General features: G+C 39.3%; 1 protein-coding gene and 1 pseudogene across 2 annotated transcripts; one reads left to right on the forward strand and one right to left on the reverse strand.

Annotated features, from left to right (window-relative positions):
• Nucleotides 1–26,509: 26,509 nt before the first annotated feature.
• On the reverse strand, nt 26,510–103,343 carry LOC118570704 (zinc finger protein 431-like). 2 transcript variants are annotated; one of them, XM_036169362.1, is made up of 4 exons: nt 103,232–103,343; nt 42,819–42,945; nt 42,557–42,617; nt 26,510–29,191 (listed from the first exon to the last, which is right to left on the reverse strand). In XM_036169362.1, exons 1-4 carry the CDS (start codon nt 103,256–103,258, stop codon nt 28,978–28,980), a joined length of 429 nt encoding a protein of 142 aa, XP_036025255.1. In that variant the 5' UTR covers nt 103,259–103,343; the 3' UTR covers nt 26,510–28,977. The 2 variants fall into 2 exon arrangements, with proteins under 2 accessions (XP_036025255.1, XP_036025254.1); XM_036169361.1 differs by lacking the exon at nt 26,510–29,191 and adding an exon at nt 39,649–41,072.
• Nucleotides 59,209–59,939, forward strand: LOC118570646 (annotated as a pseudogene).
• Nucleotides 103,344–120,544: the final 17,201 nt, after the last annotated feature.

Raw genomic sequence — 120,544 nt, forward strand, 5'->3', positions numbered from 1 at the left:
AATATTTTGCATCACTTTCTCCCTCTCTTGTCCTCCTCATGCATTCCCGAATTCTTCCCTTCCAATTCCTTCCTTGTTAAGTATGTGTGAGTAAGTATGTGCAAATATATGAATAAAACTTGCTGGGTCTATTTCTGTGGGTTGTGTGTTATGCTTTCAGGACTGAATGTGCTGTTTTGGATACACAAATAGAGAGCTCATCCCTGACTGAGGCAATTTCACCCCCTACAGAAGAATTTTACTCTTTATTGAGCAACATGAGTCTGACACTTAGGTAACCTAGGCTGCCATGGACAGAAAACATTATCAAGAATAAAAACCCTGGAATGGCAAATACCTCACTCAGCTAGAACTTGCTGGTACCATGGCCCTGAAGTTCTAGAGCTACAGGGAAGGTAATACAAAAACTGTCCTGAGCCAATCACAATCTCTCTAGGTTCCATGGGCCTCCCCATTGACCATTCTCATCTTGGATGACTTTGAAATCCTGATATTCCTGGCTCCACTAAGTATCATGGTTATAGGCCTATGCCTACCATGCCTGGCTTTGTTGGCTTAACCTAAATTTAGTGAGTATTAGAATGATGTGTAAGATGAGCAGTAACACTTACGTATCTTCAAATACCATTTATCTTCATGAGCATGGGTTTTACCATCTGTCAGAAAAAGTCAATACTCTGTCCTAGTCCCTTGATGAATTATAATGAATTCAAGGATAAATAATATTGTTCATAGTTGTTAGACAGTGGACTTTAAGGCAGGAGGGCTGCATTTGTTACTGGAGTTAGGACCAGAGCCTGTGTTATGGCTACTCTAATGAGCCAGGCTCAGCCTCTCACTTTTATTAAGCCAATGAGAAGAACCAAGTTACACTATATGGTGGTGGTTCATGCCTTTAATTCTAAAATTTGGGAGGCAGAGGAAGGTGGATCTCCATAAATTCAAGGCCAGCCTGGTCTACCGAGCTATTTCCAGGACAGCCATGGCTACACACACACACGCGCACACACACACACACAAAACCTGTCTTGAAAGACCAAAAAAAAAAAAAAAAAGAAAGAAAAAAAGAAAAAAAAAGAAGGAAAGAAGTTAGTTGTTTGTGATTTGCCCACCTGTAATTCAAGTATACTGGACACAAGGTGGACAAATCTCTCCAATGTTCTAGAAGAGTCAATTCTATATACTGAGTTCTAGGCCAGCCAGAGATTCAAAGTGAGACTAGTCTTTAAAAGACAGAAAACAATATAAAAGGGGCAAATTATTAATAAAAAATTGTAAACATGACATTTTTCAGCACGACTAATTTGGAACAGTGATGAAGATATAAGGTAATTAATCCATCCTTGGAGTCCTAATAAGTTTAGATAAACAGCAAGAGATATGCACAACCAAGTAATATACCTAAGCCACATAATTAAAGTTTTCACATCTCTAAAACCCTCCCCCACAACCTCACCTCCAGTTTTTGCTGCAAGGTGATCAGATAAGGAGTAAATATTTCTTCAGTACAGACATTCTCATCTGGAGGCATCAGTCTTTTCCCACAATGAAATTCTCAGGGAAATTAGAATTTCATGGTGTTTACTCTTTCACTAGTTGTTATCTCAAAAGAGAGATATTAATATCTCTTAGAATATCCTTATTTCTGCCAGGCAGGCAGGCAGGTACCAGGGATTGATGGGGTGGAAACTGAGGAGCTTTAATGTCCCAGTGGGGACTACAACGTAGGGCCTGAATGGTACTGTCACTTACATCTATATGAGTTGACAAAAAAGTAAAGAGTAGAAGCCCTAGAGCAGAATGACCCCCCACAGTTGAGTGGAAACAGTGTACAGTTCATGCCAACTTGTCCTTGGGTATACCTCAAGCACTGCTCTTTGGCATTTAAACCTCAGGCTTTCACACCCAAAGCTCCAACCTTTTTGCTTGATTCTAAAGGCTCCCTTGAGAGAGGTAGAGAGAAAGTGTGGCATCAATGGCACAGACACCAGGAGTCAGTGGAATACAAACAACAAACTCATTTATTTAATGATGGGGATGGCCTTATATACCCTCCTCCCAGCACCCAGTCTGTGTTGCAATTTGGTGGCATTGCATGTCATCTCTCATTGGCTGGGCATGATCAGAAACTATGACAGCACCAGTTTCTAGGCCCTCTGGCAGATTCTGAATGATCAGGAACTCTGACAGCAACTAGGGACTCTGACAGCACCTGTTGCTAGGCCATCAGGCAGACTCACATGATCAGGAATTCTGACAGCAATTAGGAACTCTGACCGAAGCTGTTGCTAGGCCCTCAGGCAGACTCCAGGTTGGCTCATAAGGAAATACATTATGTGCATGCCTTGGCAACTGGTCTGAGCCAATTTCCTTGATCCTAAAGGTGTGTCCTACTACATATCCCTAACAATTCTTCTAAACTCTATAGCTCTTTGTAAATGCCTGATTGCCTATACTTTAGAGAGACTTCAGTTCAAGTTTCAGTAGCTACTCATAACTTGGAGGTTATCTAGAGTCACCACCATAAAGGGTTCCTAATTGAAGGTTTTGCAGGCATCAGGGAAGCAGAATATGATCCCATTCAGACCACTTCATGCCTGCAAGTTCCTTTTTTCACCTTATACTAGTACACTTGATGTGTAAGCTTCTGGGCTCCTATTGCTGCCTATTTACCATATTGGAGATAAAGCCCCTCTTGTGGCTTTGGTTAAATGGTCAATCATCTTTTAAAGAATTTTATTGTCAGTTTCTCTCATGATAATTCTTCATACTTTTCCCTCATGTTGTGGACATTTTGAATCAGAAAATTCTTTAAGCACCATGTTTAAGATGGTTTATGATGGTGTCAATCTTATATCTCTTCTGGGTCATCAGGGCTGAGGTAAAGATGAACTTAGATCAGCTATTCACATCTTAATGCTATTAGTGACATGTTCATGCAGTTGAATATAAGGCTCAGTACTTAGAACACTTGCTTCTCATCCACAGGTGCTGGACTTTGATTCTCAGCATCCACAAGACAGCTCATCACTGTCTGTACCTTCAATCTCAGGGGATTAGACACCACAATCTAGTCACCACTGTTACCTACCATGCACTTGGTATACTCCTTGGAAACACTTATACAATTAAATTAAATTAATTTTTTTTTTTGTAGAAAACAGGAACGTGAACAAAACCTTATTCACAATGTGGAATCACATACATATCTGTCTTTTTATCATTTACATATCTGGTGCCCTCAGAGGCCAGAAAAATGCACCAGAACTTCAGGACTGGAAATAGAAGTAATTCTGACAAATCTGATAAGGGTGTTAGGAATCAAACTTGGGTACCCAGGAGCAATACAACAGAACCAACTCTCCAGATTCAAAATATTTCATTTTAATGCTGAAAACAAAGATGCCCCACTGCTCCTTCTGTCTCCTATCACTTGAAATTGAAGAAAGTCCCTCTAGATGGTTGTCAAAAGATTCAATGGATGTCTCTCCCTCTGTGAATGGACTCTCTATATTGTTTCTCATTTTCTTTGTTAACACAGTTCTCTTAATATGAATAAAGATAACACAACTTTTGTTGAAACCAGAGTCCAGCCAGATTATATCAGGAAAATTTCCATAATTTGATATACTTTTAATTTTTGGATTTGTTTTTGAGACAGATATGTTTGCATAGCCAGGAATGCCCTGGAATTCATTATGGGTTCAAGCTGTCTTCAAACTCACAGAGATTGGCCCAACACAGTCTCCCAAGTGCTGGGATTACCGCCATGAATCTCTAAGTCCAGCTGAGAGGTATGTTTTTAAATGACCTATTATTGAATCAGAGAATGAATGAATAAAATGAGATTTGAAAAGGGACCATTATTGTTTTGATGAACCTAAATGTTTCTTGAAATTCTATAATTTAAATGGGCAAATCATTTAATATATTCTTGATAACTGGTGTACTTTTCTTTGCTCTGTTAATTTAATCAGTTTTAAAATGTTTGAACTATGTTTGTATGCACACAGCTATGCCATGATGAGTATGTGGCAGTGAGAGGACAACTTAGAGGTGTCTACTATCTGCTTCCCTATGTGAGTTCTAGTGATGAAACCCAGGCAGTCGTTTGGCTACAAGAGACCTCCATGGCACTTATTCAGTGGTAACAAACATTGATGTGCTGATGTAAGAGTGTGCATTTGCCACTGCCCATGTGTAGAAATAAGAGAAAAAATGAGAGGAGCATATTGTGTCACTCAAGAGATAGAACTCCGGTCATCAGGCTTTATCAGCAACCAACTTTAATGAATGAGGCAGTTCTCTGACATTAAATTGTGATTCTGAGAAATTGTTTTAAACAAATGTTTAGTTCTCATAATAAACAAATTTTAAAAATGTATAGTCATATAAATATTTTCATATGCAAAGAGGATTTATTATTTAAATTATCCAATGTTCCTTTATCCTTGTATGAAATTAAATTTACAATCTGAAAAGAGAAAAGTAGTTCTTCCACTGTACTATTTCTACTAATCTTATTTGAGCACCACTGAGATGGCTCAGTGGGAAAGATCTGTGGTATGCAAGGCTGGAAACCTGACAGTGATCACCATATCAAAGATTTATTTATTATGTATACAGCATGTATGACTGCAGGCTAGAAGACGGCACCAGATCTCATTACAGATCATTGTGAGCCACCATGTGGTTGCTGGGAATTGAACTCAGGACCTCTGGAAGAGCAGTCAGTGCACTTAACCTCTGAGCCATCTCTCCAGTTTGTGATCACCATATTAAGAGGAACACACAGATTGCAAGCTCAGCGCCACTTAGAGATCTTTGGCAACAGTTAACTCTGCAGCTCTCACACAATTGATCCTGTATGACAGAGATGGGTAATGCCTGGAAGGGCACTCACCAACCTAAGAGAGAGCGCCTGTGTGTCCTGGACAGGTGTCTTCATGACCGGTAAGGTGACCTGATGATGTCCTATGAAACCTAAGTCAGAAGCTCATTTTTAGTAAAAGGGGGACCTGTAGGGCTCTGGCCCCTGTTTTGGGTAACTGTTGCCTTGCTTGCTGACCTTGTCCTTGATATCCTCCCTATGCTAATTCCCTGTGAGATTCCACCCTCCTGAATGCTTAAGGGAAGTTCCCTGTCTGTGTATCCTGCATATTGAGCGTTAACAGCTTAGATGCAAGATTGTAAAACATCGGAAGTGAACTTCTGCCCTCTGGGATTCTCCCATCAGTGCTGTAAGCCTGTATTTAAGACCTCCTCCCTCCTTCAATAAATGGCATTAGGCAATCAAAAACAATAAATAAAAAATTAATTAATTAATTAATTAAAAAAGAGGAACAAAAGTAGAAACCACAAAGCTGTCTTATGGTATACACATATCTGCCATGGGCCTACAAACCCATATCCACATTACGCACACAACATAAATGTTTGTTACAAAATAAATCTTAGTGCCGTTACATTATCTGTCATCTCTGGATAATTACCTTAGAAGGCAGTACTTCAAGATGAAATGCCAAATGGTTAACTAGTGGGGACAGTTAACATCAAGATATGCTATGAGGTACACAGTTGACTGCTTGTAGCAAGCACATACCCCGGTCATGGGGGAGGAATAATCACTCTTGATTCAGACTTGGTATAACACTCATTTATTTACACAGTAAGATTACAAGCAATATTTATCCTGTCTTCCAAGTGGAAGCAGGAGTACCTCTCCAGGTATACAGGTCCGGACTTGCCACGTCTGTTCCTGTGGATCATGGGTCAGCCTTCCTCTGGTCAGCCACCTATGCACTGGGGACAGGATCTCATGTCTCTGGTGGAGGAGAGTCGTCTCACGCGAGGGCCTGACAAGCTCTGTTGGTTGGGTCTGGGGCTTCATCTTTTATATTCTTTCCTGGCTAGGTTTCTAGTCTTATCCCTACTTCCACACATAGCTTATAGCTCATCACTACTCCATTTGTGGTTTTCTTACGTCATTCTATTGCTTATCACTCCTGACCAGGGTTGTTCACCCTAGGCCTTACATGTTTCTTACACTGCTGATTATCGTACTTTATCACATTTCTGCCAGATAAATGAAAATACCACTTTGAATATACACATGAGGTAGTTAATGTTTCTTTCTTTCTTTCTTTCTTTCTTTCTTTCTTTCTTTCTTTCTTTCTTTTTTTTTGGTTTTTCGAGACAGGGTTTCTCTGTGTAGCTTTGCACCTTTCCTGGAACTCACTTGGTAGCCCAGGCTGGCCTCGAACTCATAGAGGTCCACCTGGCTCTGCCTCCCGAGTGCTGGGATTAAAGGCATGCGCCACCACCGCCCGGCGTTAATGTTTCTTATATTCTCTTCTATTAAGCATTTTAACATTAACATCATTAATTTGTATTGACAAAACAGCACATGTTGGCAGTATATCATCTACCTTTGGACTGGTACTCAGGAGGTGGATACATGAGGATCATGAGTTCAAATTGAATAACAAACGACAAAATCTCAAGAGACTTTATGAAAATTTAAAAAACAAAACCAGAAACAAAAACCTACCACCATTTCACAGACACCCTTACTTGATCACACATTGCCTGATATTTAAATAAACAATGGACCACTTAGATGATGGGAATACCATTCTATATATTACAGCAGAAAAACAAAACTATTGCTAAATAAAAGCACAATAGAAGATGAACAAAAATCACAGAAGAAATATAAAGACCACAAAATAAACTTCACTGAATGGTTTTGCCATATATTGAGCACACTTGAGTATCTCCCTCAAATATTTTAAAATAGAAAACACAATGCAGTGATCTTCACCATCTGTCTTGAGTAAACATGGTAATTTAATTTCTTCAGGGCTACAATGAAAAATAAATAAAACCTGATTTTTTTTCAAGACAGGGTTTCCCTGTGTAGCTTTGCGCCTTTCCTGGATCTCGCTCTATAGACCAGGCTGGTCTCAAACTCACAGAGATCCGCCTGGCTCTGCCTCCCAAATTCAGGGATTAAAGGTGTACGCCACCACCTCCCGGCCAAAACCTGATATTTTTTCTTGAAGCTGAAGACAACTGTGATGTTTAAAGTCTTTACCAAATCATTTACATGAATAGGGCTTTTCTCTTATGAGTTTGTCCCTATTTTCTGACTTCAAAATGATATAAATAGGCTTTAAAATATTTACAGCACTAAAGACATGGCTGGGCTTTTTAAGAAATGTCAATTCACAGGGAAAAAAGTCTGATTTTTGACAAATTCCTATAATTCCTGCTCCAAGAAGATTCAAAAGTGGAATGTTTTCAGGAATCTGCATGCATATTCATGTACCCACACTGACACCACAAATAAAACAACTCTTTAAACAAACAAGTTTTGACTCATGAAACTTTTTTCTATTTTAAGCATACACATCTGTAACACAGGTGTTGAGGCATCTAATGGCTTACTTAGAGTTTTTCTTCACCAAGAATTTGTTCATGAAACAGAAAGCAAGCATATATGCTTGAAGTCAGAGAAATCAATCTTTTTAAGTTGGTGGTATCATTTGGGAAGTTCTAGGAAATGCTGCCCTGCTGGAGGAAGTATGTCACTGGGGGTAGGCTTTGAAAATTTACATCCACACATCATTTCCAGTTCCTACTCTTTGCTTCATGGTATGGATTAAGGATGTGAGTTGTTAGCTTTCTGCTTTAGCTGCCATGTCTGATACTTGTTGCCATGCCACTTTCATGGTGATGCTGTATCCCTCTGGAACCAGAGAGCAAAGGAAACTCTTTTATAAGTTGCTTAAGGGAAGTTTCCTGTCTATGTATCCTGCATATTGGGTGTTCACAGCTTAGATGCAAGATTGTAAAACATCAGAAGCGAACTTCTGCCCTCCAGGGTTCTCCTCCGGAGACGTTATACCGCAACAACAGAAAATGAACTCATCATCATTTAAATTCATAGTGCAAGTGTGGCAGCTCTGAAAGGGAAGGTACACTGACTTTTGGAAGTCAGGCTATACCTACATCCATGAAGGGAATGTATCCTGGATATCTACAGCTGTGAGGAGAAAAGAATCTTCACTGTCAGGAAGTCAAGCTACACCTGAAGTTATGTTCCAGTGGGGAAAGGTAGAATGTAGCAATGACGTTCCTCTACAAAAGAGAGCCATTACAGCTGGGCTCTGCTCCACTCTGTTAAGATAGTTTCCCAGCAGAGATGTCCATTGCTGCTCTGCTCCACTCCCCTAAGGGAGTTTCCAAGTAGAGCTGTCCATGGCTTCTCTGCCCTACTCCACTAGGAACTTTCCCAGCAGAGATGTCCCTTTCTTCTCAGCTCCAGCCCCAATTGTTACTTCTATGCTTCACTCAAGTAAAGAGGAAACTGCTGCAGAAATGTAGAAGTCTCCCATAAAACGTTGTTACTTCTGCTCTGGACCTTCAAAGGAGTTTGCCAGTGGAGGTGTCCAGTGCTTCTCTGCTCCGATCCAAAAATGAGTTTCTGATTTTCTTTGGTGAAAGGTCTTCACCCAAAACTCATTCAAGAGATTTATTTGGGAAAAAGGAATCCAGAAGAGTGGCTGCCTCTGCCAGGATGAAAAAGGGCAGCAGCCAATTAAACAGGCAAAGGGCTTACAAAGGGCTTTTTAGGGGTAGAATTTTTTCAGAGAGAAGATTTTCAGGGTGGGAATTGGTCAAATTTCAATCACTGAGGTTGAACAAGCTCAGAGATTGGCTGGATTCCATGCTCAGGGATTGGTTGATTTGTCACACAGGGAGTGGTTGGTTTTGTGCTCAGCTGGTCAAGGGTTAGAGTGTTTTTCTTTGGCTCTGGTTTTAGGGTTAGGGTGTGCTTCTTTGGCTGCAGATTCAGGGCCAAAGTGTGTGTCTTTCACTGGCTCTGGCTGTAGGGTCAGGGTTTGTTTCTTTTGCTGGCCCTTTTATCCTATAGATAGGGATTCATAAATTTGGTTTTCCCATGAGTTTGCTAGTGCAAACAATATACAAATAAACATAATAATGCTTGAACACATTGTTGACATTGTCAATTTTTTTCCACAGAATAAATACTCTTGTATAACAGATCAAAAGTGTGTTGAGTAAAGATCTTGCCAAATATTTTATAATAAGAAGACCTCAATATCTTTCACAAGTAGTCAGTCTATTGTAATGTACAAAAGCTTTAACAGATTGATTGAAAACAAAAAACTTTATTCCTGTTTAAAGTGTAAAACTTTACCTCAATGACTACATTTATAGGGTTTCTTTGCAGTATGATTTTTTTCTCATGATTTTGAAGATTACCAATATATGCAAAGGTTTTACCATACTGATTACATTCATAGAATTTGTCACTAGTATGTGTTCTTCTATGTATGTGGAAAGTAATCTGCGTAGAGGCTTTTAAACATTGATTTCATTCATAGGGATTCTCTCCAATATGTGTTCTTTTATGCATTTGAAAACTACTTTGACATGCAAAGACTTTACCACATTTATTACATTTATAGGATTTCCCTTCAGTATGTGTTCTTTTACACTTTTGAAGACTTTTGTGATATATAAAGGTTTTACTACATTAATTACAATGATATAGTTTTTCTCCAGTATGTGTTCTTCTATAGAACTGAAGATGACTAAGAAATGCAAATGCTTTACCACATTGATGACATTCATGGGTATCTCTCCAGTATGTGTTCTTTTATGCAGTTGAAGAGTATTGTGGTGAACAAAGGCTTTACCACATTGATCATATTCATATAGTTTCTCTCCAGTATGTGTTTTTTATGCCTTTGGATGTCATTATAATATAAAAAGGCTTTACCACACTGATTACATGCATAGAGTTTCTCTCCAGTGTATGTTCTTATATGACTTTGAAGATGGTTGTGAAATGCAAAGGCTTTATAATACTGAGAATATACAGGTTTTCCTCCAGTTCAGCTTCTTTCATGCCTGCAAGGGTAACTTGCAAATGTAAAAGCTTTATATTTAATGCACTGTTGAATCTTTAAATGTGTATTAATTAATTTTAAAATTTGGTCCAATTGTAAACAGGAATCAGAGCTTAAGCTTTTATCACTATGTTTATACTCATGTTGTTCCCCTTCATTAAGGGTTATTTTGCATCTTTCAAGATATCTGCATGGTTAGATCCTTTATTATATGGTTCACATTTACAAAATCTTTTTTTCTATATGAGATTCTTCACATATTTAACAAGAACTGGAAAAACTCAGAGCTTGACTACCCTTATCATAAATTCTTTTGTACCGTGAGTCACACTACATTTGCTAAGCGAATTGGGACAAACAGTAGTATTTACACAGTCCTAGAACTCATAGAACTTTTCTGCAGTGTGGGTTAGTTGATATATTAATAAACAAGCTTGAAAATCAATTACTTGTATACTTGAATAAAATTCAACATGTTTACTGAACATAGGGTCTGCTACATATCTTCTAATTGTTCAGAGGGAGAGGTATGTTACATCATTCCATGCCCCTATGCTCATATGGCTTGTATCCAGAGTAACATATGACATAACTAGTAAAGGAAGAATAACAAATTAAGTTTTCCACATTTAATTTACACAGTTTGACTTTCTGTTCCTCATAGACTTGTGGTATAGGGATTAAAGTGTCTCCACAACAACAGCCCCTTGACTCTTCACTCAGACTGCCTTTCTCACTACACTTAGTACAGTCAAAACAAGTAAGCATATGGGCAAAATTAGCTTTTCTATGGACTATTTGCTTATTAGAAAGTTTTGGAGATATACTTATCATCTCTTCAGTGTGTAAAACTTTTGTAATATGAGTAGCATAAAATCAATAGATTGACAGTTCTACAGCATAGCCCTCTTGGAGCTATTATTCAAATGGTCATATCTGTTAAGGCAGTGTGTCCTTGTCTTTTTTTCTTGAAAGAATGCCTTGAAATGCAATTCACCTACCTGAAATTGAGGTATAAAGTATTGTGAAAATTTAATAATTATTGATGTACTTTAAGCTATGCCTATTTACACTGTTGCTTTTGTTTAAAACTTGCAGGACACATTACAATTTCTTCAGAGTCTAATTTGTATCACCTTGCACAGGAAAATTATCTTTCATGTCTTCTAGAATTTTCACAACATTCCCCAATATTATGGTCTTTCCAACTGTGTCCTAAAATACAGTACCAGGAAATGTATATTATATTGTTGAAAATTGTGCAAAATTTTAGTCACTATCTTCAGTGAACCTTAGAACCATGCTTGATTTATGCACCTCATTCTTCTTCTTTCTCAATCATATTACAGAAGAGTATCAATAACCAAGGAACAGTTGTCTCCTTATTTTAATGTATGAAGGAAAATACAGTCTTAGCAATAGTAGTAAGATTTTTTTTAGGTCTCCAGCATCACATCTGTGTAGAGATTCTTTTGGGAAGGATGCAGCAAAGTCCACTCTTCTCAAGTGAAGTTGACATGCACATCATCATAGGTCAATGTATTGTAAATTATTCCATACATGTGTACAACAGAAAGCATGACAGTGACAACATTGTAAATGTATACTTCTTTGACAGTATAGTCATATAATTCTGGCACTTCCCCCACTTATTTCATGACATACAGATTATAATGTAATCACCAAATAACTTTGCAAGCAAACTGAATAGGATGTTCAACTCTGCCATTTCTGTACCCTTTCAATGGAATATCACCTTGCAAGAGAAATGGCTATTAACGGACATAGAGATAAGTAACAGATCAATAGTACAAAGAAATCATATGAACAATTACTAACTAAAAAAAAAAATAACATAGACAAACTGGGTGTATTGGCTTATGCCTTTAACACCAGCACTTAGAAGGCAGAGGCAGGTATGTCTTCCTCTGAGTTGAATGCCAGCCTAGTCTATACAATCAGGTTCAGGACATCCATATTAAGGATATATTAAGCCCCTGTTCCCCTCTCTTCCATCCAAAAGTCAGTCAAACAAACAAAAAAGAAAGAATTTCGAGGTTTTGACTGAATTTCCTACAAAGAATTATGTATTCATTCCAGTTCTGTAGTCATCTTCCAGAAACCTGAAGTGTCTCAATTCAAACTGTAACATTAATATGATTTTACTAAAAGGTACTGTGTGTTTAACAGTTACAAATAGACAGATGAAAACATTAGAAATATAAAGGATGACCATAAATAATCAACACAGGGCAGGAGAGATGGCTCAGTATTAAAGAGCTCTTGCTGCTTTTTCATAAAGATGGATTCAGTTGCCAGTACTCATATCGGGGATCACAACTATCCATTATTTCAACAACGGGGTTTCTGAGACCATCCTTTTGATCACTGTGATGACCAGGTACCTACATGTTGCATATCCATGTATACAGGAAAAATACTCATATTCATTTAAAAACTCAAAACAAACACAAAAGGCATGAAGAATTTCATGCACCTGCAATGAACTCAGAAGGCTCAGGCAGTATTAACATCATTAATACATGCCATCCTGGGAAATAGAATGGACCCTCTGCCAAATTTTAAAGTTCAAGATATTGGTGAAGCTTAGTTCAACATCATATGTCTGATACGTTCAAAAACCTACATTCCAAGCCCATCACCCAATAATAAAAAAACATGCTGGTCCACTGTTAATCCTAGGACTTGGGATCCACAGTCAAAGGGATTTCTGAGTTTGAGGCCAGTCTGGTGTACAGAAGTGTATTTTCTGGACACCCAGGGCTATACAGACAAACCTTGTCTTCAAAAACAAACAAAATAATTAAAGTATCAGGCTAATATTCTTTCCAAAGACAACATTCTCAGTTTCTACCTAAAAACAAAATAACTTTTATTGTTCCATTTTTTGTTATAACTTGCTTGTATCCTGCTGTGATTAAATCCTCTAACCAAAAATATCTCAGGCAATGAATAGGTTTATTTGACTGATTGTATCAGATCACACTCCATCACTTTGGGAGATTAGGAAAGAAACTCAAGCTCACAATTGAAGGCAAAACCCATGGGCCAAGATTGCTCCTGGCTTTCTCTCTTGGCTAGTCAGTGTCTCATGCTCAGTTATCTCCTTTTTCTAGCCCACCCACTTTCTTAGGGATATTGCCATACTAGGTGGAGTCTTCCCATGCCATCCTAAGTAGAGGAGCCTTCCAACATCAATCATCAATCAACATGATCTCTCACAGACAAAACAGTTTCAAGCTATTATGGATAAAGTGACTTTGAACATAGTTGAGCAAGTATCTCTGTGGTAGGATGGAGAAGCATCTTTTGGATATATGCTAAAGAGTGATATAGCTGGGTCTTGAGGTAGATTGACTCACAATTTTCTGAGGATTACATAATGATTTCCACAGTGGCTGTACAGATTTTCACTTGCAACAGCAATGAATCCCCTAGTTCCATGTCCTTGCCAGAATGAGCTGTCACTTGTGTTATTGATCTTAACCATTTTGACAGTTGTAAGATGAAATCTCAAAGTAGTTTTGATACGCATTTCCCCAATGGCTAAGGATGTTGAACAATTATTCAAGTGTTTCCCAGCCACTTTGGATTATTCTACTGAGAATTCTGTTTAGAGGTGTATCCCATTAGAAATGGATTATTTGGTTTGTTGTCAAGTTTCTTGAATTCTTTATGATCTTGAGTGAGACAACCCAGAACACATAGGCAAACATGGTATGCACTCACTTATAAGTGGATATTAATAGTTAAGTAAAGTACAATCACAGTAATCACAATTAATCATACTACAATCCAGAGATGCAGAGGCTAAGTAAAAAGAAGAGCTCTAGGGGAGATGTGTGATTCTCCCTTGGAAGAGGAAATAGATTTTGTGTGTGCACTGGAGGCTGGTTGAGATGAGAGTAGGATCAGGTGAGTAAGGAAGGGACAGAGGGGGAGAAGACAGAGAGAGATATCTGGAATAGGGGAGCTTTTAGCATGTGGCACAGAAAAAGTGCAGTGTAAACTTCCTGGAACCTATAACAGTGACCCTAGTGAGGACTCCAAGTAATTAAGAAAATGAAGGCTGAACCAGCCACTTTCTGTAACCACATAAGACTACCAGTGGTGGGACTGGAACACCAAGCCAGCCACAAAGCATGCAACTGACACTTGTCCTGCCTGCAAGATATGCTGGGGCAATGGTGGCAAGCAACCAGCAAATGAAATTTCCACACTCCCTACATTCCCACAGACACAATCTCCTACCAACCCTTCAGCTGCCACCACCAAATCCATGTCCTCACCCCCAAATCAGATGGGTATCCTCTGCTCAAGTGCAAGCTAATCAACCAGAAGAACAGGTAGGCAAACTGAGGCAAAGATTCCCTGTTGGACCAGAGGACATGCCAGCCATCAGAAATCCATAGGCTGCTTGCCTGTAGACCTCCTTCATTATTGTAATAACCCCCAACTCTCTCCCCAGTCCCATGTCCCTCCAAATCTACACTTTGGATCCTCCAGTTTTGGCAGAGAAATATTGCTCATACAAAGGACACAGCACTTCCTGATGTCCATGTAGGCCACCTGTCCATAGACCTCTCCCACTCTCTCAGTACACCCTCCACACTATCACCATACTCCCTCCCCTCTTCCTTTTTGTCACCCTCAAACATGGTCAGATACTCCCTGAAGGAACATAGGCCATACCTATTGCAAAATTTACAGCCCCCAACTTGGGGTTAGAACCCCTGATCAATCACAGCCCACACAGACCCGAAGACCAGAGAGCAAATGGAAACCAAGGCACAAAACAACCATCTAACAAAGACAAACAGAGAAATCAGTACCTAGGCCCACAGTAACCTCAAACCTAGATACCTGGACACCAGCATAAGAAAACAATCAGCAACAGCCAGAGCAATATGTCACTACCAGCTTCTAGCTATCCTGCTACAGCAAGCCCTGAATATTCCAACACAGTTGAAGCACAATTAAGTTAAGACCACTTTTATAAAGATGATAGAAATTCACAAAGAGGAAGTGAATGAGTCCCTTAAAACAGGGGAGGAATAAATGACATATTGGAGAAAATGAACAGATTCCTTAAATAAAGTCAAGAAAAAACAAACATAGATGGCACACGGAACAAACAAGAAAACGTCATACCTACAAATATATATCATGGTCCCTTAAACAAGAATAAGATTCTGTCCTCTGCCAAAATGTAAATAGATTGGACAAGGAAAGTGGTTCCACAAAAATTGGAGTTATTCACTTGAAAATTTCTGATGTTTTAACTTCATTGAAAATAGTTTTGATTACTAAAAGGAACTCATTCACTTATAATAAAGCAAATTTGTTAGGATCACTTAGGTACCATTTGGTTTTGTATGGCTGATGATTGCCTGAAGTCTACAACAGAGTGAGTGTTGTTGATTGTTTTTGCTCTTTTGGGGGTCCTGCCACCTAGCTGCCAAATAAATCACACATGGAGGATTATTCTTAATTATAAATGTCTGGCATTAGCTTGTCTTGTTTCTTGCTAGAATTTCTTTCTTTCTTTCTTCTTCTTTTTCTTTTTTGGTTTTTCAAGAAAGGGTTTCTTTGTAGCTTTGGAGCCTGTCCTGGACTATCTCTGTAGACCAGGCTGGCCTTGAACTCACACAGATCCACCTGCCTCTGCTTCCTGAGTGCTGGGATTACAGGTGTGCGCCACCACTGCCCAGCTAGGCTATTGCCAGCATTTCTTAACTTATTCCATCTACCTTTTCCTCTGGGCTTTTATGTTTCTCTTCTGTAAATTTCACTTTAACTCTTACTTTTTGGCTGGCAGTGTGGCTGTGTGGCTGGCCCCTAGCATCCTCCTCTCCTTGTTCTCTATTTCTTCTTTTAATGCCACACTTCTTATTCTATTTATAGTCACTATGTGCTAGCCCCACATATTGTTTTCTATTGAGTAATTGGCCATTCAGCTCTTTATTGAACAAATTAAGTATTTTAGACAGGCTTTAGAAGTATCACAGCTTCACAGAGTTAAACATATGGAACATAAAAGACATTTTTGCATCATTAAACACATGTTCCTCAGCATAAACAAAAGTAACACACTTTAAAATAATATTCTACAACAAGAGAGGAAATGGAAACTTTCAAACCAACTGCAAGATAACAGATTTTTAAAGGAACAGTGTATGATTTGTTTTATACACTTGAAGCAAACTGTTTTGTTCTATTTGCTTTATGAGTCGCAAGAACTTGTGAAAACGAGTTTATCCTGACATTTTGTATGTGTTTGTGTATGAGAGAGAATGTCTTCCATGTGTAAACAGATGACATACAAGAAAAGGTGTCAGATCACCTGGATCTGGAGTAGCAAGTGGTTGTGAGCATCCCAAATCGGATATTGGGGTATGAACTCAGGTCATCCCCAAGAAGAATACATGTGACAACAACTGCCAAGCCCCATAGTACTTCTTATCCAATAAAATAAAAGTCTTTCATGGATTAACAATAAAACTTAAATAAGCCAAGAACTAAATAAATGATCTATAGAAACATGATGCATCAATAATAAGATGTTATGTATGGTAAATTTGCAGCATGAATTAAATACAATCCAAAAAATTCTCAACAATTTATCACAGGATTCCTACATGCAAAGTGTAAACATCCAGAATGCTCAATAGGATTATGAAAACTATAATACACATAGTGATACCATGTGATTTCAATATTTACCACAGAGCTACAATAATCAAAAATATATACATTTGTGAGAGAATAAAGGAGACAGACAGAGGCAAGAAAAATAGCAGAAAAGTATAACCAACTTTTAATAAAAAGACCAAAGGAAACTTAGCCAGAAAAAGTGATTCTGACTAATGTTAACCAACTACCTATAATTCTATATGTATATAAATTAACACAGCCTTCACAAATCTCACAAAATTAACTCTAAGTGACCATTAAACTGTTATGTTTCTCACATTCTATCTACTGATATTTCTTTCAAACAGACAGGCCCCAAATGATAGCACTCTCTTGGCAAATGGAAGTAATTACATGCTATGCCTCTGCAAACTCTCATGTCCCCTTGTGGCTATCAGGCAAACCCAGTGCCACTGATACCAAATCACAAAACAATATAGAAGAACAATTCAATGTCTATTTCCTTTCACATGGGCTATGGCACGTGATGTGGAATCTGCCCTATCCACCAACCCAACAACATGCAAATCTGAAATATCTCTGCAACTTAGAAACTTTTTTTCTCCCCTGGAACTGAACTTCCCTGAATCAGGTAGTGACTGGTATCAGAAATTTTAAAATATTCTAATAACATACTGCTGAAGAAAGACCCCCAACACTTCTTTCTTCCAGTTGCTTAACTATTTGTAACATTTCTGAGACAAACTGGAAAGTAGAGTACAATGCTCAGAACTTCTAGAAACCCTACCTTCAGCTTTCTGATCTGCCTCCCCACTAGACACTAAAAGCAAAGCCTATGTGTGCACACTGAATACATATATTACAAATATCAGAGCCTCCCATATCCAGGGTGGACTAGCCTCCCCTTCCACACAGAATCTACATTCAGGTAGTCTCTCAGAAAAGGGCCACTGCCCAGGTCACCACACAGACCACCAGAACCAGTCTGGCTCATGTTCCGTCCTAGTTACAAAAGCTCTAATTGCTGCATAGAACTGCTCCTCTTCTTCTGAGGTTAGTGTGTTATGAGCCTCCCAATTTAGGTATAGTTATGTGAATTCAGGTCATCCCCAACAAAAATACTTGCTAAGTGACCTGCCCAGCACTCATAATACTTTTTATTCAATAAACTAAAAGTCTTTTACAGATGAACCATGATGCCAACAAAAGCAAACACAACAAATAAATAAATAAATAAATAAATAAATAAATAAATAAGATTAAATAAACAATCCCTAGAAAACTGATGTATTAGTATTAAAGTGTTGGGTATGCAGGCAAGACACTATCCACTGTCCCCAAATCCCTTGAAGCCTGACTAAATATCCCAAACTGCGCGCACGTGCACATACACACACACACACACACACACACACACACACACACACACACAGAGCCATCACCCACCCCTGGCTCCACAGCCTCGTCTACAACTTTGGAAGAAGACTTTTGCTTTATCAGAGGCCAGGCCAGATCTAGGATTTCCAGGTGAACTTCAGAAGAATTCAGAGTTACTGAAGCACATACTGAATTTAGGGTGCCCAACCATGGCAGGTGTACTTGAGGCCAGGCTCGTCCTAGGGACCCTGGAAGCCAGGCCAGATCTAGGGACCACAGTCTGCACCACCTCCCCTGGGCTCCATATTCTGGTGTAAAACTTTGGAAGAGGACTTCAGTCTTAGCAAATGCCAGGGTAGATCTAGGGATCCTTCCTTATCCCTCAAAAAACCCATAGGAGACACCCTAATGAATCTGAAGACAAGCTAGTCACCAGAACTCTCAGTCATTTAGGCCAGAAGACCAGAGAAGATAGAGAAACCAAAGAACAAAACACCCATTTAACAAAGGTAAATGTAGGAATCAACACCTAGACCTAACATCACCCTAAATGCCAGTGTAAGAAGACAATACCAGAAAGTGCAATATGGCATGACTGGAGCCTATTCTCCAACAACAAGATCTGAACAATCCAACACAACTGAAGCACAAGAAAGTGATCTTGAAATTATTTTATGAAAATGATAGAGGTCTTAAAGAAGATATGAACAAATCCCTTAAGGAAATTAAGAAAAACAAACAAAAAATTGGAAATAAATAAATCCCTAAAAAAAATCAAACACATTTCAAGATCTAAAAGGGAAATTAGAAGCAATAAAGAAAACACAAATGGAGAGAATTCTGGAATTGGAAAAATCTGGGTAAGTGAACAGGAACTACAGACTCAAGCATCATCAATAGAATAAAGGAGATGGAAGAGAGAATCTCAGGCACTGAAGTGACAATAGAGGAAATAGATTCATCAGTCAAAGAAAATGTTAAATCTAAAAAATTCCTACCACAAAATATCCAGGAAATCTAAGATACCATGAAAAGATTGAACATAAGGATAATAAGAATAGAGGAAGGAAAAGAAACCATCTCAAAAATCTAAAGAATATACCTAACAAAATCAGAGAAGAAAAATATAAATAAGGATGTGCCTAAAATTTTCCCAACCTAGCTGGGTGGTGGTGGTACATACCTTTAATGCCAGCACTCAGGAGGCAGAGGTAGGCAGATCTCTGTGAGTTTGAGGCCAGCCAGTCTATACAGCAAGTTCCAGGATAGGCTCCAAAGCTACACAGAGAAACGCCCCCCCCAAACAAAACAAAACACAACACAACAAAACAAAAACACACAACCTAAATAAGTACAAGAAGCATATAGAACATCAAATAGATTGAATCAGAAAAGAAAATTTCCTTGCCACATAACAGTCAAACAATAAACATACATTAAAAAAGGAAGAATATTAAAAGCAGCAAGGGGAAAATGCCAAGTAACATATAAAAGGAGACCCAGTAGAATCACACTGGACCTCTTAACAGAGAGCCTAAAATCCAGAAGCATTTGGACAAATGTCTTGCAGACTCCAAGAGACCATGACTGTCAGCCAAGACTACCACACCCAGCAAAACTGGTAACCACCAAAGATGGAAAAAACAAGATTTAACAAATTCAAATTTAAATAATATCTATCTATAAACCAAGCCCTATAGAAGGTACTAGAAGGACAACTCAACCTCTAGGTAGTTAAATATACCCATAGAAACACAGGAAACAGAGAAATAGATAATTTCATACCAGCAAAACCTAAAGAAGTGAAACACACAGATACATATAGACACACACTACCACTACCAATAACAAAATAACAGGAATTAACAATCATTGGTCATTAATGTCCCTGAATATCAATGGACTCAATTCACCAATAAAAAGACACAGGCTAATGATTAGGATACAAGAACAGGATACAATATTCTGCTGCATACAAAAACATACCTTAATGTCAAAGAAAGGCATTAGATTTTCCAATCAAATGGACTAAAGAAGCAAGATGGTTTAGCTATCCTAATAACTAACAAAATAGACTTTCAATGAAAATTAATCAAAAGAGATGGAGAAGGGCATTGTATATTCACCAAAGGAAAAATCCACCAAGATGATGTCTCAATTCTGAGCATCTGTGCCCAAAATGTAAGGGCAACCACAAATGTAAAAGAAACATTACTAAAGCTTAAATCACTGATAGAGCCCCACACAATAATAGTGGGCCAACTTCAACATTTCACTCTCACTAATGGACAGATTATGCAGACAGAAACTTAGCAGACAAATAGTGGAACTAACAAACATCAGGACTCGAATGCACCTCACAGATATTTACAGAACATTTGGATTTGATACCAAACACTGAAGAACTCTCTAATGAGTTACCACTAGGTCAAGGAAGAAATAAAGTAGTTAAAGGCATCCTAGAATTCAATGAAAATGATGCACAATATACCCAAACTTATAGGGGCACAATGAAAGCTGTGCTAAGAGGAAAGTTCATAGCGCCAAGTGCCTTAATGTAAATTTTGTAGAGATCCCATACTACTGACGTAACAGCATACCTAAAAGGTCTAGAACAAAAAGAAGACACACCTAAGAGAAGTAGATGGTAGGACACAAACTGAGGGCTGAAATCAATAGAATAGAAACAAAGAGTACAATACAGAGAAGCAATAAGAGTTGATTCTTCAAGAAAACCAACAAAATAGATGAACCCTCATCCAAACTAACTAAAGACAGAGAGGTAATGTCCAAATCAACAATATCAGAAACTAAATGGGGAATAAAACACAGACTCTGAGAAAATACAGGGAACAATAGTACATTTGCATCCCATCTCTATAACAACTCTTGCTACAAATGCTTGGTGTTTAATCATTCTCCACATACCAACTAAATAAACATTAGAAAAATCCTCTGAATGTGATTGCTTTCACTATATTCTGTGTTCTTTCTTTCCTCATTTTCTCTTGCTACTTGTAGTATAGACAAGATTGCTGGAGCTCTAACATCCATCTTACAAATGAGATTGCATTAAAGATTAAAATTAGAAAATCAGATAATTTTGAAATTCTAGAATTCCTGTCTCCACTAAGTATCATGGTTATAGGCCTATGTCACCATGCCTGGCTTAGGTGGCTTGGCCTTCATTTGGTGAGTAATTAGAATGATGGGATAAGGGCTGGAGAGATAGCTCAGAGGTTAAGAGCACTGACTGTTCTTCCAGAGGTCCTGAGGTTAATTCTAAGCAACCACATTGTGTCTTGCAAACATCTGTAATAAGATCTGGCACCCTCTTCTGACCTGCAGGCACACATGCAGGCAGAATCCTGTATGTAACATGAATCTTAAAAGCTCTTATTAATAAAAACAAATCCGGAGCTAGGTATTGGGGTGAATGCTGAAAGATCAGTGAAAGAGAACCTGCCACAGCTAACCTCACCTCGTCAATTTCTCAGCTGATCTCATTTCTTCAAATTGGAAGCCTCTGTGTCCTCATCCAAATTGATCTCACCTCAACTGCTGCTCAAAAGCCTTAAAACTTAACCAGCTCTAGTTCCTGGTCCTCACACCTTATATACCTTTCTGCTTCCTGTCATCACTTCCTATGATTAAAGTGTGTGTCGCCACACCTGGCTGTTTTCAGTGTGGCTTTAAACTCACAGTGGATCTCTGCCTCTGGAATGCTAGAATTAAAGGTGTGTGTGCCACTATTTTCTGGCCTCTTTATCTAGTGGCTGTTCTGTTCTCTGATCCCAGATGAGTTTATTGGGGTGTGCAATATATTAGGAAACACAATATCACCACACCTATATATATATATATATATATATATATATATATATATATATATATATATATATAACACAAATAAATCTTAGCAATAACAACAAAAAAGAATAATGGGATGAATAAGATGAGCAGTTACACTGAAGTATATTAAAAAACCACTGATCTCCATGAACCTGGGATTTGCTATTAGTAGACTAATGACAGTGCTCTGGCCTAGTCCCTTCATGAATTATAGTACACTCAAAGATAAAAAAAAATACTGCCCATGTTTGGAAGACAGTGGACTTTAATGCAGGAGGGCTGCACTTGAGGGGAACCTTCTTCTGTTACTGGTGTTAGGACCAGAACCTGTGTCCTGACTACCCTAACCAGCCAGACTTAGCCACTCTTATTAAACCAATTAAAGGAATCAAGTTACACCAGGTGGTGGTGCATGCCTTTAGTCCTAACAAATGGGAGTCAGGGGCTGGTTGTTCTCTGTACATAGTACAATGCTCGCCAACTTTTTCTCAGGTACACCCCAAGCACTGCTCTATGATATTTGAATTTTGACCTTTCACACCCAAATCTCCATCCCTAACAATTCTTCCGAACTCCACAGCTCTTTGTACATGTCTGATTACCTTAGCCTTAGAGAAACGTCAGTTCAAGTCTCAGGATCTCCTCATAATGTGCATGTCATCAACAGTCACCACCATTCAGGCCTCCTAACTGAAGGTTATGCAGGCATCAGGGAAGCAGAATATGATCTCATTCAGACAAGTCAGACTTCATACCTGCAAGTTTCTTTTCTCTCTTTACAGGAGCTATAAACTCAAGCAGGGCCACACCTGACATGTGAGTTTCTAGGCTCCAATTTCCCTCTATTTACCACACTGGAGATGTTAGGGACCAAGATTTCAGGAACCAAACATGAACCATGGAAAGTACTAGCTAAGCCAGAGAATAAGTTATAAACCCACTGCCTTCCCCGCTCCCCCAGGGCAGTAACACCTGTTTGCTAACCAGAGGCTCCCAAAGATAAGAACATTCCACAGTCAGGTGCCATGGCAACCGAATGTAAAGAGCATTCCATGGTCAGGTAGCCTAGCAACAGAACAAATGGCCCCTGACCAGTCACCTTAGCAGACTTCCTGCAGTTGCAGGACCTGCACATCTCCCAAGTACTTCACGCCTTCCACATCCCTTCCCCTTCCCGCCTTCCTGCCCCTTCCCCTCTTATGCTATATAAGCCATGTGGAGGAAAATAAAGATTGGTGGCTTGGCTTGATCAGAATACTGTCTTGCCATCTTTCTCTTTGTGTTGTCTCGTCCTGTCCTGTCATTCGCTCCCACAGGTGGGTGGCCCCATTGACACCGCGCTGGCTGGGGCATGGAGATAAACCCACTCTTGTGGCTTTGGTTAAATGGTCAACCATCTTTTAAAGACTTTTATTGTCAGTTTCTCTCATGATTATTCTTTGTAATTACCCTCATTTTGTGGAGATTTGGGTTCAGAAAATTCTTTAAGCACCATGTCTAAGTCAGTTTCTGATGGCATCAATCTTATATCTTATATCTCTTCTGGGTCATCAGGGCTGAGGTAAAGATGAATTTAGATCAGCCATTCATACCTTAATGCTATTAGTGACATGTTCATGGGGCTGAATAGAATGCTCAGCACTTAGAACACTAGCTGCTCATGCATAGGGCCTGACTTTGATTCCCAGCACCCACAAGACAGGTCAGAACTGTCTGTACCCCCAGTGACAGGGAATCAGATGCCATCTTTTGATCACCACTGGTATCTGGCATACTCACTGGCAAAGCTTATGCACTTAAATTTCATTCTTTTTAAATTCCTTTTTAGGATAACTGACACATCAATAAAAGCTTTTTTACATTATGGAACCACATACATATCTGTCTTTTCACCACTTGCATATCTAATGCCCTCAGAGGCCAGAACAATGCACCAGATCTCCTGGATATGGAAATACAGATGGTTCTGACCAATCTGAAATAGGTGCTAGGAATCAAACTTGGGTACCCAAGAGGAGCAGTACTACTGAGCCAACTGTCCAGGTCTCAAATATGTCATTAGAATGCTGAAGATAAAGATGTCCCAATGCTCCTTCTGTCTCCTATCACTTGAAGGTGGGGGAAGTCCCCTCTAGATGGTTGTCAAAGGATTCAATGTATTTCTATGCCTCTGTGAAAGGACTCTTTAAATTACTTCTTATTTTTATTGTTAACAAAGTTCTCTTAATATAAGATAACAAAAGCTTTTGTTGAAACCAGTCAGAGTCTAGCCAGATTAAATTAGGAAAAGTTCCATAATTTGAGATATGCTTTTTCTTACTGGATTTTTTTTTTTTTGAGACAGGTATGTACACAAAGCCATGGTAGTCCTGGAGCTCACTATGGGTACCAAGCTGGCCTCAAACTCACAGAGATTGACCAAACAGAGTCTCCAAAGTACTGGAATTCCAGATATGCACCTCTAAGTCCAGCTGAGGTATGTTTTTAAATGACCTATCACTGAATCAAGAGAATAAAATGATGAAATAAGATTTAAAAGGGTGGGGCTGGAGAGATGGCTCAGAGGTTAAGAACACTGGCTGTTCTTCCAGAGGTCCAGAGTTCAATTCCCAGCAACCACATGGTGGCTCACAACCACCCATAATGAGACCTGGTCCCTTCTTCTGGCCTGCAGGCACACATGCAGGCAGAACACTGTATACATAATAAATAAATAAATCTAAAAAAAAAAGATTTAAAAGGGGACACTTATTGTTTTGATGAACAGTAATATTTCTTTTTTTTCTTTTTCTGGAGCTGAGGAACAAACCCAGGTCCTTGTGCTTGCTATACAAGTGCTCTACCACTGAGCTAAATCCCCAACCCCAGAACAGTAATATTTCTTGAAATTCTATAATTTAAATGGGCACATCTGTAGCAGGAATCTTAAATGGAGGGAGTGTGCATATGCCATTTTCCAAGTGTACAAATAAGACAAAAACTTGTAAGAGTAATATGGGCCACCCAGAAATAGAACTCAGGTCATCAGGCTTAGTAGCAACCAACATTAACGAATGAAGCAATTCTCTGGCATTCTGGTTCTGGGAAAGTGATATAAACTTATGTTTATTCCTCAAAAGAAACAAAATTTTTTAAAATGTATGGTCATATAAATATTTTATATGCAAAGAGGATTTATTATACCAACTGTCCCATGATGCTCTATCTTTGTGTGAAATTAAGTTTACAATCTGAAAATAAGACAATAGCTTACTGTTGTAGAATTTCTCCTAATCCTATTTGAGCACCAGTGAGATGGTTGAATTATAAACAATAAAATGTTGCACAAACCCTAATTGGTATTTATAAAAACCCAGAGCCAGATATTGGGGTGAATGCTTAAGGATCAGAGGAAACAAGCCACAGCCACTTCCCACCTCGCCAACTCCTCAGCCAAAAGGGGAAGATCCTATATCCACAAATCCTTATAGTCAATGCCCGAGTCTTTCCTGAAAAGGACTGAGTTTCTGTCTTCTCTTGTCTTATATGCCTTTCTCTGTCCAGACATATCATTTCTTGTCTCAACCTTCCTAGTGCTGGAATTAAAGGTGTGTGGTTCCCTAGTACTTGGATTAAAGGTGTGAGCCATCAGCACCTGGCTCTGTTTCTCTTTTAAACTGGATTAATCCTGTGCTGTATAGGGTGCCCTTGAACTTGTTGCCTCCCGAGTGCTAGGATTAAAGGTATGTGCCTCCACTGTCCGGCCTCTATGTTTAATCTAATGGCTGCCTCTGTCTTCTAATCTTCAGAAAAAAATGTTATTTGTTACAATATAAAGAAAATATCACCACAGCATAATCTCAAGGGAATTTGTGAAATTTGAAAAACAAAACCAGGAACAACAACTTCCTACCATTTCACAGACACACTTACTTGAAAAGTATGCTCACACACTGTCTGATATATAAATAAACAATGTACTTAGATGATGGGGATACCTTTCTATACATTACAACAGAAAAATACCTATTACGAAATAAAAGCACAATGGAAGATGAACAAAAGCCACTGAAATAATACAAGGAACACAGAATAAATTTCACTAAACGGATTTGCCACACATAGCATACTTTATTATCTACCTCAACTGTTTCAAAATAGAAACCACAATCATTGATCTTCACTATCAGTCTTGAGTTAACATCATTAAGTAATTTACTTCTTTCAAGGTTACAATGAAATGTCTAGAATCTTTGCCAAATTGTATGGTGATATTTTATTTGTCCTGAAATGTGATCTTATTTGTATGTTAATAAATAAAGTTGCCTGGGGGTCAGAGCTAATAGCAAGCCTTAGCAGAACCTGGGCGGTGGGGGTGCACACCCTTAATATCAGCACTTGGGAGGCAGAGCAAGGTGGATCTCTGTATGTTCAAGGATACAGCCAGAATGGGGACACAAGCCTTTAATCTCAATACCAACCATAGAAGACCTGGAGGTCTGTATAGACAGGCAGTGATGAGGAGGTCATGTGGCTGGATTTACAACCAATGAGAAGGCAGAACAGAAAGTCAATGAAAAAGACAGACACACAGGAAGTAGGCTTCTTGCTGAGGGAAAGGACAGCAGCAGCAGTGGAGGGTAAAGTTTTTTAGCTCTTAGCTATTGCTCTGATCTCTTGGGCTATTAACTCTGCATCTGGCTCTGTGTTTCTTATTTAATAAGACTGTGCATCTACAAAATTGTTTACATGAATAGGGTTTTACTCTTGTATGAGTTTGTCCCTAGTTCCTGACTTCAAAGTGATATAAATAGGCTTTAAAATATTTACATCATTAGAGATATGGCTGGGCAGTCATGAAATGTTCATTCGTAGGTCCAAGGTCCAATTTTTGACAACTTTCTGTAATTCCTGCTATAAGAAAATACAAGTGTCTAGTGTTCTCAAGAAGTGGCATATACATTCACACACTCACACAAAAACACACTGACATCTCAAAATGACAAAAAAAACCTTTTTAAGCAAACAGTTTTTCACTCACAAAAATTTCTCCCTTGTAAGCACTCAGTTCCATAACAAAGGTGTTAAGGCATCAAATGGCTTCCATACAGAGCTTTTCTTCCCTGTGAATTGGTTCGTGTAACAGAAAGCAAGCACACAGGCTTGAAGTCTGAGAACTCAATCATTCTAAGTTGGTGGTATCATTTGGGAACATTTTGGAAATGCTGCCCTGCTGGAGAAAATATGATACTGGGGCAAAGCTTTGAGAATTTACACACACATGCAACTTCCAGTTCTCACTCTCTGCTTCATGCTGAAGGTTAAGTTCTTAGCTTCCAGATAAAGCTGCCATGTGTGACACTTGTTGCCAAGCCACTTTTATGATGATCCTGTATCTCTCTGGAACTCAGGGCCAAATTAAACTCTTCTATAAGATGACTCTTATAAAAGGGCTATGAAGGAAAAACTACCCTGACTGTCTGAAGTCAGGCTACACCCAGACATTATATCACAACAACAGAAAAGAAACATATAAATCCATAAAGTTTTACACCTGAATTAGTTATTTCATTTAATGGAACAGAAGTTTAAAATCTAAAAGTGTTAAATTATCATTTAAATTCATATTACAAGTTTTTACAGCTCTGGGAGGAAAGGTATCCTGACTGTCAGAAGTCAGGCTATACCTAGAGCTGTGAAAACAAGGTACCCTGGATGTCTACAGCTGTGAGGAGAAAGTCCAGTACTACCTGAAGCAGTGGAGGGAAGGTATCCTGGATATTTAGGGCTCTGAAGAAAAGAGAACCCTGACTGTAAGAAGTCAGGCTATACCTAAAGCTGTGTTCCAGAGGGTAATGCTCTCCCTGTAGAATGTAGCAGTCTTGCTCCTTGTCTAAAGAGAGCCATTGCCACTGGGCTCTGCTCTACTCTGCTAAGAGTTTCCGAGCAAAGCTGTCCATTGCTTCTCCACTCCACTCCACTTTGGAGTTGCCGAACAGAGTGTCCATTTCTTCTCAGCTCCAACCCCAAATATTACTTCTCTATTTCAGTCAAGTAAGGGGGAAACAGCTGCAGAAATGTAGCAGTCTCCAATAAAAAGTTGTTACTTCTTCAGTTCTTTAAGGGAGCAGCAAAGGTGTCCATTGCCCGTTTACACCAATCCACTAGTGAGTTTCTGATCCACTTTGGTGAAAAATCTTCACCCAAAACTCATTCAAGAGACTTATTTAGGATGGAGGAATCCTGGAGAATGGCTGCCTCTGCCATGATGGAATAGGGCAGCTGCCAACTGAACAAGCAAAGGGCTTCTTAGGGGTACAGGGTGACAATTGGTCAGATTTCTATCCCTGAGATTGAACAAGTTCAGAGATTGGCTGGATTTCAAGCTCAGGGATTGGTTGGCTTGTGCTCACTTCATCAAGGGTAGAGTGTGTTTCTTTGGCTCTGGGTTTCAGGTCCAAAGTGTGTTTCTTCCACAGGTATCTTTTGCCCTTTTGGTTTCTTTTTCAGGTCAGGGTGTTTCCTTCACTAGCTCTGCATTCAGAGATAAAGTGCTTCTTTTGCTCTGGTTTCAAGGTCAAGGTATATTTCTTTGGCTCTGGTTTCAGGGCCAAAGTGTGTGTATTCCACCTGCTCTATTTTCAGTGTATGTTTCTTTGGCTGGCAATTTTACCCTATACATAGGGTGTCACATAGTTATAAATTCATTCTTTCATGAGATTGCTGGTACACCCAATATAAAAATGGAGATCATAATGCTTTAACAGATTGTTGACACCGTCGAATTTTTTCTACAGAATAAATACTCTTGGGAAATTGATTATAATTATGTTGTCTAATGATCTTACCAAATACTTTATATTAAGACGTTCTCTCTTGCCAAGCCAACCATCCACAGTGACACCATGGACCTCCTAAGTCATATGCTCCCCTGTACCGATTGGGAACAGGTAAGGCCCAATCTCTAGAGTGGTCAGCACAGTTCTCCAGCCCCTCCCCCGACCAGGGCAGCCCAAAAGAAAGGACAGCAGTCTCTTCCCCCACCATTCCAACCAACCATCTACAGTGGCAGCAGTGTCCACAGGAGCCATACGAGCTTCTTCCATGCACTGACTGGAGAAGAGGTAAGACCCAAACTGCTGAACTGGACAGCCTAGTTTTCTAGCCTTAGGACCCACCCCCAGTTAGTGCATTCCCAGAGACCAGGTAGCAGCCCTTTTCCCCCAACCCGATCACCAACGATCCACTGGGACACCAGTGACCACCAGAGCCACATGCCCCTCCTGCACTGATTATGAAGATGAGTAACCACAGGAGCCACAGATCCTTCTTGCAGCAATTGAAAGAAGAGCAACCTGGAGTTCCACCTGTATGGGATAAAGGAAGAAATGGATAGACAGCAGTGTAAGAACATGATAAAAAAGGTAAAGAGCAATACGCTACCACCAGAACCTAGTAATCCTTCAACAGCAAAACCTGAACCTCCCAAAGCAGATGATCCAGAAGTAAGAGACATTAAAAACAACTTTATGAAGATGATAGAGGACTTTAAGGAAGAAATAATTTTTAAAAGAATAGAGAAAAAGAGAAACAAAAATTTGAAGGAAATCAAGAAACTCAAGAAACCGAAGGAAAAAACAATCAAACATGTGAAGGAAACAGTTCAAGACTTCAGAATTGAAATAGAGGCAATAAAGTAAACAAAAACTGAGGGAATTGTGGAAAACAAAAATCTGAGTAAACAAACAGAAATTACAGATGCAAGCTTAATCAAGAGAATATAAGAAATGGCAGAGAGAATCTTTTTGTGTGTGTTTTTGTTTTTGTTTTTTTATGTATATAGTGTTCTGCCTGCATGTATGTCTGCAGGCCAGAAGAGGGCATCAGATCTCATTATAGATGGTTGTGAGCCACCATGTATGTGGTTGCTAGGAATTCAACTCAGGACCTCTGGAAGAGCAGTCAGTGCTCTTAACCTCTGAGCTATCTCTCCAGCCCGGCAGAGAGAATCTTAAGCAATGAGAATACGATAGAACAGATTCTTCCAACAACAACAACAAAAATGTTAAATCCACCAAATTCTTAACAAAAAAATCCAGGAAATTTGGGACACCATGGAAAGACCAACCCTACAAATAATAGGGATAGAAGAAGGAGAATTCCAGCTCAAAGTCACAGAAAATATATTCAACAAAATTTTAGAAGAAAAATTTTCCAACCTCAAGAAAGACATGCCTATGAAGGGACAAGAACCATACATGTCACCAAATATACTGAACCATAAAAAAGTCCCCACGCCACATAATACTTAAAACACTAAACATACAAAGAAAGAATATTAAGAACAGCAAAGGAAAAAGGTCAAGTAACATATAAAGGCAGACCTATGAGAATTACACCAAATTCTCAATGGAAACTCTGAAAGCTAGAAGGTCCTGGACAGATGTTCTACAGATACTAAGAGACCATAGATGCCAGCACAGTCTACTATACCCAACAAAGCTTGCAATAACCATAGATGGAAAAAACAAGATATTCCATGACAAAACCAGATTTAAACATTACATATCCACAAATCCAGCCCTACAGAAAGTACTAGAAGGAAACTACAACCCAAGTAATTTAGCTGCAACTCTCAAAACACAGACAGTACATAACCTCATGTCAGCAAATTGCAAAGAGGGGAAACACACACACACACACACACACACACACACACACACACACACACACACACTACCATAAGAAAGCCCAAGGAATGAACAATCACTAGTCATTAATATTCTTTAACATCAATGGACTCAATTTGCCTAAAATACACAGGGTAACAGAATAGATACAAAAACAGGATCCATCCTGCTTGCTGCATACAAGAAACATACCTCAATCTCAAAGACAGACAATACCTCAGAATAAAGGGTTGGGAAAAGTATTTCCAATCAAATGGACCAAAGAAAAAATATAGTATGGGTAATATCTAACAAAATTCACTTCAAACTGAAATCAATTGAAAGAGATAGAGAAGGACATTTCATATTCATCACAGGAAAAATCTATCAAGATGAAGTCTCAATTCTGAACATTTATGCCCCAAATACAGAGGTACGTACATTTGTCAAAGAAACATAACTAAAGCTTAAATCACATATCTAACATCACACACTAATAGTGGGATACTTCAACAACTCTCTCTCACCACTACACTGGTCTGCCATACGGAGTATTAACAGAAATAAGGGAACTAACAGATGATAAGACTCAAACAGACCTAACAGACATCTGTAGCAGGAACCTTAAAAGTTCTTATTAGTAAAATAATACCTGAGGCCAGTTATTGGGGTGAATGCTGGAAGATCAGAGACAGAACAATCCACAGCTTCCTCATCTTGCCAGTTCCTCAGCTGATCCTGTTTCCTCAAACTGGAAGCCTTTGAGTCCTCATATTTGAATGGATGTCAGCTGAACTACTGCTAGAAGCCTAAATGCTTAACCAGCCAAATGCTTCTAGTTTCTGTTCTTCATGCCTTATATATCTTTCTACTTTCTGCCATCACTCCCTGGAATTAAAGGCATGTGTTCCAATGCCTGGCTGTTTCCAATGTGGCCTTGAACTCACAGAGATCCAGAGGTATTTCTGTCTCTGGAATGCTAGGATTAAAGGTGTGAGTGCTACCATTTTCTGGCCTCTACGTCTGTCTAATGGCTGTTCCATTCTCTGACCCCAGATAAAATTTATTAGAGTGCACAATATTTTGGGGAACACAATACCACCACATTTCCCCTTTTTTGTCTAAAATTTAAAAAAACTTATAACTAATACAAGAAAAACTATCCAATAAGTATATACAATATATACAGTCAAAAATTACATTAACAATGTCCAGTCCATTAACAGTTGACAGATTCAGACAAAAAACTCCATTATATATATTTTGACAATGTCCAGTCCAGCAACATTTGATAAGCTCAGACAAAAATTTCATTACTTATCCTATTTAAAACAAGTAGTTCCTTTTTAAGTGTAGATTCAATTATTGACCTTTTTATTTTATTATATCTATATTCTATCTTTGTTCTTTTCATAATAGATTCAGTAGTCGACCTTTTGTCATTTTTATATCTTCCCTTTTTTCTTTTTACAGTAGATTCGGTGATCTACCCATTTATCCTATTATTCTTTATCTTTTTTCTCAGAGTAGATTCATATCTACCTCATATCTATATTCTCTTTTTTCTTTTTCTTTTTTTTCCTAACAAAAACTCTGAAGCTAATCTCCTTGTTCAGCTTTTTCCCTGACCATTAACAATTAACAACTTGTAACCAACCATCATAAACAATAACAATTATCCATAAGTCATTGAATGGTCAAAACACACCCACCCCACCTCTTGGGAATATGGGCGTTGTTTTCTTAAAATTGCTTCCTGCTTTCTGGAGGTGAAGACTTCTTTAGAGGATCCTGAAAAGAAAATTTTGGGGTTAACTGTCAAGTCCTGTATCATTTGTCCAGTCTCTGCATAATGAGAAAGTGCAGGGCTTGTCACAATTCCTTGTTCGGCAAGTAGTCTGTCAGGCTGGATCATCTCAGCTAGCCATCTCAAAACTGTCCTGAGTAGTTTGCAGTCCAAAGTCGATCTTTCTGTGGTGTTAATCAGCTTAATGACTTTACCATAGTCCATGTGGAATCATCATTGTGGGATCCTGTCATCTTTTTGAAGATTCCAAAGTCACTGTTAGGTATGGTCAAGGTTCTCTGAAGACTTTTTTTTGTGTGTGTGTGTGTGTGCCTTCTCTATGGTTTGGAGCAATCACAGTCTGATAAATGTCTGTCTCTCGGAACCATGAAAGTTCTTCCCTAGAAGAGAAAATCCACCATTTGTCTTGCCAAACATTTCCAAACTGACCTTTGCCGATGCTTTCTTGTAACATGATGGTCCTGGCAATTCTTCTCTGAACAAGCAGCAGTAAACCCTTTGTTCCAGATAGCATTATCATTGCAGTCACCAACATGATGAGAAGCAGCCGGCAACTTGGAACAGTAGCTGCTGCCTCCATGGTCCCACTGCCAGAGTTTTTGTCTGGACTCCAGCCAAAGCTTCTCCTTAGCAAGCCTCGGGATCCTCCTGCCTCTGCCTTCTTCAGTAAATCCAACAGTGTGCCACCACAACCAGCAACATGTAGCTTGGGTCTAAACTGGGGCTTGCAAGGCCACAGGCAAGAGGCTTTTTCATGAATTCTTATCACGAACATTGGGTGCCATATGTAGTATGAATCTTAAACAGTCTTATTAATAAAAGCAAACCTGACGCCAGTTATCGGGGTGAATGCTGGAAGATCAGAGAACAGAAAAGCCACAACATTAAACATAGACGTTAGGTGGTGGCACTCACACCTTTAATCCTAGCATTCCAGAGGCAGATATCCCTCTCAATCTCTGTGAGTTCAAGGCCACACTGGAAATAGCCAGGCATGGTGACTCACGCCTTTAATCCCAGGGAGTAATGGCAGAAAGCAGAAAGATATATAAGCCATGAAGAACAGAAACTAGAAGCATTTGGCTGGTTAAGCTTTTAGGCTTTGAGCAGCAATTCAGCTGAGATCCATTTGGATGAGGACTCAGAGGCTTCCAGTCTGAGGAAAGAGGATCAGCTGAGGAACTGGCAAGGTGAGATAGCTGTGGCTTGTTTTGCTTCTCTGATCTTCCAGCATTCACCTCAATAACTAGTCTTAGGTTTGCTTTTATTAATAAGACTGTTTAAGATTCATGCTACAGACATCTATAGAAAATTTCACTGATACACAAAAAAATATATATTCTCTGCATCCCATGGAATCTACTCCAAAACTGACCACATAGTCAGCAACAAAGCACATCTCAACAGATACAAATAATTGGAATAGCCCCCTGTATCTTAGCAGACCACCAGGGCTTAAAGTTAGAATTCAACAACACAAAATGCAGAAAGCCCACAAACTCATGGAAAAGGAAGAATGCTCAACTGAATCACCACTGGGTCAAGGAAGAACTAAAGAAAGAAATTAAAGACTTCCTAAAATTCATCAAAAGTGAATGCACAACATACTCAAACTTAAGGTACACTAGGAAAGCAATGCTAAAATGAAAGTTCATAGCACAAACTGCCTACATAAAAAAGTTGGAGAAATTTCAGACAAGTGACTTAAAAGCACAACTGAAAGCTCTAGAACAAAGAGGAACATTCTCACTCCCAGAGGAGTAGATGATAGGAAATAATCAAATTGAGGGCTGAAGTCAATAAAATAGAAACAATGAAAATACCAAGAATCAATGAAACGAAGAATTGGTTCTTTGAGAAAAATTAACAAGATAGATAAACCCTTATCCAAACTTACCAAAGGACAGAGACAGAATATCCAAAATAATGAAATGAGAAATGAAAAGGGGGGGGTTGGGGATTTAGCTCAGTGGTAGAGCGCTTGCATAGCAAGTGCAAGGCCCTGGGTTCAATCCTCAGCTCAAAAAAAAAAAAAAAGAAAGAAAAGAAGTGAAAAGGGGGAAATAATAACAGATACTGAGGAAATACAGAGAATTATCAGGATATACATTGAAAACCTATACTCCACAAAATGGGAAAATGTAAAAGAAATGGACAAGATAGGTACCACATACCAAAATGAATCAGGATCAGATAAACAATTTAAATGGACATATAACCCCTAAGAAAATAGAAGCAGTCATCAAGAGACTCCCAAACAAACAACAACAACAACAACAAAACCCCAAAAGCCAGATGGTTTTAGCATAGAATTCTACCAGAACTTCAAAGAAGAACTAATACTAATACTCCTGAAATTGTTGTGAACAATAGAAACAGAAAGAACATTGCCAAACTTTTTATGAAGCTACAGTTTGTCTGATACTCAAACCACCTAAAGATACAACTAGGAAAGAGAATTACAGACCAATCTCTATCAGGAGTATTGTTGTAAAAATACTCAATAAAGTACTAGCCAGCACAGTCCAAGAACACAGGAAATCAATCACCTACCATGATCAAGTAGGCTTCATCCCAGAGATGCAGGGATGGGTCAACATATGAAAATCTGTCTATGTAATACACAATATAAACAAACTGAAAGAAAAAAAACCATGAACATCTCATTAGAAGCTGAAAAAGCCTTCATCAAAATCCAACACCCCTTCATGATAAATGTCTTGGAGAGATACTGAAACATACTTAAACATAATAAAGGCAACATACAGCAAGCCAACAGCCAACATCAAACTAAAAGATGAGAAACTCAAAGCTATTCCACTAAAATCATGAACAAAACATAGATGTCTACTCTTTCTATTTCTATTCAATATAGTACTGGACGTTCTAGCTAGAGCAATAAAACAAAAAATAAATAAATAAACTAATAAAAAAAGAGATCAAGGGGCAACAAATTGGAAAAGAAGTCAAACTTTTGCTATTTGCAGATGCTATGATAGTATCTATAAATGACTCCAAAAATTCTGCCAAAGAACTCCTATGGCTCATGAACACCTACAGTAATGTGGCAAGATATAAGATTAACTAAGAAAAAAAAAGTAGCCCTCTTATAGACAAATGGTAAATGGGCTGAGAAAGAAATTAGAGAAACATCTCCCTTTACAATAGCCACAAATAATATAAAATACCTTGGGGGTAACTCTAATCAAACAAGTGAAAGACTTGTATGACAAGAACTTTAAGTCTTTGAAGAAAGAAATTGAAGAAGATATCAGAAAATGGAAGGATCTCTCTTGTTCTTAGGTAGGTACGATCAACACTGTTAAAAAGGCAATCTTACCAAAAGCAATCTACTCTTACAATGTAGTCCCAATCAAAATCCCAACACAATTTTTCACAGATATTGAAAGAACAATACTCAGCCTCATATGGAAAAACAAATATCCTAGGATAGCTAAAACAACCCTAAAGAACAAAGGAATTTCAAGAAGCATCACCATCCCTTTTTTCATGCTCTACTTTAGAGCTATAATAATAAAAACAGCTTGGAATAGGCATAAAAACAGACACATTGATCAATGGAATCAAATCAAATATGCTGTTATTAATCCACAACCTTAGAAACATCTGGTTTCTAACAAAGAATCCAAAATTATACCATGGAAAAAAGAAAGAATCTTTAACAAATGGTGCTAGCACACCTGGATATCTACATATAGAAGAATTCAAATAGATCCATATCTATTGTCATGCACAAAATTCAAGTCCAAATGGATCAAAGATCTCAACATAAATCCATTTACACTGAACCTCTTGTAAGAGAAAGTAGGAAATATCCTTGAATGCACTGACACAAGAGACCACTTCCCAAATACAACACCAGTAGCACAGACACTGAAATTAATAATTAATAAATAGGACCTCCAGAAACTAAGAAGCTTCTGTAAGGTGAAGGACACTATCAATAAGACAAAAAGCCAGCCTACAGAATGGGAAAAGATATTTAACAATCCCACATCTGACATAAGGTTGATCTCTAAAATATATAAAGAACTAAAAAAACTAGACATCAAAATATCAAATAATCCAATTAAAAATGTGGAGAAGAACTAAACAGAAAATTCTCAACAGACGAATATCAAATGGCAGAAACACATTTAAGGAAGTGTTCAGCATCCTTAGCCATCAGGGAAATGCAAATCAAAGTGATTCTTCAATACCATCTTATTCCTGTCAGAATGGCTAAGATCAAAAACACTGGTGACAGCTTATGTTGGAGAGGATGTGGAGAAAGGGGAACACTCCTCCACTGCTGGTGGGAATGCAATCTCATTCAGCCACTCTGGAAATCAGTATGGCAGTTTCTCAGAAAATTGGGAATCAAACTACCTAAAGACCAAGTAAAACCACCATTAGGCATATACACAAAGGATGTTCAATGACACCAAAAGCACGTTTGCTCAACTATGTTCATAGCAGCATTATTCATAATAGCCAGAACCTGGAAATAATCTAGATGTTCTGCAACCAAAGAATGGATAAAGAAAATGTAGTACATTTACACAATGGAATATTACACAGCATTAAAAATCAATGTCATCACAAAATTTGTAGGTAAATGGATGGAACTAGAAAAAAATCATCCTGAGTGAAGTGTGGTGATATTTTATTTGTGATGAGATGTGACATTTTATTTGTATGTTAATAAAGTTGCCTGGACACCAGAAGTCAAACAGCCATTAAGCAGAAGTACGGCTGTGGTAGCACACACCCTTAATCTGATCACATGGCAGGCAGAGTTTCTGTGTGGTCAAGGACACAGCCAAGGTGGTGGCATGAACCTTTAATCCCAGCACCAACCATAGAGACCTGGAGGTCTGTATAGACAGGCAGTGATGAGGAAGTCGTGTGGCTGGGCTTAGAGCCAATAGAAGGCAGAACAGAAAGGCAATGAAAACACATTAGGCAGGGAGAAATCTACGGGGAAGCTACTGCTGGTGGTAAGCTAAAGCTAGTTGTGGCTCTCTGATCTCTTTGGCTATTATTTCTGTATTTGGCTCTGTGTTTCTTATTTATTAAGACTGTTTAGAATCTATAGTGAGGTAACCCAGATCTGGAAAGGTAAACATGATATGTACTCACTCATAAATGAATTTTAGTCATAAGGCAAAGGATAATCAGGCTACAATGTACAACCACAGAGAAGCTAGGTAAAGAGGAGGATGCTAGGAGGGATACTTATAGATTGCCCCAGGAAGGGGAAAGGGTTAAAATTTTCTGGATAAACTGGGAGGGGGGAGTTGCGAGGAGGGGATGGGAAGTGGGAACATGAGTGCTCGAGATGCCGGAGTAGGGGGAGACCTGAGGAGGGGGAGCAATGAAAGAGATGTCTTGACAGAGTGCACCATTAAGGGGATGGGAAGAAATCTAGGGAAAACACTAGGAACTTACAAGATTGTCCCCAGCTAAGACTGAGAGGAATGGTGGAGAGGGTACTTGAACTAGCCTTCCCCTGTATTCAGATTGGTGTCTACCCTAATTGTTATCATAGCACCTACATCCTGTGACTGATGGAAGCAGATGCAGATACCCACAACCAAGCACTTGGTCATGATTCTAGAGTTCAGTTAAAGAGAGAAAGGAAGGATTACAGGAGCAAGTGGGGTAAGGATTATGATGGGAAAAACCACAGTTAGCTGACCCAAGCTAGTGCGAGCTCATAGACTCTGGACTGAAAGCTGCGGAGCCTGCATGGGACCACACACACTCTCTAAATATTAGTGGCAGTTATGTGGCTCAATATGTTTCTGGCATATGGAACCAGGACTTATCCTGGGTAAATGAACTAACCTTTTAGAGCCCATTTCCTATGGTGGGATACCATATTCAGCCTTGATGCAGGGGTGAAGGCTAGGTCTAGCTACAACTTGGTAATCTAGTCTGTGTTTACTACCTAAGGAAGGCCTTTACCCACTATGAGGAGGAGATGGTGAGGGATGGGGAGAGGTGGCAGAGTAGGAAAAGGGGAGGGAGGGAGGGAGGACAGGAGAGGGTATGTAAAAGGAAAGAAAAATATTTTAATTTAAAAAATTATAAAAAAGGAGTTATCAGTAGCTTTTTCAGGCAGTCAAAGACTTGCAATATGCAAGGTCTTTAACAGATAGATTGCACACAAAAATATTTACTCCTATAAAAAGTACAAAACTTTACCACACTGACTATGTTTATAGGGTTTCTCTGCAGTTTGATTTTGTGTCATGATTTTGAAGATTACTGATGCATGCAAAGGCTTTCCACAGATGATGTTCAAAAGGTTCTCTCCAATATGTGTTCTTTTAGGCATTTGAACAGTATTATGACATGCAATGAATTTACCACACTGATTACATACATAGGGTTTCTATGCAGTATAGAATTTTTCATGTTTTCAGTGACTATTGTGACAGAAAAAAAGGTTGACCACAATGATTACATTCATAGGGTTCCTCTCCAGGGAGTTTTCTTTTATGACTCTGAACACTACTGTGACTTACAAAGGTTTTACAATATTGATTACAAACACAGGGTTTCTTTGGAATATGTGTTCAATTATACATTTGAAGAGTACTAAGATATGCAAAGGCTTTACCATAATCATTACATTCACAGGGTTTCTCTCCAGTATAGGTCCTTTTATGCCTTTGAAAAGTACTGTAACCTGCAAGGCATTTACCACATTGATGACGTTCATAGGATTTCTCTCCAATGTGTGTTATTTTATGCCTTTGAAGAGCACATAACATACAAAGGCTTTACCAGACTGATTACATACTGAGAGTTTCGCTGCAGTATAGGTTCTTTCATGTTTTCAGTGACTAATATGACAAAAAAGCTTGAGGGCACTGATTACATTCATAGTTTTCCACTCCAGTAAGTGTTCTTTTATGCCTCTGAAGACTACTATGACATTCAAAGGCTTTGAAACATTGATTACAAACATAGAGCTTCTTTCCAGTATGTGTTCTTTTATGCATCTGAAAAAATACTGAGATATTTAAAGGCTTTACCACAATCATTACACTCATAAGGTCTCTCTAGTATGGGTTCTTTTATGCCTTTGAAGAGTAAAGAGATGTGCAAAGGCTTTACCACACTGATTACATTCGTAGGATTTCTCCCCAGTATGTTTTCTTTTATGTATTTGAAAAGTACTGAGACATACAAAGGCTTTACCACATTGCTTACATTCATAAGGTTTGTACCCAGTATGTGTTCTTTTATGCCTTTGAAGATGACTGTTTATTGAAAAGGCTTTACCACATTGATTACATTCATAGGGTTTCTCTCCAGTGAAGGTTCGTTCATGTATTTGGAGACTATTGTGATCTGCAAAGGCTTTACCACACTGATTACATTCACATGGTTTCTTTCCAATATGATTTCTTTCATGTATTCAGAGATGATAGTGGTCTGTAAAGGCTTTATGACACTGAATACGTTCATAAGATGTCTCTCCAGTGTGTTCTTTTATGCCTTTTTAGACGACTGTAATCTGCAAAGGCTTTACCACATTGCTTGCATTCATAGGGTTTTTCTCCAGTATGTGTTCTTTTATGCACTTGAAGATTATTATGCCTAGCAAAGGCTTTACCACATTGATAACATACATAGGATTTCTCTCCAGTATGTGTTCTTTTATGGCTTTGAAGATTACTGTTTTGTGCAAAGGCTTTACCACAATAATTACATTCATAGGATTTCTCTCCAGTATGGGTTACTTTATGTTTTCGGAGAGTACTGTCGTCTGCAAAGGTTTTATCACACTGATTACATTCATAGGGTTTTTCTCCAGTGTGTGTTCTTTCATGTCTTTGAAGAGTACTGGCATGTGCAAAGGCTTTACCACACTGATTACATTCATAGGGTTTCTCTCCAGTGTGTGTTCTTTTATGCACTTGAAGACTTTGTTGACATACAAAGGTTTTACCACATTGAGTGCATTCATAGGGTTTCTCTCCTGTGTGTGTTGTTTTATGCATTTGAAGACTTCTGTACCATACAAAGGCTTTACCACACTGAGTGCATTCATGGGGCTTCTCTCCAGAGTGTGTTGTTTTATGCATTTGGAGACTTTTCTGCCATGCAAAGGTTTTACCACATTTATTACATTCATAGGATTTCTCTCCAGTATGAGTTATTTTATGTACTCGGAGAGTACTGTCATCTGCAAAGGTTTTACCACACTGATTACATTCATAGGGTTTCTCTCCAGTATGTGCTCTTTTATGTCTTTGAAGATGACTGTCTCGAGCAAAGGCTTTACCACATTGATTACATTCATAGGGTTTCTCCCCAGTATGTATTCTTTTATGAATTTGAAGATTACTGTATTGTGCAAAGGCTTTACCGCAATCAATACATTTAAATGGTTTCTTTCCAGTATGCATTCTTTTATGTCTTTGAAGATTACTGTATCGTGCAAAGGCTTTACCACATTGATTACATTCATAGGGTTTCTCTCCAGTGTGTGTTCTTTCATGCATTTGAAGATTTTTCTGACATGCTAAGGCTTTACCACATTGAATGCATTCATAGCGTTTCTCTCCAGTGTGTGCTGTTCTATGTATTTGAAGATGACTATAATTTGCAAAGGCTTTAACACATTGATTGCATTCATAAAGATTCTCACTAGTATTTGTTCTTTTATGCAGTTGAACAGTACTGGGATATGCAAAGGTGTTAACACACTGAGTATGTACAAAAGGTCTCTCTCCAGTTTGACTTCTTTCTTGCCTATAAGGATAATGAAACATGTAAAAGCTTTACCACATTCAATACACTGTTGAATCTTTATATCTGTATGAAATAATTTTACAATATGGAATAAGATTATCAGGTTTTATCACTGTGTTTACACTCATGTTTTTCCCCTTTATTAATAGCTGTTTTGCATCATTGGTGGTAAGATCATTTACTACTAGTTTCACATTTACATAATCTTTTTTTCTATATGAGATTTTTCACATATTTGAAGAGAACAGGAAAAACTCAGAGCTTTACCACCCTTATTACATTTATCAGTTTTCCTGTACTGTGAGTCACACTACATTTGCTAAATTAACTAGGACAAACAGAAATATTTACACAGTCCTAGTATTCACAGGACATTTGTACAGTGTCTAATAATGCATTAAGAATGAAACTGCAAACCAATTATTTGTATACTTGAATCAAATTCAACAAATGTACCCAAACCAGGAACTGCTACATATCTTCTAATTGTTCTGAGAGAGATGTATGTTATGTCTTTCCATATCCCTATGCTCATATGGGATATCCAGAGTGGCATATGATATACCTAGTAACAGAAGTAAGAAATAAAAGATTTCCACAGTGAATTCAGTTTTTACTTTCTGTCCTCATAGACATGTGGTATAGGGATTCAGATGTCTACACAACAACTGCCCCTTGACTCCTGACTCTAACTGCCCCTCTCACTAAACAGCACAGTCACAACAAGTATGTGAGTAACACCAATTTTACTATGGACTGTTTGCTTATTAGAAGGTTATGGAGATATCCTTATCATATCTTCAATGTGTATCCATTTTGTAAAATGAGTGGTATAAAATAAATGGACTGACAGAAGCTGTGGGATGTTTTTCTGTACGCTGTGAATTTGTGTTGCTCCCATTGGCTAGTAAATAAAATTTTTCTGGCGTATGGCAAAGGAGCTTAGAGGCAGGTGGGAAATCCAAGCAGAGAAACAGGAAGAAGGTGGAGAGAGGCCAGCCGCCACTGAAGGAACAACATGCCAGCAGACAGGTAAGTCACAGAACATGTAGCAAAACATAGATTAATAGAAATGGATTAATTTTAGCTATAAGAACTAGCTAGCCAGAAGCCTACCATAGGTCATGCAATTGGTAATTAATATTAAGCCTCTGAATGATTATTTTATAAGCCACTGAGGGACCATGTGGCTGGGTGGTACTGGAGAAATTCTTCAGCTACAGACAGATCTACACCATAGCTCTAATGTTGCTATGATTCAAACTGTGATAACAGTGAAGGCATTGTTTCCTTGATTTCTTTTTAAAAGAATGCCTTGTAAATGCAATTCACTCCTAAATTGAGATATGTGGTTTTGTGAGTATTTAATAATTATCGATGCACTTTAAGTGGTGCTTATTCACACTTTACTTTTATTTAAAACCCCAGAACATATTATAACTTCTTTAGTGGAACATTTGTGTTAGCTTGCACATGAAAATTACCTTTTATATCTTCTAGAAATTTTACAACATTCTTCAATATCATGGTCCTCCCAACTGTATCCTAAAATATAATAACAGAAAACGTGTGTTATATTATTGAACACTGTGCAAAATTTTAGTTACTATCCTCAGTGAACCTTAGAACCATGCCTGATTTATTCACATCATTCTTCTTCTTTCTCAATCAAATTATAGAAGAACATCAATAACCAGGGTACTGTTGTCCCCTTATTTTAAAATATGAATGAAAATTTAGTCTTACCTATAGTAGTGAGGTGCCTGTAGGTCTCCAGCATCACATCTTTGTAGAGATTCTTCTGGGAAAGATCCAGCAAAGTCCACTCTTCCCATGTGAAATCAATATGCACGTCATCATAGGTAACTGCATTCTAAAATATTCCATACATGTGTACAACAGAAAGCATGATAGTGACAACATTGTAAATGTATACTTCTTTGGCAGTATAGTCATATAATTCTGGTCCTCCCCACACTTATTTCATGACATAGACATTATAATGTAATCACCAAGTCATTTTAGAAGGAAACTGAATAGGAGGTTCCCCTCTGTCATTTCTGTAACCTTTGCAAGAGAAAGGACTATTAACAAGCATATAGAGACAAGTAAACAGACCAACAGTATAGGGTACACATGAGAGAAATTTTATGAACAATTACTAACTACAAAAAAGAAAAATAAGGTGGAAAAATTGGGTGTATTGCCTCATGCCTTTAACCCCAACACTCAAAAGGCAGAGGCAGGTATATTTGCCTCTGGGGTGAATGTCAGCCTAGTTTATGAAATAAGGTCCAGGACAGCCAGAAGTACATATTGAGACCATGTCTCCCATGCAAAAATGAGTCAAACAAACAAAAATGAAAGAACTCAGAAGTTTTCACTGAAGTTCCTATAAAGATTTATGTTTTCCTTCCAGTTCTGTATTCATCTTCAGAAACCTGAAATGTCTCAGGTTTAAAACTGTAATATCAATAATATTATACTAAAAGGTACTATGTGTTTAAATAGTTACAATAGGACAGACAAAAACACTAGCAATATATGTTGATCATAAATAATCAACACAGGGCAAGAGATAGCTCAGTAGTAAAGAGCTCTTGATGTCTTTGCATATAGGTAGGCTCAATTACCACTACTTACATGGGGGATCAAAACTATCCCCTGTTTCAAGTTCAGAATTTCTGAGACCATCTTTTGATCACTGTGAGGACCAGGTACCCATATGGTGCATATCACTATTACATACATGGTGTATATCAATACATACTGGTAAAATACTCATATTCATTTAAAATTTCAAATCAAACAACAGGCAGGAAGAAGGTCATGCACCTGCAATCCAAAGTCCCAGAAGGCTCAGGCAGTATTAATGTCATGAGTACATGCCATTCTGGAAAACAGAATGCACCCTCTGCCAAATTTCAAAATTCAAACTATGGGTGAACCTCATCACAACCTCATATGACCAACAAAAACCTACATTCCTAGCCCATCACCCAAAACCAGAAAAATAAAAAAAGCCAGGAATGTAGGCCAACTGTTTATTCCTAGATCTTTGGAGTCAGAGTCAAAGGGATCTCTGAATGGAAGTACACATCAGCCTGGTAAACAGAGGTGTACTTCCAGGACAGCAAGGGCTATAAAGACAAAACTTGTCTTCAAAAACAAAGAAAAATCATTAAAATAGCAGGCTAACAAACTACCTTAGCACTGAATACCAAATATTTCTACTGTATCTTATGCAATTTAGAGATAGAATCAATATGGGTGTCCATTAGTTTGGCTATTTGTCCCTGTGCTTTTCCAATCTTGGTCTCAACAATTCACACTCTTACAGTCCCTCCTCTTTCTCGACAATTGGACTCCTAGAGCTCCACCTGGGGCCTGGCTGAGGATCTCTGCATTCACTTTAGAATCAATATGGTGATGAAGGCATAAAGGTGGCTGATTAGTTTCAACCACAACACAGTAGACAAAAGGAACAGGAAATGGGTTGAGGCTATAGATACTCTTATCACATCAACAATGAGGAATTTCATTCAGAAGGTCTCCTCCTATTAATGGTTTTACATCAATAGAAAGAAAGACACCAAGGAGAGACACATGTTCCAATACATCATCCTATCTGGGAGGTTTATCATTCAATCAACTACATTCTATCTCAGGTCAATATAGGCTCACAGTCATCCATGAAGAAAATGCATTTACTCACTTCCTTGATTGTCATAGTCTACAACAGTGCTTACACAGTTCAAATGTCCAAAGTATCTTCTGACACTCAAGACAATCTCTTGACAGGGACATCTTGTAAAATCAGAAAACAAATTACATTTTTCCAGTATACAATGACACAGAATACTATTTACATTTCAAAAGAGATAAATGGAGACACTGTAAGGGAAGATTGAACCAAAGCAAGACTGAAGCACAGCAGGACAAACATCAATTATTGTATCTCTGTCTCAGAAGCATGGGGCTTCAGTTTCAAAGGGCTTACATGGCCCTATCCCTGAAACTTCTCATACATCTCTTTCTTTGATTACTCCCTATTTGCAGCTAGGTCTCCATGGAAGACATGTTATAGATTAGGTATCTCAATATCTTGTGATCCCAAAGTGCAACCCAGGCTGTGTGTAATATTTTAAGATGTGTTATACTTCTTTGTGCTGTGGAACTTTGGTTTTAATGATGCAAAGATGTATTGCATTCTTTTATGTTGCATTTGTTTAACTCTGTGAAGCTGTGATACTTCTAAAGCCAGTCTAAAATATTGGATTGGTCTAATAAAGAGCAAAACCACCAAAATCTTGGCAGGAAAGGATAGGTGAGGGTAGCAGGCAGAGAGAATAAATAGGAGGAGAAATATGAGAGGATAAAGGAAGGAGGAGCAAGAACAGGAGAGGACTCCAGGGGCCAACCACCCAGCTACACAGCAAGCCATAGAGTAAGAAGTAAAGAAAAGTATACAGAATAGAGGAAGATAAAAGCCCATAGGCAAATGTCAATGGGATAATTTAAGTTAAGAAAAGCTGGATAGAAACAAGCCAAGCTAAGGTCCTGCAATTATAAGAAAAAAATAAGCCTCTATTTGTGTGATTTTTTTTTACAGCTGTGTGGCAGACTCCCAAAGAATAAAATGTAGAAAAAAACACCAACAATACTAGGCTTTAATCCTCACAGCTGCATGCAATGAAATCTCAGTCTGCTCACTGGGTTTCTGACTCTAACAAATATAGATGCCTGCAACAATGCTGGACAGTAACCATAGACTAAGAATCTATTACCTTAAATTTTGAATTTTTTCCTATTTACAGAATCAGAACATGATGGGTGATCCTGTAAAGTTTGATTTCATAAATGAGATGGACACTCATGCTTGGTGCAGCAGGTTTTGTATGAAGTTGCTTCCTCGGACTAGGAATCATTTTGCTTATTCCTTATATATTGAAGGTTTAGCTAGGGGGAGTCCTACCCTTAGGGCATCTTACTAGGATTCCATTCCATAGCAAGGGCCTTCTCTATAATGGTGATAAACTCCTTGAAAATTCCTGCCTGTTTCAGTGCTTGACTGCCCTTTGAACTTACCATTACATTTTCATCTATTTCTGCCACAAGTGTTTTCTTTTCACTGTAGACATGAATGAGTCATCACTAATAACCACCCAACAGATTCAATATTCCATTTCAGGAATTAGCCCATTAATTTTTATTTCTGCCTTACTAAATTTCCAGAGCATAGGCAAAATAAGAAAGACTTTGGGACCAAAATATCACATAAATAATCTTTAGCCTAATTTTCTATAGTGTCTATCTATTTCCAACTGAAATCCTATGATCTCAAACTACACTTACTGCCATTCCTCTTAACATCCCATTTCCTGGTCCTAAAAGAGCAGCCAATTAAGTTCTGTGTACAACTTTCTATGTTTTTTGCCACCTAATGTCTTGATATCTTCCACATTCTTCCAAAAGACAACACTCACAGGTTCTACCTAACAACAAAATAACTTTTGTTGTTCCATTTCTTTTGTTATAACTTGCTTTTATCCTGCTGTGATTGAATCCTCTAACAAAAAACACCTCAGGCAATGAATGCTTATTTGGCTGATTGTATCAGATCACACTCCATCATTTTGGGAGGCTACGATAGAAATTGAAGCTAACAATGCAAGGCAAAACCCATGGGCCAAGATTGTTCCTGGCTTTTTTTCTTGCCTATTCAGTGTCTCATGCTCAGTTAGCTCCACTTTTTAGCCCAGGCACAATTTCTTAGGAATATTGTCACCCTAGGTGGAGGAGCTGTCCCATGCCAGCCTAAGAGGAAAAGCCTTCTAACATCAATCATCAATCAAAACAATCTCTAACACACATTGACAGTATTGGGCTAGTATGGATAAAGCCACTATCAACAGAGATGAAGAAGTGTCTTTGTTGTAGGATGGAGACATATCTTTTGGGTATATGTCCAAGAGTGATATAGCTGGGTGTTGAGGAATTTTTTTTTGATGATTGCATAATGACTTCCACAGTGGCTGTACAAGTTTGTACTTGCAACAGCAAGAATCTCCTTCCTCCATGTCCTTGCCAGCATTAGCTGTCACTTGTCTTTTCTTATCTTAACCATTTTGAAAGATATAAGATAAAATCTCAAAGTACTTTTGATATGCATTTCCCCAGTGGCTAAGAATATTGAACACTTTTTTCAGCTGCCTATCAGTCACTTTAGATTTCTGTACTGAGATTCTGTTTAGAGCTGTAGCCCAATATAATTGGATTATTTGGGTTGTTGTTGTCTAGTTTCTTGAGTTCTTTATCATCTTGAGTGAGGCAATCCAGAAGCACATAGACAAACATGGTATGTATACTCACTTATAAGTGGATATTAGTAGTTAAATAAAGTACAATCACAGTAATCACAGTTAATCACAGTATAATCCATAGATGCAGAGAGGCTAAGTAACAAAAACATCTCTAGGGGAGATGCATGGCTCTCCCCTAGGAAGGAAATAGAGGGAATAGATTGTGTGTGCACTGGAGGCAGGTTGGGATGGGAACAGGAAGGATCAGGTGAGTAAGGAATGGACAGAGTGAGAGAAGACAATAAGAGATGACAGCAACAGGGGAGCTCTTAGCAGGAGACATGGAAACAGTGCAGCAAAAACTTCCTGGAAGCTAATAGGATGACCCTAGTGAGGATTCCTAGTAATTAAGAATATGGAGGCTGAACCAGCCATCTTCTATAAACACATTAGGTTCCCAGTGGTGGGACTGGGACACCAAGCCAGCCACAAAATATTAGTCCCACAATTTTCCTGCCTGCTACATATGCTGGGGCAATGATGTCTAAGAGATTCTGTAGTGGCCAACCAATGACTGATCTAAATTGAAGCCTATGCTCTGAGAGGAACCACATGTGTGACACTGCATGGATGGCCAGCAACCAAAACTTGGATGGCTCAGAGAACCAGGGTAGGACCAAATACATCTGATCAAGAAAAAAAAAATCAATGAAATGATTCATAACTATATTCTGCTATAATCATAGACTGGTGCCTATCCCAATTGTCATTGAAGAGGTTTCTTCCAGTGGCTGATGGGAACACATGCAGAGATCCCTACTCAAACATTACTCTGAGCTCTGAAAATCCTGTGCAAGGAGTGGGTGAAACTTGTAGGATCCAGAGTAACCAGGAAACCAGGAGAATATGACCCATAGAATCAACTATGCAGGATTCATGGGGGCTCAAAGAAACTGAACTGGCAATCAATGGGACATACAAGACTCAGGTCCTCTACTTACGTGCTATGGTTCTTTAGCTTGGCATGTTTATAGGACTCCTAAGTGTAGGAGACTTGGTGTCTGGCTCTTTTTTCTGCTCTTGGGACTCTTTTTCTTTTATTGGGTTACTTGTCCAGCCTTGATAGGAGGCTTTGTGCATAATCTTATTGCACCTTGTTCTGTTGTCTTTGTTTAATCTCTGTGAAGTTTGCTCTTTTTTTTTTTTTTTTTTCTGAAGGGCAGTAGAGTAGCAGTGGATCTGAGGAAATGGAGATTTGGTGGGGGACAGGAGGGAGTAGAGGAAGGTGACGTGGGAATCAGGATCTACTCATGAGAGAAGAATTAATACAAAAAAAAAAAAGAAAAAAATGAGAATTCATTGAGTCTAACTTCAATGATCCTCACAATCTGAAACAGCCCAAACAGTACAAATGTCCAAAGTCTCTGCACACTTTTGACTGTCACATCTTGTCAAATCAAGAAATAAATTGAGGCTTTCTAAAATACAAAGTCACAGGATACATTCATTCAGAAAAAGAGAAACATGTTATATTCCAGCTCACAACTCAGGCACACATTCTTTGCTCATGTGCATGTCACACCAGCCAGAACAGGTAGGCAGGCCACTGGCCCATGAAATTTCTACACTTCCTACATTCCCACAGACACAGTTCCCTACCAACCCTTCAGCTGTCACCCATAAAGCCATGTACTTACCCCCAAATCAGATGTATATCCTCTGCTCAAGTACAAGACAATCATCCAGGAAAATAGGTAGGCAAACTGAGGCAAAGCCTTCTGGCTGGACAAGAGGCCATGCCAGCCATCAGAATTCCACATAGGCTGCTCACTTGTGGATCTCCTCCATTCTTTCAAAAACTCCCAACACTATGCCCAATCCCACTTCCCTCCAAATCTATGCTTTGGATCCTCCATCCTGGGTGGAGAGTACTTGCTCAAACAAAAGACACACCATCTGACAGATGCCCATGTAGGCTACCTGTCCACACTCTCCCTCTACACTAACAACAAACTCTCCTCCTCTCCCCTTTTGTCAACCTCAAACTTGGGCAGACATTCTCTGCAAGAAAAAAGGTCCACACCTATGCAAGATTTCAGTCCCCTACTTGGGTTGAGAAGCCCTATTCATCCATAGGCCACATAGACCAGAAGAACAAAGAACAAATAGAAACCAAGGCACAAAACACCCATCTAACAAAGACAAACTGAGAAATTGGCACCTAAACGCACATTCACCTCAAACCCAGATACCTCGACAGCATCCTAAGAACACAATCAACATCAGCAAGAGCAATATATTACTACCAGATTCCACCTATCCTACTACAGCAAGCCCTGGATATTCCAACACAGTTGAAGCACAATTAAGTTAAGATCAACTTCATAAAGTTGTTAGAAGTCCTTAAACAGGAAGGGAATGAAACCCTTAAAGGAAACAGGAAAAAAGATAAATGAAAAATTGGAGAAAATTAACAAATCCCTTAAAGAAAACATAAAACAAACAAGCAAGCAAACAGTTGATGAAAATGAATGAATCTGTTCAAGACCTGAAAATGGAAAAAGAATCAATGGAAAACAATGTAAACTGAAGGAATTCTAGAAATGAAAATCTAGGTATTTGAACAGGAACTACAGAAGCAAGACGCACAAAATAAATAAATAAATAAATAAACAAATAAACAAATAAATAAATAAATAAATAAAAAATACAAGACACGGAACAGAGAATTTGAGGTCTTGAAGATATGATAGAAGAGATGGATAAATTAATGAAAGAAAATGTTAAATCTAAAAATTTCCTGAAACATAACATCCAGGAAATTTGGGACACTATTGAAAGAACAATCCTAAGAAAAATAGAAACTTAAATAGAAAAATCTCAGCTCAAATTCCAAAAAATGTCATCAAAAAATTCATAGTAAAATATTTTTCTAACTAAAAGACCACAGGAGAACACAGTCTACAAAAATCACTAAGTGGCCAGGCGTTGGTGGCACATGCCTTTAATCCCAGCACTGGGGGGGGGAGACGGGGGACAGAGGCAGGAGATTCTCTGTGAGTTCAAGGCCAGTCTGGGCTACCAAGTGAGTTCCAGGAAAGGTGCAAAGCTACACAGAGAAACCCTGTCTCAAAAAACAAAAAACAAAACAAAACAAAAAGTCACTAAGCATGGCTCACAGGAGCTCACAGAGATGGAAACAGCCATCACAGAGCCTGAAGGGATCTGCACTAGGTCCTATGCACATGTTATCATTGTGTAGCTTGGTGTTTTTGTGCAACTCCTAAAAGTGGGGGTGAGTGGAGGTGTCTCTGACTCTTTTGCCTGCTCTTGAAACACTTTCTTCCTACTAGGTTGCCTCATCCAGCCTTGATATGGTAACCGAATTTTAAAGAAGGAGTATGTGATTTGTTTTATACAATTAAAGCTCTAATTGCATCAACATTAAGAGGTTATGTATGGGGGTTGGGGATTTAGCTCAGTGGTAGAGTGCTTGCTTAGCAAGCACAAGGCCCTGGGTTTGATTCTCAGCTCCAAAAAAAAAGAGGTTATGTATGGTAAATTTGCAGCATGAATTGAATACAATTCAAAGAAAATACTCAGAATGCACAATAGGATCATGAAAAAAACAATACACATAGTGATACCATATGACCTCTATATTTACCACAAAGCTACAATAATCACAAATGTGTACAACATCTGTAAAAGAATAAAGGAGACAGAAAGAGCCAAGAACAAAATCAGAAATGTATAGTCAACTTTTAATCAAAAGACCAAAGGAAATTCAGCCAGCAAAAGTGTGATCTTAACCAATGTAACCCAACTACCTATAATTCTATGGGTATAGAAATTAACATAGACTAACACATAACACAAAATTAACTCAAAGTGACCCTTAAACTGTTATGTTCTGGACAATCCAGCTACTGACATTTCTTTCAAACAGAGAGGCCCCACATAATAGAGCTCTCTTTGCAAATGGAGGCAATCTCATGCCATAGCTGTGCAAACCCTCATGTCCCCTAGTGGGTATCAGGGAAACCTAGTGCCACTGATGCCAAATCACAAAACAGTATAGAAGAACAAATCAATGTTTATGTCCTGGCACATGAGTTATGGCACATGATGCGGAATCTGCCCTACTCACCTGCCCAGCACCATACAAACTTGAAATATTTCTACAGGTCAAAAACTGCTTCCCCCCTGGAACTGGAATTCCCTGAATCAGGTAACGACAGGTGTCAGGATTTTTTTTTTTTTTCGAGACAGGGTTTCTCTGTGTAGTTTTGCGCCAATCCTGGAACTTGCTATGTAGCCCAGGCTGGTGTTGAACTCACAGAGATCTGCCTGGCTCTGCCTCCCGAGTGCTGGGATTAAAGGCGTGCGCCACCACCGCCTGGCAGGTGTCAGAAAATTTAATACGTTCTAATCACATACTGCTGAAGGATGACCCCCAACACTTCTTTCTGTAACTTTTATAAGACAAACATGAAAGTTGAGTGCAATGCTCAGAACTTCTAGAAAACAAGACCTTCAGTTTTCCAATCTGACTTCCCACTACACACTAAAAGCAAAGCCGATGTGTGCACACCAGACACATATTACAAGTATCACAGTTTCCCAGAAGCAGGGTGGTAGAGCCTCCCCTCCCCACAGAATCTACCTTCAGGGAGTCTCAGAGAAGGGCCACTGCCCAGGTCACCATATGGACCAACAGAATCACAATCTGCCTCATGGCCCATCCCAGTCATAGAAGCTCTGGCTGCTAAGCAGAACTGCTGCTCTTGGTCTGGGGTCAGTGTTCCCCACAATCACCATGACATGGCTTGTGGTCTCTCTCATAGCTCCCTACAGCAGAGCCAGAAGAGAGTTCTAGAAAGAATTTGCAAGCTACCTCTCACTGGTACTCCTAATTGCTAAGCCTTTCCAGGTTCTCACATTAGCTAAGATCACCCAGCTGGGACTCAGGACAGTAGCAATTCCCCTACTGGGTAATCAAAGTTCAAATGACACAGACATCAGAGGCCCTCCCAGCTCTGCCCTTCCACCCTAGGCACAGACAGAACCCTAATCTGGGAAATTTATCTTTTAGTAGAAATTCTTCCAGTCTCCCAGAGCAATTCCTGTACCTCTTCCAAGGCACACAGTCCTTTGTGCACAAATTCCAATATACACTGGCTGTCCAGTGGAGCCAACCCTTTGCTTCATAGCTCAAAGTCCTGCAGCCAAACATAGGTCTCATTCAAGAAGTAACCATTCTTACTATGTAAGTGCTGTTAAAGAAAAACAATCATCAATAGTAGGGCTTGTAGGAAGGAAGAATCATTTTGAAAACTTGAAACAGTTTCGATGGCCATGTGTCCCAGACACTAAGAATTAGTATGAGATCCACACAAAGATTACACACATCTTTTATATTTCCCTGAGGATATTCATCTTAAACAAGGAAAATAGCAGTCTGTTAGGCAGGGCCACTACATTTTACCCAGGTCTTCTATGTTGGTTGAACCTCTGGAACTACAGTAGTCTTATTTCACTATAAAGTTAATCCTTTATCCAGATTATTGAATGCTCTGGTATATGGACCCCAAGAAATGGCCAGTGATGACATTTATGGATCATCTAAAATTGATTGAATGGCTCCACATTGATTATCTCAACTACTGTTGAAGCAGGAAAGCTCTTACCTTCTGCCCTTCCCCTGCATTTCTGTACTTCCACTACATCAGTTTTAAAGTTGGTGAGAGAAGTCAATTCTTGCACAGGTCCTGCTTTACTTGTATGTCCACAAAAAAAAGACAGAGAGACTGGTGACATTCATTAATTATCTGGTTCACTTTTACTCCTCACTGGGCTGACAAGGCCCAGCCTGGAAGCAGTTGCAGGACGGTCCTTCCTGGGCAGCAGAGGCAGGAGTAAGTGTTCAATGAAATTCATAATTACATAGCATGAGTCAAGCATACGCTACAGGAGACATTCTTCTACATAGAAATCACTAATCAACAGCACTTAAAAAAAAACAGGGAAACTATTCATGACCTAGAAACATTAGAGAACAGAAACAAGTAGAGATAAGAGCAGTAATGCACTGAAAGAAAATGTTAAAAATAATACCAATAACTGATATTTTTAAAATGATAAAAGTAACTTATTTTTAAGATAAAAAACTTAGCTATACTGACTTCAAAAATAGTAGGACCTGCTCTAGTAGAGGGAATGTCATTTATAAGAGACAGATTGACTCTTTTCAGATTCACTTGTGAGCTGCTGAGATCTATAACCTGCCACACAGAGTTAGTCAATGGCCTTTTCCTCAAACCTCTGACATAACAAAGCAGGATTGAACAGATCTGCATAGGAGAGTTGCCCAATTGAAAAATTCCATTTTGGAATTTGACCTTTGCAGCACAGTGGTTCTAAGCCCTGACTTCCACAAGAAGCACAGATCTATCCCAAATTGGCTTAAGATATGTGCCAAATTCAACAGCAAGTCTCTTGCTAATATAAACAGATGGATTTAATTTTAAAAGAACATATACAAATTCATAAGGAGGCTAATTGGACAGTGATGCACAGGAGGAAAATAGGATAAATCGAGAACATTATAAACAAAGTTTACAGTGGCCCTGGGACTGAAATCCACAGCTCTATGTGTGCAAAGAGTTGTGTTCTCAGGATCTGAAACAAGCATTCCCCAAGGCCCTTTCCCAGACCTTTACCAGCTCCCAAGCATATTCCTAGATTTAGAGTAGGAGTTTTGTTTCTTCCTTATATATCAGGGCCTTAGAGAAACCTCCCAAGGCCTAGGAACATTGCAAAACCCAGAGAGACCTAGTTTCTCAAGTATCTTCTGGGATTTCTGCACTTCGCAGATGACATTTAGGTGTAAGATCCATTTGGCGTTAATTGGTGGAGGTTTGAAATGGCATCTCCTTTGCTGCATAGCACTCCACTACTATGCTGTGATGCAGAATAGAATAGGTGATATAAAGGATTTACCAATGCTTAGGAGATGGTAAGTCCCAGAATGTTTAACCAAAGACTAGGAGATTTGGTAAAAACCCAAGGTATTGCACTCCACAGATGTTACAATTAAGTCTACATGAGATGTTATTTAGACAACCAATCTCATTGTATTTTCTTCTTCATAAAATGATTTTGTGCAGATTGAGATGTCAGACCTTGGCTCCGAATGATGCTAAATACTCTTTATCTACCTATTCAGAAGCCACATGGGAAGGGCACCATGGTGACTTCTGGCTGATGAAACAATTATGAAGGGGTATGAAAGCTGGCAGTGGGTTCTTCACTCTAGAGACCAACACTAGAGGTCAAAGGGCAACATCTAACAGATGAGGCTACTGTGATCCCATAAAGAATGACTTATGGACTTTGAACAGTTAGTTCTTTCCAGACACTGGTAAAGGAATTCCTTTCCTGTGTACATCTGAGAGTTTGGAATTTACAAGAGGCCCATTGGAAGGACATCCAGGTCTCTCAATACAGCCACCTGGTACCCCAAGTTCAGCTGGAATAAGCCAGATCAGTCATTGCTCCAATTCCATAATGGCAGTTAGGATTACCTCAGCAGTAGGAGGTGGAATAAGAACTGGAGGTAAAAATTGACTAGGCAGTTTAGAGTAAAAAGACCCCAAAGAAAACTAACCAGTTGCTTTCTTGACTAAGAGCCAGAAGTGTCACTGGGACTCTTAGCAGTTTCATCCTTGCCAGAGGCCAAAAATACTAAATGTAGTTTGGGAGTTCTGATCTCTGATGCTAAGGGCTAAGAAGGAATAAAATTAAATGTAGTGAAGAAGGCCTATTAAGACAGAAAAAGATCCTTGATCAAGAGAATAGGATCCCTGTCTTGGCCACAGACCTCACATTTCAATGGAGACAAGTCAATCTTGTGGCCAAGTTATTTGCTCTAAAGAACCCCCAAAATGGCCACTCAGGACATTTATAGATCACCTACAACTGATTTACTGATTGCATATTGGTAATCCAAAATGCAATGAAAACTAGAAAATTTTAAGGCTCCTTCCTATCCCTCACTTTCTGTATTGTGACCAGCTTGTAATGTGTGGACAATGAATTTACATTCTTACACAAGAGCTTCTGCATAGTCACTCCCCAATAAAGGCCTGGGCTGTATCAGGACACTCATTCCTCTGTCACTTTTTCTTTCTTGACGACCAGTCAAGGCTCAGCCTGGAATTACTGACACACTTGGACTTGGAGGCAGGAAAGAGAAGGTGGAAATAATGCAATTATAATCCCCCAAAAATAATGACAAAAGTTGAAACAGGCTTTAGGACCATGTGCTCCAAAGACTAGGGATTTGTATTTGAGCACACCAAAGAATACACAGACCATTTCATTCAGGCTATACAAATCTTAAACCTAGAAAATAGCAGTCCTGTAAGGCAGGGCCACACCATTTTATACAGATCTTCTGTTTTGGCTGAACTAGAGTGACTGCAGCAATTTGGTCTCATAAAAGTTCAGTTCCTTATCCAGATTCTTGATTGTCTGCTCTGTGGCCACTCAGGACACATATTGATCATCTAAGATTGATTAATTCAGTACTCATTGCTAATGTCAACTACTGTCACATCAGGAAAGTGTTCATCCTCTTTCTTGACCATCTCTTCCTGTGCTTTGACTACACCTGCTTTGAATTGGTCAGTGAACTCAATTATTGCACAGGTCTCTCTTCATTTGTACATTTTAAATAAAAGCCAGAGAGATTGGAGGATTCTCACTCACTGGTATATTTTTCCTTCACACTGACCAATCAAGGCCCAGACTAGAAGGAGTGGCAGGACTATATTCCCAGCACTGGGCAGCAGAGGCAGGATTAAATGACCAAAGCAATTTCCAATTACATAGTATGAGGCATGATGAAGCTATAGGAGAACCTGCTCTAAACAGAAATAAATGACCAACAGCTTGTGAGAACCTGGAAAGAAACTCTTAATGTATGGGAAACAGTGCAGAATAAAACAAGTAAGAGATTAGAGCAGTGATGCATTTAAACAAAATCAAATTTTAAAAGTGAAACCAATAATTACATTTCCTGGTAGAGCAAATGGCATTAATAAAATACTGTTTGAGCTTGCCCCTATGTACAATGTTAGCTACTGAAATCTGTATGTAACCTGACACACAGCTAGAGCCACTGGCCTGCACCTTAACACTCTGAGCTGACTTAACTGTAGCAACCAGGATTGCACATATCTGCCACCTACTTGGAAATTAGATGTTAACCTCCCCAAATTGCACACCCATCAATCTGGTCTGCCTTCATTCACATGACATGAATTAATATATGCTGTGAAATGAAAAAAAAATCACTAACCCTGCCACAATCAGGTCCTTTTCCTTAATGTTATGGCCAGCAGCTGATTGCCTACTCTGTTTCCCCCTGCAGTCTACACAATAAACTATTTCCCCAGATTTGATCTGAAGACAGAAGCCATACTCCACATGCAAATCCTTTTCTTGTGACTGCAATAGAGATTTGACTACAGGACTCAAAGGGGTAATTTTAAAACTCAGTGGTGGTACAGGCCGTTAATTTAAGAATTTAGTTGTTTTAGTCAAGAGGAAAGGAAGCTCCTTGCCCTGGGGAGCAATAGGCTTGGATCAGGGACACCTGAGTCACCATAGGAGAACTTGTCTCAGAAACATCTCCTAAAGTCCTGGAGGGACAGATGTTCTAGAATTAACATGCCTTCCCAGAATTCACTCCACACACTGAAATGATTAATAAACAAAAATCTCTTTAATAACTGCATGCATCAACTCTGGCTAATACTCAAGGCGCAGCCAGCCTAGAATAAATTTTGCATCCCATATACGATAACATCCTTAAGTCTCTTTTAGGATCAGGACCCAGATTATACTTTGAACAATTTAAAGAGGGACAGGAGACTGCAAGTCCAGCTACTTAGGCAGATGAAGACTTACAGATAATTCAATATGATCTATAGTTAAAAGATGTGTCAATACATTTCAAAGGTATATCACTGCCTTTAATTTTCACCCATACAAGGGGCAGAGAACACAAATACAAGAAACATCAAAGAAAAGTCAGCTCTCGCCAGATGTCAGTGGCACACGCCTTTAATCCCAGCACTCAGGAGGCAGAGCCAGGTGGAGCTCTGTGAGTTCCAGGCCAGCCTGGTCTATAGAGTGAGATCCAGGACAGGTACCAAAACTACACAAAGAAACCCTGTCAAAACAAAACAAAACAAACAAAACAATAAAACACCCTCCTTTAAAAAGAGGCTGGAGAGATGGCTCAGCAGTTAAGGTAGGGTACTGGCTGCTCTTCCAAAGGGTCCAGGTTCAATTCTCAGCACCACAAGGCAGCTCACAAATGTCTGTAACTACATTTCCAAGGGATCTGACACTCCCACAACAGACATACATGCAGGCAGAACACAAATGCACATAAAATAAAGTAATTTTAAAAAAGTCAGCTCTCAGCACTATGTATGCTGTTCTTAGGTGAACAGTCCTGCTGAGCTATTTTAACCTCAGAATAAGCCTGCTTTTTGCCTCTGAGCATGCTGCCTCAGACCAAGGCTTCCATAAAGGACCAGAAGGACTTCATTTTAACTGGCCCTGCCTGCTGTCTGTTTCAGGGATCTGACAACCCTGTAGAGAATTCCATTTTTTTTTAAAGATTTATTTGTTTATTATGTACACAGTGTTCTGCCTGCATGTATGTCTGCACATCAGAAGAGGACACCAGATCTCATTATATATGGCTGTGAGCAACCATGTGGTTGTGGGAACTGAACTCAGGAACTCTCAAAAAGCAGTCAGTGCTCTTAACCTTTGAGCCATCTCTCCAGGCCCCAAGAATACCATTTTTCAAACTTTACTTTATTTTATATATATGGGTGTTTGCCTCTGGGCATCTGCGTGCAGTACCCGTAGAAGCCAGAAGAGGGTATCAGATCCCTTGCAACTGGAGTTACCATGGTTTCTGTGAATGGAATCTTGTGTTCTCTGTAACAACACCCAGTGCTCTTTAACTGCTAAGCTATCTTGCTAGGAAGCTTCTTTATTTAAAATTTATTTTCATACATTTCAATTAAAATGTATTACTCAATTTCCTACCTTCTTATCCTGTCTCCATCCCTTCTCAAATTCTTCCCGATTTCTCCCTTGTTAAGCATATGTGAATATGTATGCACAAATTATATAAATGAAACCTGCTGAGTAAATTAGTGTTGGTTGTGTGTATATGGTTTCAGAGCTGAGCACATTGTATTGGATCTGCAATTAGGAAGCTCATTCCTGCATTGAGGCTAATTCTCCCCACTACAGGAGAATTCTACTCTTTAAAGAGCATCGAGAGTCTGTTCCCAAAGTGATCTAGGCTGCCTTGGACAGGGAACATTATCAAGAATAGAAAACTTGCCAGGCGGTAGTGGCGCATGCCTGTAATCCCAGCACTCGGGAGGCAGAGGCAGGGGGATCTCTGTGAGTTCAAGGACAGCCTGGTCTACAGAGCTAGTCCAGGATAGTCTCCAAAGCTACAGAGAAACCCTGTCTCGAAAAACCAACCTAACTAATACTATTCTTTAAAACACGGAAGAAAAAATGAGTAGAAAAGGGAGCAAAGCAAAATTACTAACGAAAATTTAAAACATGAGAGCACCATCTTGCTAGATTGCAGCCAGCCTTACACTCCTCGGACTCCAGGGTGGCAGTGGTGAAGGGTGGGGTGTGGCGGCAAGACGGTGATGAGGGTGGCGACACGCTCCTCCGCTCGGTTGCACGCTGTGGGATGGCTAGAACGTGGTTTCAGAGAGATGTCCACCTTCTCTGAGGTGGCGCTGGAGAAGAAGCTGTCTGAGCTGAGCAACTGGCCGCAGAGCCTGTCCCTGTGGCTCATCCAACATCGCAAACGCTGGCGGCCCATTGTCAAGGTGTGGGAGCAGAGGCTACACAAAGCCAAATCCAACAGGAAGCTTACTTTTCCCTACCTGCCCAATGATGTCATTCAGAACAGAGAAGGAAGGAACCAGAGTTCACAAAAGACTTTGTTTGCACCAGTCACAGACAGTCAGGCATGTTTCAAGAGAAACTGGTCAAAGTTGTAAGAAGCACCTTGGTAGAATGTTGTCTACTTGGGAAGAGCAATCTGTGTGTGAAAGTGATGTGTTAGAGCAACTTAAGCATGCTCTATATGGAGATAAGAAGACGAGGAAGCGGACTTATGAACAAATAAAGGTGGATGAGAATGAAAATTGTTCCTCTTTTTTTTTTTTTTGGTTTTTCGAGACAGGGTTTCTCTGTAGCTTTGGAGTCTGTCCTGGACTAGCTCTGTAGACCAGGCTGGCCTCGAACTCAGAGATCCACCTGCCTCTGCCTCCCAAGTGCTGGGATTACAGGTGTGCGCCACCACCACCCGGCATATTGTTCCTCTTTAGGGTCCCCAAGTGAACCACTGCAGACTCTCGACCTTGTTAGAACATTACAAGATTTAGAAAATGCAGCCTCAGGTGACACAGCAGTCCATCAAAGAAGTGTCCCTGCTTGAGAAAATAACAGATAAAGAATAAAAAAGAAGAAAATTTAAAACATATTTGACTAATTACGAACAATCATGAAAATATAAATCCATCCCTGGGGTCCTAAGAGGTTTAGATAGCAGGCCAATATATGCAAAACTAAGTAATCTAATGAAGCCATATGATAAATTTTTCCCATCTCTAAAACCCTCCCACATGCTGAGAGCCTGTCTCTCCTGTAAGGTGGTCAGATAAGGAGAAAATGTCTCTTCAGTAGAGACATTCTCATTTAGAGTACTCAGTCTTTTGGCACACTGAGATTCCCAGGGAAATTTCAAGGGGTCTACTGTTTCACTAGTTGTTACTCAAAGGGAGACATATAAGTGTCTCCTCAGAATATCCTCATTCCTACCAGGAAGGTAGGTTACAGGGATTGACAGGGTGGAGATTGAAGAACTTTAAGGCCCAAGTTGGGACCACAAAGTGGGGGCCTGCAAAAACCTGTCACTGATGGCTACATGTGGTTGTCAGAAACAGGAAAGAGTGGGAGACCTGGGGGGCAGTGATCCACCACAGCTGAGAGGATAGAGTGTACAACAGAGACAGCTTGTCCACAGGTACACCCCAAGCATTGCTGTTGGTCAATTGACCCTGGGCTTTCACAACCAAAGCTCCCTCCCTAACAATTCCTCCATACTCTACAGTTCTTCATAAATGCCTGATTGCCTCAGCTTCAGTGTGACTTCTGTTTAAATCTCAGGATCTTCTAACAAGCTGGCTGTCATCTGTAGTCACCACAATTTAGGGCCAGGACTAAAAGTTTTAAAGGCAGTAAGGAAGCAGAATAGGATCCCATTCATACAAGTCAGTTTTCATGCCTGCAAGTTCCTCTCTTCTCTCCTTACAGGAGGTATAAATTCTAGCATGGGCTAGAATCCCCTTGTGGGCTTGCATTGCTGCTCATTTATGACACTGGAGAGAAACTCAGGCTTGCGGTATTGTCCAGCAGTCAAACAGTTACACTCCTGATCATTTTTTTTTGTACTCTTCCCTCATTTTGTGGAGATTCAGGCCTGGAAAATTCTTTAAGAACCATGTCTCAGGTAGTTTTGGATGCTATCAATCTTTTGTTTCTTTTGGGTGATCAGGGTTGAGGTAAAGATGAAAATCAGGATCATCCATCCATACCTTACCACTATAATGACGTGTTCATGAGGCTGAATAGATGGTTTAATGCCTGAGAGCACTGCATGCTCATTCAAAGGGCCTGACTTTGATTCCCAGCACCCAAAAGACAGCTCACAACTGTCTGTACTACAGGCACTGGAGATCGCACACTCTCTTAGGACCTCCACTGGTACCTGGCATGCACTTGACATATACACTGGCTAAACTTATACATCTAAATTTCATTCCTTTTGAAAATAACATATACATGAAGAAAGATTTTTATTAAAATATGAAATCACACACACACACACACACACACACACACACACACACACACACATACACATCTTTCCACCATTTGTATATCTGGCACTTTAGGAAGCCCAAAGGATGCATCAGATATCCTGGACCTAGAAATACAAGTAGTTCTGAGTAATCTGATGTGGTCGCTAGGAACCAAACTTGGGTACACAAGAGGAGCATGACTATTCAGTAAACTCTCCAGCTACCAAATATGACATTAAAATGTAGATGATGATGCCAGATTACTCTTTATGTCTCCTATCACTTGAAGGTGATGAAAGCCCCCTGTGGATGGTTGGTCAATGGATTCAATGGCTTTTTATCATTCTGTGAATGGACTCTCTCCTTTGCTTCTTATTTTCATTATTAATACAAGTCTCTTGATGTGAGTAAAGATAACAGAAGATAATAAACCTGATTTGTTGAAACTATTCAGAGTCCAGTCAGATTATATAGGAAAAGTTCTTTAATTTGAGATATGGCTTTTCTTCTTGGAATTTTTTTGACACAGGATACCTCTACATAGCCATGGCTGTCCTGGAACTCACTATTTGAACCAACCTGACCTCAAACCTCAAAGTCAGAAAGATTGGACTCCCACTGTCCTGCAAATAATGGCATTATAGGCATGTACCTCAAAGACCAGCTGAGATGTGTTTTTTAAATGATCTATCTGTAAAACACAGAATTAAAGGATAAAATAAAATTTTAAAAGAAATCATAAATATTCTGATGAACAGTAATACCTCTTGAAATTCTGTAATAATAATGTAAACTGGCAAATCATTTTATATATTCTCAATAACTGGATATTTTGTTAATTTCATCCATTTAAAAATGTTTGAGGCCAGGCGGTGGTGGCACACGCCTTTAATCCCAGCACTCAGGAGGCAGAGGCAGGCAGATCTCTGTGAGTTCGAGGCCAGCCTGGTCTCCAAATCGAGTTCCAGAAAAGGCACAAAGTTACACAGTGAAACCCTGTCTCAAACAAACAAACAAACAAACAAACAAAAATGTTTCAACTATGTTTGTGTGAATACACCTGTGTCATCATCTGTACGTGGCAATGAGAGGACAACTTAAAGGTGTCTCTTATCTACATCTCTTATGAGAGTTCTAGGGATGAAACCCAGGGAGTCATCTGGCTGCAAGTGAACTCAGTAACACTTACTTGGGTTTAAAAATTATTTATGTATGTGCTGGTTTGGGAGTGTGCATATGCCACAGCCTGAGTGTAGAAATAAGTGAAAATTTTGTAGGAGTAATTTTGAGTCTTCCAGAGATTGAACTCAGGTCATTAGGCTTAGCAGCAACCAACTTGACCCACTAAAATAATTTTATGGCATTAGATTGTGGTTCTGAGAAAGTATTATGACAAGAGTTTTATCTTCAGAATAAACTAATACAATCCAAAGAAAAGGAAAAAGAAAAAAGGAGAGATAGTAGTATATCATTTCCACTTGCAAATAGGATCTATTATTCAAATTGTCCTGTTTTCCTCTATCATGAGATGACAATATGTTTACAATCTGAAAAGAAGGCAATACTTTACTAGTGTAGTATTTCAACTAATTTTATTTGAGGACAAGTGAGAGAGATAGTGAGAAATGTCTGTGTAAGGCTGTGACCTGACCTTGATAACCACATGAAGAGGACCAAAAGTAGACATCACAAAGTTGCCTTCTGGTCTCCACATATCTATCATGGCCTAAACACCCATAATTACATCACACATACATATAACAGAAATGTTTTTGTTTGTTTTGTTTTCTTTTGTTTTTAATAATCTCAGTGCCCTTGCATTATCTGGCATCTCTGGATAATCCCCTGAAAGGCAGTACTTCAAGATGAAGTGCCAAAAGGGAAACGAATGAGGACATGAAGAAGCATGGAACTTCAAATAATATGTACATACCCATAGCACATCAAGCTATGTTGTGAAATATTGGTGTGGACCACATGGCGGCCACTGCTACTTGACAAATTTCCAGCATTTCACTACTGCAAATCCATCACACTTTTCCAATACCTTTTTATTTTTATTTTTAATGATTCTCACTATTAATGACTTTTCCTTTGGGAAATTTTGTGCAGGTTTTGGTGAAAGATAAAAATGTATACGATGGTATACTCTGTAAACAAAGTAATTCTTTGGAAAAGATCCCTGTCACAATGGATACAGCAATTCCATTGCACCCTCCTAATTACACCAAGAACAGGATAGTTAGAGATTTACTAGTCACACCTGATCCCTTGGAAAAAAATGCTTAATATTCAGACCCACAGCCTGAGGCAATTAAAGGCAAGAGTTCAGTTAATAAATATAGAGAAATTAGAATGATATGGAATAATGTGAAAATAGTAAGACATTAGGACCTTCCCTTTGGGGCATTATGAGGGGAACAGGCCCATATGTTAAGACTAAGAAAGTGTAGTAGTGTCTGCTCCCCTGAAGAAGTCATTTTCCCAAGGACAGGTATTTGGATAAGGGTTGCCATTCCCTCAGGGGCTTGAGAAAAATTCCCAGATACTAACACACTCATTATCCTTATCTGTGGCAGGAAGTACTTGTGGTCCTTTCATTAACATATGGCCGGTGCCAATGGTCAAAGTCAAGGCTAGCTTCCTTAACCCATGATTTCAAGCCACACACAAGCCCACAAGCCCTCTTCTCTCCTGTTGAATCCTCTATACAACTATAGAGTATAAAAGGTGTCTCCTTTCAATTAAATGCAGCCATCTTGTTCACCCTCACATCATGGCAGTCTCCTCCTTCTCTTTCACCCCTGTTGACTCTACACATCATCTTTGGGATCTGAACTCCCTCTCCTCAATCAAGTATCCAGCAAAATTACAATTTATTGTTGGTTATCCTACATTATTACATCCCTATCAGACAGATAAAAATGATGCTTTGGATACACACATGGGTTATTTAATGTTTTCTTCTATTAGGCATTTCAACATTTACATGGTTGAAACATGTTGCCAAAACAGCACACATTGGGGGTACATCATCTTACCCTAGGACTTGTACTCAGGAGGCTGAGACATAAGGACCATGGGTTCAAATGAATCCCTGACAAAATATGGATGTCCAAACCAGGCTTAAAAACAAACCACATCTCAAGGGAATTTGTGAAATTATGAAAACCAAAGCCAGGAACAATCACTCATAGACATAGCAGATTTTGGCTATTATAAATAAGGCGGCTATGAACATAGTTGAATAAGTGTTCTTGGGGCAGGATGGAGGAGCATCTTTTGGGTATATGCTCAAGAGTGTTATAGATGGCTTTGAGATAGATCAATTCCCAAATCTCTCAGGAACCACCACATCGATTTCAAAGCTGTACAAGTTTGCACTCCCAAAAGCAATGGAGGACTGTTCCCCTTACTTTACATCCATGCCAGCATGATACATTTCTTGTGTTACTGATGTTAGCCATTATGACAGGTGTAAGACAAATCTCAAAATAGTTTTTATTTGCACATCCTTGATGGCTAAGAATGTTGAAGATTTCTTTGAGTATTTCTCAGCCATTTCAGATTCCTCTGTTAAGAATTCTGTGTCTAGATCTATACCTCATTTTTATTGGACTATTTTGTGTGTTCATGTCTAGTTTCCTGAGTTCTTTATTATCCTGAGTGAGGCAACTGAGAACCACATAGACAAACAAGATATGTACTCACTTATATGGGATATAAGCTGTTAAGTAAAGAATAATCACAGTATAATCCACAAACCTACAAATAGGTAACAAGGATAGCTGTAGGGAGGGATGTACAGATCTCCTTAGAAAGAGGAAATAGAATTGATTTTGTGGGTGGATGAGGGGCAGTACTAAAAATCATCAGTTGAGGAAGGGAAGAACAGAGGGAGAGAATTCAGGGAGACCTGGTTGGAACAGTGGAGATTATAGGGGAAAATGTGGAAAACTAGTACAGTAGAAACTTCCTGGAAGCTATGAGTGTGACCGAAGTGAGTACTCCAAGAAAGTGAGAATACAGAACCTGAACTGGCCAGCTTCTGTACCCACACAAGGATCCCAGTGGTGGGACAGGGACACCAACATAGCCATAAAATCTTTGACCCACACTGCCCTGATTGCAAGGTGTGCTGGGGTTATAGCATCTCAAAGCTTGTATAACTGCCAATGAATGACTGATGTAAATTGAGGCCTAGGCCACAGGAAGGAGCCCATGCTCAACACTGCCTGAATCAACAGGAACTGGAAGAGAGGAATGTAGCCTTGTTTCAGTCTCCAAAGTGGACAGACATCCCATGCTCATGAGCAGGCCACACCAGCCAGAAGTACAGGTAGGCTGTAGCCCATGGAACTTCCCCATTCCTTCAGTTCCCAGAGACACAATACTTTACCAACCCTCCAGCCACCACCCTTGAAGCCGTGTCCCTTCCCCCAACTCAGTGGACATTCTCTGCTCAGTAGCAGGACACATCAGCCAGAAAAACAGAAGACACCCTGATGGACCAGAGGCCATGACAGCTATCAGAAATCCAGTTAGACTGTCCACCCATGAACCTTCTCCACTCTTTCAGTACCTCCCAACACTATTCCAATCCTACTTACCTCCTTTTCATGGTGTCCTAGACCCCAATTTGGGAAGAGATGCCCTTCTGGAACAAAAAAGACACACCAGCTGCCAGGAGTCCTTGTAGATCACCTATCCACAGACCTTCCCCACTCTTGCAGTGGCTCCATCACACACCCCCAGTTCCCTCTCCCCTCTTTGCCTCATTGTTGCCCCCAACTTGGATGGAGACCCCTTGATGGAGCAGAAGCCAAATATGCCACTAGACTTCCAGCTGCCAATTGGGGCTCAGGGAACCTCTGTTCAACCATGGTACATACAGACCAGAAGACTACAGCAAATTTAAGCCAAGGACAAAGCACTGATCCAACAAAGACAAACTGAGAAATAGGTACCTAGACCCACAATCATCCCAAACCCAGACTGATACCTAGACATCAGCTTCCGAACACACTCAACAATAGCCAAGGCAACATGTTACCACGAAAGCTCAGATATCATACTACATCAAACCCTGAATAGTTCAGCACAGATGAAGGACAAGTTAATAACATAAAGTCCATCTTTATGAAAATAATAGAGATCCTTAAAGAAGAAGTTAATAAATCCCTTAAAGAAAGCAGAAAAAGAATAAACAATGTATTAGAGAAAAGAAAAAAACAAACAGTTGCAGGACATGGGTAAAACTGTTCAAGATCAGAAAATGCAAATAGAAGCAACGAAAAAGCACAAGCTGAAGGAATTCTGGAAATGAAAATCTGGTAAGGCAACAGGAACTACAAAGGCAAGCTTCACCAAAAAAAGAGAAGAGATGCATGAAAGAATCTCAGGCATTGAATATATGTTAGAAGAAATGGATGTATATAGATGTAACTGTCTTATTAAATAAGAAATACAGAGCCAATTACAAAGTTAAAAGCCCAAGAGATCAGAGCAATAGCTAAGAGCTAAAAAACCTTTCTTACCCTCACTGCAGCTACTGTCCTTTCCCTCAGCAAAGAGGCCTACTTCCTGTGTGTCTGTTCTTTTATTGACTTTCTATTCTGCCTTCTCATTGGTTGTAAACCCAACAACATGACTTCCTCATCACTGCCTGTCTATATAGACCTCCAGGTCTTCTATGGTTGGTATTGAGATTAAAGGCATGTGTCTCCATGCTGGCTGTATCCTTGAACACACAGAGATCCACCTAGCTCTGCCTCCCAAGTGCTGGGATTAAAGGTGTGCACCACCACCGCCCAGGTTCTGCTATGGCTTGCTATTAGCTCTGACCCCCAGGCAACTTTATTTATTAACATAAATAAAATCACATTTCAGTACAAATAAAATATCACCATAGATGTATTAGTCAAAGAAAACATTAAACCTACAAAGTTCCGCCCGGCGGTGGTGGCACATGCCTTTAATCCCAGCACTCAGGAGGCAGAGCCAGGAGGATCTCTGTGAGTTAGGGGCCAGCCTGGTCTACCAAGTGAGTTCCAGGAAAGGTGCAATGCTACACAGAGAAACGCTGTCTCAAAAAACAAAAAAACAACAACAATATTTACAAATATTTTCTGGGCCTAAGGCCTGGGATTCCTTTTCCTCCTAGTCATATTATTCTTAGGTTTGGTTTTTTCATAGTGTTCCAGATTTTCTGTTTTAGGAACTTTTTAGGTTTTTTTTTGTTTTTTGTTTTTTGTTTTTTGTTTTTTTATGCTCAATGGAAGAGCCTTCCTACATTAAATATCAATCAAGAAAAATTCTCACAGACATAGTAACTAACAATTCTCATCTGGGCACACCCTCAACTGATGTCTCCTCAGATGACTCCAGGCGATATCATGTTGACAGCTAAACATAATTAAGACACAGAGACAATAATATCTCAGAAGGTTTTAGAAACCCAAAACCAACCAACGTATTAAGCATATCAATCACTTAATCAGAAAAAAATCAAATATGAAGATGGCAACAACCCATATGCCTAGAAATAAGGATAGGCAAGTCTCTAAGATAAAGAAAAGAAAGCTAAAACTGTCTCTCCAAGGAAAGTTCACATATGGGAAAAAAAAAACCTTAAGGAACTCATAATATAGAAAATTTTCATAATTCAAAAACTGGTAAAGATCCATCATTTTCCAGAGAAATAACAATATCTTAGATGGCAATAATCTGGTTTGTGTTCATTCACATGATATTGATTAAAAGATGCTGGGAAATGATAAAATCACTCCTCCTCCCACAATTAGGTCTTTATTCATAACCAGTAGTTGATCACCTGCTCTGATTCCCCCTGCAGTGAACAAAACACTATTCCTCCTAGTCTGATCTGGATGCAGAAGCCTAGCTCCAACATGCAAATCCTTTTCCTGTGATTGCAATGGAGAGTCTAATATATGACTCAGATGGAAAATTTTAAAACTCTGAGATGGTACAGTCATTTAATTTAAGAATGTTGGAGGTGTAATGTAGAGGACAGCAAGGTCATTGCCCTGGAGATCAACAGGCTGGAATCAAGGCCACCTGAGTCAACATAGGAGAGCTTATCTCAGAAACATTTTTTAAAAGGCTGAAAATGCAGCTGTTCTAGAATTAATATGCCATCTAAGAGAGAAATTACTCCACATTCATACAACACTAATAAGAATCACTTTACTGATGCCAACCTACCGCTCAAAGAGAAGACAGCCTAGACAGATTTTGCATTCTACATATGCTGTCATCCTTAAATTTCTTTTAGGTTCAGGCTCAAGGTTACACTTTGCATAATTTAAATATGAAGAGCAGATCACAAGTCTCTCCACTTAGCAAATGGGAGATTTAAGGAGCAAAGATATTCCCATAATTACTTCTTAAGTACACCAGAATTATTTTATTTATTTATTTGTTAGTTTGTTTATTTTTAAATAATTTTTTCTTTATTATTATGTGTTTTAAATTTTATACATCAGCCATGGGTTCCCCTGTCCTCCCCCCTCCCACCCCCACCCCCACCTTCCCCCCAGCCCCTCCCCTCCATTCCCATGTCCTCCAGGATCAAGGCACCCTGGGGATTCATTTAAACCTGGTAGATTCAGTACAGGCAGGTCCTGTCACCTCCTTCCAGACTGAGCAAAGTGTCCCTGTGTAAGCCCAAGGTTTCAAACAGCCAGCTCATGCACTAAGGACAGATCCTGGCCCCTCAGACTGGATGCCTCCCAAACAGATCAAGCTATTCAATGGTCTCACTTATCCAGAGGGCATGATCCAACTGGGGGCTCCACAGCCTTTGGTTCATAATTCATGTGCTTCCATTCGTTTGGCTATTTGTCCCTGTGCTTTTTGCAATCTTGGATTCAACAATTCACGCTCTTGCAGACCCTCCTCTTTCTCAACAGTTGGACACCTAGAGCTCCACCTGGGGCCTGGCCGAGGATCTCTGCATCCACTTCCATCAGTTATTCCCATAATTACTTCTTAAGTACACCAGAATTATTTCTAAAATACACCAGTGACATGATACAACAGGTCATTCTTCAGTGACAGGGTCATGAGGTGAAGGTGCCAGGGGATGAGAAAGATAGGAAATGTAGACAGTAAAAAAAGCCAAAAGCTCATTTGGAGAGATCTTGCACAAGCTATGTTGCATACCAAGTAAGATTCTTATGAAGAATAGCATCTTGAATACTACTTTCAGTGTGGGGGAGGGAATGGAAGGAAATGGATGATTTCTATGAAGTCAGCAGAAACTATTACACAATGGGACAAAATCAGGAGGAAGCTAATCAAACAATGCTGCACAAGGGGATCACAGGGTATCTCAAGAACATTGCTAAGCCCACAGTTGCCTTAGGATTGATAATCATATTCCTATGTGGTAGGAAGAATTGGGGTCTCAAGATCTGAAGCAACCCATCCAAAAGGCCCTGGCTCCAGACCATTGCCAGCTCTCCCAAGCATATTCCTGGCTTTAGAGAAGGGCCATGTTTTTTTGTCAATACTTCAGATCCTTAAGGACAGCTCCCAAGGCCTAGCAAGGCTGTTACTTCTTCTCTCAAGAATGTTCCTCCTCCCTACCTGAGGGCCTAAATTAAATTTTGTTTGATTAGGTCAGTCCTTACCACAACAATGTTTTACTTTTCAAATAGTTGTGACCTGGTGTCATATTGCCCATCTCTTAGATTCTTTTCTGAAGAAGGAAACTGGAACTTTATGACACAAAATGCCTTAAGGTTGGTTGTGATCCTGTAATGCCTCCTTGAGCAGTGTGTTTGAGACCTGTTGCTTGATATAGGGAATGGGCGTATTGGCTGGTTGTAAATCAAGGGTGTCCCCTTTATAATGGTTTGAAGTCAAATTTCAGGACAATCCTGGTGAATAAATGTATATCATAACATCCCAATCTCTAACAGTCCTGGTTAAAATACCGTTCTGGTGGAAGCTCCACCCTAGACCCTGGCACCCTGGTATCCCTATAACCAAAGAGTCTGAAATGTTCTGGTGTACAGTCCACCTCAACTCCCCTCCCCAATCTCTTTGAGCAAACCCACCTTCTCAAAGCCCACCAAACACAGCTTCTCCCCTGGAGATGCTCAAGACCACTCCCATATGGTTTTTAAACTGCATTCCAGACATGTGGTTTTCTGGTCTATCATCCCCATCTCCTCTCTGGGGTACCAGAGAATCACTGGAAATGCTTCTAGGGCTTTTTCTAATTAGGTCTGATTTTGTTTGATTTGGATTGCTGCATCAGCAGAGAGTCTTATCAGGGCACAAAAACCTTTCCTCTACTTCTTATCTTTGGGCTGTTTTAGAGGTAGCTTTCACTCAACTAAATTGTACTTTTTGAGCCTTATTAACTCCTAAGCATTGGCAAATTTATATCACGAATTCTACTCTTCCATATTATAGCTTCATAGTGGAGTGCTACCCAACACATGAGATGGTTTTCACAACCTCCACAAAATTAACTACAAATTTTATTTTTTATTAAGTAAAGTTTAAATTGAAAGTGCCAAATATCTAAAAGATACTGGAGAAACAAGGCCTCTCCAAATTTGGTCACCTGCCTTCGATTCACCAAAAGCATATGGATCTTGAGTACAAAGGTGTTTCTACAAGCAGCTCCCTGCTCCCAATGCTCTCCACAAATGCAGCACACAGAGCAAATTTAAACAGAGGCAGGCACCTGCTCCCAGGGAGGTGCAAGGAACACATGAGACCCCACAAGACACTGAATTGGCCACAGGGTTCCACTAAACCCTAGTGAAGACCAGGCACACCTGTCTCTAAGCTCACCAGTTGCCATTCCCTGTCTGGGAACACACAGCTCTCCCTCTCCATCTAGTGGCTTCCCAGTTCACCTAGGCTCCCTCCACAGCTCCCTGCAGCAGTGCTCACAGAACAGCACACAAAGCCATTGGTGCCTGTTCTGCTACAAAGTCAAGCCTGCTTCATGGCACCCAGAAGACCCTGTACCACTTCTCACTGGCAGGTCAGACTGGAGTCCCTAATTGGCTTCTGAGGCCTGAGTGATAAGAGTAGCTCGAGGTTTACAGTGTGCTTACAGAAGACAGTCTTCCACAACAGAACAATGCCTTTTCCAAATCTGCAGAGATGTGCATTTCAATAGCACTTCCCCTGGCTCCAAAAGATGACCCAGTTAGCTTCTTCCTACACTCTGCAGGCACTTCCCCTTCCTCCTCCTAGACACAAGGTGGTTAGATTACACAGCCAAATGAACAATGTGGAGTAGAGTAAGTGTCCTCTCCTACAGGTGGAACAGTGTCCAGAATATTAACAATTGAAGAGAGATTTTAGGACACAACAGAAGATGTTTGTTCTGTGCCTTCACATTGAGGAAAGGTGAACTTGTGAGATCCTGACTCTATTCTCTAAGACGAAGAAGGAGGATCAGACAAAGATATCTTAATATAGATAGACTCAGGCTAGTTTCAAGCTCCCAAAAATGATGGCGCCTGCCCCAGGAACTTAAAAGTACAACGACAGGAAGAGCCATCTGGTAGCAACTAATTAACAAAAGAGTGCCCCAAATGCCGGACAAAAGCCAGGCCATTTGGTGGTGACTGATTAACCATGGGATGTCCCAATGCCAGAGATGGCACGTCTCAACTGTAGGGGTGGGCTGTAAAAGTTCTAACAGAGCAAATGGACAAACTAAAATAAGATAACACGGAGGCCCAGGAAGGTTTAGCCAATTAGAATTATACCCATACTAACTTCCCACAACCTAGAGGGACTCATGGTTTTTGCCTTTAAAAAGCAAGCCTCACAAAGAAAGGAGGGCTCCTCCCTGCCTCACTGTCCTGAGACAAGTGAGTGCTTGAGATGAGAGTTCCCTGCCAGGCTTGTACAATAAACCTTGTTGTTGCATTCTGGACAACCGTGGTCTTTGATGGTCTCTCTGGGGGTGATTTGGGCATAACAAACTGAAGTACTTTTTACCCAGCTAGTTGTCACAAGGACTTCAGAAAGCCAGGAGAGAAAAGCAGAAACCAGATCATAAACCAGATGATCAGTCCTCCCACCAAAAGGCTGGATGATGGCTCCGTTGCTTTAGGAGTTTTCTTCTGAAATTTATTTCATTCTCTTGGCAATTTAATAATAAGAAGTGAAGTCTTCCCAATAAGTTGAATACTTAGAAAATGAGCAAGGAAGGATGCATCTATGAACAATATTGTTAACTAGCACAATTTCCTCAGTGGGCAGGTGAAAAACAACAAAACACAGCAGTATTAGTCAAGGGACATTCTTAACTCAAAGTCATGCAGGAACAAATATAAATTATGAAAATGATAGAAAGAAATGCCTCTGGCATGTTCATCTTGTAACCACAAAGTCTTAGCTGAAAATCAAGGAAATGGCACAGTGAAATTATATTGCTTTGGTGCCTAGAATACCTGAAAATCATGATGTTTTGCCTAAAAGATAGATGGATCAATGCCACAATTTTCACACACACAAAAAGGCAGTGAACATAAAAGCCACCTATCAGCACTGTGGTCACTGCTCTTACTTGGATGGCTCTGCTGAGCAATGTTGAGCTCAAAACAAGGCTGAATTTGCCTCTGTGTAGGCTGTCTTAGAAGGCCACAGCTTCTTCCATGCAAAGCAAGAAGTTGAGTTTAACTATCCCTGGCTGCTGGCTCCCCCAGGCCTGCGACATCACTTACGAGAATTCCACTCTTTTCTTTTTTTTAATGCTACTTTATAAAAATATTTATTTATTTATCTATAAAGATCTATCTATCTATCTATCTATCTATCTATCTATCTATCTATCTATCTATCTTTTTATTATGTATACAGCATGTATGACTGCAGGCCAGAAGAGGGCATCAGATCTCATTACAGATGGTTGTGAGCCACCATGTGGTTGCTGGGAATTGAACTCAGGACCTCTGGAAGAGCAGTCAGTGCTCTTAACCTCTGAGCCTTCTCTCCAGCCCTTAATGCTACTTTTAATTTTAGTTTTGTGAGTGTTTTGCCTGCAACTGTCTGTGCACAGTACCTATAGAGGCCAGAAGAAGTCAGGGGATGTGTGGGACTGGAGTTACAGCAAATGATTAGCTACCATGTGGGTTCTAGGACTAGAAACTGGGTCTGCTATAACAATATGCAGTGTTATTATTTACTGAGCCATCTCTCTAGCCCCCTTTATAATCAACATTTATTTTACACATTTTATTTAAAAGATACTATAACACATTACCCTATTTTATCTTTACTCCATCCCCTCTCAAACATTTCCCTTCCAACTTCTTCCCTGTAAGTTATATATGAATGAGTATGCTGAAATATAGGAAGACAACCTGTTGAGTGTTTTTTGCTGGTTGTATGTATGTATATGGTTGCAGGGTTGATGATGTAATAGAGAGCAGTAAAGAAATTATACATTAGTGACACAAAAGAGGACTCAAACTTGTATGTCAAAGATCAGTTTTAAAAGTATGTTACAGTAGGAGGTCTTGCAGATGCCTATGAATTGATAACCAGGTTCTTTTCATTTTGAGCAGCAATCAGAGCAGTGGAGTAGTTTCATTTCTATTAAACTGATACAATAACCTGACCCAAACTAACTTTGGGGAAAAACATTCATTTGACTCATAATTTTATTGTATATCCCTATCAAACAAGACATTTTCATCCATGGTCCCCAAAATCTCATGTTAATTGTAACATAAAACACTTTCAACTTCTTAAATCCCACAGTCCTTAAAAATTCCAACATTGGCTGGGCGGTGGTGGCGCATGCCTGTAATCCCAGCACTCGGGAGGCAGAGCCAGGCGTATCTCTGTGAGTTAGAGGCCAGATTGGGCTACAGAGTGAGTTCCAGGAAAGGCGCAAAGCTACACAGAGAAAAGCTGTCTCGAAAAACAAAAAAACAAAACTAAAGAAAAAAATTCCAACATTGAAGGAGTCTATAGTTTCTTGAATATATATTCTGTGGGGAAAAAATGAGTAATAGCTCACTCTTTTCAAAAACAAAAGAACAAGAGCATAGCAAATTGTGGTTGATATATTGTGCATCCCAATAAACTTATCTGGAGGGTCAGAGAACAGAACAGCCACTATATTGAAGATAGGTTTAGGCAGAGGTAGCATATGCCTTTAATCCTAGCATTCCAGAGGCAGAGATCCATTTGGATCTCTGAGTTCAAGGCCACACTAGAAACAGCTAGGCATGGTGACACATGCCTTTAATCCCAGGAAGTGATGGCAGAAAGCAGAAAGGTATAGAAGGCATGAGGACCAGGAACTAGAGGATTCTTAAAGCTTTTAGGCTTTTAGCAACAGTTCAGCTGAAATCTATTCTGGTGAGGATGCAGAGGCTTCCAGTTTGAGGAAACAAGATCAGCTGAGAAGCTGGCAAGGTGAAGTTGGATGTAGCTTATTCTGTTTCTCTGATCTTTCAGCTGGCTCCAGAGTGTTTTTATTAATAAGACTTTTTAAGATTTGTGCTACAGCAAATAATTAATCCCATTTAAGAAAACTAAAATCTAAGAGCTTCCTGTATCATATTGTGCAAATTCTGAGACTCTTAATGATATTCTGGGCTTTCATGGACTGGGAAAGCTCCAGGTTTCAGGCTTTGCCAACCCTACAACACACAGCTTTCCTACCATGCCAGTTCTATTCCACACCTGGAGCTGTACTTGGTTATCTCATGGTTCTAGAATCTACCTGAACTTGTCCACTATAAGCAGTGTCCTACAAGTGTTTCAAATCTGTTACAGGGTCAGCAGCTCTCCATGGCCCTTCAATCTTGGATTGGCAGTCAATACACTGAGACAGAAGAACCCCAGCAAACTCCCAGATGGTTTGGGCTCTATCCACATAACAAGCAAGGGTAGTTTCTATTTCTGCAGGTTACTGGATTTTGATTCTACTATTAACCTGACAACTTACTGAATTTGAGAGGATGCAAAAGGGGAAAGGAGATCCAGTAGACAGGAGTAGACTTGAAGGAGATGGGAAAGGTCAGGAAGAGACAGGAGAGGACCTGAGTGGCCCGAACACTGGAACTGCTACCAGGTCACTGAATTCTACTATCAGATCTTGGAGACTCTATCTGAGTCACCCAGTAATAATCTCCTAGAGATGGTGCACTGGGTGGAGCTTGAAGAACTGCTCCTGTTCCCAGCCTTGTAATTAATGTTTTGCTCAAACCTGCTCGTCTTACCCTCTGTCAAGTGATAAGTACACTGAGATTTGAGCAGGGAAAGGGAAGAAAGATATTGGCCCCATCCAATCATTGGCCTGGAAAAGTCTCCTCCCCATTCCCTAGCCCCACACATCCTGAGACCCTACCACTATAGAAATGTTGTGATCTTGGATTTCAAGGCAACTGCCCTGATGTTGGGATTCACAGGCCTCATGGAAGAAGACACCCTAGGGGATGAGGTTGTCTAGAGGCCCACGGGCTTGCTCTGGTCTGGGGAAGACAACAAGGGACAGTTGTGTTGTGGGAATTCTGCCATTCGGCCCAATGACCACTTGGATGGATTGTTTTGGCTTTATGGGTATGGTATTCTCAAGGATACATGACACCTTAATAACTGTGTTTCAGGGGTCACAAGCTCCCTTGGGTGATTGGAGCAGGGGCAAGCTATGAAGAAACATGGCTTGCAGTTTGGTTCCTATCAACCTTGGGCAGAACGGCAGGAAAATGACAGCTGGATCAGTAGCAGTGTCTACCTTGTTGTGTGTTGTGAGAGTACTTTATAGATCTCAGTCCTTAGTAAATATTACCTGGCCTCTTGCCTCAGTGTCCCACATTACAGTTGCCTGGGCCCATCAGTCTCCCCTGTTCCTGCAGACCTGTCTCCATAACCCTTTGTGCAATCAGTCCTTGGATGATGTTGAAACCCTTAGAACTCCAGCCTCTGCCTCGGATGTTCTGTGATCAGAGGGTTGGGACACCATGACTGCCTTGAGTGACTTCTAATTCAACTTTACAGAGTATCATGGTATGAACATGTGGACACACAAAAAGGAAAAATTTTAAATAGATTTATAAAAGCAACCACAATGGCAGGTAATGGTGTTTCATCACATTTTATCCACAGTCAGGAACCAGAGAATGATAAATGTTGATTCATATTACATAATCAAGTAACAAGACCATGGAATGATATCATTTCTGGAAGGGAGAAGAGTCTTCTCATCGAAATGAACTTAATATACAAGCTAATCTCTCATAAGCAAAACCCAGAGAATAACATGACCTAGCTAAGCCCTCAAAGGTGTACCTGGAGGAGTGTCACTTGGCTGATTCTAGATCTTATCAGGTTGAAAATCAATATTAAACATCATACAAAATTAATATTATTTGCTGTGTAGATAGAGAAAACATTCCTTTTTAAAAGTGGTATATCAAGTATCAATGAGCCATATTTGAGGCCAAAGTATATAAAACCTTTTGAATATGGACTTAATCCTTCCCCAGATGTGACCAGCAATTTTTTGTGGATTGCCAGGGCAGAATTATGAACCTCATGTAGAGTAAGACATAGTGCAGGACTCTTCTGACCCATGCTTTTACCTTATTAAATCAGAATCCCACCCAAACTTCCTCAGGAACTGACTTATATCTTGTTACCAAAGAAAAGGAGAGGAAGAAAGACAGAGAGACACAAAAACATAAAGAGAGGGGCTCCCTATGAACTCACTGAAATGGAACTTACAGAGTCACCAAAACTGTAACAAGGCTCTGTAGCAGGAATCTTAAAAGTTCTTATTAATAAAATCAAACCTGAGGCCAGTTATTGGGGTGAATGCTGGGAGATCAGAGAAGCAGAACAAGCCACAACTACCTCACCTCGCCAGTTCCTCAGCTGATCCTGTTTCCTCAGACTGGAAGCTTCTGTGTCCTCATCCAGATGGATCTCAGCTGAACTGTGCTGCTCAAAGCCTAAAAGCTTAACCAGCCAAATGCTTCTAGTTTCTGGTCTTCACGCTATATATATATATAGTTTCTGGTCTTCACGATATATATATATATATATACCTTTCTGTTTTTGCTATCACTCCCTGGGATTAAAGGCTCACTTCTTGGGACTTAAGGGATGTGTCACCATGCCTGGCTGTTTCCAATGTGGCTTTGAACTCACAGAGATCCAGAGGTATTTCTGCCTCTGGAATGCTAGGATTAAAGGCCTGTGCTACCACTGCCTTTCCTCTATGTTTAATATTGTGGCTGTTCGGTCTCTGACCCCAGATAAGTTTATTAGGGTGCACAATATTTCAGGGAACACAATACCACCACAAGGCTCTGTATCAATTCTTAAGTGTGGCTCTCCTTCACAAGACCACACTTTCCCACTATTCTTTCTTTCTTCTAATATCTGTGCTAAAACTATGATAAACATCTCTTTTTATCTTGGTGTCATCCCAAGAGGCAGAGGCAGATGGATCTCTGCAAGTTCCAGGCTAGACTATCTACCACATAGTGAGTTCCAGGCCAAACAGGGTTAGAAAGTGAGACTGTAACTGAAAACAGACTCATTGCAAAAAGCTCTACTTAATAAACGTCAGGGCTGTGAAAATGGTATAACAGAAAAACTACTCACCTTGCAATTATCCCTTTACTTTTACATTATAAAGACAGTTGCAACAGTGCATGCCTATAATCCAGTGCTTTAAGGCAAGACAAAAGGCAGACAGAAGAAATCCTGCAAGCTTGTTTACATGTGATAGCAAACTAGAGACCCTGACTCAAACACAGTGAAGAGAAAGGACCAGCACCCAACATTGTTCTTTGACTTTTACACCCAAGCCATGACACACATGCACCTTCCCACATATAAGTGAGCACTTACATACAAACTATCTTAAGTAAATAAATAATAAAATTACAATTGGATGATATGGCATACACCTTTTATTCCAATACTTGGGTGGCAGAGGCAGGCAGAGTTCTGGGTGTTTCGGGCCAAACTCATTCATAGTCTGAGATCAAGGATAGCCAGAGAGATACTGTCTCAAAATAAAATTGCAGGCTGGAGAGATGCCTCAGTGGTTAAGAGTGCTGGTGTTCTTCCAGAGGTTCTGAGTTCAATTCCCAGCAACCACATGGTGGCCTCACAACCATCTGTAATGAGATCTGGTGCCCTCTTCTGGCCTGCAAGGACACATGCAGGCAGAACACTGTATACATAATAAATAAATAAATCTTAAAATAAATAAATAAATAAAATTGTAACTCTGATTTGTATTGACTCATCCTAAAATCCTTTTCCAAAATTCACTCAAGTGTTCCAGCTTAAACCTCAGCAGGGGTCCTGAGGTTCAGCACAATGTCTTTAAAAGTCATTTCAGGTGTCAGCCACTGGTCGCTGTCAAATCATTCACAGAAATTAAATTAGCAAAGAAGGATAGCCAGGCAGATCTCCTTTCATCCAGGCCAGTTTGGTCTACATAGGGAATGTGATAGCAAGACATTTCTCAATAAAACTAACAAATAAAGTTGAATATAATATTGTTTTCTTGTTTGAGACATTAGAAATCTCCAGTTGGCCTAAAACTCACACTATATATTATAAAGAATAATAGATATTGAATATTTTTAAATATTCCAGTAAACATTTCATTCTATACCATTGGCTGAATATTCAAAGCATGACAATTTTCTATATAAGAGGGAGATTCCAAATAATTGTCTTTTTTAAAAAATTATGTATACAGTGTTCTGTCTGCATGTATGCCTACTTACCAGAAGAGGGCTATTATACTGAAGAGAAGATTTTATTATACATGGTTGTGAGCCACCATTTGGTTGGTGGGAATTGAACTCAGGACTTCTGAAAGAGCAACCAGCAGCCAGTGCTCTTAACCTCTGAGCCATCACTCTAGTCCCTAATTGTCTTTATATTTACAAAAATTTCACAAGAACTGGAAATGGAAAAAATTTATATTGTTTACATTCCTAGGTTGTTTTCCTCCATACAATCAGTATATGAATTCAAGGTCCATCTTTTCTTAAACTTTTTCTTAACTTTTTTAAATTTAAATTTTTAGAAACATTTTAACTACTTTACTTGCAAGTTGAGGTTTTTGCAGTTTGTTTTAATGCTAAGACTCCATCTGTGGAAGCTGAAATAATATCCATTAAAGTAAATATTCCAACTACTAGTAAGCCAATGAATTTTAAGAATATTTTTTTAAAATAGTTAGAAATTTTCCAAGTATTGTATTGAATTTTTTGGAATAAGAAGGTTGTTAACACACAATTGTGCTATTATTTATTGTGCTATCAACACAATGAGTTAAATAGCTGTTATTGCATGTCACATGAAACTAAGAATAACTATGGTGGATTACTAGAATTTCTATTAATAACACATGAGCAACTACACAAGCCTGTGCATAATATGATTCTATCAAAAGTAAAATTAGCAGTGTTTCTCCTCTCTAAAGGGTAATGAATCATGTACTGCCTTAGTTAGTGTTTTTATTCCTGTGAAGAGACACCATGACCATGGCAATTCTAATAAAGGAAAATCATATAATTGATGTGTCTTACATTTTCAGAGGTTTTGTCCATTATCATCATGGTGCAACATGGTGGTGTACAGGCAGACATGGTGCTGGAGAAGGAGCAGGGCATTGTACATCTTGACACACAGGCAACAGGAAATGGTCTTGGACACTGGACATGTTTTGAGCATATAATGAGACCAAAAAGCCTACCCCCCCCCAGTGACACACTTCCTCCAACAAGGTCATACCTATTGCAACACAGCTATACCTTGTAATAGTGCCACTCCCTATGAGCTTATGAGGGGCCAATTACTTCCAGACTACCACAAATATGAATTATTACTGTTCACAAGGAAGTATGATATGTCCTGTGTGAGGAAACAGTGAACCCATACTATTGAGAAAGACTAAAAGTATAAATTTGTTTCTACACCACAAGTTATTAGATCATGAAATTTTTGGCAGGGCCCACCTAAGATAGATTACATGAGGTATTCAGCTTCCATTAACCCAATGTGGGAATAATGACAAGGTTGCTTCTTGTCCTTGGATTGGATAGGGAGGCTAGTGAGGCACTTCTTTAATACCAGGTATGCTTTCTGAGATGCCTGTTTTAGTAACTTTGCTCCCAATAACTTTTACAGGTTAAAACTTTTACTTTACCCATTTCTTAAGGTGCATATTGAAAAGCCAAATCATTACTAATTCTAAAGTAGCTTGGTGTCTTAGTTGGTATTCATGGTGAACCATATATGTTAATCAGGAGCTTAATTGTATAGAGCATAGTAAAAAATGTCTTAGACATGTAAAAATAGCTTAGTCAGTAACAACACTATACCCAAGGCTATACTTGATAAGCAGAACCCAGTGACATCACTCACTCAAGAGAAGCGAATACAGTCCTAGAAGCCCATGACACCCACTGGACAGTATTATGCTGAAACCACAAGCAATGCTCTTCTCTGTACATCTGGAGAGACACCACCTTGATCTGCTCAGCATCTGGAAAGTCTCCCCCAGGATCCTGACCCTCAAAACAGATGTCTGTTAGAGATGAGCCCTGATCTTCAGCTAACATACTTAGTGCAGGTGAGCAGCCTTGAGGAAGGAGGCTTAGGACCTTAGTTAGGAATTGAGAGTGTGAACCTTGTATGATGACCATCAGCATCATAAAATGTAACTTTTGTTACATTAACTGCACAGATCTACCTTCTTGCTTATGACATTACTCTTTTCCCCCACTTCCTTTCCAGATTTGTTGTCAGTTGTTTGCCTGTTCTTTGTCATTCTGCCTGCAATTACCACAACTCTTACCAACAGACCAACAGACCAAAACCATAATCTATGGAAACAGCAACAATTCATAATATCAATAAGATCCACAATTCTAGTAATAAACAATATAACTATTTTTTAAATACAAAATAGTAAATGCCTCAAAACAAGAGTTATGAGTTTGTTTACCTTAAAACATTTTCAGTTTTAACATGGAGCTTACCTATGAGGATCACCCATGCTTTCCCAGGAGCATTTGTCAGAAGGCAATGGGGTATCCCATGGGAAGCTCTGTAAAGCAGCTGGTCACCAGGAATTATTTGGAAGGCATCTGGGCTCAAAGAAGGGTTTGGAGACTGGCTTAAAGGCTAAAAACTAAGAAAGTAACTTGGTGGAAGGAAGTTCCTAAAAAGGGTAGGTAAGTGGACATTTGCCTCACTTTCTGTACAGCAGGGTCTCACCTTTATGACCATGACAAGCTGTTCCAGGGCTGTTGCCAGCATCCTGCCAATCCTAACAGATACAGCAACAGCACTATGACCTGCACCTCTCTGGGATTCTGTCATCAGCCTTTGTTGACTTCCTTGTCTGGAAGAGGAGAACAAAACAGGAACCACATAGAAGGTAGGAAGCTAAAGCCACAACTGGCAAGGTAGACAGATCTCAGGTGAAGGAGAAAACATTGCTGGTAGCCACACTAACATAGAAGGTTTGGGAGGTGGATCAAATGACACTCTCTCCCTAGACAGAGCACTACAGGAAACAAATGATTATTGAGAGAGAGAGAGAGAGAGAATGAATTGTATTTTCCCTGGGATGAGCCTCCTAATTGGTTATCCAATACAAAGTGGTCTGCCCTGAAATCATAAATAGAAGAAATACCAAATGCAGCATAAACAAATGTAACACATCCTTACACAATTAAAGTAATATAACACAACAGGGGCATGAAGTGATTGGAGAGATGAAGGGGAAAGAAGTTATGTGTTTATGTATTAAATAATAATCATGAACCATAGAGCTAAATGGAGATTTCTCAGAAAATGAAATACAAGTGGCTGACAAACATTTAAAAGTGTTGAACATATTAGCTACAAGGAAAATGCAAATTACTTCTCTCTGATTTTATCTCACTGAAGTCAGAAAGACTAAAATTTTAAAAAATGACAAGGTCTGGCATTGATGTACAGAAAACAGAACTCCGTTTCAGTGATTGATGGAATGCAAACTGGTGCAAACATTTTAAAAATCAGTATGGAGATTCCTCAAAAGATGACTTTAGATACCATAAGACCCAGGAGAACCACTCCATATATACACAGAAGAAAGTCCATATCCATTCTAGGGATATCTGCTAATCCGTGTTCATTTTGATTATATTTACAATGAATGTACAGGAAATGAAAATACCCTAGAATTCCATCAACTGATGAATGAATAATGAAAAGTTTTATAGTCATACAAGTTAATGTTATTCAGATATTGAGAAAAATGAAACCAAGGAATTCATAACTAAACGTAAAGAGTTAGAAAGAGTTATTTTCAGTAAGGCAACCAAGACCAAAGAAGATAAACATTGCATGTTTTCTGTCACTGTGGAAGTTGATGTTAAATCTTCAGATATATGTTTCAATTGTAATAGCCATAGAGCTCATAAAATTAATCAAATGCCATGGGAATGGCTATGGGGAAAGGGGACATAAAATGCACAGATACAAAGGGAAAAAGAGACCAAGGAGGATTAAACTGGAATGAGGGGTCAGGGTGGGGGTAGAGCAAGGAAGGGAGAAGAGAAAGAGAGAAATAAAACAACAGATCTTTTGAAAAAGGCATGGAAATTTAGTATACTATCACAAACATAACACTCACAAACAGAGAGAGACAAAAACACACACATAGAAAGGGGAATAGAGAGAGGGGAGAGAGAGATAGACAATTAAAATGGAGGTACTCTGAGACAGAACAACAATGCTCTTACTAGACAGCAAGTAGAAATAAATAAAAATTCTGTGCCATGAATAAGCTAATTCTTTGGAGTTCTTGCCAATTGGGTCCCAAAATTTTCTCAAACATTACATTGCATTGCTATTGCTCTTGGTTATCCTCAAGAATTTGATAAGAACCTATTGATGATGATACCATATGCTTGTGTCATACAGCATGGCAAAATCCTTTCAATAGAGACAAGAGAAAGGAAACCAATAGTTGAAAGAAATTAATAAATCTGTTCAAAACATGAAAACAGAAATAGTAACAATAAAGAAAACACAAAAGGGGGCTGAAGAGATGGATCTGTGGTTAAGAGCACTTGCTGTTCTTCTAGAGGTGCTCAGTTAAATTCCCAGCAACCATATGGTGACTCACAAACATCCATAATGACATTTGGTACACTCTTCTGGCCTGTAGGCAGACATACACAGGCAGAACACTGTATACATAATAAATAAAGAAATCTTAAAAAGAAACTTTAAAAAAAAAAATACAAAGTGAGGAAATTCTGGGAATGAAAAGTTCAAGAATGCAAACAGGAACTACAGAGGCAAGCTTCACCAACAAAATAGAAGAGATGGAAAAAAGAGTATCAAGCATTGAAAATAAGATAGAGGAAATGGATATATCAGTCAAAGAAAATATTTAGCCAGGTGGTGGCGGCGGCGGTGGCAGCAGCGGCGGCGGCGGCGGCGGCAGCAGCAGCAGCAGCAGCAGCAGCAGCAGCAGCAGCAGCGGCGCACGCCTTTAATCCCAGCACTCGGGAGGCAGAGGCAGGCAGATCTCTGTGAGTTTGAGGCCAGCCTAGTCTCCAAAGCGAGTTCTAGGAAAGGTGCAAAGCTACACAGAGAAACACTGTGTTGAAAAATAAAAACAAACAAACAAAAAAAAAAGAAAGAAAAAAGAAAATATTTAATTAAAAAAATTACTGAAACAAAATATCCAAGAAATCTATTCTATTACAAAAGAACAAATACAAGAGTAATAAAGAACTGAGGAAAAAGAGAAACTCAGGTCAAAGGCAAGTGAGTATGATCAACAAAATAATAGAAAATGTCCCTAACCTAAATGAGGAGAGGCCTATCAAAGTAAAAGAAGCATACATAATACCAAATAGATTGGACCCAAAACAAAAACAAAAATTCCCCTAACCACATAATAATCTAAACACTAAAAATATGAGACAAAGGAAGTATATTAAAAGCTGCAAGAGAAAAACACCAAGTAATAACTAGAGGTAGACCTATTAGAATTACACTTCATTTCTCAATGGAGACTCTAAAAGCCAGAAGGGTCTGGACACGTGATACAAATTCTAAAAGACCAGAGAGGCCAACACAAACTACTATCCCCAGCAAAACTTTCAATTACCACTGGTGATATTCCATGTTAAATCATATTTAAACAGTGTCTATCTACAAATCCAGCCCTACAGAGGGTGCTTCATAGAAGGAAAACTCTAACCCATGGAGGGGAGGTAACTACACCAATGTTAACACAGAAATAAATAATCTCACAACAGCGAAGCCAAAAGAAAGGAAACTGGGAAACTAACACTCTCTGTCTGTGTGTCTGTCTGACTATCTGTCTATATGTATGCATGTACCTCTCCCTCTCTCCTATCTCTCAACAACCATTGGTCATTGATATCTCTCAATAAAAATGGTCTCAATTACACAATAAGAAGATACAGACTAACTGAATATGAAAACAGGTACCATCCTTGTGCTGCATACAAGAAACACATCTCAACATCAAAGAGAAACATCACTACCCAGTAAAGGGTAGGGAAAAGATATTCCAAGCCAATGGACATATGAAGTGTGCTTGGTTAGCCATTTTATTTTTCATCTATCTATCTATCTATCTATCTATCTATCTATCTATCTATCTATCTATTTATTTTGGTTTTTCAAGACAGGGTTTCCCCGTGTGTGTATCTATCTATCTATCTATCTATCTATCTATCTATTTATTTTGGTTTTTCGAGACAGGGTTTCCCCGTGTAGCTTTGTGCCTTTCCTGGAACTCACTTAGTAGCCCAGGTTGGCCTCGAACTCACAGAGATCCGCCTGGCTCTGCCTCCCGAGTGCTGGGATTAAAGGCATGTGCCACCACCAGGTGGCTTGGTTAGCCATTTTGATACCTATCAAAATATGCTGTCACCCTTTCAAGTCCCCTATAAAACCTCAAAGGCAGACTAAATCCAGAAATGTCTTTTATTTTTACTTCTGGGAGGGTGTTTCAATAACGATGGTCTAGGTATATACTTTGCTATAAATATATAAGTGAAAATGTATATACTTTGATATAAATATCACTGCATTATCAGTAGTTTTTATATGTTGCTTACATTTTATCATAAAAATACAGAGTAGCAAAAGAATGTACCTCTGAAAATAGTAGCTCAAGTGCCTTAGAAGTTAAAAAGAAAAAGAATTGCTATTAATAAAAGACCATTACTGTAGTTGCTCTAACTATGTAAAGATGAAATATTAAAATGCACATTATCTAAGGAAGAGAGCTTAGATTTTATGACCAAAGTGAGAAGCAAATGAGGTACACTTAATGTTACTGCACACCAGAAACAAATATTGCTGCTTTTAATTAACACTCAGAGATTGAACTCATTTCTTGAAAAAAATGTTTAAATATGTTCACAATGACCTATAAAACACTGTGAGTAGAGAGGACAATTACAGCAAAATTATGTTGTAAGTAATAATTTTAAAATAGCTTGATTCTGATAACATTAAGGATATTTGTATGTACAAATGATCACCAAGACACCTATACATGAGTACACAAATAATAAAAACCAGAGCAATCTACATAGTTGTATATTGTAGATCTAGTTATAATGGACTGTATTACGCCCCAGGATGGCAGGCAAATATGTGTGCTTAATGCATTAAGGATGGACAGATAAGACCATATGAGTCATATCCTTAGATACACATGCAAATTAGCCCTGACAAATAAATAAAAGGTATAAAACTTTGAGGACTAAGGAGTTGCCTCAGATCATAAAGGCTGTCTCAACCAAGGCTAAAGATTAGTTTGATCCACAAGACCCATATGTTGGAAAGAAACAAATGCCCTATAGCTGTCCTCTGGCCTCCACAAAAGCACTGTGCAATCTGTGTGCAAACAGTAGAATATTGAACACATGTGCTTATATTAACAGGACAAGTAGTGTGCTTTTGTTCTTTCATTTCCCTAATGATAGGGCACTTTTTGGTACTCTATAGCCATTACACCTAGCTAACATCTGCTACACTAATTTACACTCAATCCTTCCTACAAACTCTCTTTCTTTAAATGGCTTTTCTGAATCTTATTCCCTCCCTATGACTTTGTTCAGCCCACTTAAATTCCAAAACTCAACATGCTCTCTAGTGGACAAAAAACTAGTCATGTTAATAACTCTGAGACACTTTCATTTCTTGCTATTCCTAAACTTTAAATATTCTCCTCATTTTGCATGAGTATTCATATGAAGATGCAAATCATGTATGGTGGGCAATGTTCATGGGTGGGCAAGAGGACAACTTTGGGTGTCATTTCTCAGGTGTCATCCTGAGATATGACTTAGGAATAACGATCAAAGTGTATAGTGATATTTTATTTGTATTGAAATGTGATTTTATTTGTATGTCAATAAAGTTGCCTTGAGGTCAGAGCAAGCCAGAGCAGAAGCCGAGCAGTAGTGGGGCACGCCTTTAATCCCAGCACTTGGGAAGCAGAGCTAGGCGGATCTCTGTGTGTTCAAGGACACAGCCAGCATGGCAGACACACGCCTTTAATCTCAATACCAACCATAGACGACCTGGAGGTCTGTACAAACAGGCAGTGACAAGGAGGTCATGTGGCTGGGTTTACAACCAATGAGAAAACAGAACAGAAAGTCTTTAAATAGACAGGATGGACAGAAGTAGGTCTCTTGCGGAGAGGAAGAACCACAGAAGCAGTGAAGGGTAAGGTTTTCCGCTCTTGCTCTGACCTCGTGGTTTAACTCTGCAATCAGTTCTGTGTTTCTTATTTAACAAGCCAGATACATCTACAAAAGTGTATGATACCTGGAGCAGATCCTACTCATATTGAAAGTGTCTTTCTCTCTTTTACACCTCTGAACAAACTCATCAAGCTTTGTAAAAAGCCAAACTTAAGAAAAGAGAGAAATACTAGATGATTTTATAGCCAAATATTGCAAAGTCTTGGAAGAGGGTCAAAAATTTGAAAAGAGTAATGCTAAAAGCTGTTAGTGTTTGTTTATTTATATATTTTGATTTTTTTATTTGATTTTATTTTCACTACAAATCCTAGGCTACCTCTTAACTCATGGTCCTTGTCCTGTTTGGCTTTTCCTCAACATGACATAAACCAGGAGTATGTGGGAAGAAGACCTTCAATTATAGGATGTTTTCTTGATTAATGATTTATGAAGGAGGGCCCAGCCCATTGTGGAGCTGCACTATTCCTGGGAAGTCATACAGGAGTGTGTTTTGGTTGTGAGCCTAGCCTTTAACGGCTGAGCCATCTCTCCAGCCCAAGGAGTGTGTTTTAAAACAAACAGAATGTTTAGATGCCTGTTTCTTTTGAGACAGACAGACAGACAGAGAGAGAGAGAGAGAGAGAGAGAGAGATGTTGATTCGGATGGGAGGGGAAGATCTGGGAGGAATTGTGGACAGGAGGACCATAATCAAAATATATTGTATGAAAATCTGTTTTCAACTGAAAAGGGGAAAATAAAGGAAAAAAAAAAACTGAAGAAATTAGGAAGAACAAGCCAATAAGCAGTATTCTTCCAGGGTCTCTATTTCAGTTGCTAACTCTAGGCTTGTGTCCTGAGTTCCTGACTAACATGATAGACTGTGAACTGGACCTGTAATCCAAATAAACCCTTTCCTTCCCAAGAACTAAGTGAACTCAGTAAGTCTAGAAGCATCCCGTGAAGTGGAAAACAGGAAACAAAAAGAGGCAGGGGCACAGAAGTGGAGGAAATAGGGACAGATTTGATCAAGATACATTATACTCATGTATGAAATCCTAAAATAATAAAGGATGGCTAATGTATGGCTAAAAAAACAAAGCAGACAATAACCTTGAATTTCTCACCATGATTTTTGGTCAATTTTGAGACTAGCTAGAAGAAAAGCAAGTGCAGCATAATATGTCACCTTAGCACCTATAAACTAATATCGAAGCCTCAGTCAAACATTCCACTATTAGGATAAGAATTTGTACTGTATCAAGCTGATAATAGAAAAATAAATAAATTATTTTTTAAAAAAATTAAAAATATTTATTTAAAAAATATTAATTTATTATTTTATGTATATGGTGCTCCATGTGCATGTACATCTGTATGCCAAAAGAGGGCATCAGATCCCATTATAGATGGCTGTAAGCCACCAAGTGATTGCTGGGAATTGAACCCAGGACCTCTGGAACAGCAGCCAATGCTCTCAAACACTGAGCCATTTCTCAGGCCTGAAAGCAATATCTGCACACTCACCGTTCTCTGCTCTTAACTGTGGAGGTGATTTAAGCAGCTGTCTCAAGCTCCTGCTGGCCACTGTGACTTTCCCAAAGTGATGGACTGTAACCTGGAATTGTGAGCTAAAATAAACCCTTTCTCTCTCAAAAAAAAAAAAAAAAAAAAAATGCTTCTTAAACCCAAAACTGGTGGGTTTTATTTTGTTTGTTTTTTAAATCTGGAAAATAAAGTACTGGAAAGGTGACAGTGTGGTGATTGTTCAGAAGTAAACATTATTGCAAAATTAAGATTCAAAACGAGAGTGGAAATCAACAGAACATGACAGTAAGAATGCTGACATAAGTTCTTAAAATATTTCATATTCCTTCAAAAGAAACCATGTCAGAGCCTCTAACATTCATTCAAATATAACCTCATTCCTTTATCACCGAGGGCAGGTCAAACTACTAAAATCAGTGAACTCAATGAAAATATTGTGAAATAGAAGGCAAGTTGGTTTACCATGTTTCAAGTGAAAATCAGATGTTACTAAAGAAACAATGACTCATCTACCAAGTGGCTTTACAACATAAATCAGTAAAATCTGTCTCTAAGACTTTTAAACACCAAGCCCTTGCTAAATGAGGAGAGCTTTTATGCTTTCCATGGATTTAGTTTCAAAAGTCAATTTTTTTGTAAAAGTGTGCAAAAGCCAAAGTTTGCAAATTAACTGACATTCTCATTTTTATTCTGATTCAAAGGGACTCTCAGTTAACTTCAGTCACTTCAGGAATAAAATCCCAACAAGATAAACCACTGGTTTAAATCAAAGTAGTGTTTCTCAAGAATGAAAGTTATAGAGCACAGTGTGTCAGTATTTTTAGGGATGGACAATATACAGTGACAATCTCTGACTACCAGAAGCCTATAGCGTAGTATATAAACCACACATGAAAATCTCTAATCAAGGCACTATAATAGGAGCTCGGGATGTAGCTAGTTAGTGGAGTATTTGCCCTGCAATCACATTACTAAAAACATGTTTAACAGCTGTGGTAGTGGCACACACTTGTAATCCCAGCACTTCCTGAAACACAGAAGGAGGATAAGAAGTTCAAGAATGCAAATGAGGTCAAGGTCAGTCTCACCTGAAGACTGTCTCAAAAAACTAAACTAAACAAACAATAGCAATAATGTCAAACAGAGACAAAGATCAAACAGATTTCTGGAGATGAGGGCAAAAGCAATGGCTCAGCAATTGAGAGCAATGGCTACTTTTCTAGGGGACCTGGATTTGATTTCCAGCATCCAAATAGAAGCTCACAACCATCTTTAATTCCAGTTGCAGGGAATCTGACACCTACTTCCAGCTTCTATAGGAACCAGAAATGATAGCAGTACACACACATATGTGTAGGCAAAGTACAAACATAGGCAACCTTAATAAAAGCTACTATATATATATATATATTGGTTTTTTTGTTTGTTTGTTTGTTTGTTTGTTTTGTTTTTTCGAGACAGGGTTTCTCTGTGTAGCGTTGTGCCTTTCCTGGAACTCACTCTGTAGCCCAGGCTGGCCTGGAACTCACAAAGATCCACCTGCCTCTGCCTCCCGAGTGCTGGGATTACAGGAGTGCACCACTTCCGCCCTGCTAAACTACTATCTTTCAGTAAGAAATTTCCTAAGAAAAGTGGTGCAGAAGTGGCTACATAATGGATTGGGTTACAACCATACAGAGGAAATAATATAAAAATAGGCACCCAGATTGCATATATAGTTTTACTCACCTGAATTAGGGACAAAGGCACTCTAGGATACGGAGTGTAATCTCTGGCTCACCCCACTCTTAACCCAGGGCTCTTACATTCACAGCAAACACCAACGTGACTGTAAAAGTCCTGGCAAGCAGGTCTAATGCTGTTATAAAGCAAGGCACCGAGAATTCCCCACAAAGAGGACAATGTGCTCTCAGTGGCCTAGGAAAACATTGTGGTAATATATTGGGTATCCCAATAAAGCTTTCCTGTGGATCAGAGGACAAAGTCAGCCACTAAATTAAGCAGTGAAAAAGTATCATGAATTAAACTAAGTTAAACTAGAAAACCCTAACTTCCAACTAAAGAACAGGGTACATCCAGACCAATGATTGTCTACCTGTAAGAAGGAGCTACATTTGTTAGCAGATTTCACTTTTGCTGCAATACACAATCATTAATTGAGAAATATATTAGAATCTAAAATAACTAGAAGATAAATATTTTCCTGGGCACATGCCTGTAATCCCAGCTCTTGGAAGGCAGAAGGATTAACCCAAGTGTGAGACCAGCCTGGTCTACGTAGATGAACTCCAGGAAAGCTGCCCAGTAAAACTATCTCAATATATTGATCAAGTCACTAATTGAAAATTTAAAAACAGGGCAAATGTAGTTTAGCTAAAACCTCTTTTAGGCTTTGTGACAAAAAGTAAAACACTTCCTTACATCCAGTCTCAATACTATCCAAAAGAAAAGCATGAGTATTTGTTCAAAGGTAGGATACATGAAATAAGATGCCTTAAAAACTAAGTCATCTAACAGCACAATTATCTTACTGTAAGAAAACCCACAGATGAAATAAAAATATAAAGATTTATTAAGCAAAGGGCTTGATCTATTTAAGGAAAAGCGATTTTCATATATTAAATAAGTATTTCTAAGGAAGGGAGCACCTGAGTGGCAGAGCAACTGCCTTGTATGAGCCCTACCTAGGTTTCACTCCAAAATGAAAATTACTTAGAATAATGGGGACTTTAAGATATGCAAAAGAAATCATAATTATAAGAGAAAATAAGCTTTTTAAAAGGAAAGCTGAGGCCAGGCGTTAGTGGCGCACACCTTTAATCCAAGCACTTGGGAGGCAGAGCCAGGCAAATCTCTTGTGTGTTCGAGGCTAGCCTGGTCTACAGAGCTAGATCCAGGACAGGCACCAAAACTACACAGAGAAACCCTGTCTTGAAAAAACAAACAAACAAACAACAACAAAAACAGAAAAAAAAAAAAAAAAAAAAGAAAAGCCGAGTAATAATGATGATTTAGAACTGATGTGTGTATGCATGGGCCCAAAAAGGACAAAAAGCAAACAGAAATCACACAGACCTGAATGAAAAACAAGATTATTCTTCAACTCTGAACCAAAACCTATGCAGTATGAAAAAAGGAGCAACATTTTTATAGTTTACATGTTTAAATCACAAGGTGGGGCTAAGAGCATCAAGACAAAATCATCCTCAGGTGAATATGGAATTAAAGCCACCTTGGCCAACTAAAGACCAGATCATGAGATAAGAAGGTCAGACCCAAAATTTTTGGCCCACCTGTGTTATTCGACGTTCTCAAAATACAACCAGCATTGACATTTAGTGGTCGTATAAAAAAGATCTCAACCAGGTGTGGCAGCATGTACTTTCATCCCTGGGCTCTGGAGTCAGAGGCAGCAGATCTCTGGACTTGAAGCCAGCATGCTCTAGTCCAGTGCCAGGCCCACCAAGAATACAAACTGAGACTGTTTCAAAGAATCTAAAACAAAGGTAGGCATGCTGGTGTGAGTTTCATTCTCAGCATTGGGTAATCAGAGGCAGGAGGAGGATCTGTCTGTGAGTTCATGGTCAGCCTTGTATACAAGTAAGTTACAAGACAGACAGGGCTACATAAAAAGAATGTGGCCAAAAAAAGAAAAAGAATCAAACTAAAGTCTATTTTTGTTACATCAAAATATTAAAGTCCTTTATTATTCAAGCCTAAAGTCTTTAAAATGTCAGTGTTTCCAACAGTCACAGCCCTTTTTGGTACTGATAATGATTCAAAATGATCCTTCTAAACCATTAATATTAAATGCAAAATATTTTATGCATCCTCTCCGCACAGAAGCCAAAGTATTCCAAGTATCATACTTCACAAAAATATATTTTTATGGCTGCCAGAAAAGACTTGTTCTATGAAGTCAGAACTTTTTAAAATACATTGTTATGTCATACAATAAAGAATAAAATTTGAAGAAAAATATGCAGTCTTGTGTAAATTTATTCAACACATAATATTCTAAGTGTTCTCTAAATACTAATACTGTTCTTGAAAGTTTCCTTGTGTGTGTGTTTGTGTGTGTGTGTGTGTGTGTATTTGTGTGTTTGTGGTGTATGGTTTACGTAATGTGTGTCTATTTGTTTTTGTTGAGTATGTTTGTGTCTTTATGTTTTTGTGTGTATGTATTTGTGTTAGTGTGTATGCTTGTGTTTGTGTGTGTGTATGTATGTGTGATGTGTATGTTGTGTGTACATTTGTGTGTATAAAAAAAGAGAGGTGTGTGATGTGAGTTCTGATATGTGAGTACACATAGATGCTAGAAGTCATATGTGTGGTGATATTGTGTTCCCCATTATATTGTGCACCCCAATGAACTTATCTGGGGTCAGAGAACAGAACAGCCACTAGATATAGAGGCCAGAAAATGGTAGCACAGACAGACACCTTTAATTCTAGCATTTCAAAGGCAGAGATCTGTCTGTGAGTTTAAAGCCACACTGGAAACAGCTAAGCATGGTAACAAGAGCCTTTAATCCCAGGAAGTGATGGCAAGAAATATAAAGATATATAAGGTATGAGGACCAGGAACTAGAGCCTGGTTAAGCTTTTAGGCTTTTGAGCAGCAGTTCAGCTGAGATCCATTTTGGATGAGGACTTCCAGTCTGAGGAAGCAGGATCAGCTGAAGAATTGGCAAGGAGAGGTGGCTGTGGCTTGTTCTGCTTCTCTGATCTTCCAGCATTCACCCCAATACCTGGTTTGTTTTATTAATAAGACCTTTTAAGATTTGTGCTACCCCCAATGGAGAATTTTCAGGACTTGGTTCTCTCTACCATGGGTTCCCAGGAACAAGCTGATTGTACTTGTACAAGAAAGTGCTTTGACATGATGAGTCACCTCATCACACAAACACATATAAATAAACTTAATAGAGTAATTGCTGACACCTAAAGTCAGTGCAAAAATAGTGTGTAATTATTTTTTCAAATACAGACTAAGTAACTCAGGTTCACTATTGAACCATCTTAGGTTACCTTCATGTGTAGATGTAATTCGGAATGGTCCTATTAAATAAGAAACACAGAGCCAAATGAAGAGTTAAAAGCCCAAGGGTCAGAGCACTCGCAAATAGCCTTTAGCTTACCAGCCACTGCTGTCCTTCCCCTGAGAAAAGAGACTTACTTCCTGTGTGTCTGTATTTTTATTGACTATCTGTTCTGCCTTCTCATTGGTTGTAAACCCAACCACATGACCTCCTCATCACTGCCTGTCTATACAGACCTCCAGGTCTCTATGATTGGTACTGAGATTAAAGGCGTGTGTCCATGCCAGCTGTGTCCTTGAACACACAAAGATTCTGCCTGTCATTTGTTCGGGATTAAAGGCGTGTACTACCACTGCCAGACTTCTGCTATTGCTTGCTATCAGCTCTGACCCCCAGGCAACTTTATTTACTAACATACAAATAAAATCACAACTTCAGCACAAATAAAATAGCACATTTCCCCTTTCTATTCTAATAAAAATAAAAAAGGAAAAATGTTATAATTAAGAAAAACTATATACAAAAGTACAATAACTACATACAAAATATACAAGCAATAAATACCTAAACAATGTCAAGTCCATTTGCATTTGACAAATTCAGAGAAACAATTCCATTATCTATCCTATTTTGGTAAGTCCAAAATACACCTGATTCACTTCCTATCCTAACATATTATTAGCAGAACTATCTTATAATGTCTTTCAAATTTATACTCTTACACCTCTTTAGTGAGTTTCTTTTCTGAAATTCTTAATAAGGAAAACTATAGCTGTAAATATCTAATCTTCAACTATAACTGTCTAATCATCAACTCCCTCAGAGACCCAAGAAGGAAATAATATTACCTAAAAAAATAAAAATAGGCTGGGTGGTGGTGGCTCATGCCTTTAATCCCAGCACTTGGGAGGCAGAGCCAGGCAGATCTCTGTGAATTCGAGGCCAGCCTAGTCTACCAAGTGAGTTCCAGGAAAGGCACAAAGCTACACAGAGAAACCTGTCTCAAAAAACCACAAATAAATAAATAAAAATAGAAAGTGCACGCAAGCGGCTTCCAAAAAAATGTAAGCTGACAGAAATAGCCAGCTGCCTGGACAGTCACCCGAGGTTTATCCACAGCATTGGGGCATCATCTTCAGCCTATAGGCTTAGTGTATCTGACAGACTCATTTGTGAACTAGGACGTATACAAGGCCAACAGTTCAACCTCACATTTGGTGAGAGTAGTCCATGTACCAGAAACACCTGGATTCCACTAGTGTCCCGTCATGATTTAGGATTTTAAATTCTGGAAATTGTTGATGTTTTTTGAATTCAGCTGTCCATCCTTCTTGGCTATGTGTGGCTTCATCTTGGCATCCCGTTCTTCTCGGCTTGTGGGTGGCTTCATCTCTTTCATTAAATGTCAATCTGCCATTGAGAGGTTAGACTCTGTCAGCTTAGCTACTCGTTCAAGAATAAATGTTTCAGCTAATGTTCCACTGCACACCAGAAGCCATCAGTCCACTGCCTTTTCAGCTGCCTTCAAAGAAAAGGGGCTCTGTACCTTTTCCAGATTGCAAAGGCCACTTCAGGGATGTTGCCATATTGTCCTGGCATCAGAGGATGCCTGTTGCTAAAGCCACAACCATACTTTCCTTGGGAAGAATCGGCAGTCCTTTGTTTCATGTCCTGTCTGTCCATTTTGTCCTGTTTGTCAGCAGTCAATTCAAGGATACTTTGTTGTCCAGTGGCTAACTTTTGGCACAATGAAAGTTATCTCCATATGCAGTTTCTTCAATGCCCATATTTTCTCTGAAGTAGACTGGTACTGCCAGGAGCTGACATGTCTCAAAGTCATAAAAAAAGAAAAAACTTTCTAAGTTATTAAAATATTTTAAATGCCATATTCTGTTGATCTCTGAAGGTTTTGATGACCTATCTAAAATATATCTGCTTGATCTTGAAAACATACCTAATATGACTACCAGTTCGAGAGTAATGTTTAACTACTAACTTTCATTTCTTTATATCCTACTAGTTGGTAATAAAACATTCAAGGATCAGCAAATTGTATTACATTGTTAAATGAATTGTATAAGAACAATATCTTGAACAAGATTAGAAATATATATATATATATATATGGCATTTTCTAACAATATCAATCTCAATATATATAATTTGTATACAATATATAAAAATCCAATCCAATGTAAAGTATTTAAAACTAGTAATTGTTTTTAAAAGTAGATTCAATAATCTATGTAGTTAGTGTTTTCCTGCCTGGCCCACAGTCAGGACAAATCTCTCTCACCCGCCAGGCCCATAGACACTCAGACCCAACCAAGTAAACACACAGAAACTTATATTGCTTACAAACTGTATGGCCGTGACAGACTTCTTGTTATCTACTTCTTTTATCTTAAATTAACCCATTTCTATTAATCTATACTTTGCCACATGGCTTGTGGCTTACTGGTGTCTTTACATGTTGCTTCTCCTGGCGGTGGCTGACAGTGTCCCTTTCCCCCAGCCTTCCACTTCCCAGAATTCTCTTCTTTCTTGTCCCACCTATACTTCCTGCCTGGCCACTGGCCAAACAGCCATTTTATTTATACAGAGTTATATCCACAGCAAATCTAGCCTCTATTCTATCATTCCTATATGTCTTTCTTTTTAAAACAAGAAACTTAAATCTAATCTCCTTTACTTAGCCCTTTTCCTAACCCTTAACAGCAACTAGTAACCAACCCGCCTAAACAATGAAAATTATCCCAGACCCAAAACCCATTAAAAGACCAAAAAAACTACCCGCCCCACACCACCTCTTTGGGAATGTGGGCATCATATTCTTAAAATTGCTTAATGCTGAATATGGGCAAAGGCATCTTTATTCTGAAAAGAAAAATTTTGGGATAATTGTCAAATTCTAGGAAAGGTAGGTATATCTTGTGGGCTCCTGTCATCTTTTTGAAGATTTCAAAGTTGGTGGTAGGTGTGGTCATGATTTTCTGCAGATTCATGAGTGGGGAGATTTTAGTATTTAAAATAATTTTATCTAAAGCAATAGTGGATACAATTACCTCAGTTCACTATATCCACAAGTCTATGCAGTTGGTAACAACAGTTTGAAACTTCTCTAGTGCTAAATATTAGCTAGATGCCTTTGCCACAGGACACAGTTGGAAATTTAAGTCAGACAAATTATAATACCATTATTTGGCACAGGCAGGTGACAGGGAAGTCCTTAGACTTTAAAAAATACAGAATACATGCAATAGCAAATAACCCCTTAAGTGTGAAGATTCCACAAGATGCCAAGTAGAGAGTTGCTTCTTTGGTGAAACTCTCTAGAGCTACAAATTACAAATTCCAACATTAAATCATTTTTATTTAAAATTCCATTTTCTAGGATCCATCTCCTAAGTGGTATGACTCAGAGTAACTCAGATGGTGTTGAGTAAGGTAGAGTAAACTCTTCTTGCACTCTATATAAGTAGCCAAATTTGGTTACCATTACTCCACATTTGTTGAGTTTTTGTTTTAAAATCCCTCTATAATGCCCTCCCTCAATTGTGTGAATGGCATAATGGATATGACCAAATGCCCTCAGTCTCTGCAGACTCTGTTATACAGCTCTCATTGACTAAACCACTTTCAATTCCAAGTTTACAAGAAGCAGTAAACCTAGCTCTTCTGATCTAACACTAACTTTTTACAACTGATAGGTTATACATGATGTATAACCTCAGCACTCTCAACCTGGGAGGAGAGCTGCCATCTATCAGTGGCCTCCCTAGGCCAGATACTAACACAACAAAAACAATTCCATTCAGGATTGTAAGGGCAGGCCCAAGACTTTCAAGTCCTTTGTAGCAAGAAAAATCACAGTTGAGGTACCATTTTTTGTTCCAACTTTTTTCTCTGTTACTGTGATTAAATTATCTCACTGAAAGCAACTCAGGTCATGATCAGGTTTCTTTAATTGATCTCCTAGGTCACAGTCCATCCTTATGCCCTTAGGACTTCTTGTGGTATCAGGTAAACACAGCCCCACTGATACCCAATCTCAAAAAGACAGAATAATTTAAAGTCGGCTTCCTGTCACATGAATTATGGTAAAATATGAGGATTCTTCCCTATCTACATACTCAACAAGATGCACACCTAAGAAACCTCTGCAGCTCAGAAACTCCTTTTGTCCCTTGGAAGTAAACAACACTGAAACACACCATTGCAGCTGATGGTGGCAGAAAGTTAGAAGCATTCTAATCATGTATTGTTGAATGACAATCCACATCACCATCTTCCTACTAGTTTCTAAACTATTTGAAACATTTATAAGACAATCCTGAAAGTGCAATGTAATAATCAGGAGTTCTAAAAACCAGATTTTCAGTTTTCCAATCTGTCTTCCTACTGCATACCAAAACACACCTGTGTGTGCACACTGGACAGTGATATTACAAGCATCATATCCTAACATGCCAGGACTGCAGAGTGTCTCCTTATCCAGGAAAGCCATACACATGTAGGCTCAGAGGACAAGGATGACTGCCCAGGTCACCACATGTGTGAACAGAACCACAGTCTGGCTCATGGTCCATCCAAACCCCAGAAGAAATGTCAGCTCATCAGACCTTCTCTGAACACCCTACACACACCGTGGTATAGCTTGCCTTCTTCCTTGCAACTCACTATAACAGATGCAGAGGTGAAGCCTAGAAAGAACCTCCAAGCTACCTGACACTAGGACTCCTCATTGCTAAGACTTCCCAGAGTCTGTCAAAGACTAGGGCCACCTATCTGGGCCTCAGAACATTAGCAGGTACCCTGCTGGTTGATTGGAGACCAAATGACTCAGACAACACAGTCCTTCGAGCTCTGCCCTTCAACTCGATAGGACCCTCATCTAAAAAGAATGTATTTTAGTCGACATTCTTCAACTCTCCTAGAGTGCATCTTGTGCATCTTGTTCCTCATCCAAAGCTAAGTGTTCTTTGTGTGCACATTCCTTCACACACTCAATGTGAAGTGCAGCCAACCCATTGCCTCCTAGCTGGGAGTGCTGCAGCCAAACACAGGTCACATTCACTGTGGCTGTTGTTACAGGCCAGGATATGAAAAAGATGAGGGATCATAGTGGGGCATGGAGACAGGAAAGAGAATGTGGATATGGTGTAGTTATAATCTCAAAAAATATTTTGAAAATATGGAACAGGCTTTATGGTCATGTGCTGCAGAATCTAGTGATTTGTATTAGAGCACATCAAAGATTTCTCAAGCCTTTTATCTAAGAAACGACATCTAAAAGCCAGAAAAACAGTCCTGTTAAGCAGGGCCACATTTGACCCAGATTTATCTTGATTGAACAACTATAACTATAGAAATTCAGTTTCATGATAAAGTCAACTTTTATCAAGGTTCTTGATTGCCCTTGTCTGTTAAGCCCAAGAAATGGTCAATCAGGACATTTATGGAGCATCTAAAATTGATTTCCTAAATCCACATTGCTAAACTCAACTATTGTTAAAGTAGGAAAGCTCTCAACCACCATCTTGCCTCTCCATTTCTGCATTGTGACTCTACCAGCTTCAAAGTTGGTCTATGCACTCAATTCCTGCCCAGGTCCCTCTTCATTTATAAGTCCCCACTAAAAGCCACAGAGATTGGAGGTCACTCATTAACTGGTTTAGTTTTCCTTCTCATTGATCAGTCAAGGCAAAGATGGAAGATGTTGTGGGACTCTCCACCCAGCACTGGGCAGCAGAGGCAGGATTAGGTGTTCAAAGCAATTCTCAATTACATATCATGAGGCAAGACTCAATTACACAGCAGGAGGCAATGATATTACAAGCTCATAGTCTCCCATGCCCAGAAAGCAAAGCCTTCCGCTCCCCAGGGAATCCATACTCAACAAAGCTCAGAGGCCAAGGGCCACTACACAGGTCACCACAGGGACAAACAGAACCTCAATCTGGTCCATGGTCCATCCCAGACCAAGCAGATCTGACAGTTCAGCCAACCTGCTCTTCCTGGTCTGGGGATGGTGGCCCACACACTCACCATGGCATGGCTTGTGGTCTTTCTTATAGCTCCCTAGAGCAGAACAAGAAAAGAATCCTTATAGCTCCCTAGAGCAGAACTAGAAAAGAATCCTGGAAAGGATCTGTAAGCTACCTCCTATTGGGACTCCTGATTGCCAAGCCTTCTCAGAGTCCCTCAATAGCTAGGACCACCCAGCTGGTCTTCAGGACACTAGCAGTTCCCCTACTGGGTGAACAGAGATCTAATGACTCAGAGAGCAAAAACTCTCCCAGGTTGGTCCTTCCACACAATGGCTGGCTGCACAGAACCCTAATCTGGAAATTTTGTAGTTTAGTAAAACCTTCTAATCTCTCAGAACACTTTCTCTTCCTCTTCCAAGGAACAGGGTCCTATGTGTGCACATTTCATTACACACTCAATGTCCAGTGTAGCCAACCCTGTATTTCATAGCTGGGGGGTCCTGCAACCAAACAAACACAGGTCACATCAACCAATATCTGTTGTTAAACAAAGAGGCCATGGATTAAAACACAAGGGTCTATGGGAGGGCTTGGAGGCAGGAAATATTATAATTATAATCCCAAATAATTCTGGTAAAAAGATGAAACAGGCTTTATGGCCATGTGCTCCAGAGACTAAAAGTTTGTATTAGAACACACCAAGTACTACTCACATCATTTCTCTCTGGATATACATCTTAAACCTGGAAAAAGCATTCATATTAGGCAGGGACACATCATTTTATCTAGTTCTACTACAAAGGTTGAATTGGTATAACTACAGTAGTTTAGTTTTATGTAAATTCAGTTCTGGGGGCTGGAGAGATGGCTCTGAGGTTAAGAGTACTGGCTGCTCTTTCAGAGGTCCTGAGTTCTATTCCCAGCAACCACATGGTGGCTTACAACCATCTATAATGAAATCTGGTGGCCTTTTCTAGTGTGCAAACAGAACAATGTATACATAATAAATAAATAAATATTTTTTAAAAAGAAAGAAAATTCAGTTTTTTATCCAGATTCTACATAGGCTGGTCTGTGGATTCAAGAAATAGCTGGTCAAAATATTTATTATCTAAAATGGATTACCTAACTACTCATTGCTAATGTCAACTACAGTCATAGCAGGAAAGCTTTCATGTTCTTTCTTACCCATCCATTTCTCTGTTGTGACTATACCTGCTTTACAGTTGGCCAGTGAACTCAATTCTTACATAGGTCCCACTTCATTTGTAAATTCACAACAAAATCTAGAGAAGTTGAAGGATGCTCATTCACTGGTCTATTTTTGCCTTCCCACAAACCAGTCAAAGCCCAGCTGGGAAGGAGTTTCAGGACTGTCTTTTCACCACTGGGCAGCAGAGGCAAGAGTAGGTGTTCAAAGCAATTCTCATTTATATAGTGTGAGGCAAACCTGAGATACAAGAGACACTGTGGTTCTCAATTTACCTAATGCTGTGACCCTTTAATACACTTCCTCATGATGTGGTAAACCTCCAAATATAAAATGATTTTTACTCCTAATTCATAACTATATTTTTGTTACTGTTAGGAATTAAAGTATAGATATCTGTCTGTGCTTTCTGAAGATCTTTGGCCAGTCCTGTGAGAGGGTCATTTGATCTCCCAAAGTGAGCCAAGATCCCCAATGTTGAGGACCACTGTTCTAAACTGATATAAATAAATAGATAAAAAAATAAAGAGCACTAAGAAAAAGATGGAATGAAATTCTATAACTGGGAAACATTCATAAATAGAAAAAATACAGTAATGCATTTAAAGAAAATGAATTTTTAAAATGATACCAATAATTGATGTTTTATAATGATAAAAATAATTGGAAGGACAATTAGGTATACTGGTGTTGAAATGGAGTAGGTAATACCCTGGTAGAGAGAATACCATTACTAAGAGACTGTATGACTTTGTCCATGTAAAGTGTTGGCCACTGAGTGTTATAAGCTAATACATGGAATTACATCCAATGGCCTGAGTCTCAAACATCTGAGTGAACTGTGTCAGCCAGGATTGCACATATCTACATAGGAGAGTTCTCCAATTGGAAACTGAATACTTGGTAGTTCAAGCTATCTACCCAAAACTGTATACCCACCAATTCAGTCTGTCTTCATTCACATGGAAGAATTAACACATGTAGAAAAATTATAGAGAAAGTCACTCACTTGCCAGATCAGTCCTTTTTTTATAATGGAGACTCCTGCAGCAAGCTCACTGCCTTCAACTTCAGTCTGTGATCAAGCTATTATTGTCTTGTCTGTTTCCCTCTGCAGTGTACAGAGTACACTGGTCCTCCTCTTCTGGTCTGAAGGGAGAAGCCGTGCCCCATACACAAATCATTTCCCTGTTCTGCAATGCACAGTCTGCTATGTGACTCAATCTGGCCATTTTAGAACTCTGTGGTGCTGTAGATGTATAATAAAAGATTTAGGGTGGTTAGTCAGGATGACAACAAGGGCAATGTCCTGTGGGGCTACAGACAGGGTTCAAGTCCAGCTCAATCAATATGGAAGACCTTGACTCAAAACTGCTTTCCAGAAAGCCTGGAGAGGCCCCTGTTCTAGAATTAATATACCTTTATGGCACACCAAGACTTAATGTTGCTTGTGACTCTGGAATGGTCCTTTGAGCAGCATTTAAAGGCTGTTTTTTTTTAATGCATGGATGGGCCTTAAATTGAAAACCATTTGCTGGTTTTAAATCAGGATTGTCTCCTAGTTATGGGAATGTAACTGGTAAATCCTGGGTACCAAACAATTATACCTTATGCTAATTTCTAGCTGGTATGGTTAGTATATTACTTATCTTTGGGTTATTTGTGATGCAGCCCTACCTTATCTATATTGCATTTTGTGAATTAATGTCTCTTAACACCTGATAAGACCTTGTACCATCATTCCTATACCATCAATTCTACTTTTCTACATCAAAGTTTAGCAGTAGAATGCTACTTCACACAGGAGATACTGACTACAAGCTACACAGAATTAATTCCAGATAGATCCTAAAACTAAATGTGAAAAGTTCGAAGTGCAGTACTTGTGGAAGATATAGAAATTATGGGACAATAGCTCTCTGAATTTGGCAAATCTTTGTTCCATAGAGGTAACATAGGCACTAAGGGCAGTGGCATTTCACAGTGATATCAACAAGGTTATTTCAAAGCACAGCCCTACTCGCGATGCTCTGCAGAGATGCAGCCTGTGGAGTGAAGTTACACAGAGGCTGCCAGCCGACCCAGGAATGGCAAAGACCACACAGAACCACACTGGATCATGCAGGACCAGCAGGACCACAATAGACCATGCAGGAGCAGTCAAAAACATGACGAACTCTGCATCTGGTCACCGTCTCCCACCCAGCCAGGGGAGGACCCACCACACTGGCTCCCATGCCTCAAATGGCTGCTCCTCCCAGTCTGGGAATAGGACCCTAGCTCACCATGTTGTGGTTTTCCAGTTTGCCCATGCTCTCTACTCAGGTCCCTGCAGCAGCACTTGCAGCAAAAGACATAAAAACACTGGCGCCAGCTTCTCTTCAAAGCCAAGCCTGAAGCTGGTAACCGGAAAGACCCTGCACAAGTTCTGACTGGCAGGACGCCTGGAGGGCCTGATTGGCTAGTGAGGCCTGAGTGACAAGAGCACCTCCCACAGGGTTACACCCTGCTTAAAGACACAGCACAGTGATTCCTGACCCTGCCTTCCACCCCAGACTCAGACCTTTTCTGAACCAGCAGAGAGATGCATTTCAATGGCACCTGCCCCTGGCTCTAACAGCAAACCCTGCCTCTTCCTGCCCTCCATACGACCTTCCTGTTCATCCTCCTGGACACAGTGTGGCTAGGTAGCTTTTACAGCACACTATACTATGTGGAGTGGAGTGATTCCCAGTTACACAGGAGGATGGGTACCCAGAATATTAACAACAAAAGAGAGATTTTAAGGACACAAAGGGAGATGTTTGCAAGTGGCTTCATGCTGAGGTCAGGTGAACTGAATGTACTTTTTACCTGCTTGTCACAGGGACTTCAGACAATGAGGAAAGAAAAGCAGGAACTAGATCACAAACAAGATAATAGGTCTTTCTCCCTTCAGAAAGATGGATGATGGCTCCATTGCTTAAGGAGTTTTATTAGTGAAGTTTGGAGCAAAGTGTTGGCAAATTGAATAATAATAAGGAGCAGTCTTCAGGGACAATTGAATGCTTAGGGAATAATGGAGCTAGGAAGAATGTGTTTATGAGCACCATTTTTAGCCAGCAATCTTCCTCAGTGAGCAAGTAAAAAATAAATAAATAAAAATGAAACAAAAAACAAAAACAAAATACAACTTCATGATTCAACCTTCTCTACATGAACCGGACTGGGAGAATGTATCTCTCCATGTATGTACAAAGTTGATTTAACAGAATGTCTTACAAGCTGTGGTCCAGGTAGTGTTGTACTTGTTTTGTGAAACCCCCAGAGACCACTAAGGAGCTGGTTTCTGATGCAAGCACATAAGGGTCCTTTTATTCAGGTTCAACCTGAACCACTGCATGAAAGATGGAAGGAAATTCAGTCACAGCCAGGAGCCCAGGTGTTTTATATGGTTTTATAGGGAAAAACCACAACTCCAGAAATGGCAACTTGGGATTGAGTAGTAGGGGCAGGGTGATTTTTTGAAACTATTGATCTAGAGTTTTGTTGGGGAACCACAACCCACTGAGCAGGATTATCTGGACTGCTCAGGAAGATTGTCTAGATATCTCCAAGGGCCATAAACCACAGACAGAATCTTGTTAAGCTTTCCTTTTCTGTGTAAACAGCAGACAGGCTGTCTGCAGGAGTATCTGGATCCTGTTAATCTTTCCTTTAAACAGCAGACATGATGTCTGCAGGAGGATTCTGCTCTGTGAGTTATAACGGCATATTCCTGAGCCTGTAGAGTTAAGTCTAGGCCTTCACAGTAGTCCAACAATGTCTGCCTACCAATGGAAATTTGAAGAGTACAATAGTTTTTCAGTTCATGAGGAATGAACTTGGTAGAAAAAAATCAAAGAAAGTTAAGATCTACCTTTAATTTGGATTGCAGCTCCTTTTGTAGCATATATGCTAACCCTAACCCTAACCTATTCCATTCCAACACTAGTATATCTAATTGTCCTTGCAATTATTTTTATCATCATAAAACATCAATTATTGGTATCATTTTAAAATTCATTTTCTTTAAATGCATTACTGTAATTTTTTTCTATTTATGAATGTTTCCCAGTTTCAGAATTTCATTCCATTTTTTCTTAGTGCTCTTTATTGTTTTAATCTATTTATTTACATCAGTTTATAGCAGTGGTTCTCAGCACTGGAGATCAAGGCTCCCTTTGGAAGATCAAATGACCCTATTGCAGGACTGGCCCAAGACCATCAGAAAGCACAGTTAATTATATTGTAATTCCTAACTGTGTCAAAGATATAGTTATGAACTAGCAGTGAAAACTGTTTTATAGTTGGGGGGTCAGCACATCATGAGGAACTGTATTCAGGGGTCACATATTTATGGTCTTGCTGCTTAAGTGATTGGATATAATTCATATATTGGCTTTAGATCTTGAAAACCTTCTCATATATTGTTTCTTTTTTCCTATTTAGCAGGAACTGTCAACATGACACAGCCTAGAGTCATCTGAGGGAACATCAATTTAACAACAAAAATAGATCAGAATATCTGATTACTGTCTCTGAGAGAGACTGTGTTGATTATGATTGATGTTTGAAATCTCTTCCACTGAGTTGGCAATATAACTAAATGGGGCTGGACTGGACAAGAGAGCTAGTTTAGCACAAGACAGTGACAAAGCAAGAGAGAAGCTAGGTAGCAATGTTTCCTCATGTTCTGTCTCCATTTATTAGCTTGAGTTTTTATCCTAAGCTCCCACAAGGATGGACTGTGACCTAGGGGATCAATCAAAGGAATGTCTTCATTACTTTTTGGTAAGATAATTTAATCACTGCAACAGAAAAGAAAGTTGGAACAAAAATGGTACCTCAAATGTGATTTTTCTTGCTGCAAAGGATGTAAAAGTTTCAGGCCTGCCCTTACAATCCTGAATGGAATTGTTTTATTGTTTTAGTATCCAGCCTAGGGAGGCCACTGATAGATGGCAGCTCTCCCCCCCAGGTTGAGCGTGCTGAGGTTATACAGTCATGTACTTCTATCAGTTGTAAAAAGTTAGTGTTAGATCAGAAGAGCTAGGTTTGCTGCTTCTTGTAGACTTAGAGTTGAAAGTTGTGCAGCCAATGAGAGCTGTATAACAGAGCTATGGAGATTGAGGGCTATTGGTCACATCCCTTGTGCCATTCACACAATTGGGGCGGGGCATGATACGGAGGATTTTACAACAAAATTCAACAAATGTGGAGTAATGGTAACCAAATTTGGCTACTTGTATGGAACGCAAGAAGAGTTTACTCTACCTTACTCAACACCATCTGAGTTACTCTGACTCATACCAGTTAGGAGATGGATTCTAGAAAATGGAATTTTAAATAAAAATGATCTAATGTTGGAATTTGTAATTCCCTTCCCAAGAATAGGGCTGGGCCCTCCCTCATAAATCATTAATCAAGAAAACACCCTATAATTGAAGTTCCTCTTCCCAAGTTTTGCTAGCTTATGTCATGTTGAGGAAAAGCCAAACAGGACAAGGACTATGAGTTAAGAGCAAGCCTAGGCTTTGTAGTGAAAATGAAACCAAACAATATCAAAACAAACAAATAAACAAACAAATAAATTCTCACAATTAGTTCATCTTTTAGAATTACTCTTTTCAAGCAATTTGACCCTCTTTCCAAGGCTCTGCAGTATTTGATTATGAAAGCATCTAGCATCTAGTATGCCTGTGTTTTGTTAATTTTGGCTTTTAACCAAGCTTGATGAGTTTGTTCAGAGGTATAAAAGACAGAAGCATGCTTTGGATGTGGGTAAGATCTGCTCCAGATATCATACACTTTGATTGTTATTCCTAAATCATATCTCAGGATGACACCAGAGAAATGACACCCAAAGTTGTCCTCTTGCCCACCCATGAACATTGCCCACCATACACGATTTGCATCTTCATATGAATACTCATGCAAAATACAAAGAAAAATGAAAGATTAGGAATATTGGGAAGTGAAAATGTCTAGTTCATTAATATTACTTTGTTTTTGTTCACTAGAGAGCAAGTTGAATATTGGAACTTAAGTGGGCTGATTAAAGTCTTAGGGAGGCCTCTGAATATTATTCAGAAAAGCCATTTAAAGTAAGAGAGTTTGTAAGAAGGATTGAGTCTAAATTAATGGAGCAGATGTTAGGAGTAATGTTTATAGGGTACCAGAAAATGTCCTATTATTAGGGGAATGAAAGAACAAAAGCACACAACTTGTCTTGTTAATGTAAATGCATGTACTCAATATTGTATTATTTGCACACACACACACACACACACACACACACACACACACATACACACACACACACACACACACACAAATTTTCCACAGTGCATTTTTGGAGGCCCCGGAGAGCTAGGGGGCATTGTTTATATACGTTTGCAGAAAATACCTTTCCTATTGTATAAAGCTAAAGAATATGGAAAACTGTAGCATAGAGTTGGGAGTTATTTTTGATGAAAAATTTATAAAATAATATGAGCCATTAGATACATGGCAAGATTAGGTTATTTGTTTTTATTAAGTGAATAGGCACTTGTTGCTTAGTGGAAAGCTACTTATTTATTAATTTAATCTAGTAGGCATTCATTCCTTAATATATTAAAATTGAAATATTAAGTAAATTGATGCTGAAAAGGGAAACACCAACAGTGCTCCAATCATAAAGGAGAGAGAAGTAGAACCTGTTTCCAGTTCTAAAGCCATCATTTAGAATTGTAGTTAACAGACTGAATGATGGAGGTGGGGAGATGGCCCAGTGGTTAAGAGCACTGATTGCTCTTCCAGAAGATGTGGATTCAATTCTCAGTACCTTCATGGTGGCCCTCAATTGTGTAGTTCCAGTTCAAGGGAACCTGACACCTCACACAGAGATCTAGTGACCTTGATTTTATCTATTCCTATGTAATGGTTGGAATGTTTGAAATTCAGATACTTTCCCTTAGTTGCTGACCCATCCTTGTGTGGATCCCTAGGTGGTATCATTTGTGGATCCAGGTGTTGCCTACCAGTAAGCCTGTCATGTTTTCTATTTTTAATTATGTTTCCTGTCCAAGTCAGCCTCGTCAGAGTCAGATACCTGATGCTGACTAAAAAGTAGATTTCAGCCGACGGTGGTGGCACATGCCTTTAATCCCAGCACTTGGGAGCCAGAGGCAGGCAGATCTCTGTGAGTTTGAGGCCAGCCTGGGCTACCAAGTGAGTTCCAGGAAAGGTTCAAAGCTACACAGGGAAACCCTGTCTCGAAAAAACAAACAAAAAGAAGAAGAAGAAGAAGAAGAAGAAGAAGAAGAAGAAGAAGAAGAAGAAGAAGAAGAAGAAGAATTCCTCTTCATTTGAGAAAACAAGGAGAGATGAGATCCTTAATTATTAGTCTAATGCAACATGTTCAGACAATTATCCATATATGTACAACCAATAAGAACAGATGCAATGGGTTTTATTCATGTATTTCAGCATACTTATTCACTCACACTCAAAAAGGAATAATTTAGAAGGGATTTTTGAGTGGAGTGAATGAAGAAATAAAAGGGAAAAGGGTTGAAATATCTTTTAATTAAAGATTTATTAAAATAAAATTCAAATAAAAAGAGGGGAAAACCAAAAAAAGTGGAAAATGCTGAAATACCACTTAACTCAATGTTGCATTTACATATCTACATCTGTATAGAATAATAAGTATTTATTTAAAAAGGTGAAGTGCAAATGTGAATTTAAGAAGAACGTGTATATTTTCAACACTGCACAAACTCCTTTGTTAGAAACAAATGCTTCTAAAAAAATCTTGTTGGAACTTTGACAGCTTTGTATTAAATATATAAATCATAAAAAAGGATGGGTAGTGAGAAGGCTCAGCAATGAAGAGCACTGGCTGTTGTCAACTGACGATCCAGGTTCCATTTCTAGAATCCACATGGTAGTTAACAATTTGCTGTAACTCTATTCCGAGGGGCCTCCTGCCTTTCTGGCACCTGTAAGTACTGGACACTGACACATGGCATGGAAAACGCCCATATAATTTCAACTTTTTAAAAGTTAGAAAAAGAGCAGAGTGGAAGTATCTACAATGATGTCATAGTCCTGAGACAGACAGCAGCCTGGGCTAGTTTAAAGGACATCCTTATCATCTTGCATAGAAGGAGCTGTGGCCTTCCATTGAGCCAGTCTGTTCAGAGGCAAAAGCAGCTTCATTGTTAGGTTTATATTGTTCATTGTAACCATTCATCTAAGAGCAGAGTATACAGTACTGTTAAGTGACTTTTCCTTGAAGTTTTCCTTTTTTTTTTTTTTGAGCTGAGGATTGAACCCAGGGCCTTGTGCTTGCTAGGCCAGCGCTCTACCACTGAGCTAGATCCCCAACCCTCCTTGAAGTTTTCTGTATCTGTGTTCTCTATCTTTTCTATCTGTGAGAATGGAATTGGTCCAGTTACCTTTTATATTGAACATCAAGATTAACAGGTTGCATAGGCTCCAAAGCAATGTTTTTTCACTTTGTCATTGACTTTCAGCTAAGACCTATGGTGTAAAATGAACATGCTAGAGGCATTTCTTTCCATCATTTTTATAATTTATGTATGTTCATGCATGACATTGCAGTAAGAATACCCCTACATGTCTCTTTTACATTGTGATCATGTTCAGATGTGGATTTGTTCACTCACCAGTTTAGGAATAGGAAGAATTCTACAGGAACATGTCCAGACTTCCTAAGTAAAATCCACATACTTCCCTTGTTTATGAAAAGTATGCTTTCCTTGCCTCCTGCAGGTAAGAAATTTTTCTCACTTCTTCTTTCTTGGCTGTTATTATGACTATTGTTGGTAGTCAATCTTAATACTTCTAGAATTAAATGAAACCCAAAGAGTTGATGTACCTGTGAGGGATGTGTGTGTATATATATTTTAATGTTTAGATACTAAAGATCTGTAGGGCACTGGCCCCCATTTGGGTAGCTGTTGCCTTGCTTGTTGACCTTGACCTTGATGTCCTGTCTACGATGATTCCCTGCTGGTCTCCACCCTCCTGAATGCTTAAGAGAAGTTCCTTGTATCTTGCATATTGGGCGTTAACAGCTTAGATGCAAGATTGTAAACATCAGTAGGGACCTTCTACACTCCAGGGGTTCTTCCACTGTGCTGTAAGCCTGTATTTAAGGTTTCCTCCCTCCTTCAATAAAGGGCATTCAGCATTTTGCTGACATGAATGACCTGCTGTCTCTTGTCTCTGTTTTTCAATCCACAGCCCCTTGCTCGACATGGTGAATGGGTGGTGGTAGCCTGGGCATTATCACTACAAATGGAGGTTCCACCGGGATCTGAGAAAGAAGGGAAGAGCTGATGGACACCCAAAGGTAAGGCTGGCCAGCAGTTTAAAGAATAGAAAAGAGAAGAGAAGGGTGAATTGATATGGGTGCAGCTAGCTCACAATCGATCCTTGAGGAACTGTTAATTGGATTACTGAGGTGGCAAGGCACTGTGATTAAGGGCAGGACAGCTAAAGATTTTAAATCTTCCCAATAGAGAGGAGGGAAGGGAAGGAAATTTCCTGTTAGAAAAGAGAGGAAAATTTTAATCAAGAAAAAAAGATTTTCCCGGTAAAAAGGGGAATAATTCAATATTTAGGATCCCTTTGTGGAAAATGTTTTTCTGTTTTTCCCTTAATGGTGGGGATAACTCATTACTAGGTAGTCCCATTGCGTGTTCACGGGGCCCCACGCCCAGCACGGCAGCAAACAAAGGCACAAAAGGCACAAGCTGCGATGGCACCTGAGATGGCCTGGAGCAGAGGGCGGGCAGGTGTAGCCACAAGGCCAATGAGGACAAGGACTCGAGGGTGGGCAAGCAAGCAGAGGCCCAAAGAGGGACAGGCACTAAAAGTTTAAATAGGCCCAACTTCCAGTGAAAAATGGTTTCAGTCAGGACATGGAATGCAAAGTCAATACTGTTTGAATTTCCAGGAATATTAATCATTTGTTGTATAGAGGATGTTCTGTTCTTTTGATTGTCTTAATAAGTGTTTGGATGAATGTTTGATTCTCATGGTAGATAAACTAAAGGAACAGAATTCATAATTTTGAACTATATATTAGGTGTGCTCTTGTCTGTTGATCATTACTGAAAATTTGGCTCTGCTCTTTAAGTTGCTGTCTAGAAATTCTTGATTTAATGCTATAGAAATATAATACCTGAAATGGATTGGGTTGTTAGCTTATTAAATAATGTTGTTGCTAAAATAAACCCATTAAAAAAAAAAACCTCTTACTGATAAAGAGGTTACAAAATTATTTTTCCAGTAAATAAAGTACCGGTAAATTGTTCGGTCCACATTGTTAATAATTGGCTATTTGCATTAATGTGTTACTTGGAATCTATAAAAAAGGATCTTCTTTTCAAGATTTTATAAAAATACTCCAGAGTATTACCTAAAGTTACCTCTTCAAATCCTATAGAGATTGTATTTAATGCTTTTATAATTGGCATATGTAAAAAGGACCATAGAAGCTGGTGATAGAATTGCTCAATTATTATTGCTTTTATATTTTAAATGTGCCAAGCAGTGGTGGCGCACACCTTTAATCCCAGCACTCAGGAAGCTGAGCCAGGTGGATCTCTGTGAGTTCTAGGCCATATTTTAAATGCAAAATGGTGCCTAAATGTAGAACTGGAGGCTTTGGAAATGAAGGAGAAAAGGCATTTTGACAAACAGTTATCAATGATAAACAGCCTAAATTAAAAATAAAACTATTTGGGATTGAGATTGAAAGATTACTGGATTCTGGTGCTAGATATATCTATAATTTCAAAAGAATCCTGATATCCCAACTGGCCTCTACTAGAAGTCAGGAAAATGGAGGCTATTATAGGATCTTAGAGCTGTAAATAAAACCACGGTTCTCATGGGAGTAACACAGTCCTACAATGTGTGCAAGAGGCCCTGTAGCAGGCTCACATTCAATATATAGGTCTTTCTTCTCCCTTATTGTATTTGAGCTTGCCAGTTTTTCTCATTCACCTACTGGAGTGTTTTGGCAAACAGGTCGTCCTATTTTATGGGTACATTTCCCAGCTTCTCCAGTGAAAACCATTACTCCTTATCCTCAGGCTGTTGCTCAGATTATATTTAAGGGAATCAAGATCAGTGTTCAAACTTTTGATAAGGAGCCAGACATTGTGGTGACCCCATATACCCAGTCGCAAATAGCATGGTTGTAAGCTAATGATAATATTGGGCCATATTGAAATGCTCCATGCAGGGTCAGTTTGATACTCACTACCCCTCCAATTATGTGTGTCAATTTTTTAAATTGCATCCTGTTATATAGTACAGATGACTCCTATTCCTCAGGCCTGTGTAGTATTTACTGATGGCATGTCACATGGTTTTGCTGTGGTAGTTTCTGGTAACATAGTGAAAAGAATGAAATTCCAAGGCACTTCCGCCCAGATGGCAGAGGTACAGGCACTGTTGCTTGCTTTACAGATGTTTTCTGATGAATGTGTAAACATTTATACTGATAGCCAATATGTGGCACATGCCATTATGCCTTTGGAGACAATAGCCTTCATACCATCCATTTATCCCATTCATGAATATTTATTGCAAGTGCAAGGACTTATATGGTCCTGCTCACATAACCTTTATGTGGGCCATATTAGAGCTCATACACAATTGCCTGGACCTCTAAGTGAAGGTAATCAGAGGGCTGATGCCATTACTCATATGGCTGTCACATTAATTTGTTCCACCTTTGAAAAGGCTACTCAGTTGCATCAATGTTATCATCTTAATGCTGGATCTCTTTGTCACCATAGAGGCATAACCCGGGAACAAGCCATCCAGATAGTTAAATCATGTCCTCTTTGTGTCGAATTTTTACCTGTTTCTCATTTGGGAGTTAAAACCCAAGGACTTTTATCTAATCATGTGTGGCAGATGGACATCACGCACGTGCTTTCCTTTGGAAAATTACAATATGTCCATGTGTCTATTGATACATATTCCTCTCTAATTTTTGCCTCTGCCCATTCAGGGGAAAAAGTTAAAGATGTAAAGAATAATTGTCTTTATGGTTTTGTTTATATGGGAATGCCAAAATGCATAAAGACTGATAGTGGTCCCGCCTATAGCAGTACAGGATTTTCAAAATTCTGCCAAGATTTTTCTATTGTTAATAAGACTGGAATTCCCTATAATCCTCAAGGACAGGCTACAGTAGAATGCTGCCATCTTACCTTAAAAACATATACTGCTAAAGTAAAAAGTGGGGAGCTAGGGGCTCATCTCTCCTTTCCACATTCTATTCTTTCCCATGTTTTATATATTTTAAATTTTTTTAACGGTGGATCCTGCTGTAGTATCTGCTGCAGATATGCACTGGAGGGGTCCTGTTGCAAATCATCCTCTGGTGCGATGGAAGGATCTTTCTACTGGCACTTGGAAGGGACCTGATCAGGTGTTGGAGTGGGCCTGGGGTTCTGTTTGTATCTTTCCGCAGGACAATGAGGATCCTGTCTGGGTTCCTGAGCGCTGTGTGCACCCTGTGGCTTCTGTTGAATCCCAACATGGCAGAGACCTATTGGGCCTTTGTGAAAAACAATCCCCTTCTGATGCTAAAGGGGATTGAGAGCCCAATATGGCCAGCTTTGGCAAGCATTAACATAAGCCAAGGAACTGTAGCCACGCAGTTGGATTCTTCAGAAGGCAATGTATGGTAACTGCTTTTTCAAATATGTTTGAGAACATGTCACCCAGACACCTTGGAGATTAAGGATAACCCTGAAGGTCACTGACCTTCATTTGTTAACAGGAGCATGTCAGCTAAGCTTTTTCATTTTCACAATCCTCTTCAAGCTGATGTAGTACCTACTTTTCAGGAGTGGCTCTGTGCAACATTTATTGGCCTCCTGAAATTCATCTAAACCCTTTTGAAGATACCTTAAAATTTGTGAGCCTGAATGTAGCCATTATGAGACCATTAGTTCTACTCCTTGTATGCTGTCTGTTTTTTCTTTATGGTTCTTAGTTGTTCTTTTGCAGAGCTGTCAGCTTAAGTCGTGATGGGATCAAGAAAAATGGGCCTTGGTGGTTTGTGTTCCTGGAGCTGTGTCCATGCCAGGGGACTGTGGCAGTTAGACACAGATGATGCTCACATGCTCCAGAAGAGAATTTGACATTGCTGTTGCAGTTGTTGCTGTTAGAGCAGTGGCAGCCATTGCTGCTACTGTTTCTGGGATTGCCATTTCACTACACCTAGCACAATGGAGACCCTGGCAGCAAAAGTAGCTACCATAGTTAATTACTCTTTCATTCTATTGGGCATGATAAATTTAATTCAGTAGTTACATACATTCAATTGGCCTTGAAAGTTGTAAATTTAATAAACTCAAGTTCCATTTGTTTTTGGGATACCATCTTACAAGGACTTCAATTTGCAGTAAGGCTCGTTAAGGAAGGGAATGGCTCAACTAGCTTTAGCCTACTGGCTATGGGTGGGTTAGGACTTCTGTTGCTCATTTCTGTGTCGCACAGATTGCAAGCCCAGTGCCACTTTGAGATCTTTGGCAGCAGTTAACTCTACAGCTCACGTGGCTGAGCCTGTATGATAATGAGTATTCAGAGATAGGTAATTCCTGGGGGGCATTCACCAACCTAAAACAGAGCACCTGTGTGGTCTGGACAGGTGTCTCCATGATGGGTAAGGTGACCTGCTGATGTCCCACGCAACCTAAGTCAGAAGCTCATTTTGTAGTAAAAAGGGGGGACCTGTAGGGCACTGGAACTCCCAAGTTGGTTAACTGAAGCCCTGCTTGCTGACTTAACCAGGTGTCCTCCCTATGCTGATTCCCTGCTGGTCTCCACCTTCCTGAATGCTCACCAGAGGTTCTTTGTCTGTGTATCCTGCATATTGGGTGTTAACAGCTTAGATTCAAGATTGTAAACATCAGCAGCAAACTTCTGCCCTCCTGGGGTTCTCCCATTGTCCTGTAAGCCTGTATTTAAGGTTTCCTCCCTCCTCCAATAAATGGCATTCAGCATTTTGCTGACATGAATGACCTGCTGTCTCTTGTCTCTGTTTTTCAATTCACAGCCCCTCGCTCAGACATGGTGAATAGGTGGTGGTAGCTCGGGCATTATCGTTACAAAGATCCATCTTTAATCTTGATTATTTAAGGTTAAGTCCACCTTCAGCTCTGTCATGGCTGTGTACACTTTTAATCCAAGCACTCAGGAGGCAGAAAATGTTGGATTTTCCTGACTTTGAAGCTGTCCTGCTCTACAGAATGAGTTCCAGGGCTACACAGATAAACCCTTTCTCAAAAATACACACATACACACACACACAAAAAAAAAATCAAAGGAAATTGAAGATCCACCTTTAATTCAGTTTGCACTTCCTGTTGTAGCTTAAATATACAAAGTATATTGAAAGAGGAGACTCTCTATCTCTTTGTTTCCTTGACATAGCACTGGCGACCAAGTTCATTCCTTTACTAGCATTAGTACCTACTTTTTTGGTATTTTGGTGTATACTGAATATAAGCTGTAATAACAAGCCTCATGAAGTTGTTCACACCTACTGGACTCTTCAAATTTCTACTGGTAAGCATACATTGTTGGACTATCTGGACCACAGCTTGTAAGACATTCTGTTAAGTCAACATTCTACATACATGGAGAGATTCATTCTACCAGTCTTGTTTTTGTAGAGCAACTTGAATAATATAGTTGTGGGTTTTTTTTTTTCACCTGCATGGGTGGCTGGAAAACAATGATATGGTGAGCTAGGGGCCTAGCTCCAGATTGGGAGGAGGAGCCAGTTGAGCCATGGGAGCCAGTTTGTTGGATCTTCCTTGGCTGGCTGGTAGCCAGTGGCTGGATGCAGAATTTGGCATGCTTTTGACTGGTCCTGTTGGTCCTGCATGCTTCAGTATGGTTCTGTGTGGTCCTGCATGCTCTTTGCAATTCCTGGGTCAGCTGGCAGCCTCAATGTAACCTCACTCTGTGGACTTCTGGGGTGTAGAGCACTGGGAGTGGGACTGTGGTTTGAAAAGACCTTGTTGACATCACTGTGAAATGCTGGTGCCCTTAGTGCTTATGTTGTTGCTGTGGAACACAGATTTTCTGACTCAAGAGAGTCCTGGTCCCTCTTGAATCTTCCTGAAGTACTGAACTTTGAACTTTTCAGATTTAGGTTTAGCATCCATCTGGAGTTAATTCGGTGAAGCATGTAAATAGTATCTCCTGTATAAAGTGGCACTCCACTGCTAAACTGTGCTACATCAGGTTAAGAGCTAAAGCTAATTAAGACTGACAAGAATATATGAGAAGATTTTAGAAACACAAAACCACAATATTAACCATATCAATCAGCAAAAACCCAAATATGAAGATAGTGGCAACTGGAAAACACAGATATGTCAAAAAATGAGGAGCAGTTGGCCCCTAAGATAAAAAAAAAAAAAAAGAGGTTTTTAAAACAGTCTCTTCACAGAAAGTTCCTAAACTAACAAAATCTGAAGGAACTCATAACACAATATAGTAAATTTTCTGAAAAGAAAGGTGAGGATCCGTCATTTTTTAGAGAAACAAAAATAAATTTAGATGGCAATTCAGAAAATTAAATACATAGATGGCACCACTGACCAAAACAAGAAAAAAGTCATACCTACACATACATATTATGCCCCTTAAACTAGAATGATATGATCCTAATTAAAATCACACTTCTAGAAATCACTGGCAGCAATAATCATGTGCACTCCACTTCTGTCCTTTGACAATAATAGAAAATGGTTTGGGCAAGGACAGAGGTCTCACAAAAACTGCAGATATCTCCTTGAAGCTTTCTGATGTTTTAACTTTGTAGAAAATAGTTTTTATTACTAAAAGGAACTCATTCACTTATAATAAAGTAAATGGTATTCGTTGGGATCTCTTAGGCACCATTTTGTTTCATATGGTTGATAATTGCCTGCAAGAGTACATGAGAGTGAGTGTTGTTGGTCATTTTTGCTCTTTTGTGAGCCTACCACCCAGCTCCCAAATAAATCACACATTGAGTATTATTGTTAATTAGAAATGTCTGACATTAGCTTGCCTTGTTTCTTACCAGCTTTTCTTAACTTATTCCATCTACCATTTGCCTCTGGGCTTTTGTTTCTCTTCTGTAACTTTCACTTTCACTCCAAGGCTGGCTGTGTGCCTGGGTGGCTGGCCCTTGCATCTTCCTCTCTTTGTTCTTTCTTATTTTCCTGCCACATTTCTTGTTCTGGGTGGCTGGCCCCTTGCATCATCCTCTCCTTGTTCTCTTGATAGTCTCTACATGCTAGCCCAACCCCTTCATTCCTGCCAAGCTATTGGCCATTTAGCTCTTTATTAACCTAATCAAGTGTTTTAGGCAGGTGTCACAGCTTCAGAGTTAAACAAATGGAATATAAAAGAATATCAGACATTTTTCATCATTAAACAAATTTCCCACAGTGTGAACGAAAGTAACTCACCTTAAAGTAATATTCTACAAGTGAGAAAATAAAAGCATTCCCAAACCAACTGCAAGATAACAGATGTTTAAAGGAACAGTGTATGATTTACTTTATACACTTAAAGCCAATTGTTTTGCTCTATTTGCTTTATGAGTCACAAAAACTTTTGAAGACTAGTTTATCCCCACATTTTGTATGTGTTTGTGTATTTAAGAAAATGTCTTCCATGTGTACATAGGCACATACAAGAAAAGAAGGTGTCAGATCCTCTGGAAATGGAGTAGCAAGTGTTTATGGAGCTCCCAGCTTAGATATTGGGATATTAATTCTGGTCATCCCCAAGAAGAATACATGCTGTGACAACTGCCCAGCCTCATGGTACTTCTTACCCAATAAAATAAAAGTCATTCATGAATTATCAACAAAACCTAAATAAGAAAAGATCTAAATATATGATCCATGAAAATATGATGCACCAATAAGATTATGAAAAAATAATACACATAGTGATACCATGTGACTTCTATATTTACCACAAATCTACAATAATCAAGAATGTGTACAACATTTGTGAAAGAATAAAGGAGACAGAAAGAGCCAAGAACAAAAGCAGAACAATATAGTCAACTTTTAATGAAAAGACTAAAGGAAACTCAGCCAGGAAAAGTGTGATCTTGACCAATGTTACCCAACTATCTATAATTCCATGGGTATAGAAATTAACATAGAGTAACACATAACACAAAATTAACTCAAAGTGACCACTAAACTGTTATATTTCTGACAATCCAGCCACTGATAATTCTTTCAAACAAAGAGGCTCCAAATGATAGATCTCACTTGGCAAATGGAGGTAATCTCATGCTCTATGGCTTTGCAAAGTCTCATCTTCCCTTGTAGGTATCAGGTAATCCCTGTGCCACTAATGCAAAATCACAAAACAGTGTAGAAGAGTAATTTTACATCTATCTCCTGGCACATAGGTTATGGCACATGATGTGGAATCTGCCCTATCCACCAGCCCAGCAACATGGAAGTCTTAAATATCTGTATAGCTGAGAAACTTCTTTTCTCTCCAGGAACCAAACTTCCCTAAATCAGGTTGAGACTGGTATCAGAAATTTTAAAACATTCTAATAACATACTACTGAAGGATGATCCCCAAAACTTCTTTCTACCAGTTGCTAAACTATTTGTAACATTCCTGAGACAAACCTGAAAGTAGAACATGATGCTCAGAACTTCTAGAAAACAAGACCTTCAGTTTTTCAATCTGTTTTCCCACTACACACTAAATGCAAAGCCTATGTTTACACACCAAACACATATATTACAAGTATCATAGCCGTCCACAGCCAGGGTGGTAGAGCCTCCCCCTCCATACAGAATCTACATTCAAGGAGTCTCTCTGAACAGACAGTTAACTACACCAATAAAAACACAGGAAACAGGTAAATAGATAATCTCACACCTGCAAAACCTAAAGAAGTGAAACACACAAAGACAGACACATAGACACACACTACCACCACCAATAAAAAAATAACAGGGATTAACAATCATTGGTCATTAATGTACCTTAATATCAATGGAATCAATTCACCAATAAAAAGACAAAGGCTAACAAATTGGATACACTATTCTGCTGCATACAAAAAACACACCTCCACATCAAAGAAAGGCATTACCTCATAGTAAAGGTTTGGAAAAAATATTTTCCAAACAAATAGACCAAAGAATCAAGGTGGTTTACTTATCCTAATATCTAACAAAATAGACTTTCAATGAAAATTAATCAAAATAGATGGAGAAGGGCATTGCATATTGATCAAAGGAAAAACCCACCAAGATGATGTCTCAATTCTGAACATCTATGCCTGAAATGCAAGGGCACCACCCAGGCCATACCTACAGCTGTGAATGGAAAGTATATAAGATATTTACAATTTGAGGAGAAAGGTATCATGCCTGTTGGGAAGTCCAGCACTACTTGAAGCAATGGAGGGAAGGTATCTTGGGTACTTAGGGTTCTGAAGAAAAGGGTATTCTGACTGAATGTTCTCCCTGCAGAATGTAGCAATCCTGTTCCTCTCCAAAAGAGTGCCATTATAGCTGGGCTCTGCTCTACTCTGCTAAGAGTTTCTCAGAAGACATGTCCATTGCTGCTCTGCTCCACTCCTCAGTGCAGTTTCCCAGCAGAGATGTCCATTTCTTCTCATCTCTAGCCCAAATTGTTACTTCTCTGCTTCATTCAACTAAGGGGGTAACTGCTGCAGAAACATAGTGGTCTCCAGGGAAAAGTTGTTACTTCTACTCCACTCCATTAAGGGAGTTTTCCAGCAGGTGTCCATTCCTGATTTGCACCAATCCACTAGTGAGTTTCTGATCTACTCTTGCAAAAGGTCTTCACCAAAAACTTATTCAAGAGATTTATTTATGAGGGAGGAATCCAGGAGAATGGCTGCCTCTGCCCAGATGGAAAAGAGCAGTTGCCAACTGAACAGCCCTTCTATACCAGTTCTTAGGGGCAAAATTTAGCCAGGGAGAAGATTTTCAGGGTGGGAAGTGGTCAGACATCAACCCCTGAGATTGAACACCTTCAGAGATCCGCTGGATTTTGTGCTCATGAATTAGTTGGATTTAAGATCAGGAACTGGTTGGTTTGTGCTCACTTAAGTCAAGGGTAGAGTGTGTTTCTTGTGCTCTGGTTTCACGGTCACTTTGTATTTCTTTGGCTCCAGTTTCAAGGACAGAGTTTGTGTCTTTCACTGGCTCTGGTTTCAGGGACTGGGTGCATTACTTTTGCTGGCCCTTTAACACTACACATATGGCTTCATATAGTTATAAATTCATTTTTCTCTATGAGCTCGCTGGTGCAAACAACATAAAATTGATCATCATAATGCTTAATCAGATTGTTAACATTGTCCAATTTTTTTCTACAGAATTAATACTCTTGTGAAACTGATTATAAGTGTGTTGGCTAACAATCTTTCCAAATACTTTATAATATGAAGCCCTCTCTCACCAAGCTAACAATCTCCAGTGGCACAATTGACCATCAATGTCATATGCCTACCT

Source organism: Onychomys torridus, chromosome 19, assembly GCF_903995425.1.
Source record: "Onychomys torridus chromosome 19, mOncTor1.1, whole genome shotgun sequence".
NCBI classification, from domain to species: domain Eukaryota; kingdom Metazoa; phylum Chordata; class Mammalia; order Rodentia; family Cricetidae; genus Onychomys; species Onychomys torridus.

Bases quoted from the DNA above. Each gene is read 5' to 3' on its own strand.
- LOC118570704 (XM_036169361.1), bottom strand. From the start codon at position 103,258: ATGGGCAAACTGGAAAACCACAACATG. The intron at 42,946-103,231 runs GTGAGCTAGGGT...GGAATATTTTAG, and splicing joins AACTGGAAAACCACAACATG to AATGCAGTTACCTATGATGA. The intron at 41,073-42,556 runs GTAATTTTCATG...TTATCCTTATAG, and splicing joins ATTTCTAGAAGATATAAAAG to GCAAGAAAGAAGTCAAACTG.